Source organism: Sesamum indicum, linkage group LG12 (assembly GCF_026168435.1).
Source record: "Sesamum indicum cultivar Baizhima isolate 11 linkage group LG12, ASM2616843v1, whole genome shotgun sequence".
In the NCBI taxonomy this organism is placed as follows: domain Eukaryota; kingdom Viridiplantae; phylum Streptophyta; class Magnoliopsida; order Lamiales; family Pedaliaceae; genus Sesamum; species Sesamum indicum.
Window position 1 is genome coordinate 2906030 of NC_142668.1, and position 144179 is coordinate 3050208.

At 35.8% G+C, this 144179-nt stretch overlaps 4 protein-coding genes, 1 long non-coding RNA gene and 1 pseudogene across 12 annotated transcripts in view; 2 read left to right on the plus strand and 4 right to left on the minus strand.

The window, feature by feature from the left end:
* LOC105178771 (putative serine/threonine-protein kinase WNK11) overlaps positions 1 to 1806 on the minus strand; it is a 1842-nt gene extending 36 nt beyond the window's left edge. Inside the window, exons 1-3 of the mRNA XM_011102317.3 lie at positions 1650 to 1806; positions 677 to 1202; positions 1 to 564 (exon numbers count right to left, since the gene is read on the minus strand). The exon at positions 1 to 564 is cut by the window's left edge and continues 36 nt beyond it. Of these exons, the coding sequence (XP_011100619.1) occupies positions 175 to 564; positions 677 to 1189 (903 nt within the window). The 5' untranslated portion in view covers positions 1190 to 1202; positions 1650 to 1806 and the 3' untranslated portion in view covers positions 1 to 174. The remainder of the gene's footprint in view (positions 565 to 676; positions 1203 to 1649) is intronic.
* Positions 1807 to 4103: 2297 nt separating this feature from the next.
* LOC105178770 (uncharacterized) lies at positions 4104 to 6166 on the minus strand. The gene has a single exon (XM_011102316.3). It carries the CDS (start codon positions 5976 to 5978, stop codon positions 4413 to 4415), a length of 1566 nt encoding a protein of 521 aa, XP_011100618.1. The 5' UTR covers positions 5979 to 6166; the 3' UTR covers positions 4104 to 4412.
* Positions 6167 to 42817: 36651 nt separating this feature from the next.
* LOC148784633 (uncharacterized) lies at positions 42818 to 62936 on the minus strand. The gene is made up of 2 exons (XR_016063075.1): positions 62542 to 62936; positions 42818 to 43058 (listed from the first exon to the last, which is right to left on the minus strand). It is a non-coding gene; the product is annotated as an uncharacterized LOC148784633 (long non-coding RNA).
* A 10936-nt stretch (positions 62937 to 73872) lies between these two features.
* Positions 73873 to 91026, plus strand: LOC105178767 (Acyl-CoA N-acyltransferases (NAT) superfamily protein). Of its 8 annotated transcripts, none has more exons than XR_002288443.2 (9): positions 73873 to 74030; positions 74460 to 74648; positions 74816 to 74887; positions 75384 to 75471; positions 76266 to 76398; positions 81733 to 81771; positions 89571 to 89695; positions 89905 to 90346; positions 90539 to 91026. XR_002288443.2 is itself a non-coding variant. In XM_088876250.1 (8 exons), exons 2-7 carry the CDS (start codon positions 74474 to 74476, stop codon positions 89649 to 89651), a joined length of 588 nt encoding a protein of 195 aa, XP_088732376.1. In that variant the 5' UTR covers positions 73873 to 74030; positions 74460 to 74473; the 3' UTR covers positions 89652 to 89695; positions 89905 to 91026. The 8 variants fall into 8 exon arrangements, 6 of the variants coding, with proteins under 6 accessions (XP_088732376.1, XP_088732377.1, XP_088732378.1 ...); XR_016063084.1 differs by having other exon boundaries at positions 90284 to 90346; XM_088876250.1 differs by having other exon boundaries at positions 89905 to 91026.
* LOC105178769 (cytochrome b561 and DOMON domain-containing protein At5g47530 pseudogene) lies at positions 90163 to 90854 on the minus strand (annotated as a pseudogene).
* Positions 91027 to 103160: 12134 nt separating the features above from the next.
* Positions 103161 to 105194, plus strand: LOC105178766 (cytochrome b561 and DOMON domain-containing protein At5g35735). The gene is made up of 2 exons (XM_011102311.3): positions 103161 to 104052; positions 104369 to 105194. Exons 1-2 carry the CDS (start codon positions 103438 to 103440, stop codon positions 104933 to 104935), a joined length of 1182 nt encoding a protein of 393 aa, XP_011100613.1. The 5' UTR covers positions 103161 to 103437; the 3' UTR covers positions 104936 to 105194.
* The last annotated feature ends 38985 nt before the right edge of the window (positions 105195 to 144179 follow it).

The window sequence follows — 144179 nt, forward strand, 5'->3', positions numbered from 1 at the left end:
TTTAAGCATGAATGCTACACTTGGAGATATGAGTGGACTTCACATAATCATGAACTATATTCCAATGGTTTATTCAAAAAGATCCAATCAATCACATTGATTTTTCTCTATATATATACATAACACAGAACGAAATCATTCATCCTTCCAGCAAATCAGTTCTGTAAAATTTAGTCAAACGTGGTCGCTTTCATCTGTATCGATCACAACATCAGCAAGAAATGGATCCTTGAGGAGATCGGCAGCCGAGGGTCTCATTCTTGGCTGGCCGATGCACCTTTCGATGAACGCCTTCAGCTCCAGGTTGTTCACTTTGTTCATGGCTTGAGGCATCACTCCCGTCGTCACTTTCTTGTATATCTTCACGAGGTTGTCACATTCGCTGTACGGTATCTCACACGTTGCCATCTCCAGCAAACACATACCGAACGAGTATATGTCCACTAGCTCCGTGTAGTTTTCCTCATACAGCTCGGGCGCCATGTACTCCGGTGTGCCTAGCAAAGAATGCGCCGCATGGCTCTTCCCGACAACTGTCGCCAAGCCCAGATCTCCAATTTTCACCTGCAATACCCGTGTCAACTTTTAGTGTTGGAAATGGGATCATCTAACCCGATATTATACCCTTATCATATTTACCCAGGGGGCAAATTTGTAATCTCACATGATGTTTTACCTTGCCAATGTTCCCATTAATGAAAATGTTGCTGCAATTCAAGTCCCTGTGAATGATGCACGGCTCATGAGTGTGCAGATAGTCCAAGCCCCTGAGGATCTGAACAGCCCACTTCTTGAGGGCCTGAATGGAGACGTGTCGGTGCTTCTTCCGGTAGTCTCTGAGGTTGCCGGAGGCACATGCCTCCGTGATGAAATTGAATGTGTTCTGCTCGACATCCTTCCAGCAGTGGTAAAGAACGATGATGTTGTCGTTCTTGAGAGTCTTGAGCAGCTCAATCTCAGAATGAAGCCTAATGATCACAGACGGATCGCTGATGAAGTTCCTGAGGCGGACTTGGTTCCAGGCCACATCTATGCCTTCTCGTTGATCAAATGCACGATAGACTTTCTTCACGGCTCCACTGCCCAGAAGCTCAGCGTAACGCCCATATCGGCCCGATGGATCAACCTCCACAAAGGGTTCCGTTTCTTGATCATCAGCTGCTTTTGTACTGCTATTTGATGGTGGCATATTTCTCAGTTGGCTGCAGAAAAACTGCCCTCAGAAAATGATAATAACCCGAAAATGATGGTCGGAGAAAAATTTAACTAAGAATAGTTGAAATTTAACAAGGAATTTTCATATTTCTACCAACAATTCATATCAGAAACTGGAATGGAGAAAATGATAAGGCATAACTGGAAGAACCACATTTAAAACCGAAACTAAGGCATAAAAGACCAACATCATACATCGAAAAAGCTTATTCATATTGATTTAACGGAGAAAGCGTTCATACAGAAAAAGAAAAATATGTGAGGAATCACGTCAACAGCAGAAGGCAAAATTCAAGAAACAAACAAAACTTGAAGAAATTCTGATTTCATAGCAATAAAGAAAGATCATTCAAAAAAACAACGAAAACAAGAAACTCAATAATCCTATACGTTATATATATTCATAAGGATGAACAAAATCAAGAAACACGTACCTCTAAGCAAGTAATCTTCTTCAATATGAAAAACTAAAGAAATGATGAAGGAAAAGGGAGTAATATAATAGTAGAAAAGCTTTGATGAGATTTGAAGTGCTGCTGAGTAGTAATGAAGAAAGTTGAAGGGAAAGAAAAGAGGGCGTGTGAAAGTGTAGGCAGCTATAAATACAGATTTTGGTAGTTGACTTGGACTGGGATATTTTCTTTAGTATGGTTTGATAAGGATTTGACAGCGTTTGCGTGGTGTAAGAGTGGGTTCTTTTCTGCATGGAGAGGCATATTCTAAGTTGAATGCTTTTGTTAGGCAACATGAATAATAGTTTGACCTTATGTTAAATAATAATAATAAAATTAATTATTCGTTGGTACAAGATTTTGATATACGTGAAAACCAAAAATTAATCACATAATAGGGTATGGATCTTAGTCTCAGTTTGATGTGATGATTGCATGATTAATTTATGATAGATTTGTAAATGAAAGGAGAATATTTCCATATAATTATGTTGTCATGAATGTTATTATAATTTAAAAGAATTAGCAATCTTCCCAGGCCGATCATTCATGGAATGTGAATGCAGGAGAAGAAAATCAAAAGAGAAAATATCTCGTCCAAACACCTAATTGCACGTGAATCATTAATGAAAACGTTGAACAAACTCAATATTTCCAGTTTGCTATACATCACCATCAAGTATGATGCACTCTACCCACGTAAGATTGAAATCCAAAAAGGAAAGAGATTATCAAAATAACACACAGACTTAACTTGAATAAAAGCCATTGCTGTTCATGCCATACCCATGCAACATCTGTGTTCTTTCACGAGTAAAACGTACCAACACAGCCACAGGCACACATGTTTTGTACAGAAACTTTCCTAAACCTGTGATGCCTAGCCGACCAAACCCAGTACTTGACACAGAAAGGGAAAGAGAGTTCCACTTTCTGTGCTGGCCAATTGATGTCTGGCAAATTGAATCAGTTCAGTCATTTCAGAAGACCAGATAATACTGCGAACAAGAAGTTAACTACGAAAGCAATAGTTTAAGGATTGAACTAAAATCAAATAGATCGTGTCTTATCTTCTCAATTCGAACCCAGAGCAATCCTAGAAAGCAAATCAAACCATGTCCATCTAGTGGAATCAACAGAGTGGCTTCTTGTTGGCATAAATGGAAGCCATGTGAAAACATGTGAGTTCACTATAATTTGAGTAATCTCTAAGATGCCAGTGGCCTTTCTGGAGCACAAACCAGCTCATTTAGTGAGAATGCAGCAATATATGAGTTCCATATGGGATCACGGAAATAAGAGAGAAAGTACAACTTTATTAGAGAACTTTGCTATCTCTGCCAAAGATCATGCGTTGAAATATTTCAACATGGGATATCTACCGAAAATAAAAGGACAAACGATCACGATGAATCATTAACTGCAAGTTCAAACAAGGTGCACCTACTTATACCAACAACTACATAGGTCACTAATGAGTCAGAAAAAGTAAGCAGCGGTTTTTATAGGTTGGGTGGCCAGTTCTAAAATGATACATTGTATAGGTCTCGGTGGATGGTTAAGTTTTTTGAGCCCTTGAGTGACAGATGCGGGGGCACACACAACACTTGTGCACACTTCTAAGAACCAGAGTAGAAGCAAACTAAAACCTTGAAAACAGGTAGCCTATTTGCTCTTGATATTGCATGCTCACCCTTTCTTCACCAATGTCATATGTGCAACAGAGGAGTCTTTAATCTTAGAACATAGAAGAAAATTGTTAGTTTCAGATAAGGGCATGGGAAAAGTTTAGAGCTACAAACAATATTTGCAAATTCCAACACACCAGGGTCATTTTGTCAATGTAAACTACATGGTATACAAACAATTAAATTGTCAAACGAAGTTTTACATTAAGTCCGGAAGATCTCTCACAACATGAAATGCAAAGCTACAAACAACAATGCAACATAACAGTTGAGATCTCAATCTATATCAATATGAAAGAACATTTTGGCCCTAATCGACAGATTCATCCTAAGCAAAACGTAAAACTTTTGAGAGATCAAAATAACATCAACTATATAGAATATGAACATTTCAAGTATCAGTTCCAACTGTCAAGAAGATGTGGGAACACACATCATTGTTAAATAATAAGAACTGCATTATGTGCCAGCTGAAAGTGAAACACTAAAGGACTACAGCTACCTTAAGCTTCAACTTCATGGATTCCGAGTGCCCTTTTAGTATCATGTGAAAGATATTAGAACTTGAATATAAAGGAACTTCCACAAGATGCTGTTTAAGAGTAAATTATGAAATGTGAAGACAAGGGTAAATGATCATACCTATGAGTGAACTATTCTTTGACAACAATGAATAAGAACTTCATGTCAACAGAAGAATAATAATGGATCCATAACAGTAATCAAGCATTAAGAGAAAAGCCAAAAAGAATTGAATTTTCTTCTTTTGCATTACACATTTCAGACAATAAGTATTGCGTTGAACAACTTTCATCCTTTACAAAAATTACGCAGAAATAAAAAAACATCATTTCACTAATCAAGAGATACAGAAACAGAAAAGAAAACAGCATCCAAGCCAATGAACAGAGAACAGGGTACACATTAGACGACTTTGATACTTTTCATTTTCTTCCAATGCTCTACGATTTTTTTGAAAATAAAACCCGTACTCCATCCTAAGACTATTTTTGATATAGTACAATTGCTACCTTGACCCCAGGCTGGAGGAACCAGATTACCATGGTGGATTAGAGCCCTCTCTTACCGAGGGCAATCTGGAACCCATGCTGCCATCTCTTGCCAATCTAGACACACTCCTGCTAGCTTTTGGAGTACTCAATCCAGGGCTGCCGCTGCGGTAGCTTGCTCGCAGTGATTCATCAATAGATCGGGAAGACTTAGCAATTGCATTCCTCATAAACTTCTGGGCAGCAGGTGATAGAATCCGCGTGCTTGGACTGGCGCTCCCTCCTCTAACTGGTGAAGGCAATGGTGGTTTATGAAACATCTTTGACCTCTCTCTGAGCTTCCTTGCAGCTTCCCTAGACAAAGTATGTGCTTTCACATCCCTCGAAGGCGGCATTGGGATTTTAAATTGTGGCCCCTCCCCGCTACCCCCAATATCAATTGGTGTATCCTCTGGATCTAATCTCAATGGTGTGCCCTCAATCTCTCCCCATGTTATAAATGGTGACTCGTCCACCCCTGGAGCAGGAGATGGTGTTTTCACAAAACTATATCCATTCTCTGCCTTCTTCTCAGATTCCACATAAAATTTATTGGGAGTCTTCCTCAGGTCCTCCAAATCATACCTCTTCAGTTTATCACCATCTCTATATGATACTGGAACTGGGGTAGCCCCAGCCACAGGAGCGTAAAGCACTGCAGCATTGTCATCATCATCCTTCAATGCATTAGCATCCATTGTCTTCCCATGGAAACGCGTATTCGATCTGCTAATCTCTTTTGTTAACCCTTTCAGCCTCAGGGCTCTCTCCTCCTCTGTTAAAGGTGCCTCCCCTCTATCAGCTGGATGATACATCAATAAGTTCTTTGGCGTGTATTTCCACCCTTTCAAAGTACTCAACGGCTGATCTGATGTCCCATATCCATCAGTATCAATTCTCTCTCGTTTACTACCATTCTCAATCAAATTGTTCCCATCATCCTCTTCAGATGCACCACATTCCAACAAATACCCATACTTTTCCTTCCTCTTTCTGTTCACTTTCTCCATAATTCTTGAGAAGCTCTCATTATCCTCGCTGGTGTACTTCCTACAGAATTCATCAAGCGAGAGCGATACATCCACTTGCTCTTCGCCTCCATCACCACCGTCGTCATGTTCATCACTTAGAAAATTCTCTTTATGCTCACTATAAAGGGAGGGAGTTACAGAAGTATTCCGGAAGAAAGTCGAACCAGGAGTGGCAGTGGTGGAGCGTGTAGAAGCATCAGCAGCATCCCCCAATTTCCGTTGGCGGCGGCGTTCGAGGATCTTCAGCTGGGCGTCGCGGATAAGCACAGGGTCTTGTGTGCGCACAGCCTGCAGCCAGTCGAGGCGATCACGCAGCTTGGGGATGTCAGGGAAGAAATCCCGCTCGATGATCTTCTCGATGGCGGCGACGTAGGTGTCTTCGTCCAGAACAGTGGACCCGCGGCGGCGCTTGCCGGTGATGGCATTAGGACCGGAAGTAGAAACAACGGAGGAATTAGGGTTAGGGTTCGGATCGGAGGAGAGGGAAGGGGCGGGGGAAGGAGTAGAGAGGTGGCGGGGGGAGTGGCCAGGGGATAACAACATGATTAATTCTGCCGAGAAGCAGTAGATGATGAAGAGATTTCAAGATTTAGGGTTGGGAATTTGGGGGAATTGGAACTCGATTTGGCAGTGGGTTTTGAGATTGCTTTTTTGTTCGACCTTTGCCCCGGGAAATAACAGGAAGACTACCCAAATTTTGAAGTATTTACGACCTCCTCAACCTTTGATTATTTGTCATTCACCTCCTTGACCATTTAAATTATGGGTGATATATCTTTTCCAACACTTATTTTACTACTAACTACAAATGTCGCTATATCAAAAAAAAAATAATAATAATTATAAATATCGAAGTCGGTTGATACAGTGCCAATTTTAACCCAATATTTTTCATATATATTCTTTTTTGCTACATTCTTATTCAACGATGTTGTTTTAATGCATACTATGTTGAATCGTTTTGTATGTTTAGACTCTTCCAACGATGCATGTTTGCTGCAACGTCCTATTTTCTAACAAAAAGAATTGTGTCTAACATTTTTAACCATATTAATTAAAAATTGCATAACATCCGAATAATTAAGTCATAGTTTTTTTGGGAATATATAATTCTTTTGTAGAAATACTTTAAGGTCTCTTAAAGAGCATAGAGATTAATTCATTTAGATTTCAGATTTTACTTTATTCTAAACAAGCATTTATTCAACAATACTTGGTTAAAATTATTTCTGTGGAACTCTGATCTTGTATTAAAATCATGATGGAGGTCTTGGCTTTTAGGATTTCTTTTTTCTTTTTTTCTTGTTTTGCTTTCTTAAGGAAAGAACAACCAATTTATAGCTCCGAAAAATTTACAGAATCATATAAATGAAATATTACTAGGAGCAAATATAAAAATGACGGACTAAACAATGTTCGAATCCACTCATAATAACTACTTAAAGAGGGGCCTTAGTTGGGGTTTCTTGCCACTGCATTCATGCTCCTTCTTGTCATGTCGATCGCGTCCTTCCGCGATAGTGAAACCTCTTGAAACACCTCTTGGTTATGACTCCATCTATTAGATATTGGATCGAGTTAGTGGATCTGTGACCAAATATAAATCCATATTTGACATAGAGTTTGAGTTTTTTAGATACATGTTGGGATAAGCACTTCTCTGTGATAAACCCTATCTGGGATAGTGTTTGTAGTCTCCCAATTATGTATTGGGATATAGACTCCTCTTGGAGATAGGCTTATATACACCTATAATAGGGTACATTATTGCGATCAAATTACAATAGAGAAATACAAATGTGATACAAATGAGTTGATCACAATACTCTCTCAAAATTCTCTCTCTATTTTTTCTCTCTGTGTTCTTCCTTGAAGCATCACTATAGGCTCCATGGATTTGATGTGTGTAAATGTGTGGGTTGCTTTGGTTGTAATTGTTGGAATCAATGACCAAAAAGCCAATCGGGATTAGTGGTTTTGAAAATCATTCAAGCAATTTTTATTTAAGTAATACTCTCCCGATGAATATGGTACGTATTCGTGTCTGGTACATGTGTCTGTTGTGCTCATCAATTACGTTAAACACTGTTTTAACATTACAACAGATGCCCACAGACCATTTAATAACCCATATAGTCAGAAACCAACTATGAAACCAACTTCTGAGAGTTAGTCAGAAACGTTTCAAGTCGAGGACCTCGAGACTGCGCATCGAGAGTCCTACCGAAACTTGCACTGAGTATTGTAATTATTGAATGAGTGCCACGTTTCATCGGCGACAGATGTTGGACGTCTATGCAATTTCAGTATGTTAGTTGATAAGGGGGCAACTGACTGAACTGATTCTTGGGGATCGTCATATGAAGACTTGGATGCTTGGTCGGTATGACTCAAATCCCCGGCTTGAATAGTACGGAAGTAGTCCACAGACTTGAGGAGTCAGAACAGTCACGTGGATACGTTGATTATATGTTAGATCTGCGTGAGAGGTAATTGAGCCTTGTCTAGTGCAGTCAAAATATGTAGCGAGGATAGTGAGTTCCAAGACGAGGATCCATCCCTTGTCAGTATGTGATAGAGGTATCTCCTATACACTTGGAGATGCGTCCATGCATTATGAACCTGTAGCCACTATTGTTGATCGCATAGAAAAAGGAGGTTCCTATGCCGAGAAGCTTGGCGTAACGTGATCTCAAGTATTAAGTATAGATGCCTAATCCAGGATGGGAACCGACACCTGATTCCATGCCCTAGTCTAAGGCCGGGAGATAATGGACGAAAGGACCATACCCGTATGGACTCGGGAGCCTAGATGTTCATTAAAAATTCACCCAGTCTCTAGTTTCATAGACCATTGCTAGACGGACACCTATGGTAGCGGGCTTTCTTGATCAAGGATTGTTCAAGAATGATTAATTGATTGGATTTAATTAATCTTTAGTGTTGGACACTAGCCTAAGTCTAGCTGAAAGGTGAACTTAAAGAGTTACACACAAATCACCGAGAAAAGAACAAGGAATTAATTTTGAATTAATTTCATAAGGTGGAAGTAATTGGATTATTCACACATGAGGGTCCATTGGATGGATGGCCCACGTTTGAATTAATTGGATTGATTTAAATTGGACTTATCTTTATTTAATTAATATGAATTAGATTCCATTAATTAACAGGAGACAATGTCAGCTTGAGTGTTTAATTTGATTAAATACTTAGTGGGCTCAATTAAATGGATTTTATTAAACTAGATTTAATTAAAATTCATTGGACCTTGAATTTATTATACATAAAATCGACCCACTAGCAAATTTGATGGAGGAAAAGTTGGCCAAATAATTGTATTTTGGAAAGTGCTAGCTTCGTCATAATTAAACTTTTCGCCATTTAGAATGGGTTGAATAGTTACCTTACAGATAATAGAATGTATCTAGATACATGTTTATTTATCTATTCAAGGTATATAATTATATATTGTGTATAATTATTAGGGTAATAATTCATTACACAATACAACAAAAATAAATCCTTCTTCCTCCTCCATCATGTTTGGCCGCCCCTCTCTCTCTCTCTCAAAAGGATGAGATTTTTTATCTTGATTCCTTCTAGTACAGTGATTAAGGTCTCGTTTATTCCAGTGTAGTGTGGATCATCTTTGGAATTCTTATGTTGGAATTTCGGGTGAACATTCAATGAAATTAACCGATTGGAAGCTTGAAATTTAAAGAGGTAAACTTTGAGTTTAAATTTATGCTTCTCCTTTTATTTTTTCCAACCATAGCCTTGTATGATTAATTGTTTATAGTTGTATAATTTTCATACTATATCAAACGCCCGGTAACTCTAAGGGTACACCCCTTGAATTCATTGTTTAACACATTAATTATTTAATTATTGTATGCATTTTTGTTACCGCATCCGCTAGCGCGTTCGCGGGCCGTACCATGCGATCCCTTCAATAATTTACGAAGGCGAGTAAGGCATGTTCATGGTTTCCATAAGATTTGGAGCAAGTCCCAAAGTGGGGACTCATGAAGATGTTCGTGAGGTGATCTCAAATCAACGAAAGAAAGACGATGTTTGTGATACAATCAAGACATGAGCTTGTAGACAAGCCGATCCGGATACGTGGATAGACATGTTTCTAAGGCTTAGGGTTAATTTGATCCACAATTATGTGCTTATGTGATTTTATATGTGTACACACAATTATTTAACTATATGCAAGATTTATTTATTAGATAATTATATGAATTATCTAATATTATTTTTCAATAGTGGTATCACAATCGTTATGGCTTACTCTCGCTAAAATTGCCTGATTGATCATGAAAATTTTTTATGGTAGAATTTTTTTTTCTTTTTTTTGCAAAATTCGTCTTAAATGTGAAAGCATGAAATTTTTTGTTGATTTTTTAACAATATGTAGATCATGTGGTTAAAATTTGGTGAAAATCAGATGAGTGATTTGTGAGTAAAATTGAACTCTAGTTTTAAATCTATTTTCTTTACTAGAAAATCAAACCTGATTCTGTGGTTTTTATCAAAATACCTTTATGCTATGTTGTAGAGAATCAAAAGAGGTTCGAAACGATGTGTGAATCATTGAAAACGGATTTAAAATGAAGGAAATATGATTTTTTTTAAAATTTTCTTCAAAAAATATACAAGTTGCTAGAAACGGCGCCAGAGAAAAAAAAAAAACAGAGGGTTGATCATCGACCATATTGACTGCGCTAACTGCTCGTTGACCGCGCTGACTGTACTGTGCACTGACTGTGTGAGGGTTGACCGCATTGACCGAGCACTGACCACGCTGGCTGTGTAATTTTTTCTATTAGTTATCTATTTTTTGGGATTTAAAGGCCTAAATCAGAAAATTAAATATTCCAATCTTTGGGTGTTAATCTTTCCTAAGTTTCCTATTTGGTGGGGCGATCACTCTGGGTGTTTTCTAAGTCTAAGTAATTTATTTGCTCCATTTTGTGTTGTAGAAAATTGAGAATGAGTTAAAAAATTATATGCTTAATTTCTATTGCAATATTTTGTGATTGCAATTTATGTCAATATGATTATTTTATGATTTCAATTTCTATTATGATTATTTTTTATTGCAATATTTGTGATTGCAATATTTTGTAAGTGCAATTTGTGTGAAGGTGATTATTTGTAATTGCAATTTATGCTAGCATATTTGTTTGTGACACACATATGCTAATGAATGCCCTCACTATATTAAAGCATGCCTATATAATTACTTTGTTGCAATATTTTGTAATTGCAATTATGCCGAGATGTCCGTTTTATTGCAATATTATTTTTTGTTGCGATTTATTTTAATGAGGCTCTCATTACATTTATGCATTCGTTAATAGTTGCATAATAATATTTGCTTATTTATTGCAATCTTTATTGAGATTATGTGCAATATAATTCTGTAATGTGAACATGTGGATATTAATATTTGGGTGCTCATGTTTTATGTGAGTATTGTATTATTTTGGAGATAATTTGTGACAATAGTAGTAATTAATGAGGTATCCCCAAATTTTTTTAAGAATAATGTAGTAGGCCTTATGTCAATGTAGTTTACATTTTTTGACAAAATTTATTTCTTCAGCCAGTTTTTGGGTGGCCATGTATTATTTTTATCGGGAATATGCTTTGCTATTTACCACCATAGGGCGAAATTATCTCAACATGATATATCAAATGTTAGTATATATAGCCCATGCGGTGCTAATTTTTATTTTGCTTTATTCATATTGCACATAGCATGCATGTGGCATTTTTATGGACATTTAGAGTTATTTTATTCGTGATCAGTAAATAGTTTATTAGGACTTTTACTCAGTGGGAGATGATTACTAGCTAAGCGCGAAAATTTTAATTTCTCTGGGTATAAAGAAATAATAAATAATTTACTTGAATCTAGAATAAAATATAAAGATCAGTACAAATTTTTGCACAAAACTAGAGATGTTAGATTTATTCACTATTTTATTTAACCCAATTAATGGTGAGGATGGATAATTGCTTAACATTGTCGCGACTTGAACACTGTCAATTAATGATGGATCAAGTAAAATTTGTGCTTTTGTTAGTTAAGTTGAAAACTAAAAAAATGTGACTAGAGAGTTGTTCAGTACTGATCCTTAAGTCGTTAATTGAGCTAACTTATGGATATCTATTTTTCAACTAAAGAAATCATTAAATTTTGGTTGATTCTTTAATTGAGACACAAAATTGATGCACTTGTTCTGTATGTTGAACCAAATAAAGTATTGTTTGATTAAACACAGAGTTTTATGAGAAGTGCGAACTTGATCCACACAGTAATAATCATATCACTTTTGTATAGGCAAGTGGCACTAACAAATGTCAAAGTGCTATGAGAAAAATTGGTCACTTCACTCGTAATTGAATTGACAGGAAGTTTTGACAAGGTCGAAGCTCTCTAATTTATGCTGCTAAAGTCTCCAAATCTCTATTTAGATGGATAATAGATATGGGAAGACCGAGCATAATTGAAGATTGATAAAAAATAACTCTTACCAGTGTTGTACGCTAATAAAGAAAATTATGACGTAGCACACAAGAGGAGAAATTCAGTGCCAACCCATGCTTATTAATAGATATGAGCTCTATTCTTAAAAAGTCATGTAAAAGCAAGGGAGTTACTTTATAGAGTTGTGCAAAAGGCACTAGTAACCTGATATAATCTAATTGAGTTGAAACCACTTTTAAGACAGTTGTTGTGTATTTTGGTTTATCCATCCTAAGTGCATTTCTTGACTTACATGCATTTACATTTCTTCGTTCATTTTGTATGTGATGGCATTTGATGTTTTGAGAATAATCATATTAGTTAGAACAAACCACTTGATTGACTCACTAAAACTAACCTCCTTGAGGAAGATTATGTTAGCTGAAGGAGGCCACTTGGTTCACTCGTTGAACTATTATTCTCCCTTGAGATTGACCATATTAGCTGGAGATGCCACTTCGTTCACTCACTAAAAGTTATTATGAAGTTCTTTCTAGCGAAAAGAGTTCGATGGAAAATAAAGAGGGGCTATTCAAAACTTGTAAAGTTTTTCCACTAAATGCATGCAGACCAATGAGGCATTGAATGATGCAATTATATTCCTCAAGTTGTTGTGTCAATGCAATCCCATCTCACCAATTAAAAAGCTCTAATATTAGCGATTTTTGACAAGGGTAGAGAATTATAGGATGTGAACATTATGGTTCTATGTACTGACATGAAGCGAAAAATATAGAACTGCAAATTAATCTTGTTTCCAAATTTTTAGCAACTATATGAGCTTGCAAAAGGAAAAAAATCTAACATTTCTAGAAATTCTAGAAATTATTTGGCGCAAAACCACTTTGCATTTCACTTGGGCATATGCTATTTTTGAACGCAACCCACAATACGAGAAAGTGCCTCTATGAAGTTTTTCAACTCTTGGTAATACGGTAGCAAGCATGTGCATGTGTGATGTCAATGAGAATCTTAACTATTAGAGTGAAGATTCTTAAAGGAAGGTGCTCACTTCTTGCAATGATGATATTTATTCATCTCCAGTTGCAAGAGATAATCCAAGCGACTCAAAAGTCAGGTGGGATTCTGACTAGAATAATGATTCTCAAATTCCATAAATAAGGAGAACATTAAAAATGTTCCCCATCATCTATGTGAGACTAAATGGGTATCCTCCATAATCATGTGGATGTTGATGAGTCAAGTTTGAGAATTGACTTCACTGAAGACTTAAAGTGGACAATTGCTTCAGGAAAATTGATAATCCTATGACCAAGAACGAAACTAAGATAGTAAGTTGATCTTCTATATATGTGCAAGATCGTTGGAAACATGTGGTTTCTAAAGATTAAGTGCAAAGTAGATAGTTTACAAAAGTCAATTGAGGGCGAACTATTTACGCCTACTTGAAGGGAGTAGTTTTTAGACATTCTCCATGAGGGTGAGAATTGTATGAATGCTCCATAGCCACTATCGCGACTTTCATCTAGGTTGATGAGTTGGACAGATTCAAATGAGAAGTGGACATGAGGATCAATGTAGATCTTCTAGTTAATTCAAGTAGTGGGACAAGCACAAGTTTGATGCTTAAAAGCTCTATTTATAACTTGATTCATTGTCCAAGTAGTGATAACATCAATTCCATCTAGCTATCATTTGATAGGCTTAACGATGATGAGATGATCACTAAATATGTCAAGATAGTGAGCGGATGTAGCTCTCACTGCTAGGTGGGCGAAAAAGTTTGATGGCTAGAAGTGATATGGAGATATCACCAAATAGAGTGGTTCTCTTTCGCATGGACATAGGAGAAAATATGATACATACTTAGTGTTAAGATACTAAGGTTGTATACATATCATACCATCTTTATTGATACTCCATAATCACATCGTTCTTAATTAAATGAGATGCCTTGAAATTGAAAGAAGAAAAGAAATGCTAATGAGTACTAATTGATTAAGCGCTAAGAATATTTTGGTGCACAATATGTGTGCTCAACTAATCCAGTGCTCAACCATTGGAATGGTGAGTAGATATCGAAATGGTCCTTACTGCACATTATGTGGTGCAATTAAGTGATTAATAGGATATCTATGAATGTAATCTAGAAGATTATCTGGTAATGATGCATGTTGTAATGCACATATGTGAAATGTTGTATGCTTTAGGCGCCAAGTATTATTGGAGGACTTAGTGTGCATATAACATATATTTTTGATGAGACATGTGCATAATTAAGTTGTTCCCCAACATGTTGTACGAGTGGCATGGTCGCTTATTCCTTACACTTAGCCTTTGTATGTGTGAAGGCATGTTAGTGGTAAAGGATTATATAGAACTTGATTCTTGTGGTTTGTGAGAACATGAGATTGGTACTAAATCGTGAAATGTCACTAAGCCCTGATTGGCTCTCTCACAAGGGCAATCGACCCTGGCTGTGATAGTGAGCGGGATCAGACTTAAAAGATCATTTTGCATAAAGGACTCATGCAATTGATCACCTTTGCACTTGAGAAGTGGGGAAGGATAATAGATAATGAATAGTCTCCTTAGCTAGAGGAGCTAAGATGAGATCATATATTTCACCTACTATGAAGTATGTCCGTGTTTCATAAAAGGACAAATTTTGAGCTAAACGTGTGAATTACTAGAAGGCAGTAAGAAAGTGACTATCTGGTAATGCACAAGTTAGGCGCTTGGATAGCGATTGGAATTCGGTTCATATGATGTTAAGAGCAGTGAGATGCCCAAGTTGAGTGGGAGCTCCATCATAACATGTATTCATACTATATGTGCTTTGAGACAACTTCTTGTGTGAAGTAACTAAATGGTCCCTGCTTCATCACTGTATGAACTTATATTATTCCTTGTACTTTGGGGACTCTGACCATACATGAAGTGTAAGCTTGATGAAACTACTTTTCTATGATATCCAATGGCTATGAGTGATTCGGTCTGTCTGAGCATGTTTTGGAAAGCTGTCAAGACCAAACTGATTGGTATGAGAGGCTGAGGAAGAACTAAGTTGGTTAAGCACTTGTTATTTCTTAATTGATAAATTCAAGTTATTAATTAAGTTAAGCCCAATTAAATTAATTTAGTTTTGAGTGATCCATCCAATCAATCATCCTACATGTAAATAATCAATTATTTACATCTCCCAGAATTAATTCATAACTAATTCCCTTTTCTACCTTAGTGATTGTGTATGACTCTTTAGGTTCACTCTCAACTAGAGTTGGGCTAGTGTCCAACACAAATGATTAATTAAATCCAATCTAATTAATTATCTTTGATCAACTATTAATTAGGAAAGCCAGCTACCATGGGTGGTTGTTTAACAATGATCCATGGCACTAGAGATTAGGTGAATATATATGTGAACATTTAGGCTCCTGAATTCTGTGTGGGTATGGTCTTTCCATCTACTATTTCCTAACTTTAGTTTAGGGCGTGGAATTTGGTGTGGGTTATTATCTTGGACTAGACATCAATACTTTAATACTTGAGACAATGTTTCTCTTTATTGCTTGACATAGGAACACATTTCCTATTCGATCAACCACTATTGCCACAGGTTTATAAGGAGTGAACGCGTCTTCAAGTGCATAGGAGATACTGTTGTCATATATTGACAAGAGACGGATCATCGTCTTGAAATCCACCATCCTCACTATATATTCTGACTATACTAGAAAAGGCTTATAATGATCCTGTTGTGTGACACAATCACCTCTTGCCAGAACAAGATACAGTCATCGTATGCACATGATTGACGTGGTTCCCTAATCTAAGGACTACTCTAGTACTATCGGAGTCAGAGATTCTAGTCATACTAACCAAGCCTCCAAGGCTTTCATATGACGAGCCCCACAAGTCAGTTCAGTAGATTTGACACCTAATCATTCTCTGTGGGCTTTGTTGTGATGTTAACATACTTTAACATGATCAAGGAATGCAATAAAGATAAAGCCAATAATGAACACTCATTACTATTTATTGAATAATATTACACTATATCTAGTTAGTCAAATAGATTACATCCAAGCTAATCTAATTGACTTTCTAATCAGCTATTCTGACATTTATCGGCTTTTAAAGAATGTGGTTTATTGATATTGATTTTTCATAATTATTTGTGGAAAATTGCATGTTTTATTTGCTAATTATTTATGCATGAATTACATGATCTTAGAAAATTAGATTTTCTAAAATCTAAAAATTATAGTTTAAGTTTTTTGCAGAAGAAAAAATAGGGTTTTCTTCACAACAAGGGTAGCAGCAAGTGCGCTTGTTGTTGCGCATTGCTGCTGGCTGGGCATGCGGGCGCCCAGGTGCACAAGTCCGGCCAGCAGGCCGTTGGTAGTCTGTCGGCTCTCTTATACTAATTATTTCCCAAAAAAATAGATTTTTCAAGTTTTCTTCATTTTCTAATACTTCGTGTTTTGGCTAATTTTTATTTTGGTTAAGTTGAATTTTTTCAAAATTAAACTTTCCCTAAAATTAATTTAGAAATAGTTTTCAAATCAAAAATTAAATCGAGTACCTTGGATGTACGAGTTTATCCATTTTTAATTGTATTTTTTAAACATGAGATTTTGTGCACTTAATTGTGTTTTTGTGGTGACATTAGATGTCAATTATTTTATCATACATCATTTGTATTATTTGGAGCATGATTATGTGGGATACATGACTGTGTTATTTGTTAATTGGATTAACATAGGATGATTACAATTCCCATTGACTATATGCTCGATTTATTTTCTATTGGGTTGGGGCCTGCGTGCTTCTTATTTTTCTTTGTCTCCCTTGTTTTTAAGCTTGGTTTTTTCCTCACTTTCTACTCCCCCAACTGATGATTGGGGTTTCTTAGTTTTTACTGATATAATGAGGGTAGATAGGAGGTGAAGACATCTATTCTTGTAAATAAAGTGTAAGGAAGGCAAGCCCAAGACGATGGAGGCCCATGGAGGATACATAGAGAACAACCACGATGAAGTCAATGATGGAGAATTTAAAAGAATAAAGAGGAGATTTACAAGTCCGATTGTTTGTGAATGGGTTAAAAATCTTGTAATAGAGTCGGTCTATCCCTAGATTGACCACAGATCTACTGTGGGATCAATGGGAAGCACAGGATTGGTCTTCTGACCATCCAATAGGGGGCGTGTTAGGCTTTATTTTGATTGTGATGCATTTATTTATTATGAATGCCTTAATTTAAATATTAAACATTTATCGCATCCAAAATACGTAACGTAGTATGAGGTCTTGGTCAAACATAAAATCTTACTCTCAATTAGTTGGACTAATTTAATATTAGACCTAAAATGGAATTTACGAACAAAGGTTTATTTATTCCAAGCTGTCCATCTACGATAATGTAGTGAGCAAGCTAATTTCACCAATCGGGTCTCACGAGGCACATTTGGGATGAAATAAAGTTTGTGCTATTATTATGAACAAAGTGAATATGTTTTTATTTCCTTGTCTCAGGAGTCAAGGGTGTGACAATAGTGCTGTGATTTAGTTGATGGTTTGGTCCAACTCCGAGTAATATGATTCGCTAGGAGTCCTTGAAATATATGAAGAGGCAAGGCAAAATATCTTGGGGATCTCGTATGAAGATAATGGTATTGGATACCTCCCACAAGGTAATTTTTCATGTGAATCATAAAAGTGGAGCATGAAAAATTTCGTCCGTAGAGTTCAAACCCACTAGAAAATGGTTTCTTGAAACCACATTTGAAAGGGCTGGGCTTTAAAAAAATAGTGGGAGAGGGTAATAATTAAAGACCAAGTCTTACCTTGAACACAATATTATGATAATCTACTAAAATATTTTTCTATTAATTGTAGATGTCTTAGAATCCACTAACCTCTATACTTGAGGCAAACAAATTTGATGGAATCAACTACACTAATTGACTGAGAAATTTGAGGATAGTCCTCAATTTTGAGAACCGGATTTATATTCTAGATAGATCTCTACCTCGGACTTTTCCGGAAGGGTCCCTTCCCAGAGAACGTTTGACGTTCGAAAACTTGAACAGTGGCATGAGGATAACCGGAAAGTCCATAGCATCATACGGGGCCCGATGACTAACAAGATCCGGAAATAGTATGAGAAGTATGATGATGTCTGGTCGACAATGCTCCACATGAAATACCATTATGCGATACGGAATGGTATATTAGATATGCCACACGAAGGCATTCCTCAGTGCTAGATTTATTAAAGGATCATCTATAAGAATAGGTGATCAAAAAGTCAATTAGATTGGCGATTGGGAACCATTTAACAATTTTTGTGAATGTGATATTAGCTTTATGAATGTAGTAAGCATTCATCTGTGGCACCATGTGTTTGTTGTACTTACTATTTACATCGAATGGTGTTTTAGCATCACAACAAATGCTCACAGACCAATTAAATAACCCATGTAGTTGGGCTGCACATTGGATGACAGCTATGAAATCAACTTCTGAGGGTTGGTATGAGACGTTCCAAGTTGAGGACCTGAAAACTGGGCATCGAGAGTCCTATAAGACTTGCACGAAATATTACATTCATTTGATGAGTCCTGCGTTTCATCGGCGATAGACATGGGATGCTTATGCAATTTTAGTGAATTTATTGATAAAGTTGTTAACTAATTGAATTGACTAGTGGGAATCGTTGTATGAAAATTTTGGAGGGTTGATCGGTATATTCTCGGCTCCGATAATACAGGATTAGTCCTCGGACTTAAAGAATCATGGCAGTCGCATGGATATGATGGCTATATTTTGGATTTGACGAGAGATGACTGTGTCTTCAATGTGGTCGTTATACACCTTATCCAGTATAGTCGGAGTAGCAGTGAGGATGGTGGATTTCAAGATAGAATCTGTCCCCTATCAATATATGATGAATATATCTCCTATGCGCTCTGACATGATTTAGACTCTCTAAGTCTATAGTCATAGCGATTGGTCGAATAGGAAATAGTTTCCTTTGTCGATCAATAGAGTAAACTCATATAAAGTATTCAACATAGTTGCTTGGTCCAGGATGGGAATTGATGCTCAATTCCATGCCCTAGACTAAGACTAGGAGATGGTGGACGGAAGGATCATACCTGTATGGAACTTGAGAGCCTAAATATTCACACCAACATTCACCTAGTCACTAGTGCTATGGACCGTTGCTAGACGGCCACCCATGGTGACTGATATTTTCGATTAATGATAAATTGAAAATAAATAATTAAATTAGATTTAATTAATTATTTGTGTTGGACACAATGCCTAAGTCTAGCTGAGAAGTGTCACACAGAAATCACTATGGAATTGGTGGAATTAATTAAAAATCAATTCGAGGAGAAATAAATTAATTTAATTGGATTAAATTAATTTAAGGAGAATATATAAATGGTTGAATCATTTATTTAATAATCCATTTGATAGATGGCTCAAGAATTAATTAATTTTTGGGCTTAACACCTTTAAATTAATTAGATTAATTTATTAAGTTTGGCTTAATTAATTGATTGGATCAATTAATTAGTGTTTAGGCTTAGATTTATTTAATTGGATAAAATGAATCTTCGGACTTAGTTGGGCTAAAATTAATTTAATTAGTTATTGTCCAGTGCACTTTAATTAAATCAAGCTCGGTGCATACTTGAAGCCCAAGTCCATCTGAGGGAGGTTGGAGCAAGTTAAGAAGGGGTCGAAACTATTGACTATGATATAGTGGTTATTTCATCATGCTTGATGGTTATATACATGTGTGTATAGATTGCCTTGGAGGCAATCTTGGTAGTTATTAAATTTTAAATTCAATTGTATGTAATACATAAAACTACACACATATCCAACTTAACACAATAAGCCACCAAATTTGGCTCTCAATTCTCTCTCAAAATATTCTCCTTTTGTTCTATATTGAATTTGATTCAAGTTAGAACATAAAACAATCGAAAAGCACTAAACAATAGTGTTTGTTTGGAGTTGTTTTTCCTTCTTGTTCTTTGTTCTATCTAGTAACAAAAAAGAACTATATATATTCCATAGTGTGGTGTGGATGGATTAGAGGGGAACTAATTTAGATACTAATGTGAACGGAAGAGGAACAAAAAGGGAAACAGTGCATGCTACTGCTCATCTAAAGAAACAAAAGACAAAATTTTATGTTATATTGTACCTTTTATTTCATCCTCTACCCACATGTCTAACATGCTTATTTGTTTGTTATTATGCTTTTAACAAACACTGAATGCTCCGTAATTTCAAAAGGAACACCCCTTTGAACCGTTTTTATATTTTTCTTTCATACTTCCTCCGCATCCCAAACCATACCGATTCTTTCAATCCCTTATGGAAAAGCTCAAAGACCTCCACGCTGATCTTAAGAGGGAAGATACGTACATTGACATGATCCCACACTCTCTACCTCCCTCATTTGATCAATTTATTGTCAACTACAATATGAATGGGCTTGATAAAATAGTTGATTAATATGTTGGTCGAGTACGAGCAACTATTGAAAAATTTACACCGTCGGTACGAGTGGGTGACGCTTCAACTCTAAAGCGAAGGCAAAGGATGTCGAGCGCTGGAAGAAGAAGAAGAAGAATGGTGTTTCACTATCGAGAAAGGGGCTGTTGGAAGAGATGCATTTACTGCCGAGAAAGGGTCTATTGGAAGAGAGTGTCCTAAGCTCCTCTCCATTGAAGGTAAAACTTTAATCGAGTATTATCATGATTACTATTCTACCCTTAGTATTATATACCAATGAATTCACAATCTACAAATAGTTTGCAAGAGGTGAGAGTACAAAGTCGAAACAAATGGTCCTAAGGCTCAGCGATTTCTACAAAGACCAGGACTAGTTAGGCTTAGTAGTTACATGTTATGATAATATTTATGTAACCTAGCATACGCAAAATAGTAGACAATTTTTTATTACATAGTTTTTTTATCAATAGAGTTATTTTATTTGACATAGAAAGGATTCGTGTCTGCTGGATTGAAATATAAATCTTTTACACAATCTCATAATGAGATTATGAATACTCAAATAAAGAATTAAAATGATAATCAAGAATGAGACTTACAGTTCTAGTCAATTCTCTTCTAGTTGAGGATGAGGAAGAGTGATGGCTTCAAAGAGTATTAAAGATAGACAATTTGGATCTATTAGCTTTTAAAAATCTTTCTGAGAAGGAGAAAATACCATAAACTCTTTGTTAGACAAAGTGAGCTTACCAGCAGTCTGTTGCACTAGATCTAATGTGACACTTGTAAGTCACCAAAATACACAAGATTAGTATGAGTTTCAAAAATCTAATGTCATCTGAAAGATTCAAAGAATTGGACTTGTAGTGGTGAATCAAACTGATTACCTTCGATTGGATCGAGAGGCTGTGTTTAGTGGGAGTTCTTGAATATCAAAAATGGGAAAGTGATTCTCACTAAGTGAAGTTCTTTCAAAAGGACCACGGTTGAATGGTCTTTGATAAAGAATAAATCAAACAAAGTTGGATTTTGTTGGTTGGTATTTCACTAAACCACCTTGTATGACAAAGAGAATAGGAAAAAGAGGTTCCTATGTCAAGCAATCTGGCGTAACGCGATCTCAAATATTAAGCATAGACGCCTAGTCGAGAAATGGAGCCGACACCCAATTCCATGCCCTAGACTAAGGCCAGGAGACGCTAGACGAAAGGACCGCACTCCGATGGACTCGAGAGCCTAAAGTTCAAATGGATATTCGCCTAGTCTCTAGTGCCATGGACCGTTGTTAGACGGCCACCGATGGTGACGTGCTTTTTTTTATTATAGGTTGATTAAGAATTATTAATTAAATTGAATTTATTTAAAAGTACTGTTAGACACTAGCCCAAAGTAAACCTAAAGAGTCACACACAAATCACCGAGAATGGTCGAGAAATTAATTGGGAATTAATTCTATAAGTAAATAGATTACTTATAAATGAGCGGGTTCCATTGGATGGAGGAGCCCAAGAATAAATTAATAGGATTAATTTATATTGGGCTTGCTCTTATTATTTAATAAGTTAGACTTATTAATTAATAAAGGCTTATTGGACTCATATATTTAATTTGATTAAATATATAATGGGCTTAATTAGGTGAATTCTAATTAAATTAGATTTAATTAAATTTAGTTGGACCTTGTATTTTATTTTATTAAAATCGGCCAAGCACCCTATTTAAAGTCGTTGAAAAATTCTAAGAAAGGAAATAGTTGACTAACAATTTCACTTTTGAAAAGTGACATGTTAGTCATTCTTTATTTGGAATACATGATTTATTACGTTATGAATTGTAGAATGAACCATGACACATTCTAGTACATCCACAGGTATATATATGTATATTAGTTATTTGGAATAACTAATGAAGACATAACACAATAAAAAAAAACTCCTAGCCTATAAGCTCCAAAAATTCGGCCAACCGCCTCTCAACACACTTGGTGTGTTTGTCCCTTGTTCTTTTCTAGAAAATTGAATTAAGGAATTTCAATTCCTGTGTGTTGTGGACGTGTCTTTAGAGGATTTCTATGTTGAAGTCTTGCATGAACGGATCAACGAAAAGGAGTTCGAAGTAAATCAAGCAAAGAGGTACTTCTTGATTTACAATTTTTGTACCTCTCCTTCTAATTTTACCATCAGCCAAATTTAATTTTATTATTGTTATTATTAACTACATCAAACGCCTGGGAGCTCCAAGGGTACACCCCTTGGAATCATGATTTTATTACGTTTCAATTTTAATTCACGAATTTTATATTACCGCTTCTATTTGTGCATTCCCGGGCCGATCCACTCATATTTTTATTGCTTTCAAGTGGTAGCAGAGCCCAGTCCGATGTAGGGGCTATGATTTTATGTGAATAAGTATGATAATATGATTTTATTATTTTTGAAGCATGATATTTACTTTTTGTGTATTCTTGAAGAATTGTATGAGAAAATGTAACTTGTTTGATTTTTGAAATTTTGGATGATTTAAGTATTTTTAAAAAATTGAATTTTATGGTAAAATACTTGGTTTTATAATGTGTGGAAATAAAAAAAATATTTTTTTGATACTATAGCAGTGCACCGCATGCGTGAGGCCGGGCGCGTGCCTTTGGAAGTAGTACACGCATGAGGCCGTGCATGTAGGCAGTGCACGGTCGACGACTAGGCCGTTTTTCGCCGTTTATTTTGAAAAATTGAATTTCTTAATTTCTGCACATTTTCAGAAAATATTAATTTTTGCTGATTTAATTTTGAAGAAAATTGGATTTTTTCTAGAATTAAATTGATTTATATTTGGTTAGTTTGCATGCATTGGATGCACGGGGCCTTATCATGCCTTTGAATTGAAAATTTTAAGCTTGTTGTTTTCTCATATAATTGTTTGTCGTGGTATTTTATATAATGATGTTTTCTTGGGATGTTCATTTTCTTATCTAGCATGATTAAAATTGATATTATATGCCAGTTGAATGTGGATGGATGGTTACAGAGACCTAGACCGCATGTATATCTTTTAATTTTGTTGGGTGGGCCCGTGTGCCTTTGTGATTTATTTTCTCCATCCTTCTCGGTTTTAGCCTTGGAATAATAAGGTTTCCTATCTCCCTCCTATGTACTCCCCCCCCCCCCCGACTTCTGATCGATTTCTTTTTAAATTGTAATGAGAGTAGTATAGGATATTTTGGTGAGATTTTTATTTTAAACAAGTCCATGGAGAAGAAGGTCCATGGAGAAGGAGGACCACAAAGAAGGTGGCCTGTGGAGATATCACAAGGCCCATTTATATGTTGATGGATAAAATATTTTGTAATATCATAGGACCACCTTAGATAGCCCTTAAACTCACTTTGGGCTTAGTGGTCGTATAGGTTGGGCTCGTAATCATCCAACAGGGGTATGCTAGGTTTCATTGGATGCGATGATGATTTTAAATATTTGATATTTACGCATGCAATGCTAATTTTGTGATGAAGTCTCGGTCAAACAACTCAAATTAACTCTCACTTGGTTGGACCAAGTCATAATGTGAGGGCTCAAAATGGACTTGGATCGAAATGATTTGATATGTCCAAGGTTTTCATCCACAATAATATGGTGTGGAAGCTTCCACTACCCAAGTGTGGTCTCACGAGTCGTGGCACATTTGGACTAGAGGCAAGCTGCATCCCATTGTCGTGAACAAAGAAACACGCTCACTGTTTGCTTGTATCAAGAGTTGTGGGTGGTTATAGTTGAGGTGTGATTTAATTTATGGGTTGAGCCCATAAATAGACTTAGATCGAAATGGCATTTTGATCTGTCTAGGCCTTCCATCCATAACAATATCATGAGGAAGTTATTACTATCCAAATATGGTCTCACGAGTCGTGGAACATTTGGAATAAAAGGCAAGCTGCATTATTGTTATGAACAAAGGAATACGCTCATTGTTTTTCTGTGTCACGAGTCATGGGGGATGACAATTGAGGTATGATTTGATTGATGGGTAGGCTTAACATCGAGTAACATGATTCTTTTGAAGTTCTCAGGGTCATGTGAAGAGGTGAGGCGAAATATCTAGGGAATCTCATGAAATGAAAATGGCATTGGTTGCCCCCAACAAGACCTTTTTTATGTGGATCGTAAAAGTGGCACATGGTAAATTATTCTTGTGAATCCCAAGTCCATTAGAAAAGGATTTTCCGAAACCCCACTTGAGAGTGGTTGGATTTTGTAGAAATAGTGAATAAGTTAACGACTAAAATATCGAGTCTTAACTTAAATTCAACTTTGCTATAGTCTACTTATTTTCTAATTTACGTTTAGAATGCATGTCTAGGATACTGTTTTCTAATTTTTCTTTTGAGATTTCTTTAATGAAACACTATCGATTAAAGCTGACCACAAAAATTGGAGGATTGTCCTCTATTTATGAATCGTGGCTTAGGTCATTGAAAGACCACTTCCATCGGACTTGCGAAGGGAGTCCTTGCTTAAGGAACGTTTGATGTTCGGGATTAAGGCATAAAACAAATCACAAGGTCCGCAACATCATACCTGCTTCTGTCATTCATGAGCAGTATGACAGGCTGGATGTTGTTGGTTCAATAAATGTTCCACATAAATCCATTTATGCAACGTCGAACCAACATATTGGATATGCCGCGACAGAAGCATTTTTTTAAGCCTAGTTGACTGAAGGTCGTCCATAAACAAACATCGCTAAGATGCAATCCCTCATGGAGAAGTTCTAAAACCCTAATGTTGATCTTAAAAGGATATGTACATTGATGTAATCCTTTAGGTCCCTTCATCCCTCCTTCGATCTATTTATCATAAACTCTAAATGGGCTTGAGAAGACTATTGCATGAGCTGATAAAACAGTTGGACCAATACAGGCAAAGATTGAAGAATCTGCATCGGCGGTATTGAATTTGGAAGCTTTGACCTCAAGAGCGAAAGACAAGGGTGCCGGACGTCGAATGGGAAAGAAGGATGAAGCAAAGTCAGCCACTTCAAGGGCTTTGACTCCTGTCGCCTTGATGGGCGAGGGTAAAAGAAAAAGTGGAATAATGGTTCAGCAGTCAAAATTTACTTATGATGTTTGCATAAAATTTCCAAAAGGCATTAGAAAATGGAGTATCTCGAACTCCCCTTCACCTAAACCTTGGAATTTGTTGAGCAAATATGATTACTATTCATATTCCCAAGTGTTGGACACTTGCTCTTGAAATGCATTTCTGCAAATGGTTTGTAGAAATGAAAAGGATAGAATGTTAAGACAAGTAGTCTTAAGGCTATGGAATAGCTAGGCTATTGCTGCAAAGCGATAAGACTAAATAAACTTAGCTAATACTATTCATGTAGAAATAGTAAACGATTATGTAACCCAGCATGACAAGTCGTTAGTCAATTGTTAGACAAATTAGACTACAAACTTGATGAATAAAAGATTCTTTTGAGTCTGTTGAGTTATTAAATTATCGCATTACATAATTGAATTATGCGTACTCAAAACAAATGACTAAAACGGATGATTAAGAACATAACTTACAAAGAATGGCATGTATGAGCTAGGCCATATCCCTCTAGTTAGGATAAGTAGGTTGGTATATTCAAAAAGTCTAGCAGTAGATTATTTGAATTTATAACTTATGAATCCTTTCTAAGAAGAAAGACAATCATGAAAGCACTTTGTGGGATAAAGAATGCTTGTAAAAAACGATCTATTTGATCAAATCCAAAATAGACATCTGTAAGTTACTAAATACACAAGTACCAGTGGAGGGTTCACAAGTCTAAGGACTTCTGGAAAGTTAAGAAAAATTAGACCTTAGACTTCTGGAAAGTTCAGAAAAATTAGACTTGGGGTGGAGAACCAAACTGATTATGGAGACAAACCTTTCGATGGGATTGAGGTGGTGCACACTTAGTGGGTGTTCTTGAAACATCAAAAATGAGAATGGAATTCTCAATCAGTGAAATTCCTCCAAAAGAGATGATGTTGAACTATCTTTGGTAAGGAAGAAATTGAACCTTGATTAGACATGGTTCGATCGGTACTTCACTGAATTAGTTGGCCCATCTAGATGTGGATTTTCAAAAAACCGTTAAGTTGTAAAACATGGTGTTTTCTTAGAGTCGTAATCCAGACACCATTCGATATGGATTCGTGAACCTGTGTCCTACAAAAGTCTTGAGTATGAGGAATGGTACTGCATACGTCAAATGACTAGTGGGAAGCCAATCTAATTTATACAGGTTCGTCATGGAATAATGCAAACATCACTTGTAATCGAAACTTAACTAACCATGTCTAAGTTCTCCAAAGGACGATCAGAAAACTCCAGTTACCTGAAAGGTACGAGTTTCTAAAACCGGACAAGGAGAAGTGATTTAGGACATCGATCGATAAATGGTTTGGTGCCATAAAGTCCGCTATGGAGTTCAAACTTGGTTTGAACGTCCTACACACTTCTTTTGACAAGTTCATGAGGTGCATGATTGGTCAAGAACAAAGTGGAAGATCAGTGGGAGCTCAATTGTGTTCCAAGTGTTTTAGATGTTCAAAACGTCTCAATCATTTGGAATGAGAGATGAAAGCACCGCGAAATGCAGAGTGAATCGGCCTGGGAACGTGCAAGCGAAAAAGGTAATAATAAAATATATTAATTGAAGACGAAACGTAATAAAACCATAATTTCAAGGGGTGTACCCTTGGCATTTTCAGGCGTTAAATGTAGTTAATAATAAACGACAATAAAATTAATGGGGCTAATGGTTGAATGAAATACGAGAGGTACATAAATCATAAACCAAGAATTACCTTTTAATTTGATTTACGTCGAACCTCCTTCGTTTGATCCATTCACGCAAGGCTTCAACATAGAAACTCTCTAAAGTTGCATCCACATCATACCGGAGTTTGGGATTATCTTTTCTTCTCAATTATTATAGTTTCATTTTTTGATTATCAATCCTTTTACATTGTGGATTTAATGTAAATAAAGGCTTATAATAGATTCTGTAACATATACATATTATTTCTATTCCAGGAATATAATTATAACCATGAGTTTTAACATTTAATGTCAAAGCATCCAATATGTTAATATCGGATAAAGATAAATGTAAATTCGGATAAATATTAAAATAAACTGGTCCATGTGCCAGACTAGATTGGATAATACCCATAAGAGATTGTTTCCAATTTAAATTTCTACCGTCTCTTAAAGCTGCAATAAAGCTTTCTGGTAATCCTTCTAAAGTTAAAGGTTTAAATGCAATTTGCATAAGTCTTATATGAAGGAATTTATGTGTTTGTCTATAACGAGTAATATCTTTTTCAGATAAGAGTTTTATTGTCATTTCATCATTATCTAATGAAATAGATTCTTCAGTAGTTTTTACTACTTGTTTTAGTCCTAATTTTTCAAAAGATCCTAATTGATATATCAATCTTGGTTCAACTTTTGGAATAGTCCATTTATTCAATAGATCTAAATTTTGGGGTATATCATACTCTTCATTTTTAATATTTTTAATATTAGAAGTTTTATTAAGCATGTTCATGAAATCCATAAATAAAGATGTGTTGATCCATAACATGTTAATTACAACTAGCATCGCTCTGATACCACTACTATCAGGATCTAATATAGGATAATATAGGATAATACAAGATAATAAGCAACCGGCAACCTTCCATAAAATTATGTTTAAATATAATATTCCAAACTGCCCCTAATGATGCCTTACAATATATAATGTATATATACATATATATAAATTACAATATATGTATATATATCTATATATATATGATATATATATGCATATATCTTTTAAATCCCCCACTAAACCCTCTTCTAAACTATGCATATATATATATACATATATATATGTATAATTATGGTCAGCCTTGTATTTATTTACAAGGCTGGTGCACCAGCCTTTGATTAAAGGTTGCTGCCACTTGTCAGCCTTGTTCAAGTTTTTTTAAATAAAAAAGTTGGTTGTTCGTGTATATAGCAGGCCTTTCACTCTTTGCCATCTCAAATACAGTCATGCATTATTTCTCAGTTTCTTGCTAACTATGTCTACTTCATTTCCTCGAATTGAAACTTTCATGCATTTTGGTGGTGAATTATGCAGCGATGGATGATCTCGTATCGCATTGAAGTTTTTGTTTATTTTGGGAGTGCCCATATTATTTGAATATTCGTACTCTTGAGTATCAGGAAGTTTTTGTGTATTTTGGGAGTGCCCAACGCATTTGAATATCTTGTACTCATGAATATCAGGAGTGATACAATTTGAACGGTGCGGAAACTCGTCCAAGTATGATGGGCAGGCATCCACATGCTCCAAGCCCTATCCATGAATACGGTTTTAGGGCTTCGAGTGATCGATGGATAGGCCATCCTGAAGAAATAACTAATATTGCTCGCCCGATTCGTTTTTCTTTACTCCTGTTGTAGTTGATGCTTTTGTGTATCCTGGTAAGCGAACTGTCGGCTCGGTGATGATGAAAATGAGGCGCAAAATGAGCCAGTGCAAAATGTGGACGAGGAATAAGAAGACCTCGGTGTCAACGCAACAGACGCAATTGTGGAACGGGTGGACATTTTTTCTATTATATTTGTCTACTTCTTTGTAATTTTGAATATTAGTGCAATTTTAATATTATGATTTTTTGAATTTTTATATATTGTTAAAAATTAATTATATATAATTAAATTATATAAAATTTAAATAAACGAATTAAAAAAAAAGGGCCAAGTCGATATCAATTAATTTTAAGGCTGGTCGCGGCCATGTGATGAATGTGACCCATCACTGTCGTTTTTAAATTTAAACACAAGGTGTCGTCTTATGTATAAATTTAAACACAAGGCTGTTGCCAACCTTGTATTTGCAGCCTTGTGACTATTTACAGGCGTGCAGTGATGGGTCACGTCAATTAAATTGACGTGACCTATTTAAACGAAGTTAATTTTTTTTATCCGCATCTATATAAACGCATTCGATTTCTTCTTTCAAGCAATCACTTTCAAAAATATACTATAACATATTGGCGTCTTTTTTTTGGATTTTCAAAAAAAAAATCGTACAAATGGATAGACGTTCTGTGTGCGGCGCTCGTGATGGGACTGTATTATTTCAACAAGCCCAACATAGGTCCAACGATATTCCTGAAGGTAACCTAGATGCCGTACTACAGGCACGGCGTGCAAATAGTACCTTTTGGACTCATTTTCACTAAAATAATATGTCCATACGTGTACAAAAAATCCTAGACTAAATAGGATTTTATGAAATTTACAAGTGCAGGCGCTTTCAATTGAATCAACATCTCATCGCTGCATTAGTGGAGAGGTGGCGATCGGAGACGCACACTTTTCATTTTCGTGTAGGGGAAACCACAATTACCCTACAAGATATTCAAATAATATGAGCACTCCCAATAGATCGCGAGCCGGTGACTGGAGTTGATCTCGATCACACAACACAACAATGGCAGAAATATTGCCGTACTTATTTAGGCTTTATTCTAAATGCAAATGCGTTCAAGGGCTCAAGACTGCAGACATCTGCAATTATATCTTATTTGGCGGCCGTCGATATCACTTATAACACTCGCCACGACTTCGTCGTCCAGTACGCCCGTGCTGTTGCATTACTTCTATAGGGGGGATTGATGTGCCCAGATTCCGCTGTTTAACTATGTATCATTACTATATCTCTCAAAATTAGAAGATATAGAAATAGCGAGGAACTATAGTTGGGGGGATGCTGTGCTGGCATTTTTATATTGCGAATTATGCAATATTAGCACAAAAGGCAAAGTGGCAATTGGTGGCACGCTGCAATTGCTGCAGGTAAAATTTACTTAATAATTTTTACACAATGTTTTTGCTATTAATATTAATTAATAACACATATTTGTATTGTTCGTGCAGATTTGGGCATGGTCACGGATTACTCCACTTTGCCCTGCACTTGGTGCCCAGAGGCTATTTATGGGCCAAGTCCAAGTGGACAACAATCACTGGCTCCCAGCAGTACCATAGGTGCTACTTTGAATTGTCAGCACACTTTCACCCGAACAGAACGAGGAATTGTCCAGATCATAAGAGAAATACTGGATGAGATGCAGGCGGATCAGGTAACTTATTTTTAATATTATACGTACATTTCTACCGTGAATTAAATGCGTATTAATTTATATCTTTTTATTTATTATAGTTCATATGGCAGCCGTATGACATGGACTCGGATGTCATTATGGCTTACACCAATGAATTAAACCCCCAGTCGTGGAAGTCATCATGTCCATTGGTATTCTACGCCATAATTGAAATGCATCGTCCCGAACGGGTTGTTCGCTAATTCGGGATGAGGCAAAATGTACCAGAATCGATGGATACCCGGGATATGAGCCTCCATCAGATTTTTCGTAAAAATCACACGGGCGCAGATTGATACCTGCAGCATATACAATATATCACTAGATGGTAAAGACGATATGACACGATTGTACAGAGGCTACCCATTTCCAATAGAAGAGAAACAAAACGAGGTTATTGGGAATGGTACTAAAACATAACAAGAAATTTCGTGTCGTCATCTACTGATAGACGTGTGGAAAGCGGGTACCAACCTGGAGAAGCACCTATGTTGCAAGTTGTGGTACGTTGGTATATAATATTACATATTTTATTTTAGATTTTTTTTTAAATAACACAAGGCTCATCATTTTTCTACAATTTTCAGGCAAATGAGGTGAATTCCCTTGAAACTTTATGTCGATCTAGACCACTAAATATTGAAGGATATAGTGAATTGGTGGATAGATTTGAACATGGGTTACATATTATCAAGGAAGCTATAACGCAACAGCCACAACAAATTGCTTCTCCATCCGATGATGCTCCCATAACATCCTATAGGCAAAGAAGAAGTTCTAGCCGAATGTCTACTAGTTAAGTTGAACGTCATGATATTGGGTGGATATAGTTGCTCCTTTTACAGTATATACACCTCAAGATTATTACGTGCTTCAACCGCCTTAAGATTATTACATGCCTCAACCGTCTCAAGATGATTGGTTTCAATCGACTCCATATATACCAAACCAAACACAATATTATTTTTCACAAGTACATCTTGACCTTGGTCTTGGTATTAATCAATCATATGCACAAGGATATAATATTTCACCAATTCCATTTCTATCCTTTGGTGCATATCGTGACAACGTTGAGTCTAGTTCCGCAACAACATCAAATCGGTTCGATGGTCATGAAAATGGGACGCAAAATGAGCTAGTGCAAAATGTGGGCGAGTAAATAAGAAGACCTCGGCGTCAGCGCCACAGACGTAATTGTGGAACGGGTGGACATTTTTGACATTTATAACTGTATAGTTCGTTGTAATTTTTTACAATTGTACAAAATAAATACACTATTACATTTGTACTCTTAATTGTAATTTTTTAAATTAATACAATTTTAACATTATAATTTTTTGAATTTTAATATGTTGCTAAAAATTAATTATATATAATTAAATTATACAAAATTTAAATAAATGAATTTAAAAAAAAAATAAAATGGGCCAAGTCATGAAACAGAATCACGACTTGGTGTCGTGATTGTCGCAATCTTGACTTTGGCTTTTTTGCATTAAAAAAATAGTTTTTAATGACGAAAATCACGACTCGTCATATTATTATTAACATATTAAAAATAATTATATTAATATAATTTTTTTTTACAATAAAAACTTAAATAACTCGACTTTGATGGCTGTACTTATCAGATTAAAAAATTGAAGGGATTTGCAGAAAGATTTGATACGAACTAGATCGATGCTACCCTTAATGGCAATCTCGCAGCATTCCCTAAAGACCACCCCTAGCACAGGACGACGAATTTGGAGTCTTGGTGGAGGAGATCGAAAGAATGGGCAAAGATGTAGATGATTAGGTCTCTAGATCCTTTGTAATTTCTGATGATATTTGATTTTCACAACATTTATGTAGATCGTTTCGCAAACCCCATATGGTCTTTTCATATGGATATATTTCATACCTTTAGACTTACGAATTCTCCCGAAAAAGGAATTACTAACTGTCTTGAACTCGATCCACTCTCAGAGTAAGTAACGTCTTTTTCAAATCGCATAGGGACTAGATCGCAAAACATTACAACTCCCATATAAACGCTCTTTCGAATATATGATTCACGTGTTGACTTCATTTCTTCTAAGGTCGCATGGCTTAGTGATCTTTTTTAGATAACGTTACACCTTTCTAGGGTAGCGTGGGTTGGTCTTTTTCAGACGCATAATCACCTTTTTCAGGTAGCATGGTTTTGGTCTTCTTCAGACACAAGGTTGCATCTTTGCAGGTCGCGTAATTTAATGCCTCTTTTTCAGATGGCATAACGAACACATCTTTTTCAGATCGCATAATTTAATATCTCTTTTTCAGATGGCATGGTGAATGCATCTTTTTCAGATTGCATAATTCGATACCTCTTTTGCAGCTTTTCAGATTGCATAATTCGATACCTCTTTTGCAGATGGCATGGCGAATGCATCTTTTTCAGATTGCATAATTTGATAGTCTTTTTCAGACATAGAGGTCGCGCCTTTTTCAGGTCGTGTCTTGATGGTCTTTTTGAGACACAATGTTGCACCTTTTATAGGTCGCGTATTTGATGGTTTTCTTAGACAAAAGGAACCGCACCTTTTTCAGGTAGCATCTTGGTGGTCTTTTTCAGACACAACGTTGCACCTTTTGCAGGTTGCATATTTGATGGTCTTTCTCAGACACATGGAATCGCACCTTTTTTAGGTCGCGTACATTGCGGTCTTTTTCAGACATGTTGAGTCACACCTTTTTCAAGTCGCGTATTATTTTGTTGCAATGTCATTCACCTTAAAAGCGCTATTTATTTCATGCACATACTCATAGATATAAATACTCCCAAATATTGTGATTATATACATAATCCGTAATTTGCAATGTAAACAAAACAAGACTATTCCTACAAAAGTTAACATCAACCGTGAAAATGAGTGATACAGGTGTACCCACTTCACTGAGTTATTGCCCTCCTCATCGAAAGCGTCCTTCTCCCTTTATTCTATCAAGCTCTCGTTTATCCCTACTCAATGACCTAGCTCGCAATCTGACTGGAGACCCTCGATCTTGACCTCCGTCCCGCTCTTTGTCCTAGATCGCATTCATCTCTTCCTCATCGATATACTTATGGGCTAAGTGCATTAATTGCTCTACATCTCTAGGAGGATCTCTTGCTAGCGCCGACACAAACGGTCCATTCTTTAATCCATGTACTAATATGCTCGTCATCATATCAGTATGCAAATCCTGCACCTCCAAAGTCTCGTTATTAAATCTCCCCATTAAATTTTTAAGGGATTTGTCATTTCTTTGCCGGATCGTGAATAGGTAGGTCGTGAATCTTTTCGACTTCCATTTGCTAGCAAAATGGAATGCAAACTTCTATACCAGTTGCCCATATGATCCAATGGTTCCACTTGACAAGGTGGTAAACCATTCTTGTGCCTTCCCTGTCAAAGTTGTCACAAACAACTTTACGTCAATAGAATCCGTTTGCCCGTACAAATTCATTACCAATTCAAACGCAGAGATATGCTCTTGTGGGTCCTTCGATCCTCGTATTTAGGTAGGTCGGGTAATTGAAAGTTCGAACAAACAACTTCGGTCAGAATTCTGTTGGTAAAAGGCGAGTTCCTATTTTGCTTCACCAGGTCACCTCGCTTCTTCTGGTCATCTATCAACTGCTTTAATTTTTCTATCTACTTTCCACTTCGGCTTTAAAGATCGTTGGTTCCCTCATCTTGAAGTTGCTAGATGCGGTAACCAATCTCTCTCTCACCCACTTTGTTCCTGGCATCTGTTCCCTGTTCCACCTCATACGACCAGCTCCTTCCATGTGATTACCGGCAACCGTTTTCCTCTGTTCTTCCCTCAACCTCCTCCTTGATGGTTCCCCAACAATCGATGACACCATTTTCCTTTCATGCTCCATCATAACATTCTTACTTGCTATCTGATCATTTGCTGCTTCTCTTTGTTGGTTAGATGCCACCTTCCCTCTTGCTCGTGCTTTGATGATTCTGACATGGCGAATCTCCCTCGAACCAAATCAAAAGGGCTTTCCTCAGGTTTCCCACAAACGGCGCCAACTGATTCGGGTTGAAATCTAGCGAACTGGTCTTCCAAGCGATTCGACATCGCTACCTCTCAAAATAGTGATTGAGTCTTGAGAAAAGAAGCAGATCGTTAGGCTTACTGGGGTGGCACCTAGCTAAAACCCTCCGATGCTTAAGCCAGCGTTTGGTTCTGAGGTCGTAAAAGTGGGTCGCATAGAAAAATATCGAGCTGAAGCGACCTAAAGTAAAATGATGTCAAAACAACGTACCATCAATACACTGACTGGTGGGGCTGGGGGTTTGGCTGATCCAATGCGCACTTGCCATGTGTTTCGGGTCTTTGGTTCGGGTCGCGACCCGATCTAGTAAAAAAGCACGGATCGTGCTGGTGAACTTGTAATTTTGTGCCCTCTTAGAGGCAAATTTATCCTTTTAACATAATTTAAGATTTTACCCATATCATATTGGTATACAAACTATATCATTTACTATCATTAAAGATATGGAAGTTTTCAGCTCTTTCGAGAATAATGGTAAACGCAGAGAAGATGGGCCTTAATAAGAATTTGAATAACCAAATTCTTTATTAAGACATTATTAAGTTTGTTTCACCCAAGTCAATTTCCACCAATCATAGGACAAGTATTGGGAAATGCTATGTAGTTTATAGTAGGCCTGGCAACGAGTCGAGCTCGAGTCAAGCTCGACCATTTTTGTCGAGCTCAAGCTCGAGCTCGACGAGCTAGCTGAGGTCGAGCTCGACCTCGACATTGCATTCTCAAGCTCGAGCTCGAACTAAACAGCAACAGGAACAGAACTCATTTGACAGAACTCATTCCATTTATTTGACATAAAGCAAGGAGAATTTATGAATTAGCAAGCACCAATTGAAGAACATTACATGGAAGAATTACCTAGAAGCCGCACTCATTGTCCTCGTTGCCGACTTGCCCTTCTTGTTGCTGTGAATTTGGGGGCTAGGGTTCTAAGAGATAGGTTTGGGGAAGAAATAAGAGTGGGGAAAGAATGGAGGTAGAAAGAGAAAGAGAGAGAGAAAAAGGAAGAAGAAATGACGGGGAAGAAATAAGAGAGGGTAAAGAATGGAGGTAGAAAGAGAAAGACAGAGAGAAAGAAAGAAAAAGGAAGAAGAAACGATGTGGAAGAAATAAGAGAGGGGAAAGAATGGAGGTAGAAAGAGAAAGAGAGAGAGAAAGAAACAAAAAAGGAAGAAGAAACCATGAAAAGAAAGAGAAAGAGGGGTTTTTTACTTTTGATATTATTATTATTTTAAATCATGAGATCGAATCATAAAATTTTTGCATAGATATAGTTGAAATTAATATATGTTCACAATCTGCAAAATTCATATTTTTATAAATGTTAGTATAACATTGATATAACTATCATCTTATATTATTAAACAACATGGGTTAATCGGGCCATAAAAATTCAAATCAGACCGTTAGATATGATAAAACTTACAAAAAAATACGTTTGGTAAAGGTTTAGATTTATTGGATATACGGATGTCGAGATATCGTACTCGAAACACTAGAGTAATTATTCAAGACGGTGTATCGTTGAATCAGGCCATGAGATTTTAAATCATACCGTCTGATATGATCTAATAGACACAGACTTGTATATATTTAAATTTCATATGAATCAGGTGCCCGAATTTAAAGATAACTTAATTATTGATTAAACTTTTTAATCTCATTATATATATAATAAAATAATAATTAGAATTATTCAACCATCATCATCATTGTTATTATTATTGTTATTATTTTTATTATTATTATTATTATTTTAAATAATGAGATCGAATCATAAAATTTTTACATAGATATAGTTGAAATTAATATATGTTCACAATTTGCAAAATTTATATATTTATAAATATTAGTATAACATTGATGTAACATTCATCTTACATTATTGAACAATATGGGGTAATCGGGCCATCAAAATTCAGATCAGACCGTTAGATATGATAAAACTTACAAAAGAATACATTTGGTAAAGTTTTAGATTTATTGGATATACAGATATCGAGATATTATACTCAAAACATAAAAGCAATTATTCAAGACGGTATATCATTTAATCAGGCCATGTGATTTTAAATCATATCATCTGACATGATCTAATGGACACAGTCTAGTATATATTTAAATTACGTATGAATCAGGTGCCTAAATTTTAAAATATCGTAATTATTTGATTAAATTTTTCAATCTCATTATATAATAATAAAATAATAATTAGAATTGTTCAACCATAATCATCATTATTATTATTATTATTGTTGTTGTTGTTGTTGTTGTTATTATTATTATTATAGGCAGGGATAGGATAGCATTTTACAAGATAATGAATAACCGGTAATTTTCATAAAATTATATCCAAATACAATACTCCAAACTGCCCCTAAAAGCGCCTTCGACACGGCTATGACCGTGGTCTTACCAGGAGCCATATATTTAGAACATAATTTTTATGTCAAGGCCAGTTATTATTATCCAACCTATATATTTGATGAGTCATAATTATTCATGATGCCAAATTCATGCTAGTGTAATTAACAATTAGGAATCAACACATGAATTGGTTAGCCTATAAGGCTATCCATGAACAATAAAATAAGATTATAAATAAAATACAGAAATTAAAATAAAGCAAGTAAGACTTACAGTAGTCCTTATGCAGTTGCAAACTTTTATTGATATATAAATTTACAATAAGAAGGGGTGTTCAACAAATGAGCAAGAGAGAGAGAGAGAAAAACAAGAGACAGTTTTCTTGGTTCTACCCCTGAACGTCTTAAACATCTATATTTATAGAATGCAGAGGAGCCTATTCTAGAGGGGCCTAACCCTACTAGCTACAGTAAAACCGTGTATTACACAGTATAAAGCCGATATTTTCAGGATGAAAATTCAAAAGTGCTACAGTACTACAATAATAGAGCTAGAAGTCAAAAACTGAATAGTTGAAAAGCCAAGATTCCCGGCCTTCTGTCTACTTTGACGTCATTGATACGTCATCTTTTTAATTACTTATTAATTGCATCATTTGATTGCTGATAATTATGCAATGATGCCTCTCTTTAATCAGACCTTTTTCCGGCACGTGCTTAGTTTGAGGAAGATTCTTCCATGTCTTTATTGTGAATCTTTTCTACCAAGGTTTCCTTGATAGCTTCAAAAATACCTTCAAATTCAACATCATTAGGATCCTGAGCATCTTGCATGAATTCAAATGCCATAGTTGGGTCTGATTTGGTGGATTTATTATCCTCCCCAAAATGAGCCATGAGGTCCTTTTTCATTTCTTCAACATATGCAGCAACCATTCGCTCTTTAGTCAGAAATTCTGACTTCATTTTGAATTTTCTCGAGATATTATCAAAATGAGATGGAGTACCAATATCTTCTTTCTGATTTTCATGAAGGCTTATCTTCGTTTGAGGAGATCCATTGTCTCTTTTCCAAATATCTCTTTTGTATTAGGATCAATCTTCATAATTTTATCCCAGAATTTAATATGGGATATTTTGTATAGGCAAGAAATTTCAGCATCTGTATGACCAATTTCTGGAGTCCATTTCCAGATCCAGGGTATTGAAAATTCAATGAAAAAGAAACATGGGGCTATACCCTCAATAAATAATTTAGCTTCTTCTTTAACAGCTGAGGTGAAATATCCATCCATTTGTAAAAAAAGAACTTTATTTTTTCTGGTAAAATATTTGGAGTGGGACCAAAATAGTAAAACCAGTGTATAAACTAGTGTGGGATATCAATGTTATAAACATTGGCACAAACTTTTATAAACCAGGAATGTTTGTGCTTATCATTTTCATAATCTAATACTTTCATAAATACATCGCAGTAATCCCAGTAATTATACTTTACTGCTGATTTATTAATCAAAATTTCTCTATCTTTCATGGAAGAAATTCCCCAATCTTCCAAAGGCATAACCTTTTTAATAATCATTTTGCTGAAATTATAAATTTCTTTATTAGTGCTCGTAAAATGTGATATTTCACATGAGCCATTTTGAACAAGTATTTGTTCATAAAAATATCTGGACTTATAAGTCCTTGCTGGTAAGGATGAATTATCCAAATACCTTTGTATTAAGATCCATGGATCATTTTTTCATTTTAAATCTTTTTCTTCTAAAAGAAATATAATCTTTTTATGTTGGGTTTTTGAAAATCCAATATTTTTGAATTCAGATTCTTCATCACCAATTATTTTGGCATATGAAGGACTATCATTTCCTTCAGTTTGAGTTTGTTGACTTTTTTTGTATTCCAAGAATGCCTGATATTCAAAATCTTGTGTTAAATCCATAGCTATAAGCATTTGTTTCCCGTTCTGAGATATAATCTCAGGTGCTTTGCCTCGACCACCTCTTCCTCTATAATCTTTTTCCAATCTGGATTACTTAACATTAAACAAGGAAGTGTTTTAACTTTAGATTTTATTCTTTTAACAGCTTCTGTATGGTCAATTGTCCATGGCTTAGGATTCTTTTTTAGTCTGTCATATAAGATCGCCGTATCTTCTATTAAATTTTGATAATAAGGAGCAATATAAATATCTTCCAAAGGCATAACCTTTTTAATAATCATTTTGCTGAAATTATAAATTTCTTTATTAGTGCTCGTAAAATGTGATATTTCACATGAGCCATTTTGAACAAGTATTTGTTCATAAAAATATCTGGACTTATAAGTCCTTGCTGGTAAGGATGAATTATCCAAATACCTTTGCATTAAGATCCATGGATCATTTTTCCATTTTAAATCTTTTTCTTCTAAAAGAAATATAATTTCTTTATGTTGGGTTTTTGAAAATCCAATATTATTGGATTCAGATTCTTCATCACCAATTATTTTGGCATATCAGGGACTATCATTCCCTTCAATTTGAGTCTGTTGACCTTTTTTATATTCCAAAAATGTCTGATATTCAGGATCTTATGTTAAATCTATAGCTATAAGCTTTTGTTTCGCATTCTGAGATATAATCTCAGGTGCTTTGCCTCGACCACCTCTTCCTCTATAAGAGGATGTTCCTCGACCTCGGGAATTCATGCCTGTCATTTATTAAAATATTCCCGAAGTAAGAAATCTAGAAGACTAATAGATCAATATTCTGAGGTATGTCATATTCCTCGTTTTTAATATTTTTAATATTAGAATTCTGATTAAGTATGTTCATGTGATTCATGAATAAAGTCATGTGTTGATCCATAACATATTAATTACTACTACCATGGCTCTGATACCATTGCAACCAGGATCATCAGTAAGGCAGGGATAGGATAGCATTTTACAAGATAATGAATAATCGGCAACTTTTCATAAAAATTATATCCAAATACAATACTCCAAACTGCCCCTAAAAACGCCTTCAACACGGCTATGACCGGGGTCTTACCAGAAGCCATATATTTAGAACATAATTTTTATGACAAGGCCAGTTATTATTTTCCAACCTATATGTTTGATGAGTCCTAATTATTAATGATACCAAATTCATGCTAGTGCAATTAACAGTTAGGAATCAACACATGAATTGGTTAGCCTATAAGGCTATTCATGAACAATAAAATAAGATTATAAATAAAATACAGAAATTAAAATAAAGCAAGTAAGACTTACAGTAGTCTTTATGCAGTTGCAAACTCTTATTGATATATAAATTTACAATAAAAAGGGGTGCTCAACACATGAGCAAAAGAGAGAGAGAGAAAAATAAGAGAGTTTTCTTGGTTCTACCCCTGAACGTCTTAAACATCTGCATTTATAGAATGTAGAGGAGCCTAACCTTACTAGCTACAGTAAAAACCGTGTATTACACAATATAAAGCCGATATTTTCGGGATGAAAATTCAAAAGTGCTACAGTATTATAATAATAGAGCTAGAAGTCAAAAAGTGAATAGTTGAAAAGCCAAGATTCCTGGCCTTCTGTCTGCTTTGAGGTCATTGATTACGTCATCTTTTTAATTGCTTATTAATTGCGTAATTTGACTGCTAATAATTATGCAATGATGCCTTTCTTTAATCAGACCTTTTCCCGGTACGTGCTTGGTTTGAGGAAGATTCTTCCATGTCTTTTTTGTGAATCTTTTCTACCAAGGTTTCCTTGATAGCTTCAAAAATATCTTCAAATTCAACATCATTTGGATCCTGAGCATCTTGCATGAATTCAGATGCTATAGTTGAGTCTAATTTGGTGGATTATTATCCTCCCCAAAATGAGCCATGAGGTCCTTTTTCATTTCTTCAACATATGCTGCTACCATTTGCTCTTTAGTCAGAAATTCTGACTTCATTTTGAATTTTCTCGAGATATGATCAAAAGGAGATAGAGTACCAATATCTTCTTTCTGATTTTCATAAAGGCTTACCTTCGTTTGAAGGAGATCCATTGTCTCTTTTCCAAATATCTCTTTTGTATTAGAATCAATCTTCATCATTTTATCCCAAAATTTAATATGGGTTATTCTGTATAGGCAAGAAATTCCAGCATCTGTATGACCGATTTTTGGAGTCCATTTCCAGATCCAGGGTATTAAAAATTCAATGAAAAATAAACATGAGGCTATAACCTCAATACATAATTTAGATTCTTGTTTCTTTAACAGCTGAGGTAAAATATCCACCCATTTATCAAAAAAGAACTTTATTTTTTCTGGTAAAATATTTGGAGTGGGACCAAAATAGTAAAACCAGTGTATAAACTAGTGTGGGATATCAATGTTATAAACATTGGCACAAACTTTTATAAACCAAGAATGTTTGTGCTTATCATTTTCATAATCTAATACTTTCATAAAGGTATCGCAGTAATCCCAGTAATTATACTTTACTGCTGATTTATTAATCAAAATTTCTCTATCTTTCATGGGAGAAATTCCCCAATCTTCCAAAGGTATAACCTTTTTAATAATTATTTTGCTGAAATTATAAATTTGTTTATTAGTGCTCGTAAAATGTGATATTTCACATGAGCTATTTTGAACAAGTATTTGTTCATAAAAATATCCGGACTTATAAGTCCTTGCTGGTAAGGATGAATTATCCAATTACCTTGCATTAAGATCCATGGATCATTTTTTCATTTTAAATCTTTTTCTTCTAAAAGAAATAGAATTTCTTTATGTTGGGTTTTTTAAAATCCAATATTATTGGATTCAGATTCTTAATCACCAATTATTTTGGCACATGAGGGACTATTATTTCCTTCAGTTTGAGTCTGTTGACCTTTTTTGTATTCCAAAAATGTCTGATATTCAGGATCTTGTGTTAAATCCATAGCTATAAGCTTTTGTTTCCCATTCTGAGATATAATCTCAGGTGCTTTGCCTCGACCACCTCTTCCTCTATAAGAGGAAGATCCTCGACCTCGTACAATTAGAATCTATCTCATTTTTCCCATTTTCCCATTTCCCATTTTTCCCATGTTATCCCATCATTTTTCCCATATAATCTATCTCATTTTTCCCATGTTATCCTCGACCTCGACCACCTTTTCCCATTTTTAAAAACTATTGAAGAATCTATCTCATTAAATAGTGATGAAATGATGATAAAATTATTATCTGAAAAAGAGATTAGTCATTATAGACAAATACATAAACTCCTTCATATAGGACTTGTACAAATTGCATTTAAACCTTTAACTTTGGAAGGTTTACCAGAAAGCTTTATTGCAGCCTTAAGGGATGGTAGGAATTTAAATTGGAAACAATCTCTCATGGGTATAATACAATCTAGTCTGGCACATGGACCAGTTTATTTTAATGTATATCCAAATTTACAATTATCTTTATCTGATATTAATATATTAGATGCTTTGACATTAAATGTTAAAACTCATGGTTATGATTATATGCCTGGAACAGAATTAATATGTATCTGTTATAGAATATATTATAAGCCTCTATTTACATTAAATCCACACTGTAAAAGGATTGATAAATCAAAAAATGAAACTATATTAATTGAAACCAATTTCAGTAGTTCAAATATAACTACAAGAAGACCAATTAAATGGTAAGAAATAACTTTTCCAGAAAACTGGATAATTGAACAAGCTGTACCTAAAAGACCACAAATACATGATCTTAATAATATTATAGATATTCTTCAAAATAATGAAGGAACTGTAAATATTAAATTTGAAACAAATACGAAATCATTACTATTTCAGAAATTTAACTCGATGATATCTTACATATCACCTATAGATTATAGAGTAGAATCTCCTATACCTTCTAGAGCCTCTACTTCTCAAATAAGAGATTCAGAAATATTCACCCCTGTTACAGAAAAATTATACATTAATAGACAAAATATTGTAAGAGAAGCTAATAATCAAACTCAGGATAATAATGAGTTAGAACCGACTATGTCAGAAATGGAGTTTAATATTTAATGAATTATAGTTCTATTATAGATTTTAGTCCAGGCTCTCCAGCCAGAAAAATTATTTCAGAAGAATTTAAAGATGTAGGTTATAGCCAATTCAGAGAATGGTTTTTCCAAAACTTTCATAAGAAAGAAATGTTATATTTTCAAGATGAATTTTATAAGATTTGCAAAGAAAAAAATGCTTTAATTCCTTTTGTGACATGGTTTATTGATACATATGTCAAAAACTATATTTCTGTTATAGAAAGAAATTATAAACTAGAATCAAGAAAAGTTTATCAAGGTCTTTACCCTCCACAACAGGCTTTTCATATTGAAAAGAATGGAAAAATTCATAATTTTTCAGCCTTTTCCAAATTAATAGAAACAGATACTCTTACAGTAACTTGTAAACATATAAATAATATGTTTGAACAACAAAATTATACAAATTTATTCCTTAATATTTTGGGAGAACAAATTCAATTAATTCATAATAAAATTGAAATGATTATTAAAGCTATAAATAGTATACAACCAGTTATAATAGAAACAAAAAATGAAGAAAAGGAAGCATCTCCTAGCTTTCAGCCTCCTCCAGTTATATCTGATTTTAAAATAAGACCAACCCATGAATTAGAAAAAATTCTTGAAGAAAAATTCAATAAATTGAGTATAAAAACTCTTGATAAAGAATTACAATATGAGTTGATAGAAAATACTGATCATAAACAAGTTTTTAGAAACCAAATCAATAAAATCACTAATAAATGGGCTGATAACCTATTCAGAGTAAATTCTATTATAATAGATCAACACCTATGGATGTTTTACATAAAGAATATACTGATACAATAGATATTAGTTATTCAGGTAATAAGATTTATGAATGGAATATTGATGGATATTTTAATAAATAGATTTACAATACGGTACATAGAATGCTTATGTATTCCACTATTTGTAAAAATAGTAATAATTCAGATAAAACTATTGCAGCAATGATTGTTGCTGGATTTACTGGACAACTTAAAGGCTGGTGGGATAATTATCTATCTCAACAAGATAAAGATAGTATTATCAATACTGTTAAACAAGAAAATAATCATTTAGTTGAAAATGCAGTTCATACACTTGCTGTCAATATTATTGAACATTTTACAGGAAGATTTAGTGATAATAGTGATACTATTAGAGCTTTATTACAAAATCTAAAGTGTAAAACACTTTCAGACTTTAGATGGTATGAATATACTTTTTTAAGTAGAGTAATGGAATTACCGGAATGTAATAATATACACTGGAAATCAAAATTTATTGATGGTCTGCCTAGTCTATTTGCAGAAAGGATTAGGAAAAAACTAAGAAAAGACCAGATTAATATTCCATATGAAAATTATACTTATGGAGCCCTAATAGATACTTGTATTCAAGAAGGGTTAGCTTTGTATAATGAAATAAAGCTTAATCAACAAATTAAAAGACAGAACCTTGATGAAAGAAAACAATTAGGACAATTTTGCCAACAATTTGGTTTAAAAAACCCTACTACTAGTAAGGATCATAAAATTAATAAGCCCTATAAATCAAAACGCAGAAAATATTTTTAGAAACATATAGAAAAAAAGAATAAAAGAAAAGAAGAAAAATCTCAAAGAAAACCGAAATATTCGAATAATAAAAATAGATATTGCAAGATTTGTAAAAAATTTGGTCATACTGCAAAATACTGTTGGACTAAAAAGAAGATTAATAATCTTGAAATATCAGATGATATAAAGAATATAATAATACAAACTTTACAAGAATCAGAATCTGAAAATACAGAAACTGAATCAATAAGTACTTCTGAATCAGAAGAAGAAGAAATATTAAATGTTTTATGTAATGAAAACATTTCATAATCAAGTTTAGAATGCGAACCTTGTAGCCTAGGACTAGACTGTCCTAAAGAATTAAATAATATTAATAATAAAAACGATATTGAAAAATCTGAATTGCATAAAATACTTTCCCAATTCTCAGAAATGAAAATTAATTTTCCTACTTCAAATCATACTTTTGAATTATTAAAAGCAATTAAAAATCTGAAATTAAGGATGCAAATTATTGATGAAATTAATACTGAATCCAGTACTTCCACTTCTTATAATCCAAAAGAAGACGTAAATCAATAAATTATAAATCCAAAAAGATCATATAATATGAATGAGGTAATGAACCAACTTAGAAGTAAATATCAACATAAAGAAGATAATATATCTCTGCAAAATTTATATAAAGAAATAAACAATTTAAAAGAAGAAATTAAAATATTGAAAGATAAAAATATTATTAAGGAATCTAGGATTTCTGATATAGAAAACATTTCTAGATTAGAAAATATATCTCAAAATGATAATAAACTAAAAATAGATGAGCATAGTATTTTCTCTGAAAACTTTTTATCTACCATAGAAATGGTTATATCCCAAAAATAGTATATAAAAATATCTCTTCTGATTGATAATCATTATACAAAATCATTTACAGCTCTTATTGATAGTGGTGCTGACTTAAATGTTATTCAGGAAGGATTAATACCAACTAGATATTTTCATAAAACTAGTCATACTTTATGGCATGCTGGAGGTGATAAACTCCAAATACAGTATAAAATTCCTAAAGCTTTCGTCTGTATTGATAATAAGTGTATTTCTCAAAGTTTTACTATTGCTAAGAATATCACTAACCAAGTAATACTTGGGACTCCATTTTTAAATAATATTTATCCAATAAAAAAGATTGATAGTAAAGGAATTATAGGAATGTTCCAAAATGATCACATATTTCTTGAATTTATTATTGAACCATTTAGTAAAATATTGCATAATATTTAGATAATATTAAAGCAAAATAGAATCAAATTAATTTCTTAAAACAAGAAATAAACATAATAACAACTGAAGAACAATTGAAGAATCCTAAATTATAGGATAAAATTAGTCTATTAAAAAATCAATTCTCTTTAGAAATTTGTAATGATCATCCTAATGCTTTTTGGGATAGAAAAAAACACATAGTTTCTTTACCTTATGAAGATTTTTTTGATGAAAAGAATATACCTACTAAGGCGAGGCCTTGTCAGATGAATTCTAAATATTTAGAATTATGTAAAAAAGAAATTGAATCCTTTTTACAAAAAGGATTAATATGTCCTTCTCAATCCTCATGGTCATGTACTGCTTTTTATGTTAATAAACATTCTGAAATTGAAAGAGTTATTCCAAGATTAGTTATAAATTATAAACCCCTTAATAAGGCATTAAAATGGATTAGGCATCCTATTCCTAATAAAAAAAGATCTATTAGATAGACTTTATGATAGTTTAGTATTTTCTAAATTTGATTTAAAATCAGGATATTGGCAAATACAAATTAATAAATCTGATAGATATAAAGTTGCATTTAATGTTCCTATTGGACATTATGAATGGAATGTTATGCCATTTGGTTTGAAAAATGCTCCTTCTGAATTCCAGAAAATTATGAATGATATTTTTACTCTTTCTAGTACTTTTATAATAGTATACATTGATGACATATTAGTCTATTCAAAAACTATTGAAATGCATTTTAAATATTTAAATATATTTAAATATTTAATTATACAAAATAGTTTAGTAATTTCTAAGTCAAAAATGGAATTATTTCAAACAAGAATAAGATTTCTAGGTCATATTATTGAAAAACGAAATATTATTCCTATTAATAGAAGTATTGATTTTGCGGATAAATTTTCAAATGAAATAACTGAAAAAACTCAGTTACAAAGGTTTTTAGGAAGTCTAAATTATATTGCTCCTTATTATCAAAATTTAATAGAAGATACGGCGATCTTATATGATAGACTAAAAAAGAATCCTAAGCCATGGACAATTGACCATACAGAAGCTGTTAAAAGAATAAAATCTAAAGTTAAAACACTTCCTTGTTTAATGTTAAGTAATCCAGATTGGAAAAAGATTATAGAGGAAGAGGTGGTCGAGGCAAAGCACCTGAGATTATATCTCAAAACGAGAAACAAATGCTTATAGCTATGGATTTAACACAAGATTTTGAATATCAGGCATTCTTGGAATACAAAAAAAGTCAACAAACTCAAACTGAAGGAAATGATAGTCCCTCATATGCCAAAATAATTGGTGATCAAGAATCTGAATTCAAAAATATTGGATTTTCAAAAACCCAACATAAAAAAATTATATTTCTTTTAGAAGAAAAAGATTTAAAATGAAAAAATGATCCATGGATCTTAATACAAAGGTATTTGGAGAATTCATCCTTACCAGCAAGGACTTATAAGTCCAAATATTTTTATGAACAAATACTTGTTCAAAATGGCTCATGTGAAATATCACATTTTACGAGCATTAATAAAGAAATTTATAATTTCAGCAAAATGATTATTAAAAAGGTTATACCTTTGGAAGATTGGAGAATTTCTCCCATGAAAGATAGAGAAATTTTGATTAATAAATCAGCAGTAAAGTATAATTATTGGGATTATTGCGATGCCTTTATGAAAGTATTAGATTATGAAAATGATAAGCACAAACATTCCTGGTTTATAAAAGTTTGTGACAATGTTTATAACATTGACATCCCACACTGGTTTATACACTGATTTTACTATTTTGGTCCCACTCCAAATATTTTACCAGAAAAAGTAAATCTTTTTTTTTACAAATGGGTGGATATTTCACCTCAGCTGTTAAAGAAACAAGAAGCTAAATTATTTATTGAGGGTATAGCCTCATGTTTCTTTTTCATTGAATTTTCAATACCCTGGATCTGGAAATGGACTCCAGAAATCGATAATACATATGCTGGAATTCCTTGCCTATACAGAATATCCCATATTAAATTTTGGGATAAAATGATGAAGATTGATCCTAATACAAAAGAGATATTTGGAAAAGAGACAATGGATCTCCTTCAAACGAAAATAAGCCTTTATGACAATCAGAAAGAAGATATTGGTATTCGATCTCCTTTTGATCATATCTCGAGGAAATTCAAAATGAAGTCAGAATTTCTGATTAAAGAGCAAATGGTTGGTGCATATGTTGAAAAAATGAAAAAGGACCTCATGGCTCATTTTGGGAAGGATAATAAATCCACCAAATCAGACTCAACTATGGCATCTGAATTCATGCAAGATGCTCAGGATCCTAATGATGTTGAATTTGAAGATATTTTTGAAGCTATCAAGGAAACCTTGGTAGAAAAGATTCACAAAAAAGACATGGAAGAATCTTCCTCAAACCAAGCACGTACGGAAAAAGGTTTGATTAAAGAAAGGCATCATTGCATAATTATCAGCAGTCAAATGACGCAATTAATAAGCAATTAAAAAGATGACGTAATCAATAACGTCAAAGCAGACAGAAGGCCGGGAATCTTAGCTTTTCAACTATTCACTTTTTGATTTCTAGCTCTATTATTGTAGTACTGTAGTACTTTTGAATTTTCATCGCGAAAATATCGGCTTTATACTGTGTAATACACGGTTTTTACTGTAGCTAGTAGGGTTAGGCCCCTCTAGAATAGGCTCCTCTGCATTCTATAAATGCAGATGTTTAAGACGTTCAGGGGTAGAACCAAGAAAACTCTCTCTTGTTTTCTCTCTCTCTCATCTTGCTCATGTGTTGAGCACCCATTCTTATTGTAAATTTATATATTAATAAGAGTTTGCAACTGCATAAAGACTACTGTAAGTCTTACTTGCTTTATTTTAATTTCTATATTTTATTTATAATCTTTTTTATTGTTCATGAATAGACTTATAGGCTAACCAATTCATGTGTTGATTCCTAACTGTTAATTGCACTAGCATGAATTTGGCATCATTAATAATTAGGACTCATGAAACATATAGGTTGGATAATAATAACTGGCATTGACATAAAAATTATGTTCTAAATATATGGCTCCTGGTAAGACCCCGGTCATAGCCGTGTTGAAGGCGCTTTTAGGGGCAGTTTGGAGTATTGTATTTGGATATAATTTTATGAAACGTTGCCGGTTATTCATTATCTTGTAAAATGTTATCCTATCCCTGCCTGATGATCCTGGTTGCAATGGTATATCTTTTTCGGATAATAATTTTATTATCATTGCATCATTATCTAATAAGATAGATTCTTCAGTAGTTTTTACTACTTGTTTTAATCCTAATTTTTCAAAAGTTCCTCGTTGATATATTAATCTTGGTTCAACTTTTGGAATTGTCCATCTATTTAATAGATCAATATTCTGAGGTATGTCATATTCCTCATTTTTAATATTTTTGATCATCAAGCAGGGATAGGATAGCATTTACAAGATAATGAATAACCGGCAACTTTTCATAAAATTGTATCCAAATAAAATACTCCAAACTGCCGCTAAAAACGCCTTCAACACGGCTATGACCGAGGTCTTACCAGGAGCCATATATTTAGAACATAATTTTTATGTCAATGCCAATTATTATTATCCAACATATATGTTTGATGAGTCCTAATTATTCATAATGCCAAATTCATGCTAGTGTAATTAACAGTTAGTAATCAACACATGAATTGCTTAGCCTATAAGGCAATCCATAAACAATAAAATAAGATTATAAATAAAATACAGAAATCAAAATAATGCAAGTAAGACTTACAGTAGTCCTTATGCAGTTGCAAACTTTTATTGATATATAAATTTACAATAAAAAGGGGTGCTCAACACATGAGCAAGAGAGAGAGAGAAAAAAAAAACAAGAGAGAGTTTTCTTGGTTCTGCCCCTGAACGTCTTAAACATCTGCATTTATAGAATGCGAATGAGCCTATTCTAGAGGGGCCTAACCCTACTAGCTACAGTAAAAACTGTGTATTACACAGTATAAAGCCTATATTTTCGGGATGAAAATTCAAAAGTGCTACAGTACTACAATAATAGAGCTAGAAGTTAAAAAGTGAATAGTTGAAAAGCCAAGATTCCCGGCCTTCTGTCTGCTTTGACGTCATTGATTACGTCATCTTTTTAATTGCTTATTAATTGTGTAATTTGACTGCTGATAATTATGCAATGATGCTTTCTTTAATCAGACCTTTTTTCGGTACGTGCTTGGTTTGAGGAAGATTCTTCCATGTCTTTTTTGTGAATCTTTTCTAACAAGGTTTCCTTGATAGTTTCAAAAATATCTTCAAATTCAACATCATTAGAATCCTAAGCATCTTGCATGAATTCAGATGACATGGTTGAGTCTGATTTGATGGATTTATTATCCTCCCCAAAATGAGCCATGAGGTCCTTTTTCATTTCTTCAACATATGCAGCAACCATTTGCTCTTTAGTCAGAAATTCTGACTTCATTTTGAATTTCCTCGAGATATGATCAAAAGGAGATAGAGTATCAATATCTTCTTTCTAATTTTCATAAAGGCTTATCTTCGTTTGAAGGAGATTCATTGTCTCTTTTTCAAATATCTCTTTTGTATTAGGATCAAGCTTCATCATTTTATCCCAAAATTTAATATGGAATATTCTATATAGGCAAGGAATTCCAGCATCTGTATGACCGATTTCTAGAGTCCATTTCCAGATCCAAGGTATTGAAAATTTAATAAAAAAGAAACATGAGGCTATACCCTCAATAAATAATTTAGCTTCTTGTTCCTTTAACAGCTGAGGTGAAATATCCACCCATTTGTCAAAAAAGAACTTTATTTTTTCTGGTAAAATATTTGGAGTGGGACCAAAATGGTAAAACCAGTGTATCAACCAGTATGGGATATCAATGTTATAACATTGGCACAAACTTTTATAAATCAGAAATGTTTGTCCTTATCATTTTCATAATCTAATACTTACATAAAGGCATCGCAGTAACCCCAGTAATTATACTTTACTGCTGATTTATTAATCAAAATTTCTTTATCTTTCATGGGAGAAATTCCCCATTCTTGCAAAGGTGTAACCTTTTTAATAATCATTTTGCTGAAATTATAAATTTCTTTATTAGTGCTCGTAAAATGTGATATTTCACATGAGCCATTTTGAACAAGTATTTGTTTATAAAAATATCTGGACTTATAAGTCCTTACTGGTAAGGATTAAGTATCCATATACCTTTGCATTAAGATCCATGGATCATTTTTTCATTTTATTTTTTTCTTCTAAAAGAAATATAATTTCTTTATGTTGGGTTTTTTAAAATTCAATATTATTGGATTCAGATTCTTCATCACCAATTATTTTGACATATGAGGGACAATCATTCCCTTCAATTTGAGTCTGTTGACCTTTTTTGTATTCCAAGAATGCCTGATATTCAGGATCTTGTGTTAAATCCATAGCTATAAGCTTTTGTTTCCCATTCTGAGATATAATCTCAGGTGCTTTGCCTCGACCACCTCTTCCTCTATAAGAGGAAGATCCTCGACCTCGGGAATTCATGCCTGTCATTTATTAAAATATTACCGAGTTAAGAAATCTGGAAGACTATTATCTTCTCCCTTTTTATAAAATATTTCAAAATCAAATGGGGCTAATTGAGCCTGCCATCTTGCAAACATTTGTTTAGAAACATCATGTTTAAAATCCTTTTGAAACATAAATTTGGCTGCTTTGCAATCTGTCATAATCAAAAAAAAATTATTATATAAATCATATTGAAATTTTAAAACACATTTGACTATAACTACAATTTCTTTTGCTATAGTTGCATAATTTTTTTTAGAATCATTCCATTTTCCTGAATGTAATCTAACAAGATATACTTGTTTTGTCTCAGAATTTATCTGTGTTAATATTCTTCCAAACCCTATATCAGATACGTCAATTTCTATAATCTTTTTTCAATCTGGATTACTTAACATTAAACAAGGAAGTGTTTTAACTTTAGATTTTATTCTTTTAACAGCTTCTGTATGGTCAATTGTCCATGGCTTAGGATTCTTTTTTAGTCTGTCATATAAGATCGTTGTATCTTCTATTAAATTTTTATAATAAGGAGCAATATAATTAAGACTTCCTGAAAACCTTTGTAACTGAGTTTTTTCAGTTATTTCATTTGGAAATTTATCCGCAAAATCAATACTTCTATTAATAGGAATAATATGACATAGAAATCTTATTCTTGTCTGAAATAATTCCATTTTTGACTTAGAAATTATTAAATCATTTTGTATAATTAAATATTTAAATATATTTAAATATTTAAAATGCATTTCAATAGTTTTTGAATAGACTAATATGTCATCAATGTATACTATTATAAAAGTACTATAAGGAGTAAAAATATCATTCATAATTTTCTGGAATTCAGAAGGATCATTTTTCAAACCAAATGGCATAACATTCCATTCATAATGTCCAATAGGAACATTTAATGCAGTTTTATATCTATCAGATTTATTAATTTGTATTTGCCAATATCCCGATTTTAAATCCAATTTAGAAAATACTAAACTATCATAAAGTCTATCGAGTAGATCTTTTTTATTAGAATAGATGCCTAATCCATTTTAACGCCTTATTAAGGGGTTTATAATTTATAACTAATTTTGAAATACCTCTTTCAATTTCAGAATGTTTATTAACATAAAAAAGCAGTACATGACCATGAGGATTGAGAAGAACATATTAATCCTTTTTGTAAAAGGAATTCAATTTCTTTTTTACATAATTCTAAATCTTCAGAATTTATCTGACAAAGCCTCGCCTTAGTAGGTATATTCTTTTCATCAAATGAATCTTCATAAGGTAAAAAAACTATATGTTTTTTTCTATCCCAAAAACCATTAAGATGATCATTACAAATTTCTAAAGAGAATTGATTTTTTAAGAGACTAATTTTATCCTGTAATTTAGAATTCTTCAATTGTTATTATGTTTATTTCTTGTTTTAAGAAATTAATTTGATTCTGTTTTGCTTTAATATTATCATAAATATTATGCAACATTTTACTAAATGCTTCAACAATAAATTCAAGAAATATATCATCATTTTGGAACGTTCCTATAATTCCTTTACTATCAATCTTTTTTATTGGATAAATATTATGTAAAAATGGAGTCCCAAGTATTACTTGGTTAGTGATATTCTTAGCAAGAATAAAACATTGAGAAATACACTTATTAGCAATACAGACAAAAGCTTTAGGAATTTTATATTGTATTTGGAGTTTATCACCTCCAGCATGCCATAAAGTATGACTAGTTTTATGAAAATATCTAGTTGGTATTAATCCTTCCTGAATAACATTTAAATCAGCGCCACTATCAACAAGAGTTGTAAATTATTATCAATCAGAAGAGATATTTTTATATACCATTTTTAGGATATAACCATTTGTATGGTAGATAAAAAGTTTTCAGAGAAAATACTATGCTCATCTATTTTTAGTTTATTGTCATTTTGAGATATATTTTCTAATCTAGAAATATTTTCTAAGTCAGAAATTCTAGATTCCTGAATAATATTTTTATCTTTCAAATTGTTTATTTCTTTATATAAATTTTGAAGAGATATATTATCTTCTTTATGTTGATATTTACTTCTAGGTTGGTTCATTACCTCATTCATATTATATGATCTTTTTGGATTTATAATTTTCCCATTTAAGTCTTCTTCTGGATTATAAGAAGTAGAAGTACTGAAAGCTATGAATATAGATGCATAATAAGGCTAGACTTTATACATATATAGATGTATAATAAAATATTTAACTGTAAATCCAACACACAAAATACTAGCAATATGTTTTTCTTCGTGGAGTACTTTTTCTTCTTCTTTCTCATTCAGTAAACCATCACACAATTTACATAATCTATACTCCTTAATCACGGAACCAGCAAATGACAGTAATTTTTAATTCCAAGATAACATTATATTTTATTATTTATTTAATATATATATAGATAGATATAGATGGATACATATATATATATGTATTGCGGGTTGCTATGAATACAGATGCATAATAAGGCTAGACTTTATAGATGTATAGACGTATAATAAAATATTTGAACTATAAATCCAACACACAAAATATTAGCAATATATTTTGTTAATGAAACTACTTCAGTTTGGTCAATTTTAAGCGATCGCAGATACAATAATTCAATCAACATTGTTGTTATTGATCCCTCGATCATTCCACAAATAGGCGATCATTGCATCACGGAATGTTGCTTGCGTATCAATATCTTCTTATGATTGTTGAGACAAACGACGAAACTGATCGTTTGCTTCATTGTTAGGATTGTCAAACTCTCCTTGTTCCCCACATTCAAAAAATTGGTCATCTATTGCAAATTTTCGTATAAAGTTATGGATGACAGAACATGCGATTACAACATCCCGCTGACGATCTAAGTTGTATGACAGCATAGGTCCTTTCAGAAAAGGGAATCTGTTCTTTAGCACACCAAATGCCCACTCAATGACATTACGCAACTGTGAGTGATGCTGGTTAAATAATTCTTGGGTGAATGGGCTTGCCGGTTGTTACCTCTAAACAACTTGATGTGATAACGATCTTGACGGTACAGCGCCAAGAATCCAGGAAAATTGGGATAAGCGGAATCCACTAAGTAATATTTACCTCAAATAACAAGATATGTTTATCATGAATGAAGACTGTTAAATTAGAGGTTACAAATTTTGGATAATGTAAATTTAATATCATTTGGTGGCCAAGGAAAATTCTGATCATTTTTTAGGCAGTCCATGAACATACGGGCATCATTTGCGCTACCCTCCCATCCAACCATGACATACGTAAACATCAAGTCAAAATCACAAACAGCCATAATATTTTGTTATATATCACCGTGACGTGAACGGTATGCATTTTGCATGGACACCGGAACACTTGCTGCTATAAATGTTCCGTCAATTGCGCCGACACAATCCTAATAATAAATAATTTAAAATGTTATGAGAAGGAAAATAAAAATTATTATTTCGGTGATTAATGAATGCAGTATATATTACCTTAAAATATGGAAAGAAGTGTGTATTGTAATGGATTCTGGGATGAATATGATTGAAATTTGGAAGACAAATTAGTTCTGGTGAGTAAAATAAATAATTAATTGAACTGTTTTTTAATATAATAATTGTAACGCAAAATTGTCATTCTCATTAAATTATAAGCAAGCGAGGTGTGTAAAATAAATAATTAATTATATTTTTGTTTATATACAGGATTTCTTTCCATAATCCATTACAATACACACTTCTTTCCATATTTTAAGGTAATATATACTGCATTCATTAATCACCGAAATAATAATTTTTATTTTTCTTCTCATAACATTTCAAATTATTTATTATTAGGATTGTTTCGGTGCAATTGATGGAACACTTATAGCAACAAGTGTTCCGGTGTCCATGCAAAATGCATACCGTTCACATCACGGTGATATATCACAAAATGTTATGGTTGTTTGTGATTTTGACTTGATATTTACGTATGTCATGGCTGGATGGGAGGGTAGCGCAAATGATGCCCCGTGTGTTCATGGACTGCCTAAAAAATGATCAGAATTTTCCTTGGCCACCAAATAGTATTAAATTCATTATCCAAAATTTGTAACCGCTAATTTGACAGTCTTCATTGATGATAAACATCTCTTGTTATTTCAGGTAAATATTACTTAGTGGATTCCGCTTATCCCAATTTTTCTAGATTCTTGGCGCTGTACCGTCAAGATCGTTATCACATCAACTCGTTTAAAGGTAACAACCGGCAAGCTCATTCACCCAAAGAATTATTTAACCAGCGCCACTCACAGTTGCATAATGTCATTGAGCGGACATTTGGTGTGCTAAAGAACAGATTCCCTTTTCTGAAAGGACCTATGCTGTCATACAACTTAGATCGTCAGCGGGATGTTGTTATCGCATGTTCTGTCATCCACAACTTTATACGAAAATTTGGCATAGATGACTAATTTTTGAACGTGCGGAACGAGGAGAGTTTGAAAATCCTGACAATGAAGCAAACGATCAGTTTCGTCGTTTGCCTCAACAATCGAAAGAAGATATTGATACACAAGCAGCATTCTGTGATGCAATGGCCGCCCATTTGTGGAATGATCGAGGGACCGATAACAACAATGTTAATTGAATTATTGTATTTGCGATCGATTAAAATTGACCAAACTGAAGTAGTTTCATTAACAAAATATATTGCTAGTATTTTGTGTGTTGGATTTACAGTTCAAATATTTTATTATACATCTATATATTTTATTATACATCTATACATCTATAAAGTCTAGCCTTATTATGCATCTGTATTCATAGCAACGCGCAATACATATATATATATGTATCCATCTATATCTATCTATATATATATTAAATAAATAATAAAATATAATGTTATCTTGGAATTAAAAATTGTTGTCATTTGCTGGTTCCGTGATTAAGGAGTATAAATTATGTAAATTGTGTGATGGTTTACTGAATGAGAAAGAAGAAGAAAAAGTACTCCACGAAGAAAAATATATTGCTAGTATTTTGTGTGTTGGATTTACAGTTAAATAGTTTATTATACATCTATATATTTTATTATACATCTATACATGTATAAAGTCTAGCCTTATTATGCATTTATATTCATAGCTGCCAGCAATTCATAATATATATATGTATATATCTATATCTATCTATCTATCTATATCTATATATATATATTAAATAAATAATAATATACAATATTATCTTGTAATAAAAAATTATTGTCATTTGCTTGTAATCTTGCAGCATGTGAATTTGGCGTGAGTTACTACACAAAAACAAATCTTCAGCAAAATTTTTTCAACATTCCATTTTTCAAAGTGGCAGTGAAGTGTCTATTGATTGGACATTTTATTATACTATCGATATACTGATATCAAAATGAAAAAATTCGCTAAAATTAATTAAGGGATACATAATCGATATTTTAGTTCGATATTTTTAATATGTATCGAAATTTTTTATTGAATTTGACCCGATTTAAATTATGATATTTTATTAAATATAGATCACTTTTTATATATATTCAATACGGTATAAAAATATCAAAATAAGTCAAATGTATTGTTTATATTAAAATATGTAAATGTAAAAATGATATTCATTATTAAAAAAATTTAATTTTATATAAATTTTATATACATCAAATCAAATGTCAAATAAGCTTGCTTGTGGAATGAAGCAATGAATTATCCAAGAATTTTGCAGCAAAGTTGTTTTTTCTAATGATACATTTTGCATCAATATTACTAGTATGTCCCTATTATTTAGTGTAATTCCCATGCAACCTTCCAATTTACTTTGCCTATAAATCCAATCCATGCACCACCTCACTTTACCTTCTTCATCCATAATATCTTTACATCATTTTGCTATCTACTGCTTTCTGTTTTTTGCTATCTACTGCTGGTTTAGCTTCGTTTACCGTCATTTTTCGATAATATTCAATCACTTGGCAAACCAATTTTACTAGTGGATTGAGGCATTAGTCACTGCTTAGTGGAGTGAATTGAGTTATAACATTCTGTGAATTTCCTATTTCACAATACGTGAATTTGAATTTTTTCTTCTTATTCATAAAAACATAAACATGGTTGTAAGCGGTTATATATTTCAGTCCGTCGTTTTTATTGTGAACGATGGACAAGGGAAATGGAGAACCTATTCGTCCAATCTCTCATCTACTGCAAAAGGCTCGGTATCTTTCGCCCAAACCACCACAACATGCAAGCCATCTGTTTCGCCCTATTCGACGTGAATAAGGAGTTCCGCACGCGATTAACTTACACGTAAGCCTATACAAGGGTTGACCAACTGCGAGATCGTTTTTATACGCTGCAATGGGTGGAAAATCACCCGGGCATTACATGGAATCACGACGAAAGGAGATTAAAGGTGGACGACGCTGTGTGGCAAGCCATTTGCCGGGTATGTTTCGTTATGTTTTGATATTGCAAATTTCTTTTTTATTAACAATAAAAATTAAAATAATTGTTGAATGCTAATGAATAGAAGAATCGATTGGCTCGATGCTACCAGAATGCGTACGAGCCAAAGTGGGAAGAGTTGTGCGAGCTCTTCGATGAGGATGAGAACCTCGGCATTTCGGTACCCGACGAGGAAGAAGAAGACGATGCTGATCTTTTCCCGAATATTCCAGATATGGCAGCCCCCCTTCAACATAACGAGACTGCTACTGTCATTTTTTATCCTATTTGCATGGATGCATCGTCGAGCTCGGACGACGAAGATGGCACGGACTTAAACGTCCCAAAGGCGCCAAAAGACGATGGTGCAAGCTCGTCCAATGTGGCGCCGCCGGAGGAACCCCCTACTAATGGAAAATGATTGTAAAGTTTTTGTTAATTTGAAGGATGATTTTTATGTAAGCCCTTGATGCCTTATTTATGAAAGACCCTTCCTTTTGCACTTAATAGTCTTGACAATTGCTATTTTCCTCTCTCATTCACATGCATGTCTAGTTATCTCAAACATTTTAGTTAGTTGTTTTTTACCCATTCATCATGTCTTGAGGATACTCCTCCGTCACCGCACACCACCTTCTGGACCAGTGTCGCCATCTTCTCAACTTCTTTATAATTATACATTCAAAAAATAAAATTATGTACAAAATTGAATTAATAATATAACAAGGCCAAGTTATGTTAATCTCTATCTCTTACTCATATATTTCTGTCTAATAATAAAATTTGTTTATCTTTTACATGCATCTTCTATTGTTAAATTTATGATTTATATATTTAATATATTACTTTTCACATCGTTTTTCTATTTATAAAAAATATATTTTATTATAATAATATACATCTTCTACTTTTACATGCATTATAGATTTTTTATATATTTTGTTAATTTTGTATAAAAAATAAAATAATAATTATTGTTTACTTATACATTTCTATCTATTTTGTATTCCAAATTTTTGCTTAATTTATTTTTTTATTATTATAATTTTTCTTTTCGCTTGTAATCTTTTTTTTTAATGTATTAAAACTTCTAAAGAATGCATTTTGATAAATACTTGTTGTTACAATTGTTGATTTATTTTTTGTTCAATTGATTCTTTTTTTCATCTTTATTTTGGGATTTATTTGCACCGATGAAAGTGGTCTATTCTTTCATGACTACTTAATTATTTTAATTTATTTTATAATTATTTAGTTTATTATTCATGATAATTAATTTACTCTTTATTTTTCTATTCAAATTGATGAAATAATATTTAGAATTTAAAATAATAAAATAGATTATATTGTTGATGTTTTGGTCATATTAATTATTTATTTAATTTAGGCCTTACTTATAGAAATAAAGTATATTCTTCACATTTTTGTTTAGCATTCACAATATATAAGTATATATCTATACATATATATTAGGTAATATGAGGAATATGTCATTTTGGCCTATGCTTACGGAAACTGGAAATTCCTTGTTACTAGATTCTCTAATTCAAATTAACCCACATGAATATTGAACTATATTTATCGTATAATTATACATAATTCAATTAAAGTGATCAATGACATAAAAGAAAATTCTCAATGTATAATTAGTTAAATTAACTAAATATGAATAAAAAAGGAGACAAATATTCAATCAATTAGGTCAACCCTCATAACTAATTTCTGTCACATCAGAAGTATATATACATATATTCAACATTCTCACACCTATATACCTACATTTGGAAACAACTAATCCAAACATATTCTCAGTTTTCGCACGAAAATCAATAAAGTATTTCTACCCATTTCCAAATGTTGAAAACTAAAAATGAAAATGAAAACACAACCAAACGGGCCCTAAAAGGCTCTACACCAAGGCCACTACTCTGTCTTTAGTTTTCTTTCTCTCTATTTTCTTCCTTACTAGCTAATTTTTTTCTTACTACTCATCTCCTCCTCGCCCTCACTCTGACGAGGGTCGGAGTTAGAGGCAGCAGATTTATCCTCTCTGTAACCAGATGAGCTCACCAGATCCATTAACAACTCCCCTACTATTCCCTCATTAGCAGCCCCTCCCCCCCCCCCCCCCCGACATGGCCATAGAGAAAGCAAGAAAAGAAAGAGAGAGCTTACCTAGGGAGTAAGGGGACTAAATGTTAGAATAGGCGACCATAAAGCCAATTTGGCGATTTTCAGAACCATTTAGCAATCTTTATGAATGTGGTATTATCTTGATGAATGTAGTAAGTACTAATTTGTGGCACCATGTATTTGTTGTTCTTACAATTTACGTTGACAGTGTTTTAACGTTATAATAAATGCCCACGGACCAATTGAATGACCCATGCAGTTGGGCTGCACATTGGATGGCAGCTATGAAACCAACTTCTAAGGGTTGGTTTGAAACGTTTCAAGTCGAGGACCTCAAGACTGAGCATCGAGAGTCCTAGAGACTTGCACTAGATATTACATTCATTGTATGAGTGTTGTTTTCATTGGCGACAGACATGGGATGTCTATGCAATTTTAGTGGATTAGTTGATAAGGTTGTTAACTAATTGACTTGCGGGAATTGTCATATTGAAGCCTTGGAGGCTTGGTCAGTATGACTTGAATTCCCAGCTCCGATAATATAGAATTAGCCCTTGGACTTGAGGAATCATAGTAGTCGCATGCTGGTTATATTTTGGATCTGGCGAGAGATGGTTGTGTCGTCGATATGGTCGTTATATGCTTTCTCCAGTGTAGTCTGAGTATATAGTAAGGACAGTGGACTTCAAAATAGAATTCGTCCCCTATCAGTATATGATTGATATATCTCTTATGCGCTTTGAGATGGTTTAAACTCTTTAAGTCTATGGTCATAACAATTGGTCAAATAAGAAATGATTTTCTTTGTCGATCAATAGAGTAAACGCATCTCAAGTACTCAGCATAGTTGCCTGGTCCAAGATGAGAACCGTCATCCAATTTCATGCCTTAGACTAAGGCTCGAAGATGGTCGATGGAAGGACCGTACCTGTATGGAACTCGAGAGTCTAAATGTTCACGCCAACATTCTAAGTTCTAGTGCCATGAACCGTTGCTAGACAGCCACCCGTGGTGACGAGCGTTTCAGATTAATAGTTAATTGGAATAAATAATTAAATTAGATTTAATTAATTATTTGTGTTGAATACAATGCCTAACTCTAGCTGAGTTTGAACCTAAAGAGTCACACACAAATCAATATGGTTGGTGAAATTAATTTAGAATTAATTCGAGAAGAAATAAATTAATTTAATTGAATTAAATTAATTTAAGGAGAATATATAAATAATTGGATCATTTATTTAATAATCCATTTGATGGATGGTTCAAAAATTAATTAATTAGTAATTATGTTTCCCTCCTCATTAGACCCATAATTGCTACCAAATTCATCCCCATTCTCAACACAACATCCATGCTCTACATTTTCAGCCTGTAGCCTGTTCAACAAATTATCAGAAACCCATTCACCGTCATGCATACCCTTTTTAGCCTCATGATCAACATATTTTTCAAACAACCTATCTTTATGTGACATGTTATAATCACTATCACAGATACATCATCCCCATCACTCTCATTTCCCTCAACACCATCTCTCTCCTCAATCCTCTCCATCGCATCCAAAGCATCAACCATTTTAGATTCATTCACTAACCCAACATGAGAAACACTACCCACAACATCGAGATGTTCTAAATACATTTCAACCTCAAAATTATTAAGTATGTATTTTTTCAAACCATAAACCTGTGCATAATACTCTGTGCACTTGAAATATCTATCAAAACTCTTTCGATACTTAACTCAAAATCTAATGCTCATTAAAACCCAACTATGCGGCATGATCCCATAGATATATTATGCCTATTTGATTTATATCTACAAAGTCAAAGAACTCCACACTCCCCCACACATACTCTCTATGTGGAACATGCTTCATAACTCCTCCATAATACATTTTCAAACTAAAACATGTAGGTTCCCCCATACTCACTATTATTATTAATTTTTACTAGTTATTAATTAAAATTAGAACAATAAAAGAAAAACAAAAAATCTACCAGACCATGCTCACCGCAATTAAACCAATCCATACAGTCATAAAAAATTCACAAATAAATCAGCAATTTCATACAAGAGAACAATAATTATATCCACAATTCAACATAAAAAGCAATTAATAGAGAAATCCACAATTTTGAGTAAAAACCTGATTTCCTACAGAAATCTAATTCCGTACACAATATTCATAATTTCATACACAAAATTCTCAATTTCATAAAGAAATCATAATTTATTCACAAGATTCGTAATTTTCATGAAAAAATCATAAAATCACTAACCGTAATTAGGCGTAGTATCGAGGGCATGTTTGCTCCTTCTCACCATTGTTGCTCCCCAACTCCAAAATTCTGTTTTGCACTCCTCAAATGCGACTTCAGATGACACTTTTTCAAACAATCGATTTTTAGGTTTTTCACTTTCGCGTTTGTGGGATTTGGCTGAAAAATATATGATATTCAATGGGCTTTGCAAAAAAAATGAGAGAGAAGTGTTTAATTACTAAAATAGCATAAAATAATCGGTGGAACTGGGGCAAGATGAGTGAAATTATGCTATGGTTTTTTTTTGTGAAGAAAGAGACATTTGGGGAAAATCATTCGAGAGAAGAAACCGGGGTTTCTGTTGCAGACTCTTGCATTGCGTATTGATTTGTAATTTGGGTGTTTTGGTTTTGTGATTTGGAGATAAATAAGTATGTGTTTGATATTATGTTTTGATATAATATAAAATAGTTTAAAATAAGTGGTGTATGTTTGATGTTGGGATATAAGAGACAAGTTTCTGTTTATTGTCAAATCATGTCCTTTTTATATATATTTATTAATATAATTGTGTATGTATATAGTATTTGTTTGTTAGTGAAATATAGTATATATATTTAAATTAAGTAATTTTCTTTGTTAAATACTTTTTTTTAACATTTTAAATAATAATTACAAATAAAATGAATAATTAACTGCACTGTAGTATTGTCTCCAAAATGATCTTTTTACACTTTATATTTGGACTGGAAAAATATAATATATAAATATTTTTAATTAAGTATGTATTATTGGTATATTGTCCTCAATTTTTAAATTTCTCAAATATTTCACAAAAGTATTAAAAATTTTGAGTTCAAAATATTTAAATAGTGTAAGTTGAAAAAAATTGTAATTAATATATAGTAAATTGAAGTATAGTAATGTGATAAAAATACATTCGTTAGACTTTATATTCGATTTGATTAATTATAATTGATAATTGAAGTAATAAAAAATATGAATTTCGTATATAGTACTCGTGTATTATCCTCAGTATACAAAACTAAGTATTTATTGAGGTAGAAAACTTTTACATATTTTTAGTCAGTAGCATTAATAGTAAATATTTTTAATATCAATGTTTTTGTAAGTTAAAAATTATTTTTATATAATTGTTGCTTAGATTTAACATATAGCATATACATTAAATAATATATAATATACATTAAATTTAGAAAAATTCACTATATCTCATCTGCTTTGGTATGGAGTTTATTTATTTATATTAAATAATAAGTAAAAATTGAATAAATAATTACATGCAACACAGTATTATGTTGAAAATGATTTCGTCCGCCTTTATATTCGCGGTAAAAATATTTAATTGATAAATCAAATAATAAGTACTTTGCATTACGCATGCAGTAATGATACAGTGTCCAAACATTATTTAAAAAATATTTCGTTCAAATAAAAAATTATATTGAGTCCAAAATATCTAAATAATCAAAGTTGAATCAATTAACATTGATTAGTTAAAAATTGAACAGTTAAAATATTTTTACTCATAACATATAAGGCTGTTAATTTCTAGGAAATTATCAATTTGTAATTACATAACTGCACGATATATAAGAAATGAATGCATTTGACACTCACAAACTGCTCGAGTAGTTGTTTTCTTTTTACTGATTAAATCAATATTTGACTTGGAAGTTTTTCAGTAGGGCATTGTATGCCTAAGGACCGTCATGACGCCATGGTGAGAATCCCTGTGGTCGCGGTGAGTGCGCTGTGCTGTCTCCCTCACTATACGTTTGGGCACCCCGATCAGACTGCACGCCAAATCAAAAAATGTAGTCAGTCCACGATCCAATCCCCCCCCCCACTTTCGATCCCATGTCGAGACTGTGTCGTGCAGCTACTGAGGTACTGCGTGCTAGCGCTGGGCCACCATCTCCACGAGCTACATATTCCACTGCATCCCAACTAGCAATGTGTGTATGTGAATGTAACGATGGAGCAGTAGAATCCGATATGACAATAGGTCATCCACGCTTCCTCTCACCAGATTACGCACGGTGTTACCACTGTAGTCATTTTCTGCTTCGTTTTGGGCCTCAACAAGAGCACCATGCAACCTGATGGGGCCACATACCTCTAGCATGCTGGGATAATGTGGCTCTGGGCACTGATAGTACCGTCTAGCCAATGAAAAACGCTGCAAAAAGGGTCCAATTAATAATTTGTTGACTTTGCAAATTACAATAATAATTTCAAATGATGATTGTTAAGTAGATTTCATCACATTGAAAATAACATGACGTGCCCTTGACGCACGTGGTCGTAGCTCTACTGGAAACACCATAACAAATGTTTCAATATCATAATAAATCCCTGGTATCTTAGTGATTCCGTGGAACTATCGAAATTGATTTTTAAACTCGTAGAATTTATCATGGACTTGGTCTCGGGTGTAAGGATATCCAAAATGCCTTCGTAATCCACGTGCCCAGTGACCCACCTGCGCCTCCGCAAGTGCATCGTCTCTCATAGGTGCTCGAGTGTTGTCGCCAAGTATCATCCACATGAAGCACTGCTCAATATTTAAACTCCAATGATCGTCCTGTGGAAATCCAGCAATCTCTAGATATCTGCGGTATGCTATAGCTGCAAAGAATTACGGTCAACAAAATAATTATTGTGCAACATTGCACCACGTGTACGGTTGAAAAATGTACAAAAATATCAATTTTGCTTTAATTACTATCTAAATAGTTTTACAATTATGAAGAATTAAGCACACACTATAATTCTTCATGCAAATACTACTAAATGATCTTATAGCGTAACATTCCAAGATAAAGTTACATTTGGATAGTAGTTTTAATAGTTTACATATGAATCAAGATTGTCCACTACGTTCCTTGCTAGTTTCGATGGTTGGCTGCCCACATTTACATCGCTATGCTATCTCAAAGGTTGCGTTGGGCTTCTATCTCATAAGTGGTTGGATGTCCCCTATGGTAGAATGAATCCATATCAGTCTGAATGTCTTCATCTGGTTCGTTCAATATGATGTAATCGTTGCTAAACTTACGGATGAAGTTATGAAGGGCGCAACATGCAATTACTATATCGACTTGGTGGTTCTGAAGGTAGCTCGGCATCCCAACTGTAGTATTGAAAAATGTTTCTTCAGTACACCGAAGCATTGTTCAATTAAATTTCTCAACCTTGAATGTGCATGGTTAAACATGTCATGTAGGGTATGATATCAACGGCCTTGTCCCCTCCACTCAGGTAGGTGATACCTTGTTCCTCGATAAGGAGCCAGGAAATATTGGTAGTTTGCGAAATCGCGTTTACCAAATAATACTTACCTGCATTGTCACAAGGCATCATCATAAAGAGAACCGCTAGTGCCGCGTTTACCCTTAAACAAGATGGTTGGTGGAATCTAATTTATATATTACAATGCTCACCGATCGGAGGAAAAAGGAAAATTTCGATCCTGTAAAACTACATGGTCCAGACATGGGCATCGGCCGCACTTCCTTCCCACCCAACATACACATAAGTGAAATTCATATCGAAATCACATATTGCTAGTACATTCTGTGCTAGGTGGCCTTTTCGCGACCTCTATCGATTTTGGTCAACTTAGGAGACCTGGCAAAGTACCAACGTTCCGTCCATCACTCCAACGCAATCCTACATCGATGTCAACAATTATGCATAGTTAGGTGCATGAAATAGTATGTTGAACTAGCTTGCATTAATTACGCGATTGTGAAGACTATGAGATAGCGTTAAGACAATGATAGATGTGGTACGTACCTTGAAGTATGGGTAGAAATCTAGGTTATTTGCCACTCTCGGATGTGTGTTTGTAAAATTCGGATGAGTTATTAGTTCTGGGGCTATTGCGCACAAGGCAGAAAGCACTTGGTGGAATCTATGATTAATAGTCTCCAATGAGTGTTGAAATCGCTCCATATTATCGCGGTGCCTTTTATGCATGCCGACCGTTTGCATGAAGAGTGCAACCTCCTCAATTGAGGTAACTCTGGACGTCTGACCGTGAGGAAGTAAACCTCTACTAGTCAATGTATCAACCAAAGCATAAAAACATGGTTTGGTCATGCGAATGTTGTCCAAAAACCTTCCTTGGTGTGGGGTCGTCATAATCTCCACAACTCATCCTGCTCCTTGTAGTGTAGATGTGTTACGTGGCACATTTTTCCTAAATAATTCTGGGCATATTAAATCTCTGAATGCGTAAAATTTCTCTGGAAACATCAGATTCGTTACTTCCTGGAGTCCCTGTGGTCCCCGGACTCTCGCTTGTGGAGTTCGAGTCTAAACCTCCACCAACTCTCGAGCTTGCAATATATCGGATCGTTGTTGTATTGCTAAACATAAACAAGATAAATTAGTGTTTAAGTTACATGCAGTAGATGTCCGTTGGCTGGGGACATGAAAATACTTAACGAGCATGGATACTTGGTATGAGTGCAATCTAAGTAAATCGGTATGACATACATGCACGAATACACATAACGAAATCAGTTTTTTCCAATTTTCTAACAATCAAGCAATACAGTCACTTGCCCAAAGAGTACAACCAACGGAGTTTATTCTCGTCATTAAGACGCAAGAAGATTGCGCGTTCTGTGACTGTGAAAACGCTCCAATGCGGTGGTGAAGATGATGTCTGGCAGATCGTTAAACTTTGTCAACTCGTCTACGCACCGCTCAATGGATTCAGTAGTTTTGGGCCCGGTTCAGTCAATCTTCCCTTGAAGTGATTCATTCAACCTATCCATTGTCTCACACTTCTTAGCTTGCAACTCACTAGCTACTCGTCGGAACCTACGCCCGCTTCTAGATGGACCAGCGGAAGCCAGCGATGGTCTCGGGGAAGAAAAGTATTCATCTGGGGATGTCATGAAAACAGATTGAGAGAATGTTGTATCTTCGTACTCATCTCATGATCGACGGCTGCCCGATTGAGTGCCATCCATCTGTTCATCATCTATGTGGTTGGTGTTGTGGATTGTCCGACGTTGTAATGATGACGAACGCACGAGCCTACCAGATCCGGTGTTCCTTGAAAATATTTCAGTGCATAGGTTAAAGCGTTGAAGCCCATACTCAACTATTTTTTTATATTTCGAATTTTCCTGCATTCATTTACATTATCAAAATATGTAATTAGTTTGTGAATCTGTAAGGACACTGCAATCAAGAAGGCAGCACGACTAGATGTTTACCCGATACAACTCCTTCAAGCGTCCTGCATCGTCTGTTATGGTATTCCTTTCTGAATCCCATCCCCACCTAGTCCCCCTATTCAAAATTTCGTTTAACAAACGCCAAGCATGACGCAACCTGTTAAGTTTGCCCTTAAGCTGTACCATCGTAAGAAGACAACCCTGACTCATAACCGAGTTCATTCGCTCGGTTACACGAGCCCAGACTGACGGTGGAAATGTGGATGATTGGAGTCGGTGTGTGATTAACTCCTCGTGCATTAACTCAATGAACACGCGTTCTATTTTTGTGTTCCATAACACTTTATCATACCGAGATGAGTGGGAGGAATCAACGTCATTTGGGTGTTGCATCTTTGTGGGTTGTCTTATATATCAAAGTGTCATAACAATTAAGTACAATAATTTATATATCCATAAGAAAAAAAATGACCGCACGTCACAAAGTGTTGGAATTATAAACAAACAATCATTATCTCGCTAATGAGTTAGTTGAACATAAAACCATGTATTATTATTTCTATTAAAGTACAATATTTATACTTTTTTATTATTTAATAAAGTATATATAAAATAATAAGTTAGTTCTTAAAACTATAAAAAATATAGTGAAAAAAAATGAATGAAAATTAAAAAAAAAAAGAAATAACTATTGAAAGATAGTAAATGAGTGAAAATTTAATAAACAAATAAACTATTCAAATTAAATATTAAAATTAGCATATCAAAACAATTGAGACGCCAATTTACCGCTTTTCAATTATATATAGTATAGGTAAAGATCGTATAAAAAAAATGCCCATCTACTATTAAATTTCACCAATACTTATTATATATTAAAAACAACACTTACTATTAAATAGAAAGGGAGTTTTTTTACCACCTTCGTAGTACAAATGCGCAAATTGACTAACATTGTTCTTAAAATTTCACTTTTAACAGGCAAGCTACATTTTTGTTATATAAAAAATATTGATATTCACCAATTATAATAATTTATAATAATTGCAATAACTATATTTTTGCTGGAATTTTACCAGCTTCAATAATGAAAATTTTGATTTTTTCTCATTTTAAAACACGAAATATTAATTTGTTACGTAAATTATAAAATTATGGTTTAAAACAACTAGACCATGAAAATGCTATGAAAATTAATTTTAGAATGCATGAATTATTCATTCTAACGTTGAACTTATATTTATATGTTAAATCAACATTAGTATCTCACTATATCTATTCTATTTATATATATATTTGAAAGAAATATTTCGATCAAAATTCAATAATTTTGACTCAATTGCTGATTTTAAAAGATGCACATAACACCTTTTTGTTAAAAAAGAAACAACTCCCCGGACTCAACATTTATCATTAATTAAATTGGAAAACAACCACCTGGCCCTTATACTTTTTTGGTGTGAAACAAGTAAAAAGTAGCAATTTTTTTTAATTTAAATTAACATACATAGAATATACATTTACTGATAACATTTGCATTACCACAAAAAGAATAAAACAAGACAAATTTTGTTTAGTTATAGGTTCCAATTCCTTATATTTATAACAGAAAGTTATATATATAACTACATGTTTTTATTTGATGTGCTAATGCGTCAACATATTTTAATGAAATACTATCTTGAAAAAAACATGAGAACGTTTAGAACAAAGTAAGCAAATATACTATATACTATTCCAAAAATGCTGTTGTAACATGAAAGATAACAGCCCGATTGAATACTACTAACTTCAAAATTTTGGGTAACACCTCTTAATCATATATAAATATTTTTCACTTTCTTGTTGATAAAGAGAGGTCTTCCTCGAATAATTTGTCAAGGGCATTAAATACAATTTAACATTAAATACTAAATTGGTTTCTAACTGTTGATCCATGAGAACATACTCAAGTCCTTTAGAATCTAACTTATATAAAAATTATTCTATTGTAACAAAGTAACTAACCCCTAGACAAAGGAAAGACTTTTCGGATCGGGCTCTAAAGGAGTCACAATGCAGCTACTTCTACTACATTCACAAATGGTATTAGTGTTTTGTGCCAGTCTTCCTCCCTCCCTCCACCTAGCTCGGGTATAATACAATCCTCTGGTTTTAGGTAGAAAGTTTTCTCACATGCCACTAGATCAATTTAACGTGAGCTTTTCTGTTTCTTCTCCCATGGGATTGTTTTGATAGTGTCATAACATTCTTGGAGTTCTATTTTTATATAAGACTTGTTCTTTTGATCATTTTGTTTATGTTCAGGACCATCAATCGTCATACTCTGCAAGTTCCTCTCATAATGATCTATCCTGTACAAGGGCACCTTAAAGGGCACACAGAGATTACTTGATACAAACTTAAGCTAATATAACTACAAAGTTATGAAATAATGGTGCCTAGTCACTTTAATTTCATTGTACTTCTCCCTAATTCATTCCTCTGACAACACTAAAAATACCTCTTTATATGAGTTACATGGATATTGAGAAAGGTGGGCAATTACTTGACACAATGAGTGTTAGAGATGTTAGTTACCTAAACAACCCAGTACTCAACTAAAAGATATATCGACAGGGAAATGCTGGACTCACTCCATAACTAATTCCCCGATTAATAACATAGAAAAAAAGAAATGAAGAATATCTACTATCATAAACAGTAAATATGTTCAACACCTATAAAAATTGAAAAATATCACAAGACAGAACTAACATAGAAAGTAACTTAACCAAGTGATAACTGCATTAACAAAAATAAATCATTACTACAGATCACAGACATCAGATTGTTATGAAGGCAATAACAACACATCCTTGAATACAAAAGGCATTCATTTTTACTCACCGGGAAAGGTACTGAGGTTTTGCTTTTACTGGCAGCTTCAAAACCTTATAAAAATGGGATCTGAATCTTATAACGCTCTGATTTAGCAATATGAACTATGAAAGCTTCAATGTAGTGTTTATATCACACTATATATGGTATATATAGACAGACAACCATTTTCAGATTATTGTAGATGCAAAATTGTTTCACTGTGCAATGTGTGAATCAACAGAAACCGCAGGAAAATGTGAAAATCGAATAATAATTTAAAGAAGAAATCACTGTGCACATGTGAAAGATCAAAGAAATCAGGAATCATCGTAGACAATAATTTATTGAAGCCATCTACTGTTGAACCGTACATACTTTTCAGTATAATACATCCAAACCCAACTCTCAAATATTCAGAAAATTCATAAATCAAAAATTAAATGGAAGAAATCGTGCAATTAAAGTAAAAGAACAAAAAAATTTCGGCAAACTTAACAGACTCAAATCCGCCTTTTCGCTTGATTGACGCGGTGTGTGGAATGAGGACTAGGTGGCGCCTGAGATACCGATTCCAACAGCCGGCGGCACACCTTTGACGTGAATGGCGAGTGGCGGCGGACTCCAACGAAGTTTGTGGCTTGGTCATCGTAAAATCCGTCGTGGTGGGAGGACGCAGGTGATAGCGGCGCTGGGGTTGTGCTGTCGATGGAGTTCGTCTAACTATGCCGTGGTCGGTCTGACGCTGGTGATGGCGGCGCTGGGGCTGTGGTCAGTTCGATCGACGGAGTTTTTACGATGGGGAGAGAAGGCTGAAGACGATTGAGAAGAGGAATTGTAATTTTACATTTTAAAAAAAAATAGATTTTTGTTATGGGCTATGGGCCTATAAAATTAAAAAAAAATAGGTTAGTAGGACAATTTCAGTTTTTACACCTTGATTTTTTACACCCAATCAAGGTGTAAAAACTAAAACCAAACATTGCTATTATTTTGGCCCATCTCGGGAATGGGCCAAAATATAAATCCAAACACAGCCTTGCATTATGTTTGATTTTGTTTTTGAAGTTTTCTGTTTTATATTTTGGAGATAGAGACAGAAAAATAGAGATAAATAAGTGTGTTGAAGATAGAGTGTATGTTTAAATTTATTTTTTAAGGTAATTTAAAATATTCTAAGATAAGTGGTGTATGTTTTTTTTTGGGATTTGAGAGACAAAAATCACTGCTCATTGTCAAATCATATCTCTTTTATATATATATATAGTGTATGTTTAATGTTGTACTTTTTGAAGATAAAAATTACTGTTCACTGTCAAATTATATATTTTTTATATTATATTTATATATATAAGAGTGTATATATCTATTATACATAGAAAGTTCAAAAATAAAAAAACACACAAATAAGGTGCGAAAATAAAGAGGCAAACATAATGTGTGTTTATCTTGTTTTGGAGATTGTCCAAAAATAAAACCAAACATAGTGTTGTTTTCCTTCCTTTTTTTTTTCAGCAGCACGTGTATATCAAGTGAGGCTCTTCGTATATTTTAACGACCCAACTAACGGTAAGGACAAAAAGCATTAAAAATGGTAAGTTTGACGGCTAAACTATCAAGGGCAATAGTATGAGAACCAAAAATGAAATAAGTCATTAAGTATAGGGACCAATATTATAATTCTCCTACTAATTTTGAACAATAAAAATAAAATTATAAAATTAAAATTGACTATTATCTAAAGTTCCCCTATGTAGCCGCTCATATTGACGTCCCGTTAGATGATTAATTAGGGGTGGCAACGAGTAGAGCTCGACTATTTTTGCTCGCTTCTGGAATTTCGAGCTGGAGCTCGAGCTCGAACTCGAGCTCGAGATTGAGCTCGAGTTCAAACTATTTTTTTTTTATTTTTTTTGTTTTTTTGTTTATTATTATTATTATAAATTATGAAAATCACCAATTTTTTACATAAATTTATAAGTAATAAAATAAATTATATAATGCATACTATATTATTGTTATTATTATTATTATTATTAGATTAAATAATGGGAATCACCAATTTTTTACATAAATTTATAAGTAATAAAATAGATTGTATAATGTATATTATATTATAAATATACCAAAATATAGTATGAAATTCTAATTTATTGTTATAAATATAAACTACTGATTAGTTTAGTAGTAATATAATTAATAAATTGTACAAAAAAAAATTATTTTGAAATTAATATATGTTCACAATATGCAAAATTTGTATATTTATAAATGTTAGTATAAAATTAATGTAACTATCATCTTATATTGTTGAACAATATGGGTTAATCGATCCATCAAAATTCAAATTAGATCGTTAGATATGATAAAACTTACAGAAAAATACATTTGGTAAAGTTTTATTCCTATTGGATATATATAGATGTCGATATATCGTACTTGGAACATAAGAGTGATCATTCAAAATGATGTATCGTTGAATGAGACCATGTGATTTTAAATAATACCGTCTGATATGATCTAATGACATAGTCTTATATATATTTAAATTTTGTATGAATCGAGTGCCCGAATTTTAATATATCTTAATTATTGATTAAATTTTTTAATCTCATTATATATATAATAAAATAATAATTAGAATTGTTCAACCATTATCATCATCATCATCATCATTATTATTATTATTATTTTTAGATTAATTCATAGAAATTAATAAATTTTGACATAAATTTATAAATAATAAAAATCATAAGTGAATTACTTGTCAATTTAAAAAAGGTGTAACATAATACAAATATATACTAAAATATAACATAAAATTTATATATATCATATTTAATAATAATTTTAATTATAAAAAATATTATAATTTACTAAGTTGTTGACTAAATTTATTTTTGTATAAAGATTAAATGTATAAATAAAAGTACCATAATTTATTATTATCCAAAATAAAATGTATGATATTGATTAATAATTATAATATATGGTCAATTTTGATTATAAAATTGATTAAATATTAATATAAAATTAAATATATAAAAAATTCAAAAATAAAAATATATATAAAAAAATAAAAAAAATATTCACCAGGCTGGCGAGCTGGTGAACAACCATAATTGAGCTCGAGCTCGCTCGACTCGAGCTTAAAATCGAGCTCGCGAGTCGGCTTGACTCATCTGCCACCCTACGATTAATGATGGACCAATTTTATACAATAAAAATAAAATTATAAACTTAGAATTGCTTATTATCAAAAGCAGATGACGAAACTCGTAATCCAAAGCGTACTTTGGGACTAATATTACAATTTTCTCCCAAATTCACAATGGTATTGCCAAATCGTTTGCTTGAAAACAAAGCAGAGGCCAACAACAGCACCACCAATTATCTTTGCCTCTCTCGCCTAAATTGCCGCCACTGAAGGTAGCACCATCATCAATTCATTGACAAACGAGAGTGGCACATATCTGTTTCCCTTTTTATATGTTTTGTTCATCATGGAAAAAGAGTTCAATCTTTCTTTAATTGTTGCGTTGGGTATTGCATATGAGTTGTTTGATATTATGCCTCAATCAAACTACAATTCTGCCTTTGAGTTATTCAAGCTCATTCTTGAGCTCAAAATCTTTTCAAGTTTTGTCCATAGATTGAAAATGCATTCTCAACCAAAAGTGCCATGGAAGGTTCTCTGCAACTGGATGCACAGACGAACTTTCTGGTTCGGTTCCTGCTCCAAATGCAGTTCCGTGTATTTCTTGAGCTTGAGGGTGTATATGATACATTGTAGTGATTGATTCCATGAAATTTGGCTGGATCAATGGTGAAGTGCATTATTATTATTCTCTGAAGCAGGAAATACGAAAAGAATGAAGGTGAGCCTGGAAGGTGAAAAGGTGATACTAGTGCCTTATATGAAAGAGCATGTGCCCAAGTACCATGTCTGGATGCAAGACCCGTCCATCCTCCAAGCCACTGCGTCTGAACCACTCACTCTCGACCAAGAATACGAGATGCAGCTTTCTTGGATTCAGGATCCCCTCAGTATGCATCACTCCATCCTTTTAACTATATAAGTGCTTTAATCATTTCTATGTATGCATATAGATTTGTCTGCTATTTGGTTTGTTAAATAGAGTGTGCCTTATTTTTGATTGAAATTTACAACAGTTCAGAATGATGATATACGGATTTTGGATCCTGTTTCACAGAGCAGACTTTTATAGTGCTGGACAAAAAATTAGTGGTTGGAGAATTCATTCATGGGGAGCCCCATACTGAAGGTCATTATACTTTCTATGTTTTTCGAAGCGTCATTTTAATCCTTGTCATCTTCTTTTTTCGCTTTGTTCCCTCTTTTCCTGTTTTATTGTTGTGAGTAACTTATTATAATATTCTTTGCATAGGTATACATTTCCCATAGCACTAGGAAAATGGTAGATTCTTTTTGTTTCTTCAATGGCTGTTCAGCGAAGAATGATGAATATCTGATGTTGGGGCAGAAACTGAATTTTCTTTACTTGATTTACTCTTTTGTGTGTCTGAGATAATGTCTTCATTTGCTATGATTTCTGTGGAACAAAGGGGCAGTTTTCATTATATATGGGATGGAAAGGAACTTAATGATGGACTAAATTTATATTGTATACCTTCAGAGGAGTACTCATGGGGGTTCTATTAAGAGTGGGATAGACAAACAAAAAGTGCTTTAGTACTTTTTTTTAATCCTTCTATACTGCAGAATATGGCATACTTACCTTTCCCAGTGCTACTCTTCAGCCATGGTTGGTGATGTAAATATATTTATGAATGACCTGGATGATCCTCAAATGGCAGAGGTCGAGATTATGATTGCTGAACAAAAAAGGTATCTGCCTGTGAACATTTGACATTTTGGTTCATTACTTGTTATCCCAGTTTGCTCATTTTCATTTTATTTTTCAAATTTTAAAATGATAATCCCACTAGCATTACTCTATTTCTAAGTTTAGGTCCATGATAGATAATCACAGATGTGGAGAATTGTTCACAAAAGTCACTACAAAAGAAGTGTGGTTTTCTATTATATTTGTGCATATCGCCTCTGAGTGGTTAGTCCTTATATCCTCAGGCACTGCCTCATATTCATAGACTTCTACCCAGTAACATTAGCATGGACATTCTCCAAGACCAATTTTACCGTTATTTTATTGAAAGTTTTCATTGGGTGCGATAAATGATGGGAGCAAGAAGGAATTGAATTGCTTACTATTAATTATCATCAAATTCATTACAGTTCTTTTTTTGTCATGCTGCACAACCTCTCACCTATGGCTTAACAACACTTACTTTGAATGATTTTGATTTGATGCTTTCGGAATATATTATTGAACTTGCCTTATGTCAGATAGAAGGTAAGATATTGCCATAGACATTGATTAAAATAGTGGTTTCTAGTGAAAATAAACGGTACCTAGTTGTCACATTCAGTGAGCTTTAAGCTTAGTTGCTGTGTTTTTTCATGATAGGGCTCCCTTTTGTAGATTTTTGAACTACTAAGGCTATAGTCTGTAGGTTTTATGTATTCTCTTTATCATTGATTTTTGTAGCTTGCCAATCTATACAGTCATTCTCATGTCATTCAGCATTTTAGTTGAATTTCTTCTTACTCTTCTTTCACAGTCGAGGCAAAGGGCTTGCAAAAGAGTCAATCCTCCTGATGATGGCGTTTGCAATTGAGAGTTTTGGCATCCACCTCTTTCGTGCAAAAATAGGAGAGTCGAATGAAGCTTCTCTTAATCTATTCCAGAAATTGGTGGGTCCTTCCGTCTTTCTTTGATGTTCACACACACACACGCACACATTCACACAAACACACATATATATATATATTATATGAGAGTTGGGTTTGTGTGTGTTATGGTGTTTGGAATTTGATTTTGAATAATTAAAACATACTTTTTGCAATCCAAACTATTTGCACCAATTTTCTAATTCTTCTCAAGTAGTGAGAGTTTGCTTTTTCAATTAAGCTCTTAAAGTAAAATGGTTGCACAATTGTAAACGCACAAGATTGACATGATTTATAATTTCTCGATAAGAAATAGACAAATATTTTCATATATTATGTTTTTTTATTTTCTGCAGAAGATTTTGGTAAACTAGGAACAAGTTTTCTTTCCATAGGTAATTGTCCGCATCACTTTTTCATAATTTTTTATAGGAAAAACATCTCTATATCAATGGAAATCATGGGGAGACATTTTAAATTTTGTAGTAACTCTCGGTTTCTTTCTTAATATATTTAGGGATTTCCAATGAAATGACTAATAATAGTATATTTGAAGAGGATACAGCAGTTGAGGTTTCATTATTCATGATGTTCCCTTCTACGTCTCTCTTGAAACATGAGAGGATTTCGGTTTTGGCTTCAGAAGTAATGGTTATCATTTATCCCACCATCCTTTTAGTGGGCCATTAAATTCTAAAATATGATTCTTTACAGAATCTTTATCGATTTAACTAGCTCTTTCTTTTCTGCCCCTAAGGGAAAACCCAGCTGCTTGGGCTCAAGTTTCCTGTGGGAAGTCTTGAGTTCAAACATGGGTGGGCGCTTGAGTGTGTTGGGGAGTGTGCTTAAAAAATACTAGCTCTTTCTTTATAAAGTATTTGAAGCAATAACCATTTACGTATAAAGACTAAAGATTTGATATTCAGATAAGGTGTATAAATTCCATTCTTAAATTAAACTACCAAAAGTAGACCTAAAATTTCGGACTTATTCGACTTTTTAGATAAAAAAGGAGTGGATTTATGGTAACTCTTATAGGGTTGTATGTATTGGATAAGGCTAACGTGAATATGGGGTTTGTTATTATCACAAGGATTAAGATTTTTGTTTGATTGTATTATACTTTTTCTTTACCTAAATCTTTCAAACTTTCTTGGATTCCCGGAGAATGGATTTTTCTTGATTTAGTTTTGGTATGTAATCAGAAACTTTGAAAGAAAAGGTTTTATGCAGTTTCTATGAGTTGAGATGGGGGTATAGAACCGAGAGGTAGGTCCCACGTTCTAGGTGAAGTGACATTTTTCCATTCAATTGTTTTGGGAACCATAAGGTTGGATTTGGCTCGATATGTTTACAAGAACACTGAATGACCTGGAGATTTGATATAGGATATGACATGAATAGCTAGACTAGTATTTGTAATTTTGTTATGGAACCTATAAAATATCTCATAAATATGAGACTTAAACCTTATTTTATGATTGTAATTTTGACATTTAAAGTAAGGACATTAATAGTATTGGGCCTAGTGAGGAAAATGGTAAACTGTGGAAACGAATTAAAATATATGGGACCACTGCAAAGATTTGTTTCAACATGCCCAAGTAGAGAGTCGTGGAAATCAGATGTCTAAAATCTCTTAAGGCAAGAAAGACACTGGTATAAAGTCCTCTTGTTAAGGGCTTAATGACTATTTGAGACAAGACCAATATACAAAATTCGTACCCATTCTTAATATGCTTAATAATTGAAGTTTTGAAAATAAAAGTTTGTCGATCTGAGACTAGTCATAAAACTTCTTCTTCAATCTTTATAGTGGATGCAGATTAAATCTATAAATGACTTTCCATAGATTTCTTTCGTATTGTTCTTTGGAAGCTTTCAATCAATTAGATCCTTGTCTTCCCACAGTATTTCAACTGTGGTGATATTTGAAATTTCTTGGTTAGAGGATCCACAATGCTTCTGAAGAATTTATCTATATTGTTGGACATTCATGTTTTGTTCTTTTGGACCAGACAACTATTCATTGCGGCAAGTGAAGTCAAGTAAACCGCTTTAAGTTTCGAAGTCCTACTCACAAAGTACGAATCTATGCATGAATATATTTAAGAGTTACATGGCTCTGATACCATTTAGTATGAGGATATCGTAACCTAGAATAAATTGAATATAAGAACCTATGCGGAAACAATGAGGAATTGTTTGTAAGATAGAAGACTTATTCCAAAATTTTTACAAAAGAAATCTTGAAATAGAATAATTGAAAAGAAATTAAACAAGGACTCAGAATGAGAAGAGTGAAATGGAGACTTACTCAACATAATTCTGGACTTGGGAAAAATACATGAATTTTTACAAAAAGAATGAGGGATGTTCAGAGATATGAACAATCAAAGACATTCTTGTTTTATGTATGCTAAAAATATAACAAAAATTGCTAGAAGAGAATTGTTGAAAGTAGTGAAAAGGAGCGTGTGAGATGCTTGAAGGTGAGTTCTGCCCGTCCTCTTCCATTTGTTCCTATTTATAGAGAGATCTTGATGCACTATGTAGACTTGAAGGTTTTTGAAATCCGAGTTATTACCTTTGGAAATGCTTGATAATAAGCTTTTAGTCTGTAGGCAATAATGGGTGTTGGTGGGGCTAATTCATGATGGCAGAGATGTTAAAGCAAATAATGACCATCATTCCTTCTTAGTGAATGTCAACTGGATTTTTCTTTTTTATTTCATTATTCTCATTTTTCTTTTTAAGTTGGAATTCTTACTTACACGAAAATTCATAATTCAGAAGTAGATGCCATAATAGTCATTTTTTATGAAATTTACAACAATAACAATTTTCTTTATGGAATTTGACTGAAAATTCTGAAGCAGTCGTCTTCATTTCATCTGCTATGAGGAATCTACTTTGTCAATTCGGTGGTTTTGAGATTTTATTCCATTTTCACTTTGGTTGTGGCTTAGGCCAATCTTGCAGCCAGGTTTGTTTTGGTTAAAAATTATTGTTGTTGTGAATTATTTTTTTTCCAAAAATGGTGGAGGTCCCGCAGTATTTGGGATTTTGTTGGAACTATTCAAGAACTGTTAGTTGCTCAAGATTAACAAGATTCATTTTGTCACACCATTTGACACAATATTTGTTTCCAATGGAGAAAATTTGGGTATCCTCATCAATTTATAAGGACTTGAATTGAGGTTTGACTTTGAGTGTCCATGTGAGATTGAATAGGATACAAAATTTGAGGAGATTGAGATGGTATTCTCCTGGAAAAGAATTGGCTTATAGAATCTTAGAGAAAATTTGAAGGATTTTCGTACTAGTTTTGGCAAAATTTGTGGTTCACGGCCAAAACAATGTCACTATATGATGAACCAATTTGAAAGTTTGATAGGTGAAATTTTGGTTCTAAAAGGAAGTAGAAGAAATGGTAAGTTTTCTCATTTTGTTTGAGAGGGAATGTTGAAAGGCTTTACTGTAATACCAAATACGAGATTAATGCTAAATTTTTATTGAGAATATTTTTGAAATCATAAGGGTTACCTCCCTGTTTGAGAAGGAAAAGATAGAATTTGATAAGATTTTTCTATATCCAACTTGTGAGGAGTTAGTTGGGGCTCTTTTGGTGCTAAAATGGTAATAGAACTATTATAATAGTTCTTATATTTGATTTAATCTTGATTATGATATCTTGGTACTAATTGGTAGTAGGGTCCTACAAAATATGGCCAAAAGGAACCCCAACCAACTCCTCACGAATTAGCTATAAAAAAAATGTTCATAAATTCTATCTTTGTTAGAATCGGGAGGCAACCCTTATGATTTAAAAAATATTCAAAATACAAATTATCTTCTAGTCTCGTATTGGGATTACATGAAAGCTTTCCATCATTTCTTCCTCAAACAAAATGAGAAAAATATCATGTTCTACTCTTTTTCGAAACTGTAGTTTAACTTGCCGAAATTTCAAGTTGGTTCATCACATGGTAGCATTATTTTTGTCTTGAACCAAAGATTTTTCCAAAACTAGTACAAGAATCCTTCAAATTTTTCCCTGAATATCTACAAGCTAATTCTTTTTCCAGGATGATACCTTCCCATCTTCTCAAATTCTATATCCAATTTAATGTCACATGGATATTCAAAATTGAACCTGAAGTCAAATCCTTATGAATTGATGAGATACCCATATTTTCTCTCTTGGAAAGAAATGTTTCTCAAATGGAAGGACTATATGAGTACTATTAATTTTGAGTAAATATCATTTCTTGAATGGTTTTAGCAAAATCCAAAATACTGTCGTTAGAAGATTGATTAGGAATTTTTGTGTATATTTGCATATTTATAGTTTGCTATTCTTGGTAAGTAGATCAATCATATTTACCTTATTTGTAATTCTCTCTAGTCCTAACACTATATAAGCTCTTAAATGAAATCAATCCTTTCTCTTCTTCCTATTTAACAACTGCAAGACCTCCACCAGTTTAAGAGACGAAAATAATTCCTAAAACCAACAATTTTTAATTGAAAAATAGAATCTAGCTGCAAGGTTGGCCCAAGCTACAACAAAGAAGAAAATGGAAAAAATTCTCGAAGACCATCAAATTGACGAAGAGGATTCCTCATTTATGTCAACCTAACGTATGAAATGAAGGTGGCTGCTTAAGAATTTTAGTCCAATTTCATAAAAAAATTGTTATTGTAAATTTCGTAAAAAAAGACTGTTGTAACATCCGCTATTGTATTCTAAATTTTCATGCAAGTTAAAATTCTAAAGTTTAAAAGAAAAATGAGAAGAATCAAATTAAAAAGAAAAATTTGTCTCACATCCACTTAGGAGAACGGCGGCCATTATCAGTTTCAACATCGCTACCATCATGAATTTTTGCCACCAACATGAATTATTACTTGCAGACGAACGACCATTATCAAGCACTTCCAAATACAATACTAACTTTTATTTCAAAAACTCTCAAGTCTGCACAGTGTATCAACAACGGATCAAATTGGAAGTTAGAAAAGAAAACAAGGGCAAGGCAGTAAAAATCTTGTAAGTGTGAAGTTGAAAGTGTCGCATTTGTTGTGTATTTCTCTAAATTTTGTGGATGTTGGGTTTCAACAAGTACATGGTAGTGTTTATTTGTTGAAAAGGGAATGAAAGATTTTATTTTCTCCGTCAATTCTTCTTCTCTCCTCATCCCTCTCAAATCTTCTGTATTTCCCACCCCATTCTCTCACTTAACTACCCTAGTTCATAAGAGATTTTTGTTTTTATCTTATTTATAATTCACAGGATATTTCCCATATATTGGTGGAGGAGAAAAAGATTACTAAACAGTTTGTGTTTTCTTCCAGGGATTCAAGGAGACTTCTCGCAGCGAGATCTTCAAAGAAGTGAGCACTTCATATTTTACTCTCTCTCTCTCACTCTTTCTTTTAAATATATAATAAAGCCACTAGTGCATAGGCGGGAAGTTAGGAGGACTGCTACCTGTTTATCTCTTCTATTATAAAAATGTAAAAGTTTCTTGAAGTTTTTGATATACCTATAATACTGTTTTTAGAAATTATCATACCGCAAAAGATGAGGCTATAAATTATTTGTCATCATAAAAATAAGACTTTACTAATTTTTCGTAGTATTATTGTAAATATTTTCAAGAATCCTTTTCTATTCCAAACTCTTTTCCAAATTTGGTCGTACGCTTTTTCCTTTATAATCATAACTCTTCCAACAATTTGAATTTTCAAAATTTGGTTCAAACTTTCAAGAGCTTTTTAACAATTGGGAATATTAAAAATGTTCGTACAACAAAGTTATGGTTGTTAAGGTATACTACTTTATATAACAACATATTTTATAATATATATTAGTAAGTGGCACCTTTTATCTATGTACATAATCTTTTAAAAATATTTAAAATAAAATACTTTTATAAATTATATTATTTATTTTTTTTGTAAAGTTAAAAATTACCTAAAATATATATAAGATAAAATAAGATAATATATATTAGAAAAAAATGCATGAGGGAAAAAACTTACCAAAAGGTAGTTATGGAAGATTATGATGAGTGAAGAAGCTAAAAATAATTAAATTATTTAATTTTTTTTTAAAAATGCCATACCAAAATTATTTTAGACCTCAAAAGGGCCCTCTCCAATAATATATAATTAGTAATTTATGGCACACTCTATGTGTGTACAAATTCTATATTACTATTTAAAATAAAATATTTCTTATTTAATAAAGTATATGCAAAATAATATTAATATTAAAGTTACAAAAGGATTATGTCAAAAAGAGATGCATAAACAAAAGAAGTTTCTATCAAAGATAGTCGGGCAATAGGAAGTTCGATGAATAAAATAAAATAAAAAAATTAAAAAAGAAACAGACCAAAAGGAGAGACACCGAAGAGGTGCTCTCCTCTAGTATATAGTATATATGTATATATATTTAACTTTCAGACTATTTATGCTATTTATACTATAATTTAGAGAAAAAAGAAAGATGTATTTATAATAGAAATAAATAAAACAAAAATTTTAATATGGGAGCCTACATGCTAAATGGAGATGAAATAATGATATAATTTTTGGAGTTATTTGACCATAATTTATCAACCTATATAATAATTTCTTATGATAAAATTAAGTTGTTTATAACTGACTCTTTTATTATAAAGATAAAATATGGTGTTGACGAACAAGAAAAATGCACAGGGAAGCAAGAATTCCATAGCTATTTCTCAAAAATGAAAACTTACAGTACACATCTCTGTTAGGAGATATATATACATCAAGAAAGGTAGAGAAACGAATAAAACTACTTGACTAACCTGACAACTAATTAACTGCTGCAAATGTATATAAGAAGTCGCATTTCTAGTAAGTAAGCTAGCAACTCTAAGTTACAGAGGTGGGAAGTAGTTCTTCATCCCTTTCGTTGACAGAGTCTCTTCCATAGCTGTTATACAGTGGCTGCTGTTGTCACTTGGTTCTTGTTGCTGATGCTGATAAGTTTTGACACTCCCCTCGCAAGTTAGACATGGGTACGTTGTGATCATGCCTAACTTGGATCTTAAATGGAGGAAGACATTTCCAGTCAGGACCTTTGTAAATAAATCTGCAACTTGTTGTTTAGACATGATGTTGCTGGGTTGGTTAATTCCTTCTTTATATTTGTTCCTAACCACGTGACAATCAATTTCGAGGTGTTTCGTTTGTTCATGAAACAGTGGGTTCGCAGTAATGTGCAATGCAACTTTCTTGTCACAATAAAAAGGAATGGGGGTGTGAACTAAAACTCTTAAGTGTGCCAGAAGATACATAACCCAGCTTATTTCACACGTTGTAGCAGCTATGCTCCTGTATTCGGCTTCGGCTGAAGATCTAGCCACTGTAGTTTGCTTCTTAGTTCTCCAGGATATAGGACTCCCTCCTAACAATATGCAATAGCCAGTTAGGGACTTTCTTGAATCTAGGCAAGAGACCCAATGTGCATCACAAAAGGCCTTTAGTTCAAGTTCACAATCTCTAGAAAAGAACAAACCTGCTGAAGGATTTCCCTTCAAATACTTGATGAGGTGCATTGCAGCTTCCCAATGGTGTTGACATGGGTGCTGTATATGCTGGCTTAGCTGTTGAGCTGCATAGCAGATATCAGGTCGTGTGAATCCAAGGTACAAAAGTCTGCCAATGAGCCTCCTATATTTGGATGGATCTTGTAATGTTGCACCTGCATTCATGGAAAGTTTGCAACCTGCTGGCAATGGTGCAGTGGTGGCTTTGCTCCTCAAGTGTCCTCTATCTCTAATAATGTCCAATGTATATTTGTTTTGTGAAATAAGTATTCCTTGTGCAGAATGCATAATTTCCAGTCCCAGAAAATATGTGGCAACTCCCAGGTCTTTAATGGCGAAAAGTTCATTCAAATATCCTTTCACTTCCATAATAAGATCATTACTAGGTGCAGTAACAAGTATATCATCAACATATACTAGTAATGCAATCAAATGAGATTTGGTGTGTTTGATGAATAAACAATGATCATGAGCACATTGAATAAAACCAAATTCACTAATTTTATCAGTGAATTGTTGGTTCCATTGCCTTGAGGCTTGCTTCAAGCCATATAAAGGCTTCTTAAGCTTGCATACCTTACCAATGGGAATTTCATAACCATTTGGTGGTTCCATGTAAATTTCTTCATCTAATGTCCCATGCAAGAAAGCATTATTGACATCTAGATGATGCAAATGCCATTTTCTTGCAGCTGCAACCCTTAGAAAGGTTCTTACAGTGACTGCCTTTGCCACAGGGGCAAAGCAGTCACCATAGTCCTCACCTTCCTTTTGACTGTAGCCTTTAGCTACAAGTCTGGCCTTGTATCTCTCTAGAGTGCCATCAGGTTTGAGTTTTAATTTGTAAATCCACTTACATCCCACACAATTCTTACCTGGAGGCAATGTGGAAACTTCCCAGGTATTGTTTCTTACCACTCTAGTTTACCTAGTGCTTCTTTGTAGTCCTTTGGCTCCTGCATAGAACACAGATTTTCTACCAAGTATGTTTGTTTATGTGTTGGTGTCAAACTAGATGCAGAGGTTACACCCTCTCAATTGTTGCATATGAAGTCCTTCATCCAAGTTGGTTTGGTTGAGGTCCTAGTAGACCTTCTAAGGACAATAGGGCTGTCTATGTTACTAATTTCTGCATCCTGCTCCTCTTGTCCAGTTTCAGTTTCCTCATGATTCTCTTCAGGAATGATGTTAGGGAGAGGGCAAGTAGTATCAGTATTAGACAATTGTGAAAAAGGGAAAACAGTTTCATAAAATGTCACATCCTTTGTGATATACATTTTTCTATCCTCTAAGTCTATTATTTTATAGCCTTTCATGCCATGAACATAGCCTAGAAAAACACATTTTATTGCTCTAGGTTCAAATTTCCTTTTAAAAGGAAGTACATTTGTGGCAAAACATAAACATGAAAAATTTTTCATATGTTCATAACTAGGGGCTCTCTTATACAATAGTTCATAAGGAGTTTTCCAGTTTAAGGTCTGTGGGAGCCTATTTATAATGTAGGTAGCAGTTAACAAAGCCTCAGTCCAGAATTTTTGTGGCATGCTAGCTTGGAACATTAATGATCTAGCTACTTCAAGGAGATGTTTATGTTTCCTTTCAACTTTGCCGTTTTGTTGAGGGGTGTATGCACATGATTTTTGATGTATAAGGCCTCTATTCTTAAAGAAATTTTGGCAATTTTCATTAGTGAACTCAGTGCCATTATCAGTTCTAATTTATTTAATCTTACAATCAAATTGAGTGTGTACCAAATTGTAGAATTGTTCTAGTTTTTCTTGGGCTTGTGATTTATGAATCATCATGTATGTCCAAGTTGCCCTAGTGTAATCATCAACAAGAGTTAACATGTAATGACAATGTGAAATAGAATACTCCTTATACGGCCCCCATACATCAACATGCACAAGATCAAATGCATTCTCAGTTTTAGAATCACTAGTAGGAAAAGTAGTCCTGTGCTGCTTTGCTAAAGGACACACTATACATTTTATGTGATCAGTTTTATTATCATCATACAAATGTAATTTTTTTATTACATCCATCCCTGCATGTCCTAGTCTGCTATGCCAAAGATTTCCAATAGCTACAACCTTCAGTATATGTGTTTCCCTATTGCCTGCCTTAGTGATATCTTCAGCATTGTTTGTTAAGTCAGTGTCCTTATTTTTGTCCATGCCTAAGATGTAGAGTCTGTTCTCTTGCCTACCCACTGCCATCACACGGCTAGTCTGAAGGTCCTGCACAGTACAATTATCTTTTGTAAATGTGACCTTAAAGGAATTATCTCTACACAATCTATTTACAGATAACAAGTTGTGTTTGAAATCAGGAACATACAAAACTTCTATCCGAATGATGTTCTTGGTTACTCGTATATTTCGAGCAAGCTTAACCTTTTGTACTATGCCATTACGGAGTTTGATTGATGTCTCATCATCAAGGGGTTTCAAGAATTCAAACAAGGCAGCATTTGCACACATATGTGCAGATGCTCCGCTGTCAATAACCCATGTATTCTCAGTTTTATTCATAAAAATAGTGGGTTTCAGGCCCATGCCTGCAAATTCCTCTGATTCTGCATAATTTGAGAAGTATTGGCTTGATTCTTCACTTTGCAGAGCTTTCTTGAACTCTGTTTTCACAATTTCAGATATGGTTTCCTGAAAGCTACTTTCTCCATTCCTCAGATTGACATTCAAGGCCCTTGTGTTTGGTGGCTTATTCCCTTTCTTTTTCTGCTCTGCAAGAAGTTTATACCAATCTGGGAAACCATTGATCTCGAAGCAGCCTTGTTTTGTATGACCATTCTTCTTGCAATGTTCACAGAATAGACTTCTTTTATCAAGATTTCCTTTCTTGAGAGGTCCTTTGTTAAAGGTGCCCCTCTTTATTTCAGTTTGTACGTTCATGATCCCTTCTTTGTGGACTGCTGTTATACCTAAGTGTACCTCCCACTGCTTTTCAACACGTTGCACCATAGAGTAGGCCTTTCCCACAGTGGGAAGAGGATCCATTGGAAGTATTTGATTTCTAACATGGTCGTAGACGTTGCTTAATCCCATAAGGAACTGCATTAACTGGCTTGATGCAGTTTTCTCAGCAATCTTCTTGCTGGCTCCACAGTCACACGTTGGTAGTGGGTCAAGGCTCTGCAACTCATCCCAGAGTCTCTTTAATTTTGTGAAATATACAGCAATAGACGTGTTTCCTTGTGAGCTTGAAGCTATGTCTCTCTGAATCTGGTATAATAGAGGGTCGTTGCTTTCTCCGAATCTTGATTCTAACTCCAGCCATAACTCCCTAGCAGACTTTGCATATAGGAAGGCTTCAGCTATATCCTTGGCTATGGAAGTTACGATCCAACAGACTACCATAAAGTCATTTCTTTGCCATTGTTCTATTGCAGTTTTCTTTTTTGGGTAAGTGTAATTTTCATTAAAAAGAAAGTATAGTACAACAGTGTCCCTCATTAGGCGCTTCCCTCGACAGGCCAAGGGATACGCCACAGTCTATACAAGGCACATGTGCTAATAGAGCTAGAAAGCTTAATACTGAGTATAGTTGCCGAACATCTTCTACTATCAAGTTGGCCACTACACTCGGGGGCCTCTCCTCGTGCTCAAAACGTCTCAGATTTCTCTCCCTCCAAATATAGTATACACACGATCCAAGCAGGCATCGGTAGGATATATTGATGATGTGCTTCCCACGCCATTTTCTTGCACCCCATTCAACATCACTGACCCAATCCCGATTAGGCCACTGGAATCGTACAATGCGCCGAATACTACTGAGGCATCTTCTACTAAATCTGCAGTGGAAAAACAGGTGGTTATGTGACTCCACCATGTCTTCATTGCACAGCACGCAGCACCCAAGATGGGAAAGCCATGGTTTATCCGTCGTTGCGAGCTTCTCCAGGATAGCTAGCCAAAGAATAAACAAATGTCGCGGGATCTTTAAAGAACCCGAAAGTAGTGAAATCCAACCTACTTTCAGTCCTGCTGGTATCATAGCCCGATAGAACTCCTGGGTAGTGGGTTTCCCACTCGAACCTTTCCATATAATACGATCTGTACCCCCATGGATCCGAGGCAGCACGTGTGTAATCTCCACGCATTCCATGTCCGTGATCAATGGCCAGTGCTAATGACCGTCACAGATAACCGAGCTTAGCATGGTAGACTCATGCAATCCCAGACTGTTGGGTCCCCGCGGAAATCTGTCAAGGAAGGCCCCAGGTGATGCCAGGGATCCTTCCATAAGAAAAAATTACTTCCATCACCAATGCGATATTCCACCACTGAGCGTAACCAGCCTCTCAACCTCAACATTTTTCTCCATCCCCATGGTCCACGATTCTCCGGGATAGTCCATATCGAATCATCTCGTAGTCTGCCATGCCGCAGCCACTCGACCCAGATAGAAGTCCTATCACATCGGATGACTTCACAGAGTTTTTTGCACATCAATGCACGATTAAGAGTTCCCACATCCTTAAGGCCAAGGCCTCCCTCCTTTGCTTTTCTCGTAGGTACCGTCAATGAATCCCAATTTTTGCTTTGCTCCTAATGCAAATTGAATTGATCGTGCCCAGGTGGGGTAATTGTTTCCAGTGAGAGGTGCTGTAACCAAACCCATTCCAGGGTGATCACTGCCTTGAATTTTGAGGTTCTCAGAGACCATGAGAGTTGGCTCCATGTCTGTGATGTTTTGCAGGATGAAGGAGGACAGAGATTAAAAAATTGGAAGAAGAAATGGCAGAATTAGAGTCTTAACTGCTTTGATGCCATGTTGACGAACAAGAAAAATGCACAGGGAAGCAAGAATTCCATAGCTATTTCTCAAAAATGAAAACTTACAGTACACATCTCTGTTAGGAGATATATATACTTCAAGAAAGGTAGAGAAACGAATAAAACTACCTAACTAACCTGACAACTAATTAACTGCTGCAAACGTATATAAGAAGTCGCATTTCTAGAAATGCGACTTAGTAAGGAAGCTAGCGACTCTAAGTTACAGAGGTGGGAAATAGTTCTTCATCCCTTTCGTTGACAGAGTCTCTTCCATAGCTGTTATACAGTTGCTGCTGTTGTCACTTGGTTCTTGTTATCAGTTTTGACACATGGAATATTCTCCCTTGTATTTTTAAGTTAAGTTTATATCATTATGAAATATGCCTCACGGGTAATACCCGTACTCTTTACTAGTTAATAGAATTAGCAAATAATTTTTACAATAAGGTTTGATGAAAGGCATAAAAAGGAGGACTTCATCTTTTACCATCTTAACATATGACTGGTTCTTTTGCGTTATTACATGATGCCAAAACACATTTGTTAGGATTTTGCCATTAATCATCAAAATGAGTCCATAATTGTATAGAGACTTGGTTCTGAAGCTTGTTTGAGTTTTTTCTTACTTTGAGATTTGATAATTTCTAACATGAGGAGAGGTGCTTAACCACATGCAGAAACGTACAATTCCATGTGGTAAATTTTGTAATCTTTGAAGCTGCAATGTCATTTATCTTATTGCGCAGAGTTGAGGGAAAGCTAATTTTGTTGTAACTTGTCACCATGATGAATGCTTGCACAGGTAACAGTAGAATTACCAATAACGGAATCCAAGAGCGAGGAACTGCATCAATTGATTCGTAATACTGTAACACATTCATGACCAAGAAGTATATTCTTGTAGTTTGGAAGTTCCAAGTGGAAAAGGTGATCTCATTTATGAATATTTTACTTTAAGTTTACGATAAACCACCATTTTCTTCTACTAACTAGTAACTAAAGAACAATTTAGATTCTTATACTTATTCTTCTAACTTGAGTAATTTGTCCTTGCATGGATAGGAGTGCAAGAGTTATAAAAAATTTAGCATAAAAACTAACTTATTATGTTATTCTTTTTTAAATTTATTTTTCAGATCGTATTTCTCCAGGAAGCTTCGTGGACTACTTGTATTCTGAATGGCTGCATTCATTAGCTCCATGTTAAACTTTTCACTCATTGCTACGAGCAACCTTGGTCTGCAGTTCCATTGCATTCTTCCCGTAGACTTTGTAGACATTGGAAGCCTGTTCAATTTATTATGCACCTTTTAGTATCCTAAAAATGAAACTTGTCAATATGGTAAAGTTTAGTGTCCTTAGTTTGGTATGTTTAAATGTGCTACCAGAAGATATAAGGAGCTACCTATAGTAAGTTATCATGTCAACTATTCTAAACAAGTTTACATTCCATCAACTGCATGCCTCACTCAATACCAGACATAAGTACCCACATATTTAATGTTTGTTTTCAAGCTTTCTGGAAGTCAATTTTGCCCATTGATTGAAGATGTGAAGATGACATCGAATGAATTTGAGGTATGTTGCTTGAAACTGAATTCCCAGCTTGCCAAACGTGATTCACGATGGTTCCATTTTCTAGTGGTCCAACTATAGCATATATTGTCATCTCATTGTGTTTATATTCTGCTGAGATATTTGAAACTTGAAAACTGAGTTCCCCTGGTAGCATTGATGGATTGTAGCTGGTTATTGATGTTGGGTAAACAGTCATGCTACCATTGTCATTACGAAAAGCAACGAGAGCTTGTGATCCAACCATGCCTGTGCCAGTGGGGTTGATTGCCCAAGCAATCCAACCCGTTGAAATTTGCCTTGCCCTGTATGCAATTGAGACTTTTCTGAGGGATGGAATGTAATTCCAGTGAAGATGAGCTCCAAAATACGGGAGATCGCTGCAGGAATTATAGACCCTGTTAAGTGAGAAAGTGCTGTTGGAGCAGGTTTCCGCAGAGGAAGCGACAAAAACAGAAACAAGAACCTTTAGTAGGAGATTGACTTTGAAAAATGAAGCCATGGGTTGCATATATTTGTATCTTTGAGACAGTAGTCTTGGTGGAAACAAATAGCGGAAGTTCTGCTTTTGATAATCAAGAATCTACTTTAGGAATCTCTGTGGAATTCTCAATATATTGGTGCGCAGGAAAGGCCTGATTTTGAAATAAAGTCGTCGAAAAGCAGGATGGGGTGTTGTTACATGATTGATTATAAAATGTACTTGGCTTTATAAGCAGGAAAATTGGGTTTTGGAAGAAATCAGATGGGCAGGGGGGTAGGAGATTTGTGATGAGTGATGGTGAATTAGGTTTTGCATTGGTTGAGAGTGTTTAGTATTATTTTCTGGGGTTACAAGTAGGGCATATTATTTGTGTTTTGATTGGTCAAATGTCATGGATTTCCTCTTGTTCTCCAACCCCAAATTTTCCCACCTAACATCCGACTAAATAAACAAGACTTGGTAAAATTAGTATTTGTAGGAAGACTTATGCTTTGTTTCTTTCCATCTTTTGTTGTCACGAGGAAGAATAATAATAAATAATAATAATAGTATAAAAATATTAGTGAGGTTGCAATGACGTAATTCTTATTTAAAAAATATATATGATATACTGAATGAAAGATCCAGATACCATAATCATTCATGCATTTACGTTTTTGTACTATCATTAGAAAATTGTTTGTACTTTGATACATGTTATTGGAAAAATGATTACATATAATCATATGTGGTTCACTCCTCCCCTATTAGAAAAAAGGTTTGTTTATATTTGTCAAATGCATGTGTCAACACGCTCTTCTACAACACCACCCACCCAACAACATATATGAATAGGATGAATAGCGATTCATTTTTGTGATACTGAAAATAAGTATATTACATCTTTATGAAAAAATATAGTAATTTATTCTCCTGTAATTTTTAAAATAAAGTAATTTACTTTCTTATAAAGGGAGGTAAATTGTATCATTTTAAAAATCATAAAGAGATAAATTATTGTATTTTAAAAAATATAGGAACGTAAATCGCCATTTATTTTTTCATAAGGGAGTAATTTTCTTACTTATATCACAAGGGATTGCTTGCGTTTTTTCGTATATGAATATAATTTTAATCTTCAAAATCAATTTGTTGCCCCATACTTTTTCCCACTCTATTCATATCACCCCCACATTATGATGTTTGACATGCTACCAGTATTGGTTGCTGTTGGAGGCCCGGTCTGGCACGCAATCTCTCCATGTCCATGATGTGTGCATTTACATACTTGACTGTTTCAAGTGCCAAAATTAGTCAGATATTCATTTATTGTGGAAACAATGAATTATTGGTAATAAAGATCTGAACATGTCAAAGGGGTGTGGGACTTGGAAAGAGTGGTTATTGACAAATTTTGTTCTTTTGCCTAAAATATCATATATATGCTAGTTGGGAAAAATTTAATTTCAACCCCTAACATTTTCATCTTAATATATTATTATCTGGTGAGATTTTAGGCCATAGATTTGGTCCTAAATTTGTAGAATCTAAGGGTGCAAGATAAATTGAGCTGGCTCCAACTCAAAATTATTGAGCTTGATGAGTTTGAGCCAAAACATACATGTTCAAGCTTTTGAACATGCTTGCAGGCTTCTTTTAATCTTCAATTTTAGTTTATTTATATAATTATTGATTGATGTGTATTGGGGTTTAGTTGCATCATATAAAGTTGAAGGTTCTTCGATATTTTTAAGATTATTGGAGGATTAATCTGTAAAATCAAGATTATCACTTTAATAATTACATTAGTGAAAAAATAAAGTAAGAACACTTAGAAAGATATGAGAATCGAAAAGATTAATGATAAGGTGGATACGTAAAGAACGCGAATGTTTTGAAGATAGTGAGTTTTGTAGAAGAATGTGGATAAGTGAGTTGGATGCATGTACAAGAGCCAAAATATAAAGTTCAAAATGAAGTCATTTCCTTTGACCTACTTTTAGATTATAGTTATACGAGCAAGCTAAAAAATGAGGAGACGGTTGAGCCTGATTTGAATATCCCCACATTTCTTGGGGATGTTTATTTTAATGAGATATGGTTAGTCTGGTTGCATGTTATATTATCCGTGTTTTGAGCGGGCATGAACACAATATATCATATCAGCAGGAAAGTCTATTTAGGGGAAAGTTGAAAGGGAGCAGATCAACTTGGGAATGCAATGGAAGCGTGAAAAATGATAAATTAAAAGATAATGGTATAATACCGAATCAAAGAGTTGTACCCTTTCATAAGGGTACGGTTCTACTGTCAACCATCTTCTAGTCTTAGTTTAGGATATGGAATTTGGCGTCGGTTCCCATCCTTGACTAGGCAACTATACTTGATACTGGAGATGCGTTTTTCATTCTGATCTAATCGAGGAAACACATCTTTAGTCGATCAATCGCTTTGGCCAAAGACTTTGAAAGTCTAAACCATCTCTAAGCGCATAAGACATCTCACTATCATAGACTAACAGGGACAGTTCCTTTCTTGAAAGCCATCGTCCTTGCTACATACTCAACTGTACTGAACAAGACTTATGATGATCATGTCTTGCGACACAGTCACCACTCGTCAGATCCATGATAAAGTCTTCCTATGTATGCGACTATCATGATTCCTCAAGTACGAGGATTAATCCTGTACTATCAAAATTGAGAATTTCAGTATTGACCAAGCCATCAAGGTTTTCATATAGCGATTCCTGTGTCAGCTCAGTTAGTCACCTACCTTGCCAACTAACTTACTAAATTATGTAAATGACCTACTATGCCGATGAAACATCGCACTGTAATACTTAGCATAAGTCTCTATAAGATTCTCAATGTCCTATCTCAAGATCCTCAACTTGAAACATTTCAGACCGAACTTTAGAAGATGGTTTTATTTCTGCCAACCTATATGCAGTCTAATTCTACAAGTGTAACCTTTCAGACTGTTGGTATTTGTTGTGACATTGAAATGCCGTTCAATATAAGTGGTAAGCACAACAAGCATATGAGCCATTGACAAATACTTACTTTTTTCATCATTATATTTTTTTGGTAAAGATTGATGAATAGATGCAAATTCAGTTGGCTTCTTGATCACCTATTCTAATAGAAGTAACCACTTGTTGATCCAGCTGGTTAGCTTATCATTACTACGTGTCATTTGAGGTGTGGAATGCTGCTGGCGAGTCAGCTCAGCTAGTTGTGCTATTAACTGATTGGAATTGACCCTGGCATAGCTATCAGTTTCGCTAGCTGGTTTTAGCTGGACTAGAAGTGGTATGTGGCACAATGAGCTTCACGTACTGTGGCCTATTGATTTTGCCTCAATTAAGTTTCCACTCAAATTAATTAGGCTGGAATTTTCCTATGTGGTTACAAAAAGGATACTCTAGGTATCATTAGTATTTTTAGTTTCATTAACATTTAATCACTACACCATGCCATGCCATGCCATGCCATTGTAATAAATATTATTAAGTATGATTTTCATTTTATTTATAATGTAACATTATAACAAAAGAAAATCCTATTAACAATATAGTGACAGTGATAATAGCAATATTGGTGAAGATTATAATATGAAATTATTAGAAAAAAATTATATTTTAATTTAATAATCATATAATATAGTAAATATTAACGCCCATAAAAATGTTGGCCCAAAGAGGTCCAAATAGAGATTTCAAGAGTCTAAAAAAATGCAAGGTCTAAGATACCCCCCAAGAGTCTAGTTAGGATAACGGCTCAGGCTGCCCTAGGAAACCCAGTTTTAGTATAAAAACCCCAAATAGTTTGGCTAGAGGTGCTCCTAGAAAACAAATTGGTCAAAAGAAGCTCAATCGACCCAAATTCAGAAAGGGCCAAATCTAAGAGGGCCTTAGAGGCCAACAAGGAAGCTCAGTGACTTAGATAACCCCAATCGAAGTCAATGCCCGTATCACTTGTTGTGCATGGGTAGCTTAGGTGACATCTACATAGTAGGACCACTGAAGGCACCCAAAGAATCACATAAGGACCAATTGTCTCCTAAGGGACATGTTGCATCCCCAACTGAAAGTAACCCTTAAACCCTAAAATATTGGACTACAGTTGGGGGAAGGCATCTTCTCAACAATCTCACTGAAATTCGAAAAAAATCCTTATTTCCCAAGGTGCCCGCATCCACAGCGGGTTCCAACCGCCCCCGAGGATGGTAGATCCCATAATCGCTGGGAGATAACTTTCAATCAAATTTGTAAAAGAAAAATTCGATCTTCTCTAACTCATTGATGGTTGCCTATAAATTGAAAGCTCTCCCAGTGGGAGAAGACAACTAGAGCTTGATAGTACAAGTTTTACCTTTATGCTACAATTCTAGCGTAAGAACAACTTTAGTTTCCTACTGAGAGTTTTCCTTGAATGTTAATCTCTCCCTTATAAACAAAAACCAAGAATAAAAATTCTCGATTTCATTCATTTCCACTCTTTTAATTTCTAGCAGTTTGTTTCACTACTTTCTACTTCAATTGGACCCTCCCCCCCTCCTTTTTTGCAAGGGAAAACAAATATCATTGATTAAGTATTGGTTTTCACCAAAATAATGTCACACAAAGAGTTTGGAGGCTCCACACCCTCTGCGATTGCACAAATAGATTGAGCTAAACGATGAGCTGTTTCATTTGCAGCTTTACTGACAAATGTGAAACTAACTACTCTGGTATTTTTCAGAAGCCTTTTAGTTTCTAATATGATTAAACCAATACCGAAAAGTTCCTCATTCGACTTAAGTCATTGAATAACTGAGAGAAAATCCCTTAAATAATGTACTTTCCCCAACCCAATCTGAAGGCAAAGCTCCACTGCCGATTCCATGCTCTGCATCCTTGACTACATTGAGGCCCTCTGTCCGCCATGCTATACATCTTCCCTTCCAGTCCCGAGCGATCACCCCAGCCACAATTCCTTTAGACGCCAACGAAACTGCGGCATCAAAATTCACTTTGATGGAGCACTCTAGTGGAGGCTCCCACTTGCTAAGCAAAGCTTGTTCCTAACTTTGATGCTCCTGCTCTAGTGTTGGAATTCCTAAGTAGATTCCAAACCGACATAACCATATCATAGGCGCACTGTTTATGTTTTCCATCACGAACTTGTTGCGTCTTCTTCACAACAAATAGCAAATCATAGTAAAAGAATTTAAACTGTTCATGATCCAGCCCCTCACACCTTGAATCCAGTCTGCCGAGTCCTCATTCCATCTTTCAAGAAATTTCCACAGAAGTTGAGAAAGCGCCCATGTTTCACGAGCAAAAAAGCACCCAAGAAAAAGATGTTTTGAGTCCTCGTGTAGCTCCTTGCAGGTTAAGCAGCCAGGTCCAATCTCACACATTCTTCGAATCAAATTTACCGTCGTGGGAATAGCATCCTTTCTAGACCTTCACCTTGTTTGGAACTTTTGGCTTCCAAACAAGATTCCAGTTCATTCTTCGATAGCTTCCTTGATTGTCTCCTACACCTCTGATTTTTCCCTATATTCTACATGCAACATAATAAGCCGATTTAATAGTAAAAAATCATGCTTAGTATAGTGCCACACTTTGGAATCCTCATGGTCAAATATGCTCAGGGGAATGTTTTTAATTATAGTTATGTCCTTATCCTAGAACTCCCTGTCAATCAACTCACAATTCCAATTCCTCTGTCCCGATTAAAGAGCTCACGAACCAAAGTGTTGCGATGCCAGTTGAGATTTGGCTTAATTCGTTTAAGGGTAGTCGGACGTGGGATTCATTTGTCACCCCATATTTTGACCCTCTTTCCATCACCAATTTTCCACCTAATCCCTTCTTCAATGATTTGTCTAGCCCCAAAGAGATAGCTCCACGTGAAGGAAGGTTTCTACCCCTGTTTGGCCTGGAGAAAATCGCAATCCTTGAAATATCGTTCTTTAAGGATGCGACTAAGTAGGAGGTTCGAGTTTCTCATAATTCTCCCAACCTTGCTTCGCTAGTAGTGCTTGATTGAAAGCTTGGAGACTACGAAAGCCGATTCCCCTTCTTTCTTACTGCAACACATTTTCTCCCAAGCTATCCAATGAATTCTGTGTTTATTCGAGCTATCCCAGAAGATATTAGTAGATATACTTTCGATCTGACGGCTAAACCTTCTGGGAGTTTAAAGAAGATCATACCATAGGAAGGAATGGCTTGGATAATGAATTTGATAAGGATTTCCCTTCCAGCTTGTGACAACAACCTCTTCTTCCAAGCACTTGCCCTCTTCCCAACCCTTTCTTGCAGGTTGCTGAAAACATCTTTCTTCCTCTTCCCAACAATATTCAGGAGTCTAACAACTTGTCATGGGATGAGTCTATTTGAACACCTAAAATATCCACCATGGCTTTCCTTTCATCAATGTGGTGTTGATTGAAGACCATTGAAGATTTATGCATGTTTATGAGCTGGTAGGACGCCCTCCCATATGCATCAAGCATGCCTCTAATACAATGCATGGCCCCCTTTGACGCTGCACAAAAGATTAATGTATCATTAGTGAAAAATAGGTTGGGTACCCTTGGATTATTACGTGCAATAGCTACCCCGTCTAACAGCCCTTACAATTCTTTATGTTGAAGTAAACAACTAAAAGCCTCAGCACACAATGTAGAAATATAAGGGAGAGAGGGTCTCCTTGACGGTTTCCTCTTCCCAATATAAGTGAACCAAATTGCGCACCATTAAGCATAAAAAAATAGGACACTGTTTACACACACCGCATAATCAGAGACACGACTCTACTATGAAAACCCAACCTACTTAACATATCTCAAGAAATGACCACTCTATCGTATCATATGCTTTACTCATATCTAATTAATCGACACCTGGCCTCACGACCCCCTCTCTTTGATTTCAAAAGGTGATTCAATTCGAAAGCCACTAACACATTATCAATGATAAGCCTCATTGGAACGAATGTCGATTGGTTTTCAGAGACAATTAAATCAAGGAAAGGCTTCAACTGATTTGCAATACTTTGGGAAATGATTTTGTAAACAACATTACACTAGCTAATTGGTCGAAATTGAGTCATATTCTCGGGCTTGGTGCACTTAGGTATAAGGACAATATGAATAAAATTGAGAGGAAGAGCAAGGTCATGATTATTAAGAACATTAAGAGCACATCTATTAGTTTCAGTCTCTATAATATGCCAAAAGCGTTGAAAGAATATGGGGGGCATACTGTCAGGACCTGGGGATTTGAAGGGGAACATGTAGGTAATGGACTGTTTTACTTCCTCTCCAGTATACCTCTCCAGACGTTGTTGGTTCATCTCATGAGTGACTCGAGTTGGGACTGTTTTAATCACTTCCTCAATCTCGTCATTGGTAGGCTTTGCAGACGGAAACATATTATGGAAATTGTATTGAGAAACCCATTGAATCAATTTTGGTTCATCGAGTATTCCCCCAACTCATCTCTAATTCTGTCAATTTGGTTTTGTCTTCAGACACTGCGAGGCCTTGCCATGAAAGAAAATCGTATTCCGATCTCCTTCTGTTAGCCAAACCTCTTTACCCCATTGCTTGCATTTGAATTCTCCACTGATATTAGACATTCAAGGTATCTCACCTATCATAGTCAGAGATTGTACCTTGCTGATTTCTTTCTCCAGCTCTTTGTTCCTCGAAGATATCAAATTCCACTTTACTCCACTGAAGCAATCCAACACGGCACTATTAGAGATTTTCACATAGATTTACATTAGATTCAGCACTTGACGAGTCCAAACTGCAATTTGATACGATCGTTTCACATTGGTCTGATTTCATCTAGAGGGCTTCAAGACGAATCGGACGATTCCCACGATTGACCCCTTTCTTACTCGGATGATCTCTACTAATCAAGATTGGTGCATGATCTGAATATAGTCTCTACAAATAGGATACCTGAGAATTTGGCAACTAATTTTCCAGGCAGTATTCGAGTAAGCTCTATCTAGTCGTTTCCTAACAGTGAGAGGAAACTCCCGATTATTGGTCCAAGTAAATGGGTAGCCAACAAAGTTTAGTTTGAAGAGGTCATTGTCCCTAACTGCCTCTCTAAATGCTCACACTGCCATTGTGGTGCTGCGATTAAGTCCCTCCCTGTCTGATTTTGATGTAATGGCATTGAAGTCCCCAGTGCAAAGCCACGATATTTTAGAAACTGAGCTAAGGTTCCGCAAAAGTGACCATGAGGTAGCTCTCTTACTCACGTCCAGCTCTCCATAGAAACCTGTAAATCTCCATTTGCCCTACTTTCGTTTGAAATAATACTGGCGTCAATGTGATTAGAGGAGTAACTGATTAGATCGACAAGTATTCGTTCATCCCACAAAAGAGTAAGACCACCACTTTTACCTTTCGATTCCACCCAGAAACTATACATACCCAAACTTTTCTTTACTTGATCTAATTTTATGTCACATTTCGTCTCCATCAAGAAGACCATCAGGGGATTGAATTTTCGGATAAGCTCTTGAAGGTGTCATCCAAGGACCCCCCAGGCCTTGACCATTCCATGTTTGACAATTCATAACGCTAGGTGGAACTGCATGGCGAGATCGTTTAGCAGATTGGTAAGATCGTCTTTGATTTGTAGGTAGGGCTATTAGGTGATAGGGTAAGTTGAGTGTAGGGTTGGGAGAGTAGTGTTTAAAGGGAAGAGGTTTATATACATGCATGCACAATTGTTAGCTAGGGGATCAATATTATTCTCATGCAGGTCCAGTTGAGGAATTATCATGAGTATAAGGATTCGATGGGGTGGTAATAAAAAAAAGTGTATTTTGGTGGAGGGCTGGGGTCAAGGTTTTGGTTTGGACCAGGTGGGTAGTGAAGCATGTTGTAGCCATCTTGTCATATGGGCGAGAATATTCTTGTTAATTGGTTGTTAGGACACCACAATCTTGATCTAAATTATCCGCAGGGGATATAATCTAAATCGAGAAAGTCAACTCATTGTCTCCCTTCGCTATTGACAGGTGATTTGTTACCAAGGTTAGAGGGGCCAAAATATTCGAAACTTCTTGGACCTCAACACCGGTTAATGACCCTTTCTGATTCCGACGAGTTCTTCAGTTTGCTGAAATATGGTCTAGCTCTTGCTTGTTGAGTCTTTCGCTGACTACCTAAGATCATGTTATTATATTTGAACTGGTTACTAGCACGCAGCCACAGACTATATGGCATTACTTATCCTAGATCAACAAAGTTATCCACATATTGGAGGGGGCAGAACTTCACAATATGTCCAAGAACTCGGCATAGATAGCAAAAATTAGGTAACTAATCATACATAAACATGATAAGTTGTTCGTCACCTAAAACTGTTTTTAGTCCCAAAGCCTTTTTGAGTGAGGTCAAGACATTCAGAGACACCTTAGCTCCCATGCAGCAAACCATCCAACTATGTTACGTTAATTTTCGGTATCCAGGAATTTGCTAAGTTTATTTCCTATGAATGTTTCCATCTCCTTCATTTGGAGGCTCAGAAGGATGTCATGAGCAAAGATCATAAAAGGGCACCGGTCCAATGATATGTCTATTAGATTTTGGCGTTCTCTAGCCGGTTCAAGGATGAGTAGATTTTTACTAAAAGACTATAGCCTTCCCTTTAGTGTATGTTGCATGTCAAGTTTATGGTTAAAACGGATGCAAAACCTTCTCGCCGAGATTCTCCACATGGACATACCTTTTACTGGTTATAGTAGTGATGACAACATGTTTTCTAGGACCTCAAAATTAAAGCTTTTGTGAGAAAGCAGTTTGCCCACAAGCATTAGTTCATTTACGGAGCCCTTACTTTTCTGCGCCCAGGTCTTGCTTGAAATCACGATTCCTGTTGGAAAATTGGCCCAGGATCAATTTCGGTGGGCCCAAGCCCACCACCCCAACCCACCACCTGGAAGGTCTGACCCAATCCACCCATTATCCGACCCAATTCCCATTTTTAAATAATGAAAACCTTTTGCATTCTTATTCTTTTCTCTTGGTCGAATTTATTAAACCTCCTCGTATTCTTCCATCTTTCTTGATTTTTTGCGCCATCATCAATGGCTTCTCCCTATTTATACACTACCATCAGGAAGAAAAAGAAGAGAGAAACAAGTGCGGAAAAAATAAAAGAGATAAGTGAACCTGAGTGGTTAAATGGTGCCTTGGTAGCCGTGTGTGTGCCTTGGTGGCGTGGGTTTGCCTTTAGTGGCTATCATCCCTTGGTGGGTTTGAGCAACCAGTGGTTGGGTTGCTGGCCTTAGTGGCTGTGGGCTTCCCCATCAAATCTGGCCCCCTAAGCTGAAATTATTTATCATATCTGTTTTTTCTCACTGTTCCTATTAATCTGTAACCGTTGTTATATTGATTTGTGTTCCACGTATTAATTGTATTTCATTGAACTCGCTGTGGGGATAAATTCCCAACAATTCCATCCTCCTCCGCCACCGTCAGGGATAAGTGCAACCCAGATCCATACCATGATTCATCATGAATCCTGTCCCTGTCAAAGCAAATTAAAATAGTCCAAACTGAGGTACCTAGTGACCAACAATCCTCTCGAGATTTTACTGTAAAGAAGAAGAGAGAACAAGACAAAGAACTCGTTAAAAGAAAACTAACAAGCAATTGAAGCATAAGAAGAAGAAGATAAAACAAAGGAATGATTCAGAAAATGTTGGAGGGAGATATGAAAGACGGATGAATAGGTTATGGAAGACGAGATACGATGAGAGTTCGGGAGACTATCACACCCATGCGAGCGACTCACTTACTTCAATTGAATTTGAACACCATTTTTTTTGCTCGTTTAAAATATAGTTTTATTTTTATTTATCATGTATATTATAATAAAATAATAATATTTAAATAATTGAAACAATTATAGTATTCATAATAATTTAATACTTAATTCATATATTTGGATATCTTAGTTCAACTAGAACTCGATATTTTTAAAATAAATTTGAATTTGAGTTTTAAAATTTTCATTGAGTTAACTCATTCGCACCCTAATTAACACAAAAGATGATCACGTAACTGCATTAATTCATATAAACTACAAAATTGTCGAGGATTTGAGTCGAAACCTTTGCTTTGAATCGACCCATTTATGGTTATGGCCGGCTCCGTGGTTTCTAACCATAATATAATAGCGATAGCCTTATACAAATAATTTCTATTTTTTCCACAAAAAACTTTTATACATATAGCCTACTAAAATATTAAACCGTACAAACTACGTTGTGTTTGATATAATAAAAGGTTATTAATGACACGGATTAATCATGATTTATTAATAGTTGAACAACCAAAATATAATACAATTTATTGACGAGCCATTTCTTTAGTGTTTCTTCCTCTTCTTCTCCGTACACTTAAAGCCAAATCAAAATACTTTAGCTGGTGTAAGCTTCCCTTTATGACCAAGAGTACTTTCAAACTTTTTGTCTTAGAGCAGGAGAGGTGGTTGGGACCCCGACCAATCAGCAGACCCCACAACTCATTCAAAGAAAAGAAAAGCAGTAAAGGGAGTAATAATAGTCAAATACACACTTGTACATAAAAAATAAATAAATAGTAGTATTAATTAATGCAAATAAAGTTTAAACACTGCCACACTCATAATATGAGTTTCAAATCTTAAACGTTTCATTATGTGTTCGAAAACGTATTCCACTTGATTATACCTTCATTCTTTATAGTGGTAGGTCAGTTATAAGAACTCTAATTGGCTGCTTAAAATTTTTTAAATTTGTTCGGTTGGTTAAACTTTTGAGATAGTAAATTAATAAGTCAATAGTAATTTATCCCCTTGTAATATTGAAAATGAGCACATTACTCACCTATGAAAAAAATATAGCAATTTATCCCCCTATATTTTTTAAAATGAAGCAATTTACCTCTTTATACAAGGAGGTAAATTGTTTCATTTTAAAAATCATAAGGGGATAGATTGTTGTATTTTAAAAAGTAAAGAGTGGTAAATCGCTATTTATTTTTTCATAAAGGATAGTTTGTTCATTTACGATATCACACAAGGGTTGCTTGTATTTTTCCTGTAATTTAATTATATAAACCTGAGTCTGCTGTTTAAATTTTTTGTGGGAAGTCATTAGCGCGTTCCCATTTTTTGTAACAAAAGAAAAGGTAAAGAGAACAAAGGAATGAACATTAAAAAGGAAAGGGAAGGAAAAAACAAGATTCAGACTTTCCGGGCTGCTTCCATGTTCAATCCTCCTCCCTGTCTGAACTCGACTTTTGGGATTTTTCCATAAAAAGTATTTTCTCCAAAGATCCATTCCACACACAACACGCACACACAACACATACTACGTAGAAGAAATAGTCAACAAATCCCTCCAGTCTTTCACCTACAACTTTCCGAAACGTCTACTTTTCTTCCCGAACTCTGTCTTCACAATCCTGTTCCCTATAAAACTCCTCAAAATCATTAAATCAACAAAAGGGAAAAGTAATCCTTAGGGAATACTCAATCCCATCATCATCTAAAATTCTGAAACCAGCTGTAGAGTTCTTGATCATCGTATCATCAATCATCGGGGAAGAATCAAGAATGGACAACTTTTCCAAGCTTTTCCTCGTCTTGATCTCATCTTTTTTGCTCTTTGCTCCATCTCAGGCCCAGGATTGCTCAGCCTACACCTTCTCCAACAATGTTTACACGGCCTGCAACAGGCTTCCTGCTCTCAGCTCCTTCATCCACTGGAACTACCACCAAGCCAACAACTCAATTGACATAGCTTACAGGCACACAGGGGTCACAACCTCCAATTGGGTAGCCTGGGCGCTCAATCCCGGCACAGGTCGCATGGACGGAGCCCAGAGCCTGATCGCTTTCCGCAACTCGACTGGCCTCGTCTACGCTTACACCTCCCCGATTACGGGCTATTCGCCGACGATGCGGCCGGGGACTTTGAGCTTCCGGGTCCCGAGTGTCCGCGCTGAATTCGTTGACAACCAGATGATCCTATACGCCACCATAGAGCTCCCGCCGGGAAGGACGAGCTTCACTCATGTATGGCAACACGGCGACCTCTCCGGGGACGCTCCTCAGGCTCACCCCTTTACCGGAGAACATCTTAGTTCCTACGGGGCCATTGATTTTGCGACTGGAAGAACGGCCGACACCGGCGCCACTGGCGAAGGATCACGACAACGGAAAAGAAATGTGAGTTACTTCTATATAATTAGATTTCAACAATAAAGCAAAAAATATTAACTGTAGCAACAGTTGAATTTTGCTTCTTCGAACGGCATATCAGTGGGTGCTTAAGTAGTGTTGTAAATTACTGGTAATGAACAATCACACTATTTAGGTAGGATTCCTGTAGAGTATGGTAAAAATAGCAAAAGAATCTGATGAGAAAATTATATATACGGGATCAGAGTTTACACTCCAACAAAGATCATCGCGTATTATGCTTAATTTGTCGTCAGCTTTATGATGTGGTTACTGATCCTGTTTTCCTTGTTCTTTTCTCCAGGTTCATGGGGTTTTGAATGTGGTGAGTTGGGGAATATTGATGCCTCTTGGGGCGATGGCAGCAAGGTATTTGAAAGTGTTCAAGGCAGCCAATCCAGCATGGTTTTACCTGCACGTCACCTGCCAAGCTTCGGCCTACATCGTGGGTGTGGCCGGCTGGGGCACAGGCCTAAAACTCGGCAGCGATTCTCCAGGAGTCGAGCGAACGACTCACAGGAACATTGGCATCACCCTCTTTGCCCTCGGAACACTTCAGGTATTCGCCCTGCTTCTGAGGCCAAAGCCGGATCACAAATACAGATTTTACTGGAACATATACCACCATGCGATCGGCTACGCCGTAATCAGTCTGAGCATTGCCAACATATTCGAGGGGTTCGATATATTGGACCCTGAAAAGAAGTGGAAACAAGCCTACATCGGCGTGCTCATATTCTTGGGAGTCAATGCACTTCTGCTAGAAGCCTTCACATGGTTCGTTGTATTGAAGAGGAAAAGGGAGTCCGGGTCGGATAAGTACCCGCATGCTACAAATGGGATGAATGGGGTGAATGGATATGGAGCTTAATCACTTCTTTTCTTGTTTATTGCTGAGGAGATCGATGATGATCATTTGATTTTTCTTTTTTTTGAGGCAGCAGATTTTACTATGCTCTTAGTCTTTTTCTTTCCTTATATTTGATCTTAGTACACACACTATGATTCATTTGTGATCCATCTTAGAAAGGGTAGATATATAGATTGGTGTGTTTAGACACGGATGTCTTGTAATTTTTCTTCTCTGTATATCCATTATTTATCTATCTATACCTTATTATTATCAATTACTCTTTTAGTGTCTCACTTTTTTTATGATCCGTCAATTTTTCTTTTTTTTTTTTGTTTTGGTTATTCTATTAATTTTCATTTTTCTATGACTTCTTATTCTCTATCTTCTCAATTTTTACTCATTTATTTTTATTGTGTATATATATATATTTTAGGTAATTTTAATTTGATATAAAGTAAAAAATATAATTTAAGAAAATATTTTATTTTAAATATTCTAATGCACATATATAAAATGTGAAACTTTTACTAGTATATATAGCGCTTTGGTTTTGAGTATGGAGTAGGCGTGTTTTTGTCTTGTGCAAGTGGGGAATATTAATTTACGAGTCAAATTATGCAGAATGCGATGGCAAAACCGCGTCCCAGCCCACATTTATTCACCATTATTACTAGCAATTGGCAACTATTTTGGCCCTATTTCGATTATTTGCTTCTGAATTGACGCCACAATCAGTCCTTTTCCCCCCCAATTTCTGCCAATTTCAGGGACGTGAGGAGCGCGTTAAATAATAGGTTTTGTAGTTACTTTTGTTGTAGTAATAACGAAACATTCTTCGCAAATATTTAATAATTTTTATAATCTTAATTACTGAATTTCTACTATTGTACTCATAGTGCCACGCTCAGGCCCGCTTCCACACAAGTAGCACTTTATCCCGCATAACACTTAGTTCCTGAATATGTTTGATCATCGATTTTGATACCATTTTTCATGTCTTGGGCTTGCAAGCCTAATGACGAGAGAATTGCTTCTAAACCCATTTGAATGGGTCCTAACATTCAATTATAAACAACTTGTTAAAAAGGGATATTCGATGGATGCACTTGAGTTATTTGGCCAATGCTTATATATTGTTTATCTTATTAGTTCATAATTTATGTGGAACGAGGTATCACACGTAGTAATTGAAAATCTGTAGCCATTATTATTGCAAAGGAAGTGAAAATTTTGTAGCAATTTTTCTACTAAAATTCTGTAGCAATGTTGTCATTATAGAGATAGACATTTCAAATCTGTATTCCTTGCTATAGTGACGGAAAATTCATAGCCATTCTTGTTTCCATTGCAAATAAATAGCAAGTTTTGTTTCCAAAACTACGATAATTCCGTAGTTCACCTTGTAAATAAAATATTCTATAATGTTATTTTAAATTTATTTTTTATGCAAAACTTTGTAGCTAAGTCGTTGTACTAGCAATAGAGATTGAACCAATAGTGTAAGCAATAAATATTCAACTAGTGTACACTTTGTTGCAATGTTTGTAGTGATTTCGTTACCTATTTACCTAATTTTTTCTGGATATTCTTATTACATAATTTGCTTCGAAAATATCCATTGTTAGCCCATCTCCTTAGCTACATTATTATGACATATATAGCCATTTTGTTGCCTACATACCTCATTTTTTTGATAGTTTAAATAATACATAATTTGCTATGGAATATCCATTGTTAGTCCATCCCATTAGTAATAAAATTATTTTTGTTGTTGCAATATTATTTGTAGTATATACTTTGTTTTCTGTTCTGAGTATCAAACTTGAGGGACGATAAATGTAAACTTTTCCTATTTCTAACTTCGGTTTTTTTCTTTTCCTTTTTTCCAAGAATTTTAACTTAGTTTCAAAGATTATAGAGTCAACTTTTTTATTTTTGTCTTTTATTATTTGCTATAAATTAGTTTTTTATGTTTTTTGAAAGTGCTAGTTATAAATTTAAAAAAAAATTAAGTTTATTGACTTATTACTCTTAATTTATATGAGAATAATAATAACAATAATTATTCTCTCAATGTCTCTTTTCTTTTCTTATGCTTCTTTTCAAATGAATTACATATGGTCTATCTACATACCACCAAGCTACAAACTATACTTTTAAATTTTATAAATATAAATATTATGAGAATAGAAAATATTTTTTTTGGGTAAATGTAAGTTTCATTAAGTAAAATAGTAGTACAATACAACAATGTGATCATCAGTTGGTTTCTCCTCGACAGGCCAAGGGATATGCCATAGTCTAAATAAAGCTCATGTACTGACTGATTTGGGTAAAGTAATGCTATGGATTCGCTGCCTGATATCCTCAACTATCAATAAAGCCATGGTGCTTGGTGTCATCTCGGTGTGCTCGAATCGTCTCAAGTTTCTCTCCCTCCAAATGTGGTAAACACATGATGCTAATAGTGCTCGATAAGATATGTTAACAATGTGCTTACCCCTCCATCTCTAGGAAGCCCATGCAATGTTTGTTATGCATTCTCTATTGGGCCAAGAAAATCGTACCATTCTCCGAATTGCTACGAGACACTGTCGACTAAATCTGCACTGAAAGAATAAGTGGCCATGTGTCTCCGTCGCTCTCTCATTACACAGAATACAAGGGCCAAGGTGGGCTAGCCATGGTTTGTCCGTCGTAGCCAACTTGCCAAGAATAGCAAGCCATAGGATGAATAAAAGACGTGGAATCTTAACTGATCCCGAAAGTAGTGAAGACCAGCCTACTTTCGATCCTGGCGGATCAAATAGCCTGTAAAGAGCCTGAGCTGTAGGTTGTCCATGATCAAATCGCCAAACAATGCGGTCCCCCCCTCCATGAATTGTGGGTAATACATGTGTGATCTCCAAACACTCGAAATCTGTGATAGGAGGCCACTGCCACTCTCCTCCACTAATCACCCTGCTGAGTTTAGCTGACTCCTCCAATCCGAGTAGCCTCGGTCCCAATTGAAATGTCTCACTAAGAGGGCCAAGATAGTGCCACGGGTCCTACCACAAGTAGAATCTCATACCGTCTCTGATATGATAGTCCACCATAGGGCGGAGAAAATGTTATACCTACAAGTATTGTAAGAAAATACTAATAGGGGTGTATATTTATACATAATTATATTTAGGGTTAATTATATTTTGCCATCCGAACTATAATTATTTTTATACTTTAGTATATAAATTTTTTTGATATGAACTTACCATCTCAACTTTACGAAATTTTGCACTTTGTTATTTATAACTATTTTTCCATCAAATCTTTTATAAAAAAGAAAAACATTACATTGAGTATATATGTGATATTTAAAGGTTATGTGATACTTTTCACATATACGGCATATGTGATATTTAACTGGACCTAACAAATTGTTAAGTGTTATGAAAAGTTAATTTGATGGATGTTATTGTTTTGTAGTGAACTTTAACCCTAAAATTTTAACAATTGTGATACATGTATAAACTCAATATAGAAATGAACAAGATAAGATAAAATTTATTTAGAGACCTTACTATTGACAATATACTGGCAAAGAAATCAGTAGAAAAAGATTGCAAAATAATGTCAAAAATTAAATAACATTCAATATAGTCGAATGCTAGCTTAGCAAAAAGGCCCAAATATATTAGGAAAAAACGTTCTAAACACTAATATTAAAGGGATAAAGAAAGCTTTAGTCCTTTATCTTTGTCACGGATTAATTTTGCTCCTCTAACTTTGACAATATTGATATTAGTCCTTTATTTACAATTTGGCGTAAATCTGGTCCTTCAGCCTATTTTTATCACCATTTTATCCTTTTAAAGGAAATAGCTTAATAATTCATTTTCATGCTCTTAAAACAGCCCAACATGCTTTCGAATTAAGACCCCATAAATTCATACCTTGCTTTGATCGCTCTGTTTTCGGGTATTCCAAGCCCTCGATTTTACAAACTTCTTCCAACCACACTACCGCAGCAGATGGTTCACAGGTACCTGACTCATTCAGTAAGAAAACAACACAACCCTATTTCATTTCCTACCTTAGGGCGTAAAAAGAACTCCAATACAGGGACTTAATAGAATTTTGGACAAACAGGTTGAACAGAAGCCTAACTTTTATTGAAGAAATATAGAGAATATTACATAGATATTATTCCTCCGTTGGAGGAGACAACTATTTAGCCTCTTATATTAGAGGACTTAACTCATTTGGGAAACCCTATAAACTGAAAGATTAAAACGTTACAAAGGATTAAAAAGACTCAGAATACTAATGCTTCGAAGAGTAGGAGAAGTTTTCTGATAATCCCCTTCTGCTTCATTGCATCTTTATTTATAGGCGTTCGAGGACTTCAACTTCAGACTCCAAACTTGTTTTTTGATGACGTCATTGCATTCATTATCATCTTGTCTCTTTTGAATGACGTCATTGCGTTCGTCATTGCCTCCTCCTTTTCAGCTGTTGGTCATGATGGCTTGTCTGTTATGTAATTTCTAGCTGGCTTTCTTGCTTTGCTGACTATTGGCCTTTGTCGTTTTCTGCTGTCAGTCTTATCCTTGCTTTTTTATATTTTCTAATTTTCACTTCTTTTTTGTAAAAGTTTTTCTTTTTCCTTTGTCCTAGTCTGGTTCGGGTTTATTTTGTGTGACCTCAATTTTTATCCCGAACAGGGGCTTCTCTTATTTTGCACAGCAAGGCCATAAATGGTTATGCCATTACCCGACATACAACATGTTGCACGTCTTCATCCTTGTAGCTTCGGTCGCTGTCAGCTTATTCTCCCACATTAATATTCTCTTCTTCTCAAATAAGTCTTCTGCGAACTCAGTGCTTTTTCTTATCATGGAATTTAACAGGAACGATCCATTCACTTTGTTGGAGAAGATTTTGAATGGATACTTAACTTTATATATCGCAGTGAGACAGACCCATAATCCTCAAGCTCTCCTGGTAGAGATACTATCTTCGCTGATGGTTGATACCAGGGGAACCTCTCTTGAGGCAACTTTGATTTTATTGAAAGCTACCATGTCTGGCCTATGCAATTTCATGAAATGAAATGCTGGATGAGACCCCTTTCCTGCCGTTTCTGGAGCAACTGATACGAATTTTATCTCCAGAATATCGCCTCTTTTTAGGTGGTGGTTGTTTTGCCATGAATCAAAGACCGCCCCACTAATTCATTTCGGAAGTTTTGGAAAACTTGGTGACAAAGTATTAACTGAAGAACTCAAAAATCATACCATTCTCGGACATCTTTTGGTTTCGACCTTTCTAACATCCAGACCCTGTTATATTTTCTAGATGTTTTGATAATGGTCTTGCCTAGGTTCAGTCCTTTGCGAGAAATTAATTTTCCCACAAGCGTTGATAGTCCTGTCAAGCAGAAGAAGATATCAATTCATTAGTATTAACTTTACAAGTGCATGTCATTGGCCTAAGGCTAATCTCTCCCTCTTTGACCCTAGAGGTGCTGGGTTGACTTGAATCAACAGGAGTTTGCACTTCCTGTGACTCAATTGTTGCCGTTTCACTAGAGTCTGGTGATGGCCATGCGCAATCACTACTTGAATCCGATGCTACAGGTCTAGAGCCATGTACTCTAAAGGCATGTTTAGGGTCATGCTCTCTCAACTCGTGAGTCATTCCTGAAGGTGATGCCTTCAGAATTGGTTCTTGTAAGTCGCTCCATAGCGATGTGGATGCTAATAAGGAACTTCTTATTGCGACCTAGATTGTGTCTAGATCAGCTCTTTGGATTTGTCCGGCAACTTAGGCATTCATCGCTAGCTGTCCGAACTTTCTGTCAAGCTCCTCGAGGTTTTTCTGGAGGTGCTTGAGTCTCAACATGATGGAGTTTGCTTCAGATGCCTCCATCTCTTGTCAGGAAATCTGCAAGAATATTTTCATGAGATTTTATAACGACAATATTTTAACAATAATATTGGTATTCAGCTTGTCATCTGATAATACAAGCTTTCTCTATTTTCGATTCTAATTTATTTTTTAAGAAAGCCTTGACATTAGTATTATCAACCTTTAAAGTAAATTCTTTAGCAAGTAAAAATAAAGGTCATTTCTTAAAAGCCTTCCAAAGCACAAAGAATTCTTTCTCGTTAATATGTCAAACTTTGGCTTGTTGTTCTGAGAACAACCCTCCTGTAGATACTAGGTTCTTCCCCTGTAGTTGTCTTCTTCATGAGCACTGCTGCCTATTTGTAGTCATTGGCGTCTATGTAGACTACCAATTCATCCCCGTCTTGTGGTATAGCAAGCTTTGGCAGGTTACTGCAAACTTGTTTCAACTCACGAACCCTTTTTATATGGATTTCTTCCCATTTCCACTTTGAACTTTCTATTTCTTTAGAAGTGGTCGGAAATTCTTCCTATATCTTGCAAGGTCCTTAATGAAGATTCCTGCAAAATTAACAACTTCCAAGAAGCTCTGCAAGTGCTTCTTGTCCTTGAGTATGGTGACCAAAAAGCCAATTGAATTAATGGTTTTGAAAACCATTTAGCAATCTTTATGAATATGATATTATTTTGATGAATGTAGTAAGCATTCATCTGTGGCACCGTATATTTGTTGTGCTTACTATTTACGTTGAACGGTGTTTAACAAATGCCCAGAGACCAATTAAATAACCCATGTAGTTGGGGTGCGCATTGGATGATAGCTATTGAAACCAACTTCTGAGGGTTGGTCTGAAATGTTTCAAGTCGAGGACCTCGAGACTGGGCATCGAGAGTCCTATAGAGACCTACACTAAGTATTGCATTTATTGGATGAGTGTTGTATTTCATCGGACACAGAGATGGGATGTCTATGCAATTTTAGTGGATTAGTTGACAAGGTTGTTAGCTGATTGAACTGACTCGCGAGAGTTGTCATATGGAAGCCTTAGAGGCTTGGCTGGTATGACTTCAATTCCCAGCTCCGATAGTACAAGATTAGTCCTTGGACTTGAGGAATCATGGCAGTCACATGCATATGATGCTATATTTTGGATCTGGCGAGAGATGACTGTGTCTTTGATGTGGTCATTATAAGACTTTTCCAGTGTATTCGGATTATGTATTAAGGACGGTGGATTTGAATATAGAATCTGTCCCCTATCAGTATATGATGGATATATCTCCTATGCGCTTTGAGATGGTTCAGACTCTCTAAGTCTATGGCCATAGCGATTGGTCAAATAGAAAATGGTTTTCTTTGTCGATCAATAGAGTAAACACATCTCAAGTATTAAGCATAGTTGCTTGGTCCAGGATGGGAACCGACGCCCAATTCCATGCCTTAGACTAAGGCCGGGAGATGGTCGACGGAAGGATTGTACCTGTATGGAACTCGAGAGCCTAAATATTAATTCCAACATTCACCTAGTCTCTAGTGTCATGGACCATTGCTAGACGGCCACCCATGGTGACGGGCGTTTCGGTTAATAGTTAATTTAATTGATTGAATTAGATTTAATTAATTATTTGTGTTGGATATAATGCCCAAGTCAAGTTGAGAGTGACCCTACAGAGTCACACACAAATCACTATGGAATTGATGGAGTTAATTTGGAATTAATTCGAGAAGAAACGAATGAATTTAATTGGATAAATTAATTCAAGGAGAATACATATAAATGATTGGATCATTTATTTAGTAATTCATTTGATGATGGATCAAGAATTAATTAATTAGATTAATTAATTTTATGCTTAACACCTTTAAATTAATTAGATTAATTTAATTAATTTTGCTTAATTAATTGATTGGATCAATTAATTAGAGTTTGGACTTAGATTTATTTAATTGGATTAAATAAATCTTTGGACTTAGTTGGGCCAAAATTAATTTAATTAATTATTGACCAATAAACTTTGGTTGGGCTTGATTTAATTTGATTAAATCGAGCCCGGTGCATATTTGAAGTCCAAGCCTATTTGAGGGTGGTTGGAGTAAGTTAAGGAGGAGTTGAAACTCCTCACCATGATGAAAATAATGGAGTGGTTATTATTATTTTTTTCTTTTAGGTGAAATATAAGTTTTCTATTCATCCAGTAATATTTATAGTGTACTCCGGGCATACCTGGAGAGATACAAAAAACCCACGCCAAAGTTTAAGGAATAGCCAAACCGTGTGGAAAAAGTTTCGAAAGGATCGTATACAATGTGATCTTGACTGAAACAATAAGCCCGGGACAGGGTTTTGCACCCTCAAAGATAACTTTATTGCGATGCCTCCAAAGGGTGTAGACCGTGCATGCCAAGTCGCGCTTTGTTCTGAACAGAGGAACCAGTTTTCTCCTTCTTGAGCCACTTCACCGCACTGTGCAGGGTGGACATACTTCGGCTAATGCCAAGCCATTGGTGGATATGTGACCAAACGAAGTTACTGAACGAACACTCGAAGAAAAGATGCTTAGCCGATTCCTTGGTGTTGATGCAAAGTGAGCACAAATCCTCCTCATGGAGGAACCCAAGTCTGTCCCTTGTAGCTCATATGCTTTCGATGTTTGGAGACCCTTAATGGTAGCCCATCCCTTCATATGTTCAATTGCTGCCTTTGGTGATCCAAAAGCGGTGACTACCCTATTGCGAATTTTAGCAAGCCGTTGAAGGAGTAGAGAATCTCCTTTCTTTGGTTGCCAGTCCCAAATTGAGGCACCTCTAAGGTAGATACCGTTGACCCATTGCACCGACAATGTGTCTGCCTTGTGGTGGATGTTCCATAAGATGCATGCAAGGAGCGCAACATTCCAAGATTGAATGTGCCAAATACCGAGACCGTCTTCTTCCTTGAGATGGCAAATTTCCTTCCATGCGACCGGTGCTCTCCTAGAGTTCTATGTTTTTGTTTCATCCTCTAGCCACTTGTCTAGCAACACCGAACGCCCGAAAATTTTAAAGGGAACATCCTTTTGAACTGTTTTAAATAATTTTTCGCTTCCACCTCGTTCCCGAGCCATACTGATAAATTTCAGTTGACAACAATAGTAGCTTTCTTCTCAGAAAATACTATACCTTCTTTATGGCATGAATCAGAAAATATTTCAAGATGTTTAATATGTTCTTTCATATTTTTAGATGCAATATAGACAAACGTGAATTCAAAAATAATCTTTGAAAAGATTATCCATTTTTCTTTGAAATATATGGGATGTATTAGCTAAACCCATTGGAAGCACATTCCAAACATATTGTCCCTATGGTGTGGAAAATGCAGTAAATTTCTTTTTATTTAGTCTCCATCTTAATATGATAAAATCCAGATTTGCAATCAAATTTAGAAAACACTTTTGCTCCTTTAATGCAATCAATTAAGTGTTCTCTACTTGGAATGTAATAACCATCAAACTCTAATATTTTAGTAATGCCTTGATAGTTAATTACCAACTTGGGTTTATATCTCTTAATCCAACCATGATTTCTTACCAGAAATCCAAGGCTGCTGTAGGTACAGATTCCAGACTTGATGAGTCCAAGACTGATATGCTCTTTGATAATCATCTACATATCTTTCTTATCTTCCATGTTCATCTGGATAGGTTTGTATCGAACATTCTCATACTTTCATTCTTTTTTGAGCTTTGGAGTAGCTTCGATCTTGTTTCTATCCCACCATGCCAGAGCGTTTTCACTAGAATTCCTCTGGATGAGCCTTTTGATATTCTCAAGAGAAAGTCTGTTTTTCTCGCTGATATCTAGCGATTTCATTTCCAGTATTGCTTCTCTAAGATTCATAATTTCCTCCACGGATTCCTTATAGACGCTATCGCTGTCTGTGAGTTCATGTTGCCTGAAAGACAAAAGGACCTTGCCAAATTTCCTCTTATCCTGCATTTTTGCATGAGTTAATCTGGCATCAAAATCACCACATTTGCTGCGAAAATTTATTGGCATTATTCTGTTAAATGCCTTTTCTCTTTGCAGCACCTGTATCTCACTACCACACTTAGTAGTAAAGATTAACAGATTCCTTTGATTATCTTGTATATATCTTGCAAATGTTTGAATGAAATTATTATCTAGCAAGATATCGTCACCTGTATCATGAAAGTAAATAGGAGGTGTTTTTATCCTAAACCAGGGCGATCCGAATGCTCCGATCATGATCTTGGCTTCTCTTATTCCCTTACTGAGTATCAGGATTTTTTGTGAAAAATCCTTTCCTGCAATAACGGGTAAGGTTTCCCTTGCTTCCTTAGGAAAAGCTCCAGGTTTTGCCGTGCAAATTCCTGATCTTGAATCAATATAAGCTGCAAAGTATTCTATCTTATATTGATCATACAACATAGCAACAGATATGTATATAGAAAAGGAACTCGTCATTCAATCCTTATGGTTTATGATCTTTTCTGTTACCTTTTCTTCCCCATGGTTTATGATCTTCGAGGAAACTTAACCCCAAAGTCATACACCCATTTTCTCGTCCTGCAACACCTGCAACTAGAATTTCATAGCCAGCTATTTCTAACATGCCTTCATATTTTCTAACAACAGATTGCTGCAAATGATATAAGTCATCACAAGGGAAAACAATTTCTTTCTTGATGATGTCAAATATTACTTGTAGTTCCTTTCATCCTTCAGGGCATCTATGTTTTACGTTATCTATCCTAATCTCTCTGAGGAGTTAAAGTGTTTAATAACTCTTTCTCCTTTCCTGCAATCCTATCTTTCGAAAAGGACATTCGACTACCAAACTCAATTCTAGAGCTAAGTGTTCTATCTAAAACTGGGTAATCTTTTATGATGATAGCAACACCACCTATTCTGGGTATCCTAATAGGATCTGGTGTCATTACCTTGGCAAATTCCTTGAAAATTATGAGAATATCAATATACTCTTTCTTAAGAAACAAATCTGAATGATGTATATTTGAAAGGGCATATGCAATTCTATAAGTTATATAATACGGTCTATTTCCTTCTTTCATTAGATCTTTTCTTTTAAAATCTTGATGAAGGGTTAAGACTCTACTGAAATCTTGGTCTGCTAGGTTTTATGCAATCCGAGGATGAATGTCAAACATTAGTTTTTCTACATACAAATTAACTATCATTTTTCCAAGACAACCATCTTTTAGGTTATTAATTCTTCTATCCATTATAGATAAATGTATTTCTTAATCAATTTATTCTTTAAAAGTTAGTTTTATTACTACTTCAATAGTTCCTATGTGGATCCATTTCATAGTAACAACTACTTCTTCTCTAAGCTTACTTAATTCTTCAAAAATCTCCTCTTTATGAATTAACTGCATCTCCATCACATGACCAGTAAGTTCTATAGGTATAGCAAACTCACCTGAACTTACTTTGTAGATTATATGATGCTTTCTTTGGTTCAATCCTATCTGGTTCAGGACTTTCCCAATTCCTCCAATTTTGAAATCCAGCGTATGTCACATTTTCATAATTCACCATGTTTTTGTGGGCAGTCGGAGATATATGTCCTCTTGCTCTGCAGGTCCAGCAATTGCAGTTTTGAAAACTTTCATTGGTTCGGGTATGGGCCCGTCTGAAAGTTCTTCTTGTAGGGGTTCTTCCAATGGATCTTGCATCTGTTCGTCTAGATCCTTTGGATGAAGCAGTTGTTGGTCCTGTTTTTTGCCAAGATTTGTACGATCTGGCCTTTGACTTGGACCATCATGATTTTCGTCGGGGAAAGGTTCTCCTGGAACTCCTAGGGTAGGAGTCAGTATTTTGCTTCATCCTTTTCCTTGACTTGCTTGATTCTCTTATAATAGTTCGAAAATCATTGTTATCACAACAGAGAAGAGTTCGTTCGATTTTACCTCCAGTCTTTTCATGTTCATTTGGATGGATGCTTGATAACACCAAACCTTCACTTTGTCTTTAAGGAAAGACATTCTCTTTGCAACTAAATCTAGCTGTCCTTCGGGTACTTTGTATGACTGGGTTAATATCTTGATAAGTCTATTGCGCATATCTTTGCGAAGAACATTGGAGCTGCTACCACTGTTGCTACTCCACTCTGGAAGAAATACTTGTGAAACCAATAGATATATTTATCTATTGCGCAAATACTTCTTAGTTAAAGACCGAAGAGAGTTTGTGCATATTCTCTAGCCTTTTCTGCTCTACTTCTTTCAAAGTATCCATCTTTAATGAAGTGTATCTTGATAAGTCTTCCTAGCTGGTTTGCAATTGCGTATTTTGAATCTTCGGCACGGATGCTAGCTTTGGTATCTTCTGGTGTATTATCTCATCCGATCTTCACAGATCCATCAAGCTCAACTTCACAAGTTTTATGAAGTTTTCCTTGTCGAGCTCTAGGGTGGTTGCTGCTATCTTGATGGCTGCAACCCATTCGTCTATCAATTTTTTGGTATTTCAAAAAATGATTATATCCTATTCAGTATAGCGCCATATGGATGCAAGGGCTGGAGCATGGTCATTGACCAATGTGTATTTTCAGGCACTCTTTTTGAATTTCTTTCTGGATTCTCCTTTAGCCTGGTTCTCACAAACGTTGGAGTGACATTAGTGTGAAAATTTGCCCTTTCTCTCATCAGTTGATCCTATGGAGAATCATTAGAACATATACTTCCCTCCGACGGTGGTAGTGTTGTAGTGATTTCATTTGTTAGGATATTGAATAAATCCACAATTCCATGTTGGGAAAAGAATTTCGCCAATTCTTGTAGATCTAATAAATCCGCTCTTGTTACCTCCATTATTTTATAGATCTGATAGATGCGATGATCATATCTTCTCTGGATTTCAGCTTTGGAATCTTCGTGGCCTTCCCCTTCTGGTGTAGAAGAGGTACTATTTCAAGGGCGTCCCTGATTCGCTCTTGTCTGGATTTTGATGACTCACCGTTCTCCTTTGATTTCTCTTCAGATCTGTAATTTCTGCCTTCAGATCAACACACGCCTCCCCAAGTTTGGGGATAATTTTTAGTCAATCAATATTATTTTCTAGATTTTATATATATTAATATGCATATTATCTATAAAAATAATATATGTATATATACATATAACCACCTTCTTCTTCTTCATCTTACTCCACCGCCAGCCGCATCACTTTCTCCACTCCCCAGGCCCTCACGCTGCCCACACATCCAGCCCCAGCCTCGCTCACGCTGCGTACCCAGATTCGCCCCTTGCCCCTCCCCACGCCCAAATCCGCCCCCTTCCCTAGTCTTGCCGCCCAGATCTTCCCTCCTCCCTAACCCCGCTGCCCCTTCGCCTTCCCCCCAACCCACCGCTGTTGTTCCCCTCCTCCCGCCAGCACCATCTTTCCTTCTCTCTCTCTCTCTCTATATATATATATACATATATAAATATTTTGAATATATTTAAATATATATATATTATTACATAAGCATACATACATATATATATTTCTAGATATATTTACATATATATATATATATATTTTCAAATTCAATTATATATATTTTTAATTAAATCACTACAAAAAAATATGAGATTTAGGGCGGGTGCAGGAATGACTTTTTTGGATTTTGGCACGGTCATAAATTAAAAAAATTATTTTGAATTGAATTTTGGAACAGTGGACGATCTGTCGTTATGGACATCATTACAAAATTTTAGGAACGGTTGGTGAAGGACTGTTCCCAATTGGAACGAATATTGTAAAACATTGATAATGACAGTTCCTATTTCTGAAATCGAATGTAAGAAGATATATTTTTTAATTCAGGGTATATTTGAAATGGTAATGGTAATACTTAAGTTATTTATAAATCTTGCTCCTATAGCTCATGAAGAGAGCACAACCGACAACAGAGAGAGAAAGAGAGGGAGATTGAGCAACAATAGAGAGAGGCAAAACTACCGAAAAGATGGAGTCTCCTACACACACTACTACACCTCCCATATCACACACTTCAACCCGTGAGGACTCTCCCCATGGCGGAATAGGTGGCAGATTCATGGAGGCCGCAACGGAAGATGGTGATGACGCAACGGACATTGGCGATCGTTGGGGAGAGGGAAACCCATCGCTTGATATGGACGTGAACGGATGGTTGGGGAGGATGAACTACAAGCTTATATCCAATCGAATTTCAATCTAACATAATTTTTTGATCTAGCAATGAAAGTCATTGATGAAGGAGACCGTGCCTCCATGGATGCACTATTGGAACTCAAAACTCATTGGATACAAAAATTTGGAGATGGTGCGTCTTTGGACGAGCCTTTTCCGTGGCGCCAATGGTTATCGGGACTAGCCATGCCGGTTCGCATACGACCCGCGCTGAGCTAAGAACGAAGGCGGTTACGTTCTTGGTGCCGGTCGTTGGTAGACAACAGTAAGGACGATTCTGATTCTATCGTCGTCACAGAGGTGGCTGGTGATGGTGCATGCTCGACGATGGGGTTCCAAGTGGCGACGGGGTAGGATGGTGCGTTGGAAGAGACGCATGTAAATGGCGAACTTCAGCTGGCATTACTGGTGGCGGTGATGGAGGTGGAGCCATCGCCCATGGCTATGGTTTCTCCAAACCCTAGCCCCGAACCACGAACACACTCATGGGTGGAGGGGCAGTCGCCGAGGTTGACGCTCGGCATCATGAATCCCATGAGCTTTGCTAGCCGGCCAACGCAGATAACACCCTTGGATCCTGTTTCTGTGCAAAGAGCTCCTATGGGACTGTTTATTGGTAACATTCTTCTAACGACTACTACTACGTTTGCTCCAGATGATAAATTTGTTGATGGATTCCTTAATTCTACTCGAAAAACACTATCATATGTTGTCCCGAAAACACAAAATGGTAAAATTATTGTCCATCCTTCGTTGGACATAACTAATGATGTTTGCCGTTGTTGGAAGGCGACTGTGGTTGGATATTTTCTTGGTAGGAAACCTTACTTTCATCACCTTGAAGCTTATGTTAGTTCGGTGTGGGCGGCGGTTCGTGAGGTGATCACCATATCCAATAGGTTCTATTTTGTTTTGCTTTAAGACGGAAGCAGCGATGGAAGAAGTAATAGAAAGTGGTCTGTGGCTATTCCATGGGCAGCCGATTGTTCTACAGCACTGCGAACCTGGAATGGCGTTATGTAAGCACAAACATACGTAGGTGCCGATTTGGATCAAGTTTCGACATTTACTAGTGGAGTTTTGGACGACCGAGGGGCTTAGTGTGGTAGCCAGTGGCATTGGCAGGCCGCTATACCAGGATGCTATTACAAAAGCATGCATAAGACTAGATTTCGCTCGTGTATGTGTCATGCTCGATATCTCTTCTTGCCTACCTGATCATATTGTTCTAATGATGCCTACGAGAGGTGGTGAGCAACCTTGTCGTGTAGATGTGGAATATGAATGGGTTTCGCCCAAGTGCAATACATGCATAGCTTAGGTCACAAAACAACGGCGTGTCCAAGTTCAAAACCACCCACTAAACCACATGTTGCGGTGTATGTACAACGCAAGGCAGAGGAACCCAAGCGCTCTACGGCAGTTACTACTGCTGATCCACCTCAACCTCAATGGGAGGCCACACTGCCATGGCTATCGAAGGATAAGGGTAAGGAGTTGGTCCTGTTTAACTCTTTTGATCTCCTATGCACTGACATTGATGATGAAGAGTGTTCCACACGGGGCCCTAAGCCATGCAGCTCCCATAACTTGGTGACGTGATATGGCGCTTTGGAGTGTACGTGGCCTAAATAGACGGGACCATCAACTAGCGGTTACGGATCTAGTTGCAGAGTTCAGGTTACATCTATTGGGTCTCATACAAACACATGTTCAAATTAATAATACTGCATGTATCCAATTATCTTTGTTACCTAGATGGAAGTGGTTTGTGGATAATGCAAGCTCAAGCAATCGCATTTGGATTTCTTGGGATGAGAATTTTCCTGCAGGTTTCTATTGTGGATGTGGGAGTTCAATATATCCATTGTCGAGTGCTTATACGTTCGTTGTTGGAGACTATTTATGTCACTGTGGCATATGGTGCTAACGACATTAGCACCCGACGTGAGTTATGGCAAGTGTTGTGCCTACTAGCTGCGCACTGTGTTGATGAATGTCAGCTTGTGGGCGGGAACTTTAATACGGTACGTGACCTAAGTGAGGTTTGCGGTGTTTCTAGGGATATTCACTTGGTCATGGAGGAATATAATGAGTGCATCACGAATACAGGCCTTCTCTCCCTTCCTATGCAGGGGGAGTGGTTTACCTGGCATAATTGCTATACCGATGCACGGGGTTTATGGAAGCGCCCAGACCGAATGCTCGTGAATGATAAGTGGATTGAGCGATGGCCACAATCATTCTACTATAGCCTGTCTCCTTGGACATCTGATCATTCACCTCTAGTTGTGAGAGGAGATACTCAACAGCCTTTGGAGGTATGTTCCGATTTGATAATTGCCCTACGCTCTGACTAGATTTTTTTCCTAGTGTACAAAGTGTCTGGCGGCATAATATTGTTGGTGTACCTATGTTTGCAGTCACGCGACAGCTGAAAGCAGTTTAAGCCTATCTTTCGCCAACAAAGGAGTAATAAGGGGGACTTGTCACTTAATGTCAAGCTTGCAAAGGAGTTCGTTGCTACTGCTCAGAGGTTGGTTAGCATGGCTAGACATAATAGCCACTTATTGTTGCTTGAACACTGTTGCACGATGGTCCTAGCAAAAGCAACTTTACAAGAGCAAGTCATGCTGCAGCAGCGAGCTAAACTTTAATGGCTCAAAGGAGAGGATTGATGTTCCCGGGTTTTCTTTTGCAAGAAAGCCTAACGCCGTGTCGCCAGGCGTATTTTTCAGATCAAAGATGCACATGGGCATACATATATGAACCAAGAGGAGTGGTTCAGGAATTTGTCTCCTATTACACGACTCTCCTAGGAGGGGAACGGGATATACGACACATGGATCTCGGTTATCTCCATCGGTGGACAAAATATTTGGTTACTGAGGAGAATGGTCGCAAGCTCACCAAGCCGGTGACTCCTGATGAAGTTAAAATGGCTATGTTTGATATTGATGAGGATAAGGCGCTAGATCCAGATGGTTATTCCTCAAGTTTTTTCAAAGTGGCATGGTCTGTTGTGGGCAAGGAAGTTATTCAGGCGATTCTTCAGTTCTTTGCCACGGGAAAACTCTTGAAGCAAGTGAATGCTACGGTTCTTGCCCTCATCCCCAAATTACACAACCCCACTGTGGGCAAGGAAGTTGTTGATTTTCGCCCAATTTCGTACTGTAATGTTCTCTACAAGGCTATCACAAAAATTCTTGTGCAGTTACTAAATAGGGTGTTGGATAAGATCATTAGCCCCTCCCAGAGTGCTTTTGTTCCTGGCCGTTCTATTGGGGACAATATTCTGATAGCCAGTGAAGAGATTCTGATAGCCTAGGAACTTTTCACTGGCTATAATCAGTAGCGGATTCCACCAAGGTGTGCACTGGAGGTGGATCTACGTAAGGCATACGACACTATTAAATGGGATTTTTTATTAGCTGTGCTGCGGATGTTCGGTTTCCTCCCCTCTTTATTCAATGGATTGATGAGTGTCTCACCACCATAACTTTTTGTTTGGTACTTAATGGTCAACAACACGGGTTCTTCACAGAAGCAAGGGGCTTGCATCAGGGTGATCCACTATCCCTTTATTTATTCGTATTGGTCATGGAGGTGCTCAATTTGCTCCTTCACCAACTAATTTGAGTAGGACATGAGATTTACATTTCATTGGAAATGTGAATCCTTACGATTATTTTAGTTGGGCTTTGGTGATGACCATTTATTATTTTGTAAAGAGGATGTGGCCTCTGTTGGTGTATTTAAGCAAGGATTGGACTAATTTGCCACGTTGTCTGGCCTTTGAGTTAGTGAGCAAAAGAGTCACTTAATTATTTCCCGCTTGGTGCAAGGGTATTGAGATCAGCTACTCGAGGAACTTGCATTCCAAGAAGGGCATCTACCGATGAAATACTTAGGGGTACTGCTCCTAGCATCATGCTTGACGATTGCCGACTGTTACCCTCTGATTATGAAAATTGAGAAATGTATCAAGGGTTGGGAGGGCATAGTGTTGTCATATGCCGGGCGCTTCTAGATCATCAAATCTGTTCTTATGATGTTGAGTGTTTATTGGGCTTCTGCATTCATACTTCCAAAGGGCGTCATACGGGAAATTGAGAAACGGGTCGAGGGTTTTTTATGGAAGGGAATGACTACTAGTGGATATGCTAAAGTTGCTTGGGTGGATGAATGTTAGTCGGTTATTGAAGGGGGGCAAGGGCTTCGCGATATTGCCACTCTTAATCGTGCATTAATGTGCAAATGATTGTGCGATCTTATTCGATGTGATAGGACTTCCATATGAGTGGAGTGGATTCGTCATGTTCGGCTACGTCAGAATTCCATATAGATAGTTGCTGAACCTAGGGGCTCATGGGATTGGAGGAAGCTTCTTCGCCTTCGTCCTTTCCTACGGCTTCTTTTTGAGTATCAGATTGGTGATGGTGCTGCACTTTCCCTATTTCATGATCCATGGCATAGCCTGGGTCCACTTATTCTTTTATTCCCCAAGGGGCCTAGTCTTACTAATACGCTGCCTAGCGCTTCTCTCAACTCAGTAATCATGGATGGACAATGGTGTTGGCCGGTCACCATTACATCCAAGTGGGGCATGGAGATTCTAGAGATTCTTCATCACTTACCAATGGTGCATGTTAGCTCCGATCAGATTCTGTGGCGTGCTGGCGCTGGCGTGCCAACTGTAGCTGCATTGAGTCCCCTATTATCCCCGCCAGTGCCCAAGGTAGGCTGGTTTTCACTACTTTTGGAACACTTCAAAATTCCAGGACACACTTTCGTACTTTGGTTTGCTATTCTCGACAGGCTGTCCACATTGGACATGTCGTGACTTTCTTACTTGGGCAACTCCTGTATCTTGTACGATGATAACTCTCTAGAGACGCATAATATACTTTTCAAATGCCGCTATTCCTGGCACTGCCTGGTCGAGATTTGACGTTGTATGCGGGTTCCTTGGCCTAACCATTCTTGGTCTACTGAAATTACATGGGCTTCGACACAATAGAGAGGGAGACACGTCGTTAATGCAACCTATAGAGTATTACCTGCTTCTCTGGTCTATCACATTTGGATGGAGCGCAATAGATGTTAGTTCGAGAATGTGCGCCACGATGCACGTACTCTTGCTAGTACTATTCTTGATGATATTCGACAGAAGATTATTAGTGCTGAACCACCATTTAATAGTTAGCTCATGTGGTCTTTATCTCTTATGGCGGATCCTTGGCCTGCTCAGGGTGAAGCCACACAATGACTTATGATTGTTCTGTACTCGTGTACTTCTTGTCTTATGAAATTCACCTTTACCGAAAAAAAAAATACTTACGCCTGATTTTTGGAATGGTATGTATTTGTCCTAATGATGTATTTAGTAACAGTATTTAGAATTGTATTGTGATCTAAATTTAAAATTCTCTTGGGCACGATTTTCTTTTGGTTTGGAACAATCTCTTGCAACTGTTTTGGGAATCTTTTCTGGAACACAATGTTGTATTTGAATTAATTTATGTTGCAAGAAATATAGGAAGGGTCAAGTATATTTAGGAAAACATCTTTAGAACTGTTTTTGGATTTGTTTTAGGAATGGTTTCTTTTTTTAGATTTGTAACATTATCTTTATAATTACTAAAATTGTTCTAAATTTTTTATTTAATAATAAAATTTATGTTAATAATTTAATTTATTTATTTAATTTTTTTAATAAATTATTTAATTTATATATTTTAATAAATAATAAATTTAATTAATTAAACTTATGAATTTAATTAATCAAAAAAATATGAAATTGATGGGTATTACCCCAAAGGGATTGCCGCAAGAAGAAATATTAGGCCCAAACACAAGTCCGCCATCCCAAGAGAGAGTCAGCCCGCCCAGGTTGCCAAGCTTGACCCAAGAAGGGGGCACCCTACAATTTGGTTCGGCCCAAATGGGAGGCCCACTAAGCTCAGCTCAAGTAGGCGCCCCCCCACGCCAAAGTTAGTTCGAGGATGAAACCCACTATATCAAGCTTGATGTAAGAAGAAAGCCAAGTTTGGAGGCTTCAAAACTAGCCCGAAGGAGGGAAGGTGCCCTCAAGGAGTTGGACTCTTCAACCTGAGAGGACTCTCCAAGGTAAGAGTCTATGTGAAGAAAGAGTCCCCCGTCATCCAAAGACTTGCTTCTTAAGGAACGGATAAGGAGGAACCTAATCAATGAATCCCGCCTTCCTCGCTAGACATCCGAATCCCCCTTAGCAGAATTCATATTACAGAGGAACTCCTTCTCTACAAATAGGGGAGGTACCCCTCGGCAGGCAATTTCTGTCCTTCCACACTCGAGAACTTCACTTACTGCTACTTTGCTATTCTAATTCATGCTCTTGCATACAGAATTTTCACTTTTATCATAATTTCTCATCATGATTTATTTTTACATTTATCTATTCTTAAATTTGGGACTAACTTAAGCATCATAGTGCTAACTTTTTGTTTTGCAGGTCCTCTTTTTCAAGACTTTCACTCAATTAGCCCAAATTCGAAGACAAGATCTAAGAACTTTTGACCCATGCTAAAATCGCACACATCAAGTGGCACTGTCTGTGGGAAATTGAATTAAAAGCGTGAGATACCATGGACAGCCCCCCAGCAATCCCGCTAACAAGCAAAAAATCATGGAGGTACCTCGCAATAATCAGCGTTAGCAGGTTGTTGCAAGGGCCTCCTAGCACTAGTAGGAGGGTCCACTCCAACCTTCCCAACTTCGATGCTGTCTCCCACAGTGACGGAGCCATTGGCTGATCGTCCAAGGTGAAGCACCTCCTCCGACACTATATCAGGCGAACTTTCCCCAACCCTACTAGGCCCGATCAAACAAGTAGTTGCAGCGGCCGTACGAGAGCAGATGGTGATACTAGTCCCTGGTCGTCCAGCCTCCGTGCTGGAAGTAGACACCTGTCAAGGAGGAACGAAAGAAACTTCCCCAAGTGAAGGTTTCGCTGTGATAGGGCCCCCCCCTATCGGGGTACAAGGGTTCCCTCTAGCAAATTCACTAGAGGTCCCCCAACAGTGGCTGGCTCATTTGGAGTGTCTTCAAAAAGGCCTCCAAGACGTGTAGCTCTAGCTAGTGGGGATTCCAAGAGAAGAACAACAGAGTGTCCCCTTCACAGACGCTGTGATGACGGACGATCTCCCTGCAAATTGCCGTACCCCCACTAAAGCTGAATATGATGGGTTAACTGACCCCCAGGAATTCCTTTCGCTTTTTGAGAACGCTGCCTTGTTGCATAGGTATATAGACGGGGTCAAGTGTCGAGTTTTCGTGACTACCTTCGCCAGGGCAACGCAACAATGGCTTAACCAATTGCTCTCTAGAGCGATAGGGAGCTTTCAGGAATTCAGTTCCCTGTTCTTGCACTAGTTTGCAAGTAGCCAGAAACTTCGAAAAATGGAGCTCAATCTCTTCGTCGTGCAACAAAGGGATAACAAGCCGTTAAGGGAGTACCTACAAAGATTAAAAGCTGCAGCTTTGGATGTACCCTCCGCCATGCAAGAAGTAAAGGCCAGCACTTCTCACAAGGCCTTTTGGACAGGGACTTCTTTAAGTCCCTGGCCAATAATCTCGTTTTAAAATTCGAAGCCCTCTTGGCTCGCTCAGCCAAGTACATTAACATGGAAGACGCCCAGGCTGCCAAGAAGGAAAACCAAGGCGAAAAGAGAAAAGAAGCCAGGGAGTAGAGCTCCTTTATGAAGTAGCTTACTGAATTTAGGGACAAGAAGGCACCCGTCCACAGAATCCATGCCATTTATACCCCTCTCACGGTGGCTGTCACCCAAGCTCTTATAACGGTCGAAGGAAAAGGCCTGCTTACTCGCCCCCGATCATGAAGGGAACACCCTCAACGTCTCAAGTCCAACATTTTTTGTCGGTTACACAATGATTACAACCATACTACGGAAGAATGCCGACATTTAAAGAATGAGATAGAAAGGCTCATCCAAAAGGGGTACCTCCTAGAGTACGTCTGTTGGGAAAAATCTCAGGGAATGAGGCCTAATATTAAACAAGAACGAATAGAGGAAAGGAAGTTAAAATCTCCCCTCTAGAATCTTCACTCAGCGAGGAGAAACCTCTAACCAACGACCCTCCTAAGAAGGCAGTCATATGGATGATTATAAGAGGGCCACATAGAGGTGACTACCACTGTGCTGGAAAGATACATATTAGAGAAGCGCACGGCACAACCATAAAAGAACTGTGGGATGTCGGTGCTATAGAGGATGCCCCCTCATCCAGTTTGGGAGGGGCGAATGTTTGGGTCCTAAAAGGCCCCACAACGATGTTCTAGTCATCACCGCGTTATTAGCCAATTATGAAGCCGAATGCATCTTCATAGATTCAGAAAGTTCCATAGGCATATTGTTTGTAGAGGCATACGACCAAATACTATTAGGAGACACCCCTCAAAGACAATGACCACCTCCCTTTACGGATTTGCAGAGGAGGTAGTCCACCTAAGAGACATGGTCTCTCTCTCTCTGATTTTAGGCACTGGCTTTACTCGAAGAACGTGCCTGTTAAAGTTCCTAGTGGTAGATACCCCTTCAGCTTACAATGTCATTCTAAGAAGGCCCACCCTTAACGCCTTCCAAGTTGTGATATCCACATACCACATTTAAATCAAATTTTCTACTTAAGGAGGAGTAGGAGAAGTATAAGGGGACCCCCTCCAATCTCGTAGATGCTATGTGGAAGCTGTACGCAAAGGGAAAACGAGAACCAGGGATGACGGTTCCAAGGACGGACCCTCCAACAAGTCTAACAAGGAGTCACCCCCCAATCAATACGATAGGAAAGTACCTCCCAGCAAATGCGAAAAGAGCGACGACAAAAACAGTGAGGACGGGAGGGCACCTTCCAAGGTCCTATTGATGGAAGAGTTGATTGATATTGAGAGCGTACCCAGAGACCCAAAAAAAGTCACATGTATTGGTTCTCAACTAGAAGAAAAGATATGCGAGAAAATAATCAAATGCCTATGTCGTAACATGGACATTTTTGCATGGACTCCTCAAGACTTGGAAGGGATTGACCCTAATGTCATAACGTACCACCTTAACATCGATCTTCACATAAAACCTGCAAAGCAAAAGAAAAGATATTTTAGGCCCAAGAAAGATAAGATTATTCAAGCAGAGGTAAACAAATTACTGGCAGCTACCCATATTAAGGAAATACAATTCCCCGAATAGCTATCTACATTGTGCTAGTACCCAAGTCTGGAGGAAAACGGCAAATGTGCATCGCTTTCAAAGATCTTAACAAGGCCTGCCATAAGGATTTTTATCCTCTTCCTCCAATCGATCAACTGGTAGATTCCACGTCTGGATGCGGACTCCTGAGCATGATGGATGCCTCATAAAGGTACCATCAAATAATGCTAGCTCTCAAAAATTGCAAAAGAGTCAGCTTTATTACATTCATCGGGACCTTTTGCTTCATAGCCATGCCATTTGGATTGAAGAATGCTGGAACCACCTATCAACATGTGGTAGACAAAGTATTTCGCCCATAACTTGGAAGAAATATGAAAGTATTGTTAGAATAGCTGACCTGAAATCCAACTGAATTGGCATGTTTATAAATCATTTTTACAATAACTCGATCTTGTGTATTATTATTCAGTGAATAAAATGAGTACTCAATATTGGCATTTCATTTGTTGTGTTTATTACATTTATATTTGTGTTTCTCTCAAACATCTCAACAAAGCCCGCAGACCACCTTGAACAACCGTGCAACAGTTGGACTGCGCATTGGATGGCGGTCATGAAACCAACTATTTAAGGTTAGATTATGAAATGTTCCAAGTCGAGGACCACGAGAATAGGAATCAAAGTGTCGCATGGAGACTTACACTAAGAGTTGCATTCATTTGATTAGTGACATCCTTCATTGGCGATGGACGTGGAATGTTTATGCTATCTTAATGGGTCGATTGACTAGGAGTTGAATCAACTGAACTGACTCATGGGGATCGTCATATGGAAGCCTTGGTGGATTGGTTGGTATGACTTGAGTCCCCGGTTCTGATAGTACGGGAGTAGTCCTCAAACTTGAGGAATCACTACAGTCATGTGCATGTGATGACTGTATTTTAGATTTGTGTGAGAGGTGATTGTGTGTCAGATATGATAATCATAAGCCTTGTCTAGTGCATCCAAAATATGTAGTGAGACGGTGAGTTCCAAGAAGAGGATCCGTCCCCTGTCAATGTGTGACAGAGGTATCTCCTATGCACTTGGAGATGAGTCTACGCTCTATAAAACTGTGGCCATAGTCATTGGTCGAATAGGAAGAGGAGGTTCCTATGTCGAGCAATTTGGCGTAATGCGATCTCAAGTATTAAGCATAGATGCCTAGTCTAGGATGAGAACCGATGCCGAATTCCATATCCTAGACTAAGGCCGGGAGACGGTAGACAAAGGACCGTACCCATATGGATTCGGGAGTCTAAAACTTCACATGAAAATTCCCCTAGTCTTTAGTGAAATAGACCGTTTCTAGACGGCCACCCATGGTTAATCGTTATTATATGCTAGAATGAATGTGAATGGATGATCACAAAGCCCTACACCGCATGTTGTCTTTTAATTTTTGTTGGGTGGGTCCGTGTGCCCTTGTGATTTTATTTTCTCCTCCCTCTTCGTTTTTAGCCTTGGAATAATAAGTCTTGCTATCTCCCTCCCACTGTACTCCCCCTGATTTCTGATCGGAGTTTCTTATTCAATTACAATGAGAGTATTAGAGGACATTTTTGGTGAGACTTTGCATTTTGAGCAAATCTATGGAGAAGAAGGCCCACGAAGGAGGAGGCCCATGGAGAAGGCGGCCTATCGAGATGTCACAAGGCCCATTTATATGTTGATGGGTGATATTACTTTGTAATAGCATAGGGCCACCTTAGAGAGACCTTAGACTCATTGCAGGCTCAGTGGGTCGCATATGTTGGGCTCGTGATCATCCAATGGGGGTGTGCTAGGTTTCATTGCATGCTATGTTTTTATTTAAATGCTTTAAATATTTGATATTTATCCATGAAGTATTTATATGTGACGAGGTCTTGATCAAATAACTCATAATTAATTCTCACTTGGTTGGACCAAGTTGAGGTGTTAGGGGTACAAAATGGACTTGAATCAAAATAGTTTGATTTGTCTAAGGTTTCCATCCACAATAATGTGGTGAGGAAGCTGCCACTACTCAAGTGTGGTCTCACGAGTTGTGGCACATTTGGACTAGAGCCAAGCTGCACCATTATTGTGAACAAAAGAACACACTCAATGTTTCCCTGTCTCACGAGTCGGGGACGGCGACAGCTGAGGTGTGATTTGATTGATGGGTTGAGCCTAACACTAAAATATTAAGCCCATAAATGGACTTGGATCGAAATGGCATTTTGATCTATCCACGCCTTCCATCCGTAGCAATATCATGAGGAAGGTACCGCTATCCAAATGTGGTCTCAAGAGTTGTGACACATCTAGAATAGTAGGCAAGCTGCATTATTCTTACAAGCAAAGGAATATGCTCATTGTTTGCATATCTCACGAGTTGTGGGGGCGACAATTGAGGTTTGATTTGGTTGATAGGTCGGGCTTAACACTGAGTAACATGATTCACTTGAAGTCTTCGGGATCATGTGAAGAGGTGAGACAAAAGATCTTGAAAATCTCATGGGATGAGAATAGTATTGGATACCTCCCACGAGGCTTTTGCTATGTGAATCATAAAACTGGGGCATGTCCAATTCGCTTGTGGATCCCAAACCCACTAGGAAAGGTTATTCCCGAAACTCCATCTGAGAGTGATGGACTTTTGTATAAATATTGGGAGAGTTAAAGACTAAAGACCAAGTCTTTAAGCGTAAACATAATATTACAATTATACACTGATTTTTGTTTAATTTTCTATTGTCTAGAAAATGTCTAAGAACTTTAACCATGATAATGGAGACTAATAATTCAGTGGCATGAACTACAACGACTGACTGATTTGAAGATCATCCTACATTTCGAGAACCAGGATTATTTCTTGGAGAAGCCACTCCCAACGGCCTTGCTAGAAGGGTCCTCGCTCGAAGAACGTATCATATTCGAGAAGTGGCTTGAGGACAACCACAAGGTCCACAGTATCATATTAGCTTCAATGTCCAATGACATTTGAAAGCAATATAATAGGCGGGATTATGTTCCCTCGATAATGCTCTGCATGAAGGAAGTATATGCGGTTCCTATTAGGCATTTTGGATATGCCGTAACAATAGCATTCTTCGGGACCAAGATGGCCAAGGGATCATCTGTAGAAAGTCATGGGGTTAAGATGCTATCCCTAGTGGAGAAGCTCGGAAACCTTAAAGTTGGGCTTGATAATGACACGTACATTAACGTGATGTTTTAGTCACTTCCTCCATCCTATGACCCATTTATTATTAAATATAACATGAACAGACATGAGAAGTTTATTCATGAGTTGATTAATATTCTGGACCAATATGAGGCAATGACCCACAAGTCTATGCCGACGGTATTAGTAGGAGAGGCTTCAACCTCTAAAGTGAAAGGCAAGAGGGCCGTACATTAGAAGAGAAAGAGGGCAAGGGAAAAGCTACCGCAGCCACTACTAGGGTTTCGAGCACCCCTACTGCTCCTGTGGAAATGGACAAAGGGAAAGGGAAGGTTGGCGGTTCTCAGCGCTCGAAGGTAAATGATGTCTGCAATCATTGGCAAGGAAAGGGGCATTGGAAGAGGGAGTGCCCACAACTCCTGCCCAACCCAGGTATGTTTTCTATTGAAGTGAATATGACAACTAATTCTGCTTCTTGGGTATTGGATACCGGCCGTGGAGCTCACATCTGCAATAACTTGCAGGTGTTGGAAAGAAACAGAAAACTAAGTAAGGATGAGATGGTTCTAAAGCTAGGCGATGGGAAGGCCGTCGTTGCGGAAGCCGTGGGATCCCTGAACTTAGCTGTTAGTGATCATATTCAGATAGAATTAAAAGACTATTATTATGTACTGAGTATGATCAAGAATATTATTTCTATTCCTGTTGTATACAATGATGGTTATATATTTATGATCAATAAAAATAATTTTTATTTAATGATTGATAATAGCTATCATCTGCTTGGTACATTGGTAAATGGTCTTTATATTCTCCAATAGTCTAATTGGGTTATGACTTTCCAACACAAATGAAAATTAAATAATCATAAAAATATACAATTATGGCACGCAAGGCTAGGCCATATCTCAAAAGATTGGACAAAGTGCACTTGCCATGGTCTTTTCGATTTGATCCATATAGACGTCTGTAGACTATTAAATACTCCGGCTAGAGGAGGATTCTCGTACTTCATAACCTTTACCAATGATAATTCTTGGTATGGTTATATTTACCTAATGAGGTACAAGTCTGAGGCCTTTGGAAGGTTCAAGGAGTACAGACTTGAAGTTGAGAATCAAACTAACTGTAAAATAAAGCCCTTCGGTCGGACCGAAATGGAGAGTCTTTAAGTGGTGAATTCATTGATTATTTAAAGGAAAATGGAATTCTCTATCAATGGACTCCTCCTAGAATGGCAAAACTGAATGGCGTGGCTGAGAGGAGGAATTGAACCCAGTTGCACATCGTTTGATCCATGATGATTTTACAGAATTGCCCCCTTCCTTCTGGGGTCACGCTCTTGAGACGGCTGATAACTCTACAATTATAATGATTTTATAGCAATTTAATCTTCCTTTTTAAGCCAAAATATTCCTAATTTGTGATTTTATTGCATATTCAGCAAAAAAGAAGATTACAAGGACGTTTCTGCAAAATTGACAAAGTGCGCCCACGCTTAATGGAGTAGTTAACTCGGGAAAAGGATAAGCACGAACGATTTCCCCAAGGGATAAAGGAATCAAGTGTTTAGATTTAGAAAGGATTCTTTTAAGCTTATCTTTTGTAATCTATTTACCTTTTTAGAGTTTATCACGTATCTACCCCCCACTACGTCTAGATTCGTAAGGGACTTTTATTATAAATAGGGGGGATCTCTTCATTAGAAATAGTTCGGTTTTTATCTTAGAACTCTATAGAATTCTCTGTTCATCTCTTCTCTTTTATTTTATTTTACTACCGGAATTAATGGAATTCCACTTTCTAGTGTGTTCTTCTATTAATATGTCCGGCTAAATTCCTTATTTTCTGGTTAAGGTATGGTGATTGCTTGATTCCCATTATGTTGTGAGATCTAATCTGCGTTCTACACTTGTCAAACAAATATTCATGTTATTCTCTGTGCTTTAATTACAAACGTCTGATTTATGAACGATTCGGCCGGTTGTTCATTATCAAGAGGGTTTGCTTAGCTAATTGAACTTTATAAATCCGTGTAATTGTTTATTTAGTTCAATACTTAGTGGCAACGTAGCATGATTAGTTATGTCACAGTATTTAATTATGTTATGGGGAATGCATGATCTAGTTTAAACGAATTGTCCTCGTAGGAGTTTGTTGATTAGAATCAGGCCTTTCTAATTCTTAATGCTGTTAATAGATTAAATCTTGTGGACGTTCCCAAGGTTGTCTGTTAATTAGAGATCTAGCCAACGGTCGTACCTTGGCTAACGAAAAGGTAAGGAAAGGTGAGGTTGTTAGGTCGTACCAACAACCATAACTGGTTTATTTGTCCATACATGTGTTATTCTTGCATCAATGATCAACTCACAAGAATCAAGCATAATCCTAGCCTGAACCGGAAAATCTCTCTCTTGTATCTTCGTCAGGTATTTTTAATTATTTATTTAGTTTTTGATTATTTCTTTTTACCATCAAATCTCCCCCCATTATTTTCTATTTCTCTTAAAGAAATCAACTTAAAGCCAATCCCTGTGGATTCGACCCTACTCCCACTTTCACAAGTGTTGTAGGAATTATTTTTGGTGACTTCGACACTCATCAACGGCGGCCAAATTACTTAATATGGCGCCATCTAAGATGGTGTCACAAACGCCATATGAGATATGGCATGGCAAGCCTGCGTCCTACAAGTACTTAAGAGTGTGGGGTAGCCCCACATATATGAAGAGGCTAGTGGGAGACAAACTAGACTCGAGGCCAAGTCTATGCAGGTTTGTCGGATATCCAAAAGAAACTGCCGGTTGCTACTTCTATGATCCATCTCAGCAAAAGGTTTTTGTCTCAAGGAACAATATTCTTGGAAAGGGCTTTTCTACGGATAGCCGATGCAATGAGGTGCTACTTTAGGAGACAAGTGAGACACCTTGGCAAAACGAAGGAACATCATTTGAGCCTATAGTTACCACTAATAGTGCTCCAGTCTTCCGTAGGTCAACCAGGAAAGCGCGACCACTTGATAGGTACGGATTCCTGGGACTGACTAGTAAATTGGATAATAATCCAAGAACGTAGGGAGAAGCGATGCAGACATCGATTCGGATAAGTGGATTGAGGCCATGAAATCCGAAATGGACTCGATGGGTTCAAATCAAGTTTAGAACCTTGTAGACCCTGCTAAAGGTGTTAAAGCTATTGGGTGCAAATGGGTCTACAAACGTAAGCTTGGAGCTGACGTGAAGGTTACAACCTTCAAGGCTAGCTCGTGGCAAAAGGATAGAGTCAACGACCTGGGGTTGATTTCGAGGAAATCTATTCACCTGTAGACATGGCCAAGTCCATTCGAATTCTGTCTGCCATAGTAGTATGGTATGAATATAAAATATGGCAGATGGACGTGAAAATGACTTTTCTCAATGGTTTCTTTGAGGAAGAGATCTACATGGATCAGTCGGAGGGTTTCACTTATCTTGGAGAAGTACAAAAGGTCTATCGTCTCCAAAGGTCCATCTGTGGGCTCAAACAAGCTTCCCAAAGCAGGATCACACGTTTTGATGAAGTCATACGGGATTATGAATTCTTCAAGAACTAATTTGATCCTTATGTATACGATAAGATCAGTGGGAGCGCGGTTGCATACCTTGTGTTTTTTGTAGACGACATCTTACTCATTAGAAATGATGTTAAGATGTTGGGCGACATTAAAGCATGGTTGTCCACACAATTTTTCATGAAGGATATGGGTGACGCCTCTTACATCCTTGGCATCAAGATCTATTGGGATAGATCTAGAATGATATTTGGATTGACCCAATCCACGTATAATGAGAAAGTCTTGAAGAGATTCAAGTTGGAGAACTCAAAATGAGGATTCTTTCCCATGAGGCATGGGATTAAGATGTCCAAGAAGCAGTCTCCCAAGACTGAGGAGGAACTTAAAAAGATATCGGACATCCCCTATGCTTTAGCCGTGAGAAGCATTCAATATGTTGTCCAATGCACCAAGCCTGATATCGCGTATCAGACATGCCGGGGAGGCACAATGGAGCGCAATTAAGATAATACTTAAGTACTTGAAAATGACTAAAGATATGTTCTCAATTTACAGTAATGGAGAATTGATATTGGAAAGCTATAGCGACGCTGCTCCCAATTGGACGATGACGATGCCAAGTCTCAATCGGATTTTGTATTCAAGCTGAATGGTGGTGTGGTTGCTTGGAAAAGCTTCAAGCAGTATACCACAGCGGATTCCACCACGGAAGCTGAATAGCTTGGAAAAGCTTCAAGCAGTATACCACAGGGGATTCCACCATGGAAGCTGAATACCTAGCGCCTTCAGAAGCAGCTATGGAAGCAGTTTGGATGAAAATCTACATCTAAGAGTTGGGTGTTGTACGTAGCATTGTTGAGCCCACAGTATCTTCTACGATAACAATGGGATGATATCACAAGCAAAGGAATCGAGATCTCATCACTGTTTCAAACAAATTCTAAGACGCTACCATCTACTTAGAGAGATGGTGAGCAGAAGTGACGTGAGGATGGACTGAGTCAGCTCAGCAGAAAACACAGTGGATCTACTTATTAAGCCGATGCTGCAAATCGCCCATGCTCGGCATCTGGATAAGATGGTTTTGAGGTCGATGGGTGATTGACATTAGGTTAAGTGGGATTGTTAGAATATGTGACTTGAAAGCCAATTGGATTGGCATGCTTGTAAACTATTCTTATAATAACTCGATTTTGTGTAATATTATTCAATGAATAAAATGAGTATTCGGTATTGGAATTTCATTTGTTGTGCTCATTACATTTATGTTTGTGTTTCTGTCAAACATCACAACAAAACCCACACACCATCTTGAACAACCGTGCAATAGTTGGACTGCGCATTGGATGGCAGTCATGAAACCAACTGTTTAGGGTTGGATCTGAAATGTTCTAAGTCAAGGACCACGAGAATGGGCATCGAAGTGTCCTATGAAAACTTGCGTAAGGATTCGCATTCATTTGATGAGTGTCGTGTTTCATCTGTGATAGACGTGGGACGTCTATGCGATCTTAATGGGTCGTTTGATTAGGTGTCGTATCGATTGAACTGACTCGCAGGGATCGTCATATGGAAGCCTTGGATGCTTGGTCGGTATGACTTGAGTCCCCGACTCCAATAGTGCTGGAGTAGTCCTTAGACTTGAGGAATCACGATAGTAATGTGCATGACATGACTGTATCTTAGATTTGTACGAGAAGTGATCGTGTCTCAGACATGATCATCATAAGCTTAGTTTAGTGCATTCAAAGTATGTAGCGAGGATAGTGAGTTCTAAAAAAGGGATCCGACCCCTGTAAAAATGTGGCAGAGGTATCTCCTATGCACTTGGAGATACATATACGCTCTATAAAGTTGTGGCCACAGTCATTAGTCGAATAGAAAGAGGGGGTTCCTATGTCTAGCAATTTAGCGTAACTCGATCTCAAATATTAAGTATAGACGCCTAGTCCAGATTGAAAATTGACGCCGAATTCCATGCCATAAACTAAGGTCGGGAAATGGTAGATAGAAGGACCGTACCCGTATGGACTCGAGAGCCTAAAAGTTCACATGAAAATTTACCTAGTCTCTAGTGCCATGGACCGTTGCTAGACGACCACCCATGGTGACGAGCTTTCATTATCAAGATATTCTTAATTAAATCAGATTTAATTAACAATAATATTGGATACTTGCGCAAGTCTAGCTGAAAGGTGAATCTAAAGAATCACACACAAATCACCGAGAAGCGACAAGGTATTAATTGAGAATAAATTTTGTAAGTAATTGGATCACTTATATATGAGAGGGATCGAATGGATGGATAAGCCCAATGATAAATTGATTGAATTAATTTAGATTGGGCTTGCCCTTATTATTTAATAAGTTGGAATTATTATTTAATAAAAGCTTATTGGGTTCATATATTTAATTATATTAAATATATAATGGACTTAATTAAGTGGGCTTTATTTAAATTGGACTTTAATTAATTGGGCCAGGTATTTTAATTAATTAAAATCGGCCCAAGTTCATTATTAAGTTGGTGAAAAAGATTGAAAAAGGAAATTATTGACTAACAAAATTATTTTTTGAAAAATGCCATGTTAGTCATCCTTTATTTGGAATAAAGGATTATTACCTTGTGGATGGTTATATGAACCTAGACATGTTTTAATGCTTATTGAGAATTAATTTTGTAAATAATTGGATCACTTATATATGAGAGGGATTGATTGGGTGAATAAGCCCAATGATAAATTAATTAGATTAATTTATATTGGGGTTGCCCTTATTATTTAATAAGTTGGAGTTATTATTTAATAAAAGCTTATTGGGTTCATATATTTAATTGTATTAAATATATAATGGACTTAATGAAGTAGGCTTTATTTAAATTGGAGTTTAATTAATTGGGCTAGGTATTTTTAATTAAAATCGGCCCAAGCTCATTAATTAAGTTGTTGGAAATGATTGAAAAAAAAAATTATTGACTAACAAAATTATTTTTTTAAAAATACCATGTTAGTCATCCTTTATTTGGAATAAAGGATTATTACCTTGTGGATGGTTATATGAAACTAGACATGTTTTAATGCTTATTGAGAATTAATTTTGTAAGTAATTGTATCACTTATATATGAGAGAGATCGATTGGGTGGATAAGCCCAATGATAAATTGATTGGATTAATTTATATTGGGCTTACCCTTATTATTTAATAAGTTGGACTTATTATTTAATAAAAACTTATTGGGTTCATATATTTAATTATATTAAATATATAATGGACTTAATTAAGTAGGCTTTATTTAAATTGGAGTTTAATTAATTGGGGAGGTATTTTAATTAATTAAAATCGGCCCAAGCTCATTAATTAAGTTGGTGGAAATGATTGAAAAAGAAAATTATTGACTAACAAAAATTATTTTTTGAAAAATGCCATGTTAGTCATCCTTTATTTGGAATAATGGATTATTACCTTATCGATGGTTATATGAACCTAGACATATTTTAATGCATCCATTCAAGGTATATATATGTGTATTAGTTATTTAGAATAATTAATGAATGAATACACAAAAAAATAATTTCCTATCCTCCCAATTTTTCCACTCAACCGAATCCCCCTCTTGTGCACACTTGGTGTGTTCTTCTAGTAAATTGAATTGAGAAATCCCAAGTTCCAGTGTGGTGTGGACGCGACTTTAGAGGGTCTCTACGTTAAGTCCTTGGGTGAACAATTCAACAAAGAAGGTTCGAAAAAAATCAAAAAAAGGTAATTCTTGATTTACGTTTTTGTTTCTCTCGTTTTTTCACTATACCAATAACCCCGTTAACTTTATTGCTGTTTAATTTTATTAAGTACATCGAATGCCTGGGAACTCCAAAGGTACACTCCTTTGGAATCATGGTTTCATGATTTTATTTTATTTTACACAATTTAGTTTAACCGCTTCCGCTTGCCTGTGTCCGGACCGATCCACTGGCACCTCGCGATGCCGTCCAAGTATACGTAGATGGCATGCTTGTAATGAGAAAAGAAACATAAGACCATGTGGTTGACCTGGAGGAGACATTTGCTATTTTAAAAAAATATCGATTGAAACCAATCCTGGAAAATGTGCATTTGTAGTGAAGGGAGGGCGCTTCTTGGGATTCATGGTTACCTAGAGAGGAATTGAAACCAACCCTATCAAAATAAAGGCCATCCTAGAGATGAAGGCACCCTCCAACATTAATGAAGTGCAAAGACTGACGGGAAGGATAGTGCACTAAGCCGATTCATCTCTAAATCAGCAGAAAAAAGCCTGCCCTTCTTCAAATTCCTTCGGAAGGTGAAAGATTTCCAAAGGGATAACTCTTGGGAACAAGCTTTTGAAGACCTTAAGCAATACCTAGCAGGGCTCCCCTAACTGGTGAATCCTTCGCAAGGAGATACCCTTTACGTCTATCTATCGACCACCCCTCAAGGAATCAGCTCTGTACTGATTCGCAAAGAGGGAGGAAGATGAATGCGGATGTATTACGTTAGCAAGGTCTTGAACGAGGCAAAAGGATAGTATGCCCCCATAAAAAGATGGCCCTCGCATTAGAGTGAAGACCAACCTACCCTTGAAGCAGATGCTAGGCAAACCAGATACCTCAGGGCAATTGGTGAAATGGGCAGTAGAGTTGAGTGAATACGATATCTCCTATCAGAACCACCATCAAGGCCTAAGCCCTAGTTGACTTCATTTATGAGACGACAGAAACATCTGAAGAAGGCATCCCCCAAGCTAAGAAATGGTTGTTGCACGTGGATGAGTCGTCCACCTTCCAAGGTAGTAGCGCAGACATAGTCCTCACCTCAAGGGGAAGACTTGGAGTTTGCTGTCAAGTATTCAAAGCGTCCAAAAACAAAGCTGAATACGAGTCGCTTGTGACAGGGCTTAGGATGGTGCAAGATGCAGGAGCTAGGTTCTCTAAATATATATCAGAACTCCAAATAGGTTTTGAGATTTTTCAAGTCATTCAGGTTCCAAGAGAAGAAAACACAAAAACCGACTGGTTCTCTAAATTAGCCAGTGCTCTAGAAGATTGCAGAACGAGACATAACCTCCCTTAATCGAGGGCTCCAATCTGCATTCAAGTCGTGTCCTTCTCGGAAGAGTGGAGGACCTCTATCATCCGATGGTTAGAGGAGGGACTCCTCATAGGTGCTAGGTGCGAGACTGCAAGGATTAAAGCTCGAGCATCTCGCTTTCGGTTACAAGGAGGGACCCTCTAAAAGAAATCCTTCACACATCCTTTGTTCAGATGTCTATCTCAACTAGAAGGAATCCATGTCCTAAGAGAAATACATAGTGGCTGTTGCGGAGCACATACAGGCACTTGGATGCTTGCCAACAAAGCACTGCGGGCAAGGTACTTCTAACCCTCCATGAAGCAAGATGCAAAAAATAGCTAGTGACCAAATGTGAGAAGTGTCAAAAATATTCCCCGCTTATACATCAACCTGCAAAACCCTTACAACCATGCTGTCACCTTGTCCCTTTGCAAAATGTGGGATAGACATTGTGGGACCATTCCCTTTAGCACCCAGCCTAAGGAAATTTCTGCTAGTACCTATTGACTACATCACTAAGTGGGTGGAAGCTGAGCCACTCGCCCGCATCACAGAAAACAAAAGTGATGAAGTTCATATGGAAAAACATCATTTTGCGCATTGGACTCCCTCAACAAATAATCTCAGACAACGGTAGACAATGCTACAGCCACAAAATACAAGACTGGTGTAAGAGTCTGCATATCAAGTAGAGATTTACGTCAGTAGCACTCCCCAAGCCAACAGGCAAGTGGAGATCACCAATCGAATACTTGTTCAATGGATTAAAAGTCGTTTAGTTGGAGCAAATTGGAAGGAGGAGTTAACCAGCGTCTTATGGGCACATCGCACAACCCCTAGAGGATCCATAAGAGAAAGCCCCTTCACCTTGGTGTACGGGACCGAAGCAATCATCCCAGCAGAGTTGGGGGTACTCTCCTATAGAATCCTACATTTCTCAGGAGAAAATAACACAGAGTTGTTGAAAAAATCTTAGACCTCGTCGAAGAACTAAAGGAAATTTCTTTCATTCGGACACAAAGATATAAAAGTACCATGATCAATGCTGACAATAAAATAATGAAGACACGAAGCCTTCAAGTAGGTGACCTTGTGTTACGGAGAGTAGATGTATTGAATTCATGGGAACTCCCACCTGGGAAGGGTCGTTCAAGGTCACGGCAGTAATAGGACGAGGTGCATATGAATTGGAAAATCTCGAAGGACATCCGATACTACGATCATGGAATATTCATAACCTCAAGAGGTATTACTCATGGAGGCACCTGTTACAAATGGTGACCAGAAAGTCAATTGGATTGGCGATTTTGGGAACTATTGAGCAATCTTTATAAATGTTATATTATTTTAATAAATGTAGTAAGCATTCATCTGTGGCATTGTGCTTATTATTTATGTTGAATGGTGTTTTAATGTCACAATAAATGCCCACAGACCAATTGAATAACCCTTGTAGTTGGGTTGCACAATGAATGGCAGCTATGAAATCAACTTCTGAACATTAGTCTATAGAGCCTTGGCATCGACAGTCCTATAGAGACTTGCACTAAGTATTGCATTCATTGGATAAGTGTCGTGTTTCATCAATGACATACATGGGATGTCTATGCAATTTTTGTGGATTAGTTGACAAAGTTACTAATTGATTGACATGACTCGCGAAAATCGTCATATGGAAGCCTTGGAGGCCTTGTCAATATGACTTGAATTCCTAGCTCTTATAGTGCAGGATTAGTCCTTGGACTTGAGGAATCATGGCGGTCGCATGCAAATAATGGCTATATCTTGGATATGGCGAGAGATAACTGTGTCTTTGATGTGGTCATTATAAGCCTTGTTCAGTGTAGTCGGATTATATATTCAGGAGGGTGGATTTCAAGATAGAATCTGTCTCCTATCAGTATATGATGGATATATCTCCTATGTGCTTTGAGATGGTTTAGACTCTCTAAGTATATGGTCATAGCAATTGGTCGAATAGGAAATCATTTTCTTTGTCGATCAATAGAGTAAACGCATCTCAAGTATTCAGCATAGTTGCTTAGTCTGGGATGAGAACCGATCTTTTATTTAATAATTCATTTGATGGATTGCTCAAGAATTAATTAATTGGAATAAATGAATCTTTGGACTTTGTTGAGTTATAATTAATTTAATTAATTACTGTCCAATGAATTTTGGTTGGGCTTGATTTAATTTGATTATATCAAACCTGATGCATACTTGAAGTTCAAGCGCATTTAAGGGAGGTTGGAGCAAAAAGAGTTGAAACTCCTCATCATGATGAACGTAATCGAGTGGTTACTTCATCATGGTTGAAGGTTATATGCATATGTGTGTATAGATTGCCTTGGAGGCAAACTTGGTAGTTATTGAATTTTGAATTTAATTGTATGTAATATAAAACTCTATACACATATTCAATAGGAAATTTGCTGAATTTCTCTGTAAAAATATTCTCCTTTTTGTTCTATATTGAATTGGATTCAAGTTACAACATAAAACAATCCAAAAGCACTAAACGATAGTGTTAGTTTCGAGTTTCTTTTCTTCTTATTCTTTTTTACATTTAGCAATAGAAAAAGTACTATATCTATTCCATAGCGTGGTGTGGACAAATTAGAAGGGTTCTAATTTGGATCTTAAATGAACGAAAGAGCAACGAAAAGGGAAATAACGCACATTGCTGCTCATCTAAGCAAACAAAAAAGGTAAAATTTCCTGTTATATTGTTGTGCCTTTTTGTTTCATCCTCTAGCCACTTGTCTAGCATGTTTAGTATGTTTATTATTATGCTTTTGACAAACATTGAACGCCCAGGAATTTCAAAGGGAACACCCCTTTGAAAAGTTTTAAATATTTTTTCTGTTTCACACTTCCACTGCGTTTTGGGCCATATCGATTCTCTCAGTGGTATCAAAGCCCGTTCTTATTGTGGCTTTAGGATTAACATGTTATTTATCGTTGAGCATGAACAACGTGTTTAATTTGCTTTTGGAAAGCATGTTTTATGACATTGAGCATGGTTATATGTTTAGAAAATATGTATTAGTTTTGCTTTCAAATTATGGATATCTATGCATTTTTTAAAAATGCATGGTTTTATTTCAATTTTTAATTGCAGAAACTAAAAAAAAAAAAATTTGAAAAACGGAGCACTATAGCCGTTGCTGCCCTGCCGGCCAGTCACTGGCCAACAGGGCCGGCCGGGTGCGTGAGGCCGGCAACAGATGGCCGTCTGCTGTTTCGAACGGCTGAGCTGTTTTGTGCCGCTTTTTTTTCGAACAAATAGAATTTTCTAATTTCTGCAATTTTTTTGAAATTAAAAAAATTTGGCAAATTTAAGTTTAGTTCAATTGAATTTTTCTAAAATTGAATTGTGCCTGAAATCAATTTGGAAATGGTTTCCAAACAAAAAAGAAAAAAAAAAGAAAAAAATGCACGTTGGATGTTTGGTTGATATTCATTTTTTTAATTGCATTATTAGTATGTTATTTTCTGCATTTAATCATGTTCTTGGTAATAGATATTGGATATATATTGTTAAATACATTGACTGTATTTATTTGTTGAACATACTTATATTTGATATAAATGTATTAGTTATTATTTATTGGATAAACAATGGGGATAATCACAAAGCCCATTGGCCGAATACATAGTTTAATTTTATGTTGGATGAGGCTTGCGTGCCTTTTTGTTTAATATCTTCTTTAGTTTTTAGCCTTGAAATACTAAGGCTTGCTTTTTCCTTGCTTTTGTACTCCCCCCAACTTTTGATTGTTAGTTTTTAATTTCAGTTGAAATGACTATAGTTAGGATTGTGAGGTTATATTTATTTTGAATAAATGTAAGCTTCTAAGATGATGAAGACCTAGGCCCATTGGACGGAGCTCACGATGGAAGAAGAACAGAGGAAGGCCCATTAGAATGATAATAGGTTACTATTTTGTAATAGTTAGGGCCACATCCTAAATTGACCATAGACTCACTGCGGGTTCAGTGGGTCACTTATAATTGGGCTTGTGATCATCCAACAGGGGCGTGCTAGGCTTGCTTGTGCATGTAGTATATATTTTCATATGTGGAATATGATATATTTGGAATGCATCTGTTTATACTCAACCATTAAAACTGATGCATGC

Coding starts and splice junctions, on each gene's coding strand:
- LOC105178770 (XM_011102316.3), bottom strand. CDS start 5,978: ATGTTGTTATCCCCTGGCCACTCCCCCCGCCACCTCTCTACTCCTTCC.
- LOC105178767 (XM_088876250.1), top strand. CDS start 74,474: ATGAAGGTGAGCCTGGAAGGTGAAAAGGTGATACTAGTGCCTTATATG. Junction 74,649..74,815: donor TTGGATTCAGGATCCCCTCA/GTATGCATCACT, acceptor CCTGTTTCACAG/AGCAGACTTTTATAGTGCTG. Junction 76,399..81,732: donor TTAATCTATTCCAGAAATTG/GTGGGTCCTTCC, acceptor GTTTTCTTCCAG/GGATTCAAGGAGACTTCTCG.
- LOC105178766 (XM_011102311.3), top strand. CDS start 103,438: ATGGACAACTTTTCCAAGCTTTTCCTCGTCTTGATCTCATCTTTTTTG. Junction 104,053..104,368: donor CACGACAACGGAAAAGAAAT/GTGAGTTACTTC, acceptor TCTTTTCTCCAG/GTTCATGGGGTTTTGAATGT.